The sequence below is a fragment of the Medicago sativa genome, chromosome 1 (assembly GCF_051527215.1).
Source record: "Medicago sativa cultivar Bolivia chromosome 1, Bolivia_mono, whole genome shotgun sequence".
NCBI classification, from domain to species: domain Eukaryota; kingdom Viridiplantae; phylum Streptophyta; class Magnoliopsida; order Fabales; family Fabaceae; genus Medicago; species Medicago sativa.
This window is the reverse complement of record NC_140749.1, coordinates 6,035,226-6,179,404: the sequence shown is the minus strand read 5'-3', so window position 1 is coordinate 6,179,404 and position 144,179 is coordinate 6,035,226. Positions and strand designations below refer to the sequence as shown.

Genomic DNA, 144,179 nt, shown 5'->3' with positions numbered 1-144,179 from the left:
TTGTCCATGTCCTTTGCCAGCAGGAGAGGGGTGCGCTGGTCCCGGATGACGAAGGGTGGAAGCATTCAGATGGGTACATTAAATGGTTCTACCGCGTATCCCATCCTCTTATTGTCGGCCCTGCTCCCGTTCCTGAGTACATAGCTCCTAGACCTGTCTACCAGGAGGTTATTGTTGAGCAGGAGTGGGCCAGACTTCCTCCCGATCCATTGCAGGTCATCAACAAAATGAGAGCCAGAGTGGAGCATGCAATGGAGATTCCAGAGGTGGTTTCAAATCCACTCTTTTTCAGCATTTTGGAGGGCATCCGGTCCGATTATACCGTGTTTGACGAGGTGCCGGTTCCACGAAGGAGGAGTAGGAGTCCGCGGGAGCAGCATCAGTAGATTCTTATTTTATGACTTTATTATATTTGTAGTATTTTGATGACATTTTGTCGGATTTGGATGTAATATATTTACATTTGCGCGTTTGCGCTTATTTATGACATTTTAGTTAATTTTCGTTAATATTGCATATCTAAATTATGAATGAATGAATGCATGATTTAATGAATTGTTGAATGAATGTTCTCTAAATTGTGAGTTTTGGTTGAATGAATTAATGGTTGTACCTATGTATGATTGAAGGAACGAAGGAATTCAGGGAACAAGGCACTAGTGCCTGTTCTGGTACGAGCACAGAAGCTGCGTGAGTTAACTCACGCTGAGATTAACACTAGCGTGACTTAACTCACACAACGTGAGTTGAGTCACGCAGAATTTTGCACTAACTTGAGTTAACTCTCGTAGGGGTAGAATTGTCATTTTAGTTGGGAATGAGTAAAAACTGTTGGGTTAAGAGCAGAATTCTTTGTGGGGTGGCAGTAGTTCTGGAAATGTAGGGCATATTTGGTAATTTTTTTAAATGTAGGGTAGACAATGTTTCAAAATAGGGTAATTTTTTTCTTTCAATATAGGCGATTTTTTTTCTTCATCCTTTTGTGAAACCAAAATTGCATTTCTACCTTATTTTTTTTAGGGTTAAATATGTTTTTGGTCCCTATAAATATATCAACTTTTCGTTTTAATCCCTCTAAAATTTTCCTTCAACTTTTAGTCCCTATAAAATTTTCAATCACTACTTTTGGTCCCTATTTTTAAGTTAATTTTAGTATTTTTTAATGAAATTATGCAGAAATGTGTAGAATATTGTAAAAATATTTTCCAAAAAAAATTAGAATTTTTTAACAAAACATAAATTTAATATGAATTTTTAACCATAAAATATATAAAAACTTATATTAAATTCATGTTTTGTTAAAAAATTCTAAATTTTTTTGGGAGAGATTCTTATAATATTATTATTTTTTTTGCAAAATTTTATTCAAAAATATGAATTCTACATATGAGTTTACTTTAAAAGAGGGACCAAAAGTGAAGATGGAAAATTTTTGGAGGACTAAAAGTTGAAGGAAAATTTTAGAGGGACTAAAATGAAAAGTTGGTATATTTATAGGGACCAAAAACATATTTAACCCTTTTTTTAATAGTGGGTCAAAATCGCAAAATTTTAAAACTTAGTGGTGAAAAATGCACTATAGCCATTTTTTCTACTATGAATTAAAATGAATTTAGAATAAAAAGAAAAGAAATTGTTAATAGTACAAATGAAACATGACATATTATAAAATATGATACAACTATTATCTTTTATGTCTTGTTCCACACCATGACCTAAGTGCATCTCTTTAGGGATTTTGCCGTGGTGGAGGATTTATTTGACACCGAGGTCTTTGTCTATGATTTTGTTGAGCTTTAGTTTCGTCATTGTTATTTGTAGTTGATTGCATTTGATTGCTTGGACCAAGCATCAACAATGTTAAACAAGTGACTTCAAACATACAAGAGGGGGGTGAATTGTGATCTTTAAGTTATTTCAAAAAATTAAGCACCAGAAAATATTTAACCAAAAGATAAAAAGTGCTTATAGAAGTTTTTATACGAAAAATAGAGATGCTAAGGTAAAATAAATAACATCAAAAAATAAAGAGATTTTCACTAGTTCGGCCTAAAACAACAAGACCTAATCTAGTCCCCAAGAAAAAGCCCCTTGAGAACGAGCACTCTTCAAACAAAACAATCATTTTAATTAGGATAAGCTGGTAACCTTTACAAATAAAGAGCACTCTTCAAACAAAACAATCATTTGTTGAAGAGTCATTAAAAGCAAGAGATATCACCTCTCTTGAAACCTTGGGATCACACCCAATACAAATAAGAATTACAACAATAGAATAATACACTAAATGTGTAGATATAACAAATTGAAGCACAAGTACTACAATTCAACTATGTAGTATAAAAATAGCTCTCAAGATAATAAATTAGCAAGTGTAAAAATAATGAGAGTGATGAATAATATTTTTGACAATGTTTGAGTGCAAATGTGAGTTGTTCAACTATCATAAAACACCTATTTATAGGTAAAAATGAGAATGCAATCGTTTTAAAAAAAAATGATAGCCGTTGGATAATTAAGTCAACAAACTAACCGTTTGTGTCCTCGTGAGATTAGGTCAGTTGGTTTGAACAATGTATAAATATAAAATATGCAAGGTCCGGGGTTCAAATTCCGGCCACTACAGAAAAAACCGTTTGTCCCTTAATTACATAAAGTAGCCGTTGCAAAAACCGTTTGTCCCTTAATTACATAAAGTAGCCGTTGCATTCCAAATCATATGCCATTAAATAATTGATTTTTTTTGAGGGATTTTTTTCTTTATATAAACCAACGGTAACAAAAAGATTAATTGCCCACATGTAATTATTATTCCGAGAGATGAAAAACAATTTTGCTCAATTAAACTCGGTCAACTTGTATCATTAAGGGCATAAATAATTGTAGCATGTTCTTTCAAAAATAGAGTCCAAAAGTTATTTTTATGTTAAAAAATAATTATGCAAATTCCAAAATAAATTATGATTTTTCATGCAAAAATACTTTCATGTAAAATCACTTTAGATGAAAATCATTGTGAGTGTGTGATTTTTTTTTCATGATTTTTTTTCATGAGAGCTTTTTAACCACTTACAAAAAGGTTCTAATACAAATAAAAATAAAACTCAAGATTAGAAAGCTTGAATCTTCTTTTCCGCTTTTTGCATCATTGTTCTTCTAGGACTTCTTTTGTCAATCATCAAAACCAAAATATTCTTGCCAAGACATATATTCACAAACAACACATCGTCTTCCTTTGTAGGCCATCCAATATTGAGAATAGATTATCATTACAGTTCAATGACTAACGACTCAATGTTGATTAATCGTATTCCGCGTTAGGTGATTGTAGTGTGGGTTGTTGTAAAGTGGGTTGTTGTAAGTTGTGTTGTTGTAGGTTGGGTAGTTGTATTTAGGGTAATTGGTGTTTGATGTGCCAAGTTGGTTTTGGTTTTTGGTCAATGTAACCATTTGGCATGAAATCGTTAATGTAAGATGACCCATCAAATTTAAGCATCTATGGTGTTATGTTTGGTTATGGTGGGATAATATTGTGCAAAGGGTGAGGAATTCAATGAAGTCAGTAGTTTGTATTTGTTGTCTTGTGTCGGTGATTATTTGGTTGTTCAGTGGTTGGGAATATTGTTGAGGAATTTATGCAAAGAATTCTAGCAAAAAGAAGTCAGTTGGTTCTGGTGTGTTGTTGTTCTCTGGTTTTGGCTCCAGCTCTGATTCTGGCTTCGATTCTGACTCCGACACTTCAAGTGGTACATCATGATAATCAATCCTCAAATTTGGATTGCACATGGATGTAAATCATTCCATATATTTAGGACTTGGGACTAGATTTTTCCTTCGCACATGAGGTAAAGTATATATATATATACACTTAGAGCTGTCAAATGGGCTGGCCCAGCCCGCCTTGGCCCGGTGGGCCATCATATATAAATGGACTGAAGGGGGTCGGCCCACTTTATTCATGGGCTGCCAAAATTGAGCCCAACCCAATTAGCAATGGGATACACAGCCCGATGGACCGGCCCGTTCCTTAATTCAAAATGTATTATTTCATTTTTTTTTACATAAAAAAGTGATATTAAGAACAATAAAGCTACATATCGCATAATTTTTTTTAAAAACATCACAAATTATTATCTGTCAAATAATCACACGTCTTCATAAACTTAGTTAAGTGACATATAAAACATCTATTAAATCAATATCCATAATAGATAAATACCACAAAAACATCCGTGCAAAAATAGAGAGTATAAATACCACAAAAACATCTATTAAATCAATATTCATAAAAGATAAATACCACAAAATACATTCATGCAAAAGAAGATAATATTTATCACAACTCACAAAGTGCAATGTTGGAATTGAAAACAAGTTATGTCTTACATAACAAAATAATCACCAATCCAACAACTCAAAATAGAAGACAAAATAAATTATAAAATTGAAAACTTTTGGAGTTAAGTCTCCTTAACACTTGGTACTGCTGACAATAATATATCTTCTATTTCTGGTATATCTCTTACCAAAGTCAACCAAAATTATTTTATAATTTTTTTTAATATTTTTAATTGGCCAGCCCGCAAGCCCGGCTGGCCGGCCCGACTCAACCCTTGAAAAATATAGGTCCGGTGGGCTGCCCCAAAAAGATAGGGTCGCCTTTTTTTCATGCTTTTTTACGGCCTGACCCGTTCTAGAATAGTGGGTCAAGGGGCCGGCCCAGTGGGCTCGGCCCATTTTGACGGCTCTATATATACTTCAATCTTACCAATGGTTACACTCGTGTGAAAATTGCGATTCATTCCTTGAACCTCCTGTCCAATTTGTGTGGTGTTGTCGTATGCCAACTGGTGGATCAGGTATATCATGCGGTAAACCAAATAGAAGCTTGATCCTATTCGTTAGATGCCATTCAACTTTGTCAAAACATATGAAATAAGTAGTTGCAGTAAAATCCCAAAAGTCATTTGGCCGGTTTTGTTGTAGATTTTGTTTGACCGCCATATAAACTGCCACAAAAGAGAAGATTTAATGTAAAGTAGTTGATTTATTTTTTTAAAAATAAACGAATAAAAGTTAGGATATATTACTTGATTTACTTGTATGCGATCAAATTGAACCTTGTAGCTGATGATATCATGCCTTGGATTCTCATAATAATCTAAAAGAATAGATCAATAATTTTTAATAGTGGATTAATTAAAAAAAACTGTTCATCCCCAACTATATGTTTTTGTTTGCTCAAAATCAGCTAGTAGAGGCAACCAATAGTTGTGTACATAGTAGCCAGTTGAATTTGGAAGCAAAAATCCATCGATGAGCCATAGAATGTATCTCCTCGTACATTGTATTTTATACTCGAAAGGTGAATCCTCTATGAGACCATAATTCATATTTTTAGTTAACCACGTCAACGATATGTTGTAACCACTCCTCTCGTTACTTGGAATTACCATTTCTAACAATTCAAAAAAAAAAAAAAACTGGCCAATCAACACTAAGCACACCTGTAAAGACACTTCCTCCATAAGATAAATGAAATCGTTAATGTAAGATGACCCATCAAATTTAAGCATCTATGGTGTTATGTTTGGTTATGGTGGGAAAATATTGTGCAAAGGGTGAGGAATTCAATGAAGTCAGTAGTTTGTATTTGTTGTCTTGTGTCGGTGATTATTTGGTTGTTCAGTGGTTGGGAATATTGTTGAGGAATTTATGCAAAGAATTCTAGCAAAAAGAAGTCAGTTGGTTCTGGTGTGTTGTTGTTCTCTGGTTTTGGCTCCAGCTCTGATTCTGGCTTCGATTCTGACTCCGACACTTCAAGTGGTACATCATGATAATCAATCCTCAAATTTGGATTACACATGGATGTAAATCATTCCATATATTTAGGACTTGGGACTAGATTTTTCCTTCGCACTTGAGGTAAAGTATATATATATACACTTAGAGCTGTCAAATGGGCTGGCCCATCCCGCCTTGGCCCGGTGGGCCATCATATACAAATGGGCTGAAGGGGGTCGGCCCACTTTATTCATGGGCTGCCAAAATTGAGCCCAACCCAATTAGCAATGGGATACACAGCCCGATGGACCGGCCCGTTCCTTAATTCAAAATGTATTATTTCATTTTTTTTTTATATAAAAAAGTGATATTAAGAACAATAAAGCTACATATCGCATAATTTTTTTTAAAAACATCACAAATTATTATCTATCAAATAATCACACGTCTTCATAAACTTAGTTAAGTGACATATAAAACATCTATTAAATCAATATCCATAATAGATAAATACCACCAAAACATCCGTGCAAAAATAGAGAGTATAAATACCACAAAAACATCTATTAAATCAATATTCATAAAAGATAAATACCACAAAATACATTCATGCAAAAGAAGATAATATTTATCACAACTCACAAAGTGCAATGTTGGAATTGAAAACAAGTTATGTCTTACATAACAAAATAATCACCAATCCAACAACTCAAAATAGAAGACAAAATAAATTATAAAATTGAAAACTTTTGGAGTTAAGTCTCCTTAACACTTGGTACTGCTGACAATAATATATCTTCTATTTCTGGTATATCTCTTACCAAAGTCAACCAAAATTATTTTATAATTTTTTTTAGTATTTTTAATTGGCCAGCCCGCAAGCCCGGCTGGCCGGCCCGACTCAACCCTTGAAAAATATAGGTCCGGTGGGCTGCCCCAAAAAGATAGGGTCGCCTTTTTTTCATGCTTTTTTACGGCCTGACCCGTTCTAGAATAGTGGGTTAAGGGGCCGGCCCAGTGGGCTCGGCCCATTTTGACAGCTCTATATATACTTCAATCTTACCAATGGTTACACTCGTGTGAAAATTGCGATTCATTCCTTGAACCTCCTGTCCAATTTGTGTGGTATTGTCGTATGCCAACTGGTGGATCAGGTATATCATGCGGTAAACCAAATAGAAGCTTGATCCTATTCGTTAGATGCCATTCAACTTTGTCAAAACATATGAAATAAGTAGTTGCAGTAAAATCCCAAAAGTCATTTGGCCGGTTGTGCTGTAGATTTTGTTTGACCGCCATATAAACTGCCACAAAAGAGAAGATTTAATGTAAAGTAGTTGATTTATTTTTTTAAAAATAAACGAATAAAAGTTAGGATATATTACTTGATTTACTTGTATGCGATCAAATTGAACCTTGTAACTGATGATATCATGCCTTGGATTCTCATAATAATCTAAAAGAATAGATCAATAATTTTTAATAGTGGATTAATAAAAAAAAAACTGTTCATCCCCAACTATATGTTTTTGTTTGCTCAAAATCAGCTAGTAGAGGCAACCAATAGTTGTGTACATAGTAGCCAGTTGAATTTGGAAGCAAAAATCCATCGATGAGCCATAGAATGTATCTCCTCGTACATTGTATTTTATACTCGAAAGGTGAATCCTCTATGAGACCATAATTCATATTTTTAGTTAACCACGTCAACGATATGTTGTAACCACTCCTCTCGTTACTTGGAATTACCATTTCTAACAATTCAAAAAAAAAAAAAAAACTGGCCAATCAACACTAAGCGCACCTGTAAAGACACTTCCTCCATAAGATAAATGAAATCGTTAATGTAAGATGACCCATCAAATTTAAGCATCTATGGTGTTATGTTTGGTTATGGTGGGATAATATTGTGCAAAGGGTGAGGAATTCAATGAAGTCAGTAGTTTGTATTTGTTGTCTTGTGTCGGTGATTATTTGGTTGTTCAGTGGTTGGGAATATTGTTGAGGAATTTATGCAAAGAATTCTAGCAAAAAGAAGTCAGTTGGTTCTGGTGTGTTGTTGTTCTCTGGTTTTGGCTCCAGCTCTGATTCTGGCTTCGATTCTGACTCCGACACTTCAAGTGGTACATCATGATAATCAATCCTCAAATTTGGATTACACATGGATGTAAATCATTCCATATATTTAGGACTTGGGACTAGATTTTTCCTTCGCACTTGAGGTAAAGTATATATATATATACACTTAGAGCTGTCAAATGGGCTGGCCCATCCCGCCTTGGCCCGGTGGGCCATCATATACAAATGGGCTGAAGGGGGTCGGCCCACTTTATTCATGGGCTGCCAAAATTGAGCCCAACCCAATTAGCAATGGGATACACAGCCCGATGGACCGGCCCGTTCCTTAATTCAAAATGTATTATTTCATTTTTTTTTTATATAAAAAAGTGATATTAAGAACAATAAAGCTACATGTCGCATAATTTTTTTTAAAAACATCACAAATTATTATCTGTCAAATAATCACACGTCTTCATAAACTTAGTTAAGTGACATATAAAACATCTATTAAATCAATATCCATAATAGATAAATACCACCAAAACATCCGTGCAAAAATAGAGAGTATAAATACCACAAAAACATCTATTAAATCAATATTCATAAAAGATAAATACCACAAAATACATTCATGCAAAAGAAGATAATATTTATCACAACTCACAAAGTGCAATGTTGGAATTGAAAACAAGTTATGTCTTACATAACAAAATAATTACCAATCCAACAACTCAAAATAGAAGACAAAATAAATTATAAAATTGAAAACTTTTGGAGTTAAGTCTCCTTAACACTTGGTACTGCTGACAATAATATATCTTCTATTTCTGGTATATCTCTTACCAAAGTCAACCAAAATTATTTTATAATTTTTTTTAATATTTTTAATTGGCCAGCCCGCAAGCCCGGCTGGCCGGCCCGACTCAACCCTTGAAAAATATAGGTCCGGTGGGCTGCCCCAAAAAGATAGGGTCGCCTTTTTTTCATGCTTTTTTACGGTCTGACCCGTTCTAGAATAGTGGGTCAAGGGGCCGGCCCAGTGGGCTCGGCCCATTTTGACAGCTCTATATATACTTCAATCTTACCAATGGTTACACTCGTGTGAAAATTGCGATTCATTCCTTGAACCTCCAGTCCAATTTGTGTGGTATTGTCGTATGCCAACTGGTGGATCAGGTATATCATGCGGTAAACCAAATAGAAGCTTGATCCTATTCGTTAGATGCCATTCAACTTTGTCAAAACATATGAAATAAGTAGTTGCAGTAAAATCCCAAAAGTCATTTGGCCGGTTGTGCTGTAGATTTTGTTTGACCGCCATATAAACTGCCACAAAAGAGAAGATTTAATGTAAAGTAGTTGATTTATTTTTTTAAAAATAAACGAATAAAAGTTAGGATATATTACTTGATTTACTTGTATGCGATCAAATTGAACCTTGTAACTGATGATATCATGCCTTGGATTCTCATAATAATCTAAAAGAATAGATCAATAATTTTTAATAGTGGATTAATAAAAAAAAAACTGTTCATCCCCAACTATATGTTTTTGTTTGCTCAAAATCAGCTAGTAGAGGCAACCAATAGTTGTGTACATAGTAGCCAGTTGAATTTGGAAGCAAAAATCCATCGATGAGCCATAGAATGTATCTCCTCGTACATTGTATTTTATACTCGAAAGGTGAATCCTCTATGAGACCATAATTCATATTTTTAGTTAACCACGTCAACGATATGTTGTAACCACTCCTCTCGTTACTTGGAATTACCATTTCTAACAATTCAAAAAAAAAAAAAAAACTGGCCAATCAACACTAAGCGCACCTGTAAAGACACGTCCTCCATAAGATAAATCGAGTAATATCTAAGGGAAGTTCTACGGTACACTCACAAAGTGAGGTGTACCGGTACTCTCGCTTCATAATTTTATAAATTAACGATCATTTTTCATGTAAGAAATAACTATTTTTCAATATTTATATTTTATAGAACGATCATTTCGTAAGAAAAAACATCATTTCATTGTTTATAAGAATCATAGTAATTTTTTTACATATTATCGTAAAAAATAATCAATGTTCTCAATCATAAGTGATAAAAATTCAAAAAAAATTAATTTTATTTCGTTGACACTTTTGATGAATAAGATTTAGTTATTATAATTATAAGTGATAAAAAAACAATATTTTTCTTCAAAAAACAACTCATTTAACTATTAATTTAAAGAGTGAATGTACCGGTACACTCAAATATATTGGGTGTACCATAGAATTTGCCAATATCTAAACATCCTCCAACTTGATTGTGCGTTCACCTATCGAAAAATAAAGTGTGTCTTTTAGACCACCACCTCTCAACTAGAGCAGTTAAGATATGTCTATCCATTTTATAATCTTTTATCTGACTAAGTTCCAAAAACTTGTCTTGGTTTAAATACTCAAGTTACATAATATGGATAGACATAGTCAGATACTAGTATAAGGCACACACTTAGTTAAAAAAAAAAACTTAATTTCCTCCGAGTATTATTATCACATAAAAAAATAATTTAAGGCACACACTGTGACACTGGGTGCCTCTTAACCAAATAGGTTATCAACTATGTCTATATGAGCATAGATGATCAAGTGATGAAAAAAGTAAGAGCCCTTTTTTGTATAGTGTAGCAGCTAAGACAAATAGAAAGTAAAAAGTGACTTTGTGCTTATCCTTGCAATAACACAGATTTTAGACCATGTACTTTTGAAAAGCTCATTATTTTGTGAATTTTAGATTCTCCTCATTGAAGGTTGTCCAATGTCCATGCACCTTTTCTTTGTAAACTTGAAGTATATATACATTCATGTTAATTGTTGTATAGTAATAGCAATTTGTTTGTAATATGATAGTTAGCTTTTAATCCAAAGCCCAACTAAGGCAAGTTGAACCTCGTTCCATATTTGCTAACATTCACAACCATGTAGTCATTACATAGAACATTTGGTTAATACATTAGAACAGAGTAAACAGCCATTTTAGTCCTTGAAAGTGACACGCGGTGTCACAATGATTCCCGAATGAATTAATTAAAAACATTTTAAACTCCTCGAGTCTAACTTCCGTTAAACAATTTCATCCCTGCCGTGAAATACGGTTCATTTTTCCGTTTGCTTTTGTTGAGTTGTCATATTTGTTTTGCTTATGTGACAATTCTGCATTCAAATTTCAATTCCATGTTCACAAGGACCAAATTGAAAAGCTAAATAAAACATATTATAAGATGGAAAGTTGATCTTAATAGTTCTATTTAGTCTCTTGTATTTCAGATCATCTACCAGACTACCACCGTTATTACGGCCAAAAGATCGATTTCGATGTGCAATGGAAGCATTGTAATCCATATTTAGAAGGGATTGTCATCAAGTGCTTGGACTCATTGTCTTTGCCGACAGAGGGAAAGGTTCAAAATGAGTTGTAGATTCTTGGAGGGTAGATACTCTTATTGGTGATCCTTTTAGGTTATTGTGTTGAATAAAACAAGAGAGTTTTGGTGCATGAAAAGAACAGAAGAGAGATTTGTTTACGATGATTTATTTTCATTCAAATGAGTTGGAAAGCTCATTGTTTTCTCATTTGTCAAGAGGAATTCTAGGCCATTCTTCATACCAACAAGGACATGTTTTGAGACTCCATTTGGATCGAATGTCTTTGATTACTTTTAATGCAGTGTCAAGTGTTCAGTTATTTGTAATGCCTTTTGTGATGGTATTGAACAAATTCTCCTAAGGCAGAAGTTGTTGGAGATTGTGCTTTATGCATTTGGACTTCAAAGTAACATTGGTGAAGTACATTGAGAGTATGTGCTAATGTTAGTTTGTCACTTAGGTCCTTGATAGCATGGATAAGAATATGGTGAAGAAATTGTGCCACATATGCGGCTGCTGAGTAAAAAATGTGACATATCATCACAACTAACAAACACCAATTAACATTAAGGACTAAACCGATTAATTGAAAAGTGATTCAAGGAGTTTTAAATGTTTTAAATTCATTCGGGGATTATTGCGACAATGCATGTCACTTTTAGGGACGAAAGTGGTTGTTAATTCCTTAAAAATCATCCCATGCCTAATGCAAAATATATACTCATTTCGTTAATTAATAGTAAAAAAATCACACCATGCCTAATGGAAAATACTTGTTTAGCACAAAAATACAATTCAATTTGATGAATTTACTATTATGAAGAAAAATAAACTCTTTGTTCTGATTGAAGGACTATCATTCTTTCATTTTTTTTTTTTGCCAAAATTCTCTCCTCCCGACTCCTCATAAACTCCCAAACATAACCTTGGAGGGAGTTTCTCTCTCATTTAAGTCTCAAATAACTAAGAGTTTTAATCTTTGCCCTTGGCAAGATAGTAAATGGTATATATGAAGAGAAAAAAGGGGGGCCTGAGAAGTCATTCCAAAATGTAATACAGAACGTGACATGCATTCCAAAAACACACTATTGGTAAAATAATTCATGATAGAAATGATAAATGACTTTGAAGTAATTATCATTTGCATACATTGACATGAAGAAATGTAGAACCAAATAGAAAATGTTCAACACAATTATTATACATTACTCATGATCCAAAAAAAAAGATAAAGAATTGCAACACAAAAGTAATGTGAAGGAAAATTTTACATCTAAGGAATAGAAGAAACTGATGATTTTTTAAATGGAAAATTACAAGGATAAAAACCATGAAACCAAGTAAATGGACAAATCTTTGGCTGTGCAAAGAAATCAGCACACTCAATCACTGATCTCTGAAAAGGAAGATCATGAATACAATTTTTCCCAACATCAAGAACACCTCTTTGAATCAACATCCTACAAAAAGGTCCCACATGTGTAAAATAGTTATCTGACAAAGAAAAATTCACCAAATTCTGCAACCCTGCACAAACGAAATCAGGCACCATTCCATAAAACATGTTACCAGCCAAATTAACAACCTCAACTTTCTCAAGACAACTAAGAGACATTGGTAAAGGACCAGTAAGTTGATTATTTCCAACATCAAAAACTATTGCCTCTTGAAAATAACCAATTTCATGAGGTAAACAACCTGTTAACTCATTGTTTAGTAAAACCACCTCGGATAAACTCGACAAAGCTTTTGGAAGATTTCTCGGTATTGAACCGATGAATTTATTGTTAGCCAAAGTGAGTAGAAAAATTGAACTTGATGCTAAATTATCAGGCAAGTTTTGTGTCAAGAGATTGTTATTGATAAAAAGTACTTCAAGGTTTTGTGTGAATATCTGTTGTGGGACCCCACCAGAGAAAGAATTGAACCTTATATCCAAGAATGTTAAAGTGTTCATGCCTAGAACAGCCATAGGAAAAGGACCAGAAAATTTGTTATTACTTAAATCAAGCTCATAAAGATAAGGAAGTTTAGAAATTTGAGAAGTGATTGTGCCAATGAAATTGTTGGAATTTGCATGAAAAAGAGCAATATCAGGAAGTTTATCAATAAAACCATTAAGTGTAGAAGCACTTAGTTGAAAACCATTGAAATCAATTGAAGCTAAAGCAATAGCAGAATTGTTATCTGGTGGATGATCACAGTAGAATCCTTTGTAGTTGCATATATCAGAACCTACCCATGATTTTGTAACACCTAATGGATCTGAAGTAATCAAGGACTTGAATTTTTGTATCACTGGATACACTATAGCAAGTCTTTGGTCTGCAAATACCAAAGATTCTGCTTTGAACACAAAGAGCATGCACAAAGTTGAGAACAATAATTTTGCAAAGATGCTACTCATCATTTTTTTTCTCTTCTTCTTTCTATTGATTCAAAGGTAACACTAATTAACACTAGCACAATTAGTAGGCAGAAAGAAGTGCAGTTTGTTAATTATGCCAACTTTCAAGTTGCTTTTTATTTTTGTATGCATATAAGCAAAATGATTGGTTATTGGGTGGATAGTAGTCCAAAGAAGTGATATACACATAGTTTATGGTTATATATAAAAACTATAGCTATTGCACATTTGCACTACTTTGTGGTTTCGTCACATGCACGTCATATTGGACTGTGGACATGATATTATATAATAGTATTTTTCATGGATGAAATCTTCTGTAAACTGTTAGTTAATATTGACAATCATCATAGAGACAAAGAATATCACTTGGTGGTGTATTTGTACGATCATATATAAACAAATAACCTTAAAACATATAAATGACTTCATTTCAATGTCTTTGTATAGGTGACATATTATATCTTGGTTATATATTGAGTAATTGAGGACAAATGATATATCATAATATTTTTTTTTGAACGTTAAAGACAAATTCATTAACAAAAGTCTGGCAATAAATCAAATGACAAGACTGCAGAAATACAAGGCGGAGTTTCTTCAATCCATATCCAATCTAAATTCTTAAGAGCATATTTTGCTAAATAATGAGCAGATTGATTGGCTTCACGCTTAACATGCGAAAAATTTAAACTACGAAAACTACCCTTAAAATTAATACAATCTCGAATAATTGAGTCAACATAGTTGAGAGATTGTTCGTGAGCATTCAACGCTAAAACCACATTAGAATCATCTGATTATGCTATAAGATTCAAAAAAGACATGTCTTTTGCAAATTCCAAACCCTTCCGCATAGCTAAAGCTTCTGCAACCTCTGAATCTGGTAATGAAAAGACTTGCCATGAACTAGCACCAACGACAACACCTTCATTATCTCTCACCACAACACCAATACCCCACTTATCACCCTCTATCAGACCTGCTGCATCAACATTAAGCTTATAGAAACCATTAAAAGGAGGTGTCCAATGAACATCAGATATTGGCAAAATTGGACCTCCACTTAGTGTCTCCATCAACACCGTACTAGCACTCTTAAAATTCACAATAGATCTTTGTGCCTTTTGAACAGTGGCATCCACATCAACATCAATCCCCTCAAAACAATTCTTATTTCTGGCACACTATATCATAATATCTTGATCAATTATTTATTCATCATGCTCTCGGTGTATAAAAGGATCTTTGATTCATTTTCGCATATTTGTTGTATAAGGTTTATGATTCACAAATATTTCATTATTCAAATGTTCAATTTGTAATCTCAAAGAGATTTTTATATTCTTATATATATTTCATTTCAAACTTTCTTTAAACTATCAGATTTTTTAAGTTCTTCAGGAGTTCGTTCTGATAATATGAATATCTTAAACATAAACAAGTATAACAGATTCATTTTCAAATATTTTCTTAAAAATACATGATAATGATGTAGACAAGTTAGCAGCACGAATCGAGGAAGAAGTGGCGCGCAAGAAAGGTTCAGTCGGAATGGTGCAGATTTTGCATCCGGTGTCCGTTTGACCCTAATTATATCTTTTCGGAAAGCCCCGGACCTCACGAGCAAAACTCATCGCTTTGCCATGATGTAAGGGTTATTTTAGTCATTCGAGGTCATCTGAAGGCCCGAAACCGCCTTTTAATATTTTAGCAATTTCTAAAACTTTCTTTTATTATTTCGTTTCGTTTTATTTCGACCCACGGGGTTGTTATTTCTTTTGCTATTTAAACAGAACATTATGCAGCCTAAAAGGCAATTATTTTCATTCAATAAAATTATTCGAGATTTTCTCTCAATACTGGTGGATTCCGAAAACACTTATTTAATAGGTTTGTCGTTTGCAACCTGTCTGTTTTTCTTTTAGGTTTAGTGCTTGCTAACCTTTGCTTCTGTTCTGCGTCAGATAAAATGATGTCTTTTTGTTTTTACCTCATTTAAAAAATATTCATTTAAGATATTATACAGCACACATCTAAATTGTTTGATTACATGAAGATACTTATTCAATTTGATTAAGTAATATTTTCGAGAGTCCGAATTGTATTTCTCGTAAAAATTGAATCTTTTAGGTTAGTTTCAGACAATTATCACTATCAGGACAGTGAGCTGCACAAAATACATTGTCACATTTCTTTCATATGTAAATTAATGTGTTGCTAACCTAATCACAAATAATAAGCTGAGTTAAACTAAACTTTGCAAGTGTGGTGAAGACAAATTAATGAAATTACAATATTATTCGCGGGTGTCTTCTAAATAAATAAATTTAACATCTATTGATACATAACTACGTATGATTTTTGTATATATCCTTGACAATGACACTGATTGATTAGGCATAAATCAGACAACATTCTGTTCATTTGACAAAACTAAAAAGTAAAAAGAAGAGGGGAACACAAATTGCTCAACTACTCCCATAACGTGGAAGAAATTAGTAATGATAATTGGTTATTCAGTGACTGCACTGCAGCCAGGCATGGCTTTCCAGCTCAAAAAGATATGGCTTAATAGCACTTTTGGCCCCCTATGTTTGCCAAAATTGCGATTAAGGCCCCCTATCTTTGAAAACTACAAAACCGCCCCTTATGTTTCGTTTTCGTTGCAGTTTTGGCCCCCATGGTCATTTTTGACTGGTCCACGCTGACATGGCGCTGACATTACTTATGTGAGGTGCCACGTGGCATTTTTTATTATTATTATTTTTTTTTTTATTCTTTTTCGTTTTTTTTCCATTTTTTTTTTATGAAAAAATAAAAATAAAAAAACAGAAAAGGACAGGGTCACGTGAGGCCTTCTTCAACGGTCATAAACTAGGGTTTTAAAACCCCCAATTTCCCAAATCTGCAAAATCAATTTCCTTGTTGTTCTTCTTCTTCTAAGAATTCGATTTCGTCCTTCTTCTTCTCCGATCGTCCTCCTTGTTTTCTTCTTTATTCTTCTTCTTCCTCATCTGTTTGTTCTTGGTTGTCGCATACCTGCATAAGAAGCTGAGTTTTTGACCGGAAACAAAAAATGGTAGAATATTCATCCTCATCGGTTAGTGGATCAACATTGAAGCACAGAAGTAGGTTGGTTTGTCATTGTGGTGTTGATTCACCATTGGTGACTTCTTGGACTGATGAGAATCCAGGGAGGAGGTTTCATGGCTGTGGGAGGTACTTTGTCAGAAGAAAATGCAATTTTTTTAGGTGGTATGATCCTGAGGTACCTGATAGGCAGAAGAAAATAATTCGAATGCTATTGAGGAAGAATGATGAATTGAAGAAGAAAGAAAAGAGATTTGTAATTGTCATTGCTGTGCTAGGAATTATGTTGTTCATCTTTGTCCTTTTAGCTTTAGGTTTAGCTATGAAACAAGGTTGAATGTTGTTTTGATGTTATGTTTTTAAGTTGTTTAATGTTGTAAGAAGGTGAATTATATTGAATGTTTGTAACCTTTGATCTAGTATGTTTGTAACCTTTGATCTAGTGAATGAAAATGTTTGTAACCAATGATGTTGGCAAATTATTGAAAAATGTTTTTGGTTAAGAACATATACAAGCTAATGAAAGAATGATGAACATCTTGATATGGAGGACAAAATATAACACATAACATACACTAAAAGTAATGTGTTCCAAAGGTTCCAAAATAACATAGCATATCCAAAAGAAGACTTAATTTACAACCAACTTATGTTTGAATGCTAATAGGTTCTGAAATAAGACATAGCTTGAACTAATGTGTTCCAAAGGTTCCAAAATAACACATGACCAAGTTTGAAAACTTAACTATTACAACCCAAAATAAAATGCCAACAAAAGAGTACTTAAATTGCATTACAACCCAAAATATATATAATAAGTCTCCATCAGGCATATCAAATAGGTGGCATTACTTCTTGTTGACTGACTGCTGTGTTCCAAGAGGCTCCATGTCATCAGGTTTTCTCTTCATACCAACTGTCATGCACTTCTTAGGAACCATCACAATGTTTTCTCCCACTATATGTGGCTTCACCATGGGCACAGATTTGCTTAGCATAGAGGTTCTCACAATTTTCTTTCTGGGGACAGAGTTGCTTGCAGCTGGGACAGAGTTGCTTGCAGCTGAGACAGAGTTGCTTGCAGCTGGTGGTCCATTAGTGCTTGCAGCCCCTGCTCCAGTGGTGCTTGCAGCTGGTGGTCCAGTAGTGATTGCAGCCCCTGCTGGTGGTCCAGTAGTGCTTGCAGCCCTTGCTCCAGTGGTGCTTGCAGCCCCTTTCTTCTTGGTTGGCCCTTTCTTCTTGGTTGCAGGTGGAGCATCAGGTTGCTGAACAGTTGTATTGGTCTGACATAGGCAGAAGGCAAGTTAAATTCATATTAACTTATAAACAAAAAAAATATAACACATTACAGTTTGTATTGTACCTGATTCCCCCCTGCTGCAATCATCCTGTCACCAGCTTGTTTGCCATAGCATGTTCTAGCATTATGACCAAGCTGATGACACCTTCCACACTTGATAGTGTTTTGGTTTCTTTTGGGGGCAGAGTTACTACCACTTGCACCAGCTTGAGAGTTTTTGACCTTCTCATCATTACCTTTCTTTCTTAGTTTTTTGGGCCTACCTGGTGCCCTTCTAACATATGGTGGCAAGATAGGTGGAAGGTCAACTTGAGGCCATAATTTTGGTCCATTGGATGGTAGTATGAGGTTGTCATAGGTGTCCAAAAAAGTTGATTTCCTATATATTTTCAACATGAGTTGTAAGATGTTTGTAATGTGTTTTATGAAGTAAACTAAACAAAACATAAATGCTTAGACAGTAAGTTTACTAACCTGTACCAATGAGCCACATAGTCATCTGGATTTTTATGGTTATACCAGATGCAAGCAATTGCATGAGGACATGGTATGCCAGTTAAATCCCATCTCCTGCAAGCACATGAATTTTCTCCAAGATTCACAGCATATGAGTCAGTGCCATTGTAAGCTGTAAATCTAGCATACCCCCTATCTCCACTCCAAGTTGGAGACCAGCCCTCAGCTTCTTTCTTACTCTTATCCAACAGCTTGTTAATCATGGGACAAATTTCACCATTATACCTCAGCATATTATCTCTAAGTCTTACTATCCTATTTGTGATGTAAATTTTTAGCCCATCAACAAGGGATATAACAGCTTGCTCTCTTAAATCAACAATTGCACTATTAAATGCCTCACACATGTTGTTTACTTGTAGATCACAACAAGTGTATGTGCTGAACCCAACCCTTGACCAAGTACCTGGTGCATGCTCACTCATCTCCTTCCAAGCAGCTTCATCCATTTTCTTCAAATCATCCATTGCCTTGTTAAATTCAGGCATTGTAGTACATCTAGCTGCCTTCCACATTGCTTCCTTCAAATGCTCCCCTGCATGTCTCTTCTTAAAGTTCCCATATAGGTGCTTTACACATAATCTGTGCTCATGAGTATCAGGAATTGATGCAATTGTGTTCACCAGTCCCTTCAGAAAATAACACATCATTAAAACATAATTAAACAATAAGACATTTATAAATAACAACTATTATCTAATAACAATTGCATACCTTTTGCTGGTCTGATATGAAAGACCATTTTTTGTTAGCAATCCCATTCAAGTCACCCAATAACAGTTCAAGAAACCAATCCCAAACTTCCTTTGTTTCAGCTTCCACTACTGCAAATGCAATTGGTAACATTTGATTGTTGCCATCTTTCCCAATTGCTGCTAATAAGTGTCCTCCATCTCTTCCTTTCAGAAAACACCCATCCAGACCAATTAATGGTCTACAAGTAGTTGCAAAAGCCCTCTTGCATGCATAGAAACACACATAAATTCTTTTAAAAATTGGACCTGCATCACTATCTGCACACTTAATCAAAACAGTGCTACCAGGATTGCTCCTCATCAACTCCTCAGCATAGTTTCTCAGATGCGCATATTGCTCATTTATGGCACCATGTATAAACTCCAAAGACCTCTTCTTAGCCCTACATAACTGATAGGTACTTAACATCACTCCCCACCTTTCTTTGCAATAATCCCTCAATGCCTTTATCCTCAGATGAGGTGTGTGTTTCAAGAGTGGTACCAACTTCTGAGCCAACAATTTTGTTCTAATCAATCTTCTTCTCCCACTGTAGTGACACTTATGATCAGGGTGGTAAGTAACCAAAACAAAGTATGTTTTCCCTGCAGCTTTGCTAAATCTCATGTAGAATGGACAATTGTCATCACACTTGGCCACAATCCTCTTACTCTCATTTTTCTTAATGTAAACATTTTTTTTCACTTGCAATGCAAACTCTCTCACAGATGTCCTAATTAGTTCAACACTAGAGAATACTTGTCCCTTCACAAAAGTAATTTCATCACCTAATTTGAACCTATGTAATTTTTGCTTACCACGACCAGTATCCTCATCTGAAGAGCATATGCTAGATAAATCATCTGAATCTCCATTTTCATCATTAAAATCTTCAAGCCTTGTTGCAAGAGGATTGTTTGAACTATCAAAAGCCACCAAACTTAGAACATTATTAACCACAGGTTCAGGATTTATCACTTGGTCAGGCAGCACATCTGTCCAGTCAAAGCCCTCCTCATAGTCACTGTCAACCAGAGACACCCCATCATCACTATCTCTTTCAGACTCATCACCCTCAGCCTCAGCAGCTACAAACTCAGGATCTGATTCACTATCAGATTCAAAAGGGGAATATGAATGCTCCTCATCCGCATATCTTGAATCAAGTTCTTCTATATCAAGATGCTCCAAGTAAAAAGTTACACTCTCCTCAGCCTTATAGTCATTTAAAAACCTGTCAACATCCCCACCAGTTTTGATACATCTAAGACCATCTTTCAGTTCTCCTCCAGCCACAGGATACCAGACAGTATAGTCCCCCTTTACACCTATCTCTCTCACCAGCTTGTCTAAATTAATTAGGTTAACTGCAGTTAAGTCCCACGTGCCCCCATAGTCATAAGTATCACCCCTTTTGTATTCAAAGTTAGGATCCCCACTAAAGTAACCATTGTATCTAAACCTTATCTTTAGTGACTGGTTCTCATTAGCCCTACAAGCAATATAATAGTAGCTAAGTTAAAAAAGGTCCTTCAATGACTTTATTATTGTATTCAATACCCTCACCAACCATATGTGTACAAGAGTATTCATACAATGTATATGTACAAAGTATGTTGACAGTATTTGTACAAAGTATGTTGACAGTATTTGTACAAAGTATGTTTACAGTATATGTACAAATCAACCAATGAAGACATGACACAACAAACAAAGCAATCTACTTACACTATTATATGCAACATACAGATCCTATTCAAAGTTAAACTATTTTATACAAATCAAGCCAAAAAAGACATGACACAACAAACAAAGTACCCTACTTGCAGTATTATATGCAACAGAAAACAGACATCACACACCAAACAAAAAAGACACAAAAAGACAACCCTAGATTCAAGCAAAGACAAAAGCCAAGACAAAAACGAATCTTACTTTGAGCCATTCTTGTCAGGAGTCTCCTTATCTTGTCGACGTGCAGAGTTTTCCCCAGTGTTCTTTCCATTCACGCCTTTATCCACCCACTTCATCTTCTCCGAAAACAGTCACACAAACCCTAGATCCCTAGATGCAGAATACTCCTACAATCGAACAATGGAACCAAAAATAGCAGCTCAAACCGTAAAACGAAGTCACAGTCTCTGATTTTTTGCATCAATCGTATTGCTGGGGAGAAGATAGATTGTGGAGAAGATTGGTGAGAAAATGAAAGATAGGGGGCCAAAATTTCCAAGTGCTAACTTTCATCTGAATGCCTCACGTGACCCTGTCCTTTTCTGTTTTTTTATTTTTATTTTTTCATAAAAAAAAATGGAAAAAAAACGAAAAAGAATAAAAAAAAAATAATAATAATAAAAAATGCCACGTGGCACCTCACATAAGTAATGTCAGTGCCATGTCAGCGTGGACCAGTCAAAAATGACCATGGGGGCCAAAACTGCAACGAAAACGAAACATAAGGGGCGGTTTTGTAGTTTTCAAAGATAGGGGGCCTTAATCGCAATTTTGGCAAACATAGGGGGCCAAAAGTGCTATTAAGCCAAAAGATATTATATCTAACAATGCAATGCATACATAATTGATTAATTAAAAACTAACGGCGTAATAATATTCATTTAAGCAGGCATTGTCACTAGGCACTGTTGGTGTTTTTGAACCGGCAAATAGCCTAAGTGGGGAGTACTATATATATTTGATATGATTATATAATTTTTATCTCAAAGCATCAATTATACATTTGATATATCCTAATGTTGAAAGAGTGGATTATGTCGGTCTCTCTTTAGATAATTATTGTAAAAATGAGCTACTATTGGACAATGATACAAAATCAGTGTGATTTTCTTTTATATATGATAATAATGGTGAAGTAATGTTGGCACTACTGTGGATAAAACAAGAATATAAAAGATGTATGATCACATTTTATTAAATTGTTATGTTTTAAATAGTGATATTGTTGTCAACAAAAGTTGACTCTAGTAGGAGATATTAAACTCTCACAATGTGATAAATTCATATTTGAATCTATGATAGAAGATGTATCTATATTTATGTCCAACACGTCTCGAATAGAGGGAACTTATAAGAAGGAAAAAAAAAAAGTAATATTATATGTGTAAAGAAAGTAGTTTTTCATTGCCTAAAAAATAATATTATCACATGAGAAGATAAAATTTAATCGAACATCTTTTTTTTTTTAATAATTAAAAAAAACTTTGAAGGATTCTCTAATCTATAACACGACCAAATGTGGGCATATTGTGGGGGAACACCAGTGATTTTACCATAGCACAGTGATAGTGTTTGGTGAGGAATCAAATTCTTTATAAAATATACGCAACATTATTATTATGTGACTAGATAAAGAACAAAAAGGACAACCAACAACATTTGTGAATATTATCTTTTCCACTTTCTTTTAGGTCCAGGAAAAGTTGAAGCCTTTTCTGCTTTTATTTGATCTTCAACATTCTAGATAGAAGTCTCGTGGAGATAGCATCAATCATCTGAACTTATCATGCGTATTTTGGTTAAACAGATCATGCAAGTCCAGGGGCGGATCTCTTTAGAGACCCCAGGTGCCACTGCACCCCCCAGTTTTTATATAAATTTTATATTATGCATGGTATTTCACTAATTCAATGTCGTTGCAGCGGTTAAGCAGTCCCCCCACTCTGTTAAAGGTCGCGCGTTCGATCCCCGGCACACTGCTTTTTATATTTTTCTGTTCGATCGATCCCTGGCACCAGGGCCGTCCCTGAGAATTCGGAGGCTCGGCTCAGGGAATGAAAAGAGGTCAGTGATAAAATCAAAAGTATTTTTTTTAAAAGAGCAATAGATAATATAAAACGAGTTTAGGCGAATACCTTCAAAAAGAGTCTTCATTCGCACCAAAAAGAGACTTCCTACGTGTATTTACTGAAGCAAATTCATCAATCAACTCTTCGTATTGTATATTTGGTGAGGTTAGACATGTAAGATTATTAAGAGGTCAATTTGGTGATAATTGCCTAGAAGTCTTTTTCCAGCCATCTATGATTGGAATGGAAGTTGCTGGAATGGAGATATTAAGGGGGCCTAAAAAGCAATACTATTTTTTTATTGGAGATACTATTACTACTGGGTATAAAAAAAATTGAGGCCCATCCTTGAGGGAGGCCCAGCTCGTTTGAGCTGTTTGCACCCCCTCAGGGACGCCCCTGCCTGGCACACTGCTTTTTATATTTTTCTAAGCGAATTTTTCTTATTTTATCAAAAAAAACTGTCCTGGTGGGAATCGAACCAACACCCCCTTGCATGAATCATGACAACATTACCACCACACCAGTTTTCAATCATGTAAAATTTTTGAAACTCTTTAATATATATTCTTCAAATATTTGGCACCCCCGGAAAAAAAATTCAAGATCCGCCACTGTGCAAGTCTTCCTAAACTTTGGTTGATCCGGGATGTTGATGTGTTTAAGCTATATATGTTTAAGCTATATATGTTTAAGCTATATATGTTTTTTAAGCTATATATGTTGATGTGTTTAAGCTATATATGTTGAATGTATGAAAGAGGTGAAGGGCCTATATAGAGTTTGAATCAGATGCACAAACATTCTATTGTAGCATGTTGTTATTAAGGCTGTCATAGTAGGTATGGGTGGTGTGTCATCATTATTGTAGATGTATGGTGCGTTTTGATTGTTGAAATCATCGAGGATTAGAGATAGTTTGAGAGGAAAAAAGAAACAACATATTAAAAAAAATGCAATGACTCCAAAGGTGAGTTTGATTCGCAAAACATTATGTAAGACATGACAAAATAAGACGGGAGAGAATAATACAAGACATGATTATATTGGAGAGAAATAAAAAAAAAATGTTATTTTTGTATTTTTATCGTTTATATTTTGAACAAAAAGTTGTCTTATGGTTTAATAAGGGCTCTTGCTATCTATTTTTTCAAATCCCATGATCGGTTTATAAATCAAACAGGTACAAGAGAAGAGAGAATACCTACAAAAAGTAAGAGAATCTAAAAAAAAATATGAAGAAAAAAGTAGCGACAAAATCACACACATGAAGGAATTTTTTTTTGACTTCCTTCAACAAAAACAAAAAAAAGGATTAACAGAGATATATTAGAGCATACACCTCCTGGACATTCTTATTGATGGTTTAAATCGACTCCGTTTAATATTTTATATTACTTAACACTTTATTTAAACAACTTAACTATATTTTTTAAATATTCCTAGCACCTATAAAAAGTCTAAAGTGGATGTCAATAATCTCATAATATATACTTTAAATTTATTTTTTTAATCATTTTAATGCAAAAAGCATTTAAAAAAAAAGGAGGAAAGCACCGTTGCTTGCATTGGACTCGAGGTTGAAAATTATCATCCAAATTCTAAAGTGAATCAAATATTGATGTCTCCTCTAACTATGCTCTTGAAAATGCAAATACAATCATCGAGAACAGTGCTCTTGAATCACAATTTTTATTTGTGTGTGTGAGTTTTCAATGACTATTATCGTTTCATCTACCTATAAAAAAATCATACAACAATACACTCACAAATCCAAATTTATGGATTTGTCATTGTGATTCATAGTCAAACCATTAGATCGTAACAATGGAGACAAGTAACTCACCCTATCAATTTTCACTAAAACAAAATCATAGCAAGTGAAAGTCTCTTTGGTCCTTGTATTTGTCGTCAAAATCCTTAGCTTTATCAAAATTACAAAAATATCCTCAAATATACATTTAGTTTGTTTGATTGATCTTTAAGTTTGTGTTTCATTAATTAGCTTCATATTTAAATGTGTCTTTTGTTAGTTACATTGATCAAAGAAATTACCAACAAAAGATATACTCAAAAATGGTTTTGCATTTTTCATACATTAAAAAAATACAGTGAAAGTACTTTCATGATAGTTTATTCAATTGAAGGTGTTAGCTAAGCTATAGACTAAATACGAAGTGCTTAAAATCAATGTATGTTGAGTCTCGCAACAGATAATAGATTCTCACAATTAGACGAATTAAAGTTCAAATTATAACTAAAAAAAGGTATGCATATCATGCTATTTTTTGACACATTGTATATCTTAAACGGAGAAGTAGCTCTAAGAAGAAGAAAAAAGATTAAAATGTGAATTTGGTTCTCAGTAGTTTAAAAACAAAGATTTGTTTTTGGTTGAATCGGATTTTTTGTAGTTGTAACAGGACCTTATAACAGATCTAGGTCATCCGAACAAGAATTGGCGGTTGAGATTGTTTTAATGTGTAAAACCGAAAATTTAAGATCTAAACTATTTGATTTCAAATCAATGATTGAGATTAGCTATAACTTGCTTTTTCTACGGCAGTGAATCCCGATCCGTCTCTTGTGAAACAACTCAAATTGGGAAATTTTACCCCACACCCCCACATTTATACCTTCACCCCAATATTTGACACGAAATGTCAAATTTACCCTTTGTATAAAAGAAAACTGCAGTCTCTCTTTCCCTTGTTCACCCCCACAGAACCCTTCTTTGCCGGAAAACCTTCTGATTTCATTTTTCTTTCACCTAGATCAACTCCTAAATCTTTATTGTTACCGGAATCATTGTGAATTTCATGTTTCCGGTGATTATATTTGTTCTCTGAATTATTAATTGATGTTTTATGGGTTTGACATGGTTATTTTGTTTCCTGGAAATCGTGTTCCAGTTTTGGATTCATGATTTCATAGAATCATTTGCCACTGTTCTATTGAATCCGAAAAGGCATGAAATTTTTTTTTTAAATATTTATTTGTTTCCAGCATCGTGAATTGCTCTCTCACTCTTTTGTGATGACAATATGGGGATATAATATATAGTGCTGGTGTTGCTTCAAAGCATGCGAATACTTTCATTACACATGGCTGGCTTGATGATTTCTTAACATGAATGTATATATCTTTCCAGTATATTTTCGGAACCTTATTGTATATTTTCGGAAAGGATTTATATAGCTTTCCAGTATTCATTCCGGACACGTAAACATGAATGTTTCGAAAAAATTTGGGAAACGTTTATGGTGAAGGAAAAAATCCGAAATGCACTCCTGCAAAAATATCATGTGAATTAATGCTGAATTGGGAAATATTGAAGGTAAGGGTGAAAAATTAATGTGTAAAAGGTTAAATCGAAAAAGGGTAAAATTAGAATTTTTGAATATTTGTAGGGGTGAAAGTATATGTGTCGGGGTATAGCGTAAAATTTCCCTCAAATTGAAGTGATCGTAAGTGGGCTCACTCTTGGGCCTAAGCCATAAACTAGGCCCATCTCTAACCTAACTGAACTCACATGGATGATGACATCATATTCAAGGTGACGTGTTTCAAAACAGAGAAAGAAAACAAGAGAATGTGCTAGAAAGAACCATATTCATTTTCATGTTCCAACTCTTCACCATTTCTTCCTCTCTATTCTCTCTTTCATATTCCTTCCTTCTTCTAACTTTCTCATTAAACCAAAACCAAACAAAAACTCTCAAATGAACTTTCAAACAAAATCGATTATTTAAAAAGCGATTATCTGAACAAAATGGATGGTGAGATGATGGAAACGGAGGCTTCAAGCTCCGGTCAAAACGACGCCGTTCGTGATTTGCTCACATTGGCTCGCCAATTCATCAATCAAGGAAAACCCTCTCAAGCCCTTCAAGCGGTAATTTTTTTTTTTTTTTTTTTTACTTTCTTTGACATCAAGATTCGAATTATTAACTTGTCAAATTAACTAATTTAAGAAAAATTAGGGATTATTTTGCATGTTGAGTTGGTAATGTATTTTGTGATTCACAATTTGTAATTTGTAGTGTAGTGACATTTTGGTGCAAAATTTTAGACTATGAAGGGAATTTTAGGGGTTTCATATGAATAAAGTTATGATTTTCTTCAAAAAAAAAAAAAAAAAGTTATGATTTTTATTTGTTAGTTTGGTTATTTGTTATGTTAAGCATTCTGGGTATTTGAAATTTGTTACTGGGTTGTCTTGATTTTCTTGTGTGTTAAATTTCTCTGAAAACGTTTTTTTAGGTTGAAATGAAGTAATGAACTGTTGCTGGTAACTTCACTTAACTAATCAGTAGGACATTGAAGTGTGTGATTGGATTATAGCTGCTTTTTTTGTTTACTAAATCACTTTTCTTTGAGATCAAACAAAACCAACCATTCAGGAGTTTTGTTTGGGAAATGACTATAATGAGAGATTATCATGCAACTACTCAAACCTTAGCTTATAGAGTTTTATAGTTCTTAACTTTGATGCTGTTTGAGGATTTCAAACTTCTAAATGTCATGTAACTTTTGAGGATTTCTTCCTCTCGTGAACTCATACCGTTCCCAAACATACTGAAACTATCAAACTAGCATTGCCTTAATGACATTTACATGAGTTTTAGAAGAACACAAAGTTTCTTGCCTCATCAAAATGGTATTTTTATTGCATTTATGGAGTGTTTATTTAGAGAGTGGCTCTTGGTAGGTTTGTGTCACCCTACATTTTACTGAAATGGTATTTGAACATCAATTTGGGACAGCAAAATTCAACAACTTCGTAAATGGTTAACGCAGATCACACACTTAGTTAACATAGTTCAATGAGTGGTTAATTGGTATATCAAGTTTGATAACTCAGTAATCATCAATTGAACTTAACTAACCACAATTTCAAGTGTTTCAACTACATGTAGATTTCAACACTTGAAAATCAAGATTAATCGTGTTTAAATTTGTGGCTAATAAATTTCATTAGGCTGTTTAAGTTGCAACACCTGATATATCTATTAACCAAATCTCACATTTCATTAATCACATGTGTGAACTGTGTTATTAACCATTTAAAAAGTTGTCCAAGTTGTCATCCCAGATTATTGCTCAAATAACATTTATGTGCATTTTGAGAGGTTGTATTATCACTCACGTTATGTCATTATTCCAAAATGCATCAGCTTTGGGACATGTCACAGTTTTATCCCTTTCTTATGTCTCAAGAACCTGCATTGTAAAGGGTGATGCTTGACTCAGCTATTTAAGCAGATGACATTAATATGTTCTGATGTGTGAAACTGATAGGAACTGGTTAAGATTAAGGCTGTAAAGATTGTATTTTATTGAATATATGGAAAGATTTGATTCCATGGACTGCTCTACCTCTCAACCCTGATGTAAGTGTTGACCCTTTTATTAAAAAATTATTAAGTGACACAGGGAAAATGTATAATGAATAAGCTTAATGTGTACTAAAATCCAATGAATCAGAAAGTAGAATATGAAACAAGTTCCATTTGTGGAAAGCAATAAAGGAAAGAAAACCCTGCAGAATCGGTGCAGCAGTGTATCACAGATTGGGGAAGAGATTCAGAGGGAGGTACTATGAGCTCTCAACACTCCACACGTTATCCAATGCCTCGGATTCCCTTGATTCAGAGGGAGTACTATGAGCTCTCAACACTTCACCTGTCCCTTTACAGCCTGTGTTTCGGTTACAGATGGAGCTGAATCACTATGCTCATTCTAATTTCTACTAATACACTCATTAAGAATAAACTCTTCCTTAATAAATCATAACATAACTATGGACTTGAGAAAAGTAAGATGTTGCCAAAACTTCCCTGTAAAAACCTTGTCCCTTTCTGAAACTTTGAACTAACGAAATCCATGTAATTTGACAATAGTGTGAACAAAAGTTTCTGCTACTTTAAATTGGGGAAATCAGCCAAGTTTTCAGCTTCTATTCTATCGAGAAATTTAGCTCAAAAATTTGTGGAGCCACAATTGTTGTTTAGGGTTTTGAGTGGTTTGGTCATTAAGAGATTTCAAACTCTTTTGATCGGTGGGAATGATGAACTTGTGACCAATCAAGTAATGCCTAAACTTGAATAGGGCCTCAGATATTGCATTACATCTCTCTCACATAAGCTGATTGCTTTTGCATTCTAGGACTCAATTTGAGTAATAAAGAACAGGGTGTTTACCTTGACTTAAGACAACACCTTTGCCTCAACCTAAGGCATCAGTTTCTTTAATGAACGGTTGCTGAAACAAGCCTTTATTTTTTCTAACTATCTCAGCCTAAATAATACGTAGCAGACCTATATGAAACATAATGCATGCTTAAACAAAAGTGGAATATAGTATGTACTTGCCCAAGGAGAAAAGCTAGGCAAAAACTTAGACGGTGTTTGGTTTGTTATGTGAATTCATTTGTAGTTGATATGTTACACTAGTAATTACATTTGTTTTTGTTTGAGTTTTTTTATTTATTTTTTGTATTTTAATAAAGAAAATAGTAAAAAAATAGCTAAGTTTTGATTTTACCACTTGCTCATTCAGTTTGGAAAACAAGAAAATAAAAATATAATAGTATTTTCATAATTATCAGTCAACATATATCAACTGAAACTGTGGACAGAAAACTAACCGAACTCTTCTTAAACCTGCAAGTCTTTGTGGTGGCTGATATTTGTTTATAATTGAAACAGGTGGTTGTAGCAGTGAAGAATAAAGGTGGCGATGAAGCTGTTTTTCAGTCCTTGAGTCGTGCTCGTGAGCAGTATAGAAGTAGACTGCAACAGAATGCTGCGGCTGATCAGCTGGCTTCTTTGTTTGCTGAGTGTGCCATTGCTGAAGTTCAGCCTGCAATGGTCGAACCATCTGCAACAAACATTACCAACCAATCAGTAACAGCAGATGCTAATGGGACATCCATACTTGCAGAAAGTGGCAGGACGCAAGTAGTATTAGATGCAGTTTCTGATGGAAGCAGCTTCATTTGTTTGAAGTGTGGAGGCCTTGTCAGCAACACCCGCAGAGACGAGCACTATACATACTGGTGTTGTTAATCTGAATGCTTGGATATAAGGTTGCATTTTTGCTATGGCGATGCTTATGTTTTTCCATGAATCTACGATATGAAGTGATTAATGCCTCTTGTACCTTGGTCCTTGGAAAAGTCATACTGTGGTCATAGTGGAGTTAATTATTAAACTTGGTTGGTCTTTTTTGAAGACTCCAATGCTGTAACCATAGTGATTTAGTTACCAATACAGAGTAGTCCGAGTAAAGGTTGTGTATGATGTACATGTCTCTAATGTTACGATTGGAGCAACTGCACCTTCAATATATTTTTGGTTTCTGAATTTTTGTTTTTAAAAAGTATTTTATTGGATATATATGAGATACTTTATTGGTGGACGTGAATACATATCCAATATGAAGGGTATAAAAAAAAAGGTGAAACAATATTGTGAGACACCGATGGATTGGAGATGTACATAATTCACTTCAAGATGATATTGAACCTCTTAGATTGGCAGAGTTGTCTTTCGATTTACTTTTGAATTGTTGTCTATGTATAAAGACAAGAATACTTGTTTTGATTTTTATTAATGATACTTCTATTGATATCCTATATCCTAATATAGAGGTTTAAATTTATGCAGCATTTTATGCCAGGAAATACATGCAGAAATTCATGGCTTGCTCATTGGGATTAATTTGACAAGGGAATTCAGCTTGAATCAGGTGGTGATATTTGACATTGATTCTGTCACCATAGTCGATATGAATTACAAGGTTGTCAAAATGCAGTTCTTTTAATCAAAGATGTTACTCATCTTCTTCATTTGCCTGGGTTGAAGGTCTCTGAGGCATATTCGTAGAGAAGCAAATAACTATGCCAATGTTTTAGAGGATTATTTCAGTCTTGTTTTGTTTTGTTGTTTGCCACCTGTAATAGGGGTACAGTGCTCCTATATGTGTCGTGTTGTCTTTCTGGTTATCCCGTTTAGTATAAATATAAAAATAAAATACTGTATATAATTTTCTTCTTAAATTTTGTTAACGTATTTAGACTATATCGTATCCTAGATTTCAAAAAAATAAATCTACTTGTATCATTACACCCGTACTACATACCAAACTTCATGGTTTCATACTTGCATGCAAAGCAACATGCAAATCTCCAAGAGGGTCAATAAGAGCTGAAATGCTTGTTTGTTGCCTTGCGCACTGTTGGCAACTGGTAGCATGGGAATTCTTGAGAGTACAATAGTACAGTTTTGGAAGAAAAAAAACTGATTAATACGTGAAAATAGTGTTTATCTTACAAATGATGTAAGAAAAAAAAAATCTTTTACAACAAAATCCGTATGGTAGACTACAAACTTTTGCAAGACACTAACTAATGTTCATTTACACACAAGCACACAGGCTAGGAGAGGGGGAAAAAATAGAGGAATTTCCTTCTGTTACTATGTGACAAAAATACTACAATATTTATTATATCAACAAAAATCAATGATTGAATCAAACACAAAAAAGTCCATAGAAACATAACATTAAGGAACATAGATCCTCGACACATTTTCAAGACTTGACAAAAAATACAGTATTTCCTTTTTCTCCTTCTAGTGTTGGTATGGACAGACAAATTTCCAATATAATTTGTCTGGAAATATGTTTTCCAATGCCTCCAAGCAAGCAACTATCTTCCATGCTCAATTATTTGATAACTGTCAGGGAACATTTCAACACACCTCACAAAATGCTCCGTATGCTGTAACTAACTAACTATGGAATCATTTTCAAGATTGGGGTAGTATTGACCCAGACTGATAGAGGTATATACTGTTAGCAACCATTTACATCACCCTGCAGCCAGAAACAAGTCAGAATGTTAGATCAGTCCATCTATAAAAGAAGCTAAGATTGTGTTTGGATAATTAATTAGCATTGAGTTAGACGACAATTAAATAAATTAACGTGTTGATACATATTTGTGTTAAATGGATTCGGAAGAATATAATTTGAAAGCTTGTATGGCGCAAGGCTTGAAGTTGTTTAAATATAAAAATAAACAAGGGTTATTACCTGTACTTAGTTAAATGTTCTTTCTATGTCTTGTGCCTAGGATCACTGTTGTAAGAAATATAGTGAAATCTAAGCCACGACAAATGGCTGATCACGCTAATTATCAAATTCACTTGATTTGAGGCAAAGTATGTGAACGTGGCCTTGCTCTCATCATCGTCTCATCACTGTGTCGAATCCGTTCAGAAAGTTTCCATGGCTTCTGCCACTTCCATTTGAATTGTATTAGCCACTGATGATGGCTCCTTTTCCACCTCCATAGCTTGCCAGAAGCTTGTCCTGCAACTGCTAGTTTTTTCATTGACAATTGCCCAATGGGTACCATCTGCATCAATAACAAATCTCATGCTTAGACCAATGAAAAGACATGACAATTAAAATACTAGTGGAGAATAAATTACCTTTCTACTTTGATCTATAAATGCTGCTGATTCCCTCACTTGGCCATTAGCAATGCCTGGTGTATATTTGCGCTGTTTCGATGCTGGCACAGGATCCGGAGATAAAGGTTCCTTGATGTCGTCTACAGAGTGTTTCAATGAATTTGGAGAGTTTCCCTGTTGAAGTCAAGGGAAGACTAATTAGCTAATGACAATGGAAGCAATATATTGATGACAATTACAATGACTAACACAAGTATAAGATACATGACAAAAAAAAAATCGCAAGAACAATCACAAAATATCAGCTACAAGGAAAATGATGACAATAATAAATCCGACCGAAGGAGATAGTCACTACGAAGATATATGAAATCCGGTAAATAGGGATGTGTAAAATTTTATTTGGACATCTAAAATCTCAGTGGATTGTAGAAATGTTCAAAAATAGCTTTCACAACATTGCGAGTCACAGAAGAAAAAGAAAAATGTCTTTGAGAGACTAGTTTATAGTTGTCATTTCTATGAGGAGACTTATTCACGTTAAGATAGACTTTAGTGAACCACATTTTCAGATATCAAGACAGGGAAACATAATTTCAGTATCCCTAAGGGAAAAATAGTGGAATTCACCCTAAAATTTATAGATAAAAAGTATTTTTGTTTATTTTGATTATGGGTTGACTCTGCTGGTGCAAGACTGTATGGGGTCCTACTTACCTAAGTTGTTACTTTTGATAGTATTATAGATTTATAGTTTCATTCTAGGGCTATATCTGACCTTTTGGAAGACATCACTGCAACCAATTTATTTTCAAATTCTTAGTTTATTTTCTTTTGAATTTTAAGACAGGATCTTACCGAAACTGGCTTGGCCAATGTGGTTGCATCATCTAGCTCTCTCACTTTTAGTTCCTTCTCAACTTCCTTCCTCTTGATCTCGCTTTGCCGTAGTAGACCTACAAGTTCCCTGATTTGATCTTTCATTTCTCTTATCTCCATATCCTTCTCCCACATTTGACACCTGTAGTTTAACATTTCATACATCAAATTTAACAGTATATAAAATAATTTATACATGTGCATCTTGATGTCCTTTCCCTCTATATCTCTACTTTATTTTATTTACTAGAAAAGTAGACAAAATATCATCAATCACTGTTCTATATTTTTCGTGAATTTCTAAACTTCCTATGAATAAAATAAATGGTTTGTTGAATTGAATCGGATATGCAAATTAAAACATTCAAATTTTTAGCACTTAGACTAATGCACATTTATCGTGTCCAAAGAAAAAGACCAGGAGAAAAAATTTAAATATCTGGTGGCTAAACAAAGCACCTAGTGTCCGCAAGAGAGTTGAACATATATTGAAGCAAAATTTTGGCTTCTCCCATTGAGCGCAACTGGTTCCAGTGTCCACGATTAGTGAAGGCCCGTTCTCGTTCTTCTGCCTCAGATAGTTGAGAAGCCATTGCCACAAGTGAATTAGATGATATGCTCAGCATGTTCTCCAGTGAAGCTATTCTGGCCATTCTTGCATTTAGTGACATGGATAATGCTCTGAGAGAAGTTAAAAGCGAGCAGAAAGCAAGAGAGGTGTTATTATTTTATATTGCACGTGCTAATATTTGAAAGAACCGATATTTTCAAAAGCTGAAGAGGTAGGCATTTGCAAAAAAAATTATGTAATGCAGACCTAGCAAATCCGTTCTTCCCTTTTGGAGGACTAAGACCACTGGCAGCAAATTCATTTACTTGTTTCAGCATGGCTAACTCCTCTCCAAGTGCAGCCCGCCTGAAGATTGTGGCACAGTGTTAAAGATTACGATACACTTAAATCAGTAAGAAACATAGATTAGGAATATGTGCTGCATACACTTGGCTCTGCTTCTCATACTCAAAACGAACTTCATGCTCTTTTACCATGACTTCTAGCTCGTGATCAACCCACCGTTGCAAGGACTTCTCATTGCTCTAAAGAATAAACTCAATAAGTCGCTTACTTAAAAGATATTCTGAAAATCAAGAGTCTTCGAAGAGAAAGAAAAGTTTGTTACCTGTTTAGTTGTTCCACTCCCATTCATTGTAACTACAACATAAAAGACAATTACAATATTAAAATTGGGAGATTAAATGCACTGAAACCCTCATGGTTTATTCACTAAAAGAGGGTTTCCACTTTCCGGTACGCATTTAAAAAAAATAAAAATCATCCTTAGCTTAAAAAACTTGAAAGAATTATTATTTATTAAACAAGTCATACCTGATGCATCTCGGCTAGAAGATTTACGAGCTTCTAACAATTCCTTTAACTTCTTGGTGGCCATTGCAGCTTCCTCAGTTTTTCTCTGAAGAACCTGAATAAATATTCAGTTATTTATAATTATTTACAAGGACAATTATCAGTCCTAACCAAAAAATAATATTGGCGCCAGTTGTTTCTCTAAACCATTCATTCTTTTTCTAAAGAATTATTCATGTTGTGTACAGAAAACAGACGTATTGACAACATGTCATTTTAATTTGGCTTCTCCAAATTACATCATAAAATAATGTTTTATTTAGCTCTAAGAAAAAGATGTATCTGATAATACTCTCAGAGGCACGATTTAGCTTTATGCATGAGTGAATATTATCTCTAAAAGAACATATGAATAACGAATCGAAGGTATAGCATGCATGCATGCATCCTCTCTAAATTAATATTTTGCACATATCTGAAAAATATACTCTTCTGGATTACAAAAGCAACCGTTGCTGAAAATGGAGAACAATTGCATTCCTTACATGAGTACATGTTAAATGGAAGTATAAGAAATAGAACTTATAGTAACTCAAATTTTCCAACGGTATATAGTTCAATCCCCAATGACTTGTACAATATATATTGAGAAGTATGTAAGACAAAAAATATTAAGTAGAATAAGGTTGGCGGTTGCCATCCAACAACTTTAGAATACTCACCATTTTCTGACGCTGATTTAGAGCTTGCAGCTTATGCCTTTCAAATTCGTTTCTTCTTCCTTCTTTCTTTAACTGTTTAGCAAACATATAGTTAATAGAAGGTCAAAGAGCATATATGGCGGGAAGTCAAGTTAATAGTGTGTGGAAGTGTTCAACTAGTCGTGATCAGTTATCACACCGGCCAGCTTCTAATTTTTGCCCAAATTGAGTTGTTTGAAAGCTTTGGAGCACCACATATCATTTAAGTTCAAGCTAAAAGTATTAATTCATGTTTTTTTACATAAATAAATGTTCAACTGATAATGAAGCTCAAGAGCATCATTAACCAATGAAATGAAAAAAATATACAAAAAAGAGGACGCTTAACATACTTGCAGCAGCTCTTTCTCTCTAGAGGCCTTCCACTGCCGAAATTGTTCTGCCTCTTGTTTTATCCTTTGTTGCAATTGTACCTGGCAACAGTATTCAATTTAGAACGTAGAACGAGTATATTGAGAACTCTAGATTTGACAAAGTACAACAATCAACCTTTTGGGCTTTTATAGATTGTATTTCATCTTGAAGGCGCTTTGCTGCTTCATCACTTTTTTGCTTTTGCTTTAGAAGCTGAACCTGGCTATCTTGTTTCTTCTTCATATCCAGAATCTAGCATTCATATATTTTGAAAAGCTTTTAGTAATTAAGAATTGAACTGATGCGAATCAAGTAAACGGAAGAACAAACTGAAATGAAAAACACTATTTCACCTGGGCTTCGAGTGCTTTTAATTTTTGGGCATGGATATCCTCTGATTTGTGTGTTTGCCCGTCAGAACCAGCAGCAAGATTTTCAACTTCAGCCAAAAGACGGTCTCTATCTTGCTGCATCACAAATGAGGTGTATATATGTATATGAATTTTCTGTTCTTAAAAAAAAAATGAATATGAATTTTCTGTAAGAGAAAAATAACTTTGCAGAATTTCTATTGAACCTGGACAGTTCTCTTCTCATCCTCAAGTTCCATGATCTTCCTTCCAAAGTGCTGCTTGAGTGTTTCAGGATCAGATGATCCAAAAAGCTTCATCTCAGACTGTATGGACATCAATCCGAATACGCATGTTAATAAAATGAGGGAAGAAAACCACTTGATGTTTTCATCATTATTTTTTATTTTGGTGTCGTTTTATTGATTATATCCCTTGCGATAAATAATATAATTATTTTCAGATCAGCTTTATAGTCATGTGTTTACTATAAATTAGTCAGACGCATGCAGAATACTGCCATTTTGTAAGCTAAAGCGAAGAATACCACCCATGGTGCGTTGATTTAAAGGGTTATTAGGCATAATATGTCATGAACGTGTTCAATTATTCATATGCATTAAAACAACCTCTTTCTGCTCCAAGCGTTTATTCAATTCATGTAACTCTCTATCCATACTGTTTTGAAGAAGTGTATGCTCCCACTCTTTCGCTACTTCTTCAATTTCCCTTGAATCCCCTGCTAAAATTGGTAATTGTAACCATGAGTCATAGAAGTTTTGAGAATTATACTTGACTAAATTTAAGACATGGCAGATAAAGTAAGGCACACATTTAGAATTAGCATTAATAACAGATTATTAAATCCAGATCAAAAAAGAGTCTTACCCGTTGCTTCACTCATTGGATAATCGGGGGCTGTGAAAGGTAAGCCCCTTTTAAGTCCATCAGTCTTTACATTGTACATGCTACAGTCCTGAAAAAATGAAGGTTTGAAACTTAAATTTACAGCCTTGCAGCATATCCTGAACTCACTTTCACTAATGTTTATGATGATAATAATGGAAATCACTTCATGTAGTGGAGCCCAAATACCAAAATAAAAAGCACATATCTAGGCACTGAAAATTTGAGAAAATATTAATTCATCCAAAGAAGATTATCAGCAGATGAATGAGACGCTTACATAAGCATCCTTTTCACTTTGTACTGCACCAGAGCACCTACTACGATATTCATGAAGTTCGCGGCAAAGATCCTCATTAGCTGCTTCAAGCCAAGAAATTCTTTCCTTGAGGACCTACATAGCCAGTGACAAAACGGTTATATATCGGTTATATATTATCATAAAATTATAACCATATCAATATATGCAATTGATGTGAATCAAATTGTTTTACAAGTTCTGTAAATAGAGGCCCAATTACATTTGAGGTTAGGATGCTATTTCTAAAATCACAAAATACACATTGATTAATTTTCAACTGTGCAACAAAATGATATCGATTCTGTGTGACCACTTACCTATTACAGGAAAATATTAAAAGCAACGAAGACTTCAAAAATAGAAACTAAATACCTGAACTTCATCGGAAGAGCCACCAGAACGAGCACAAAGTTCTGCTTGCAAATTCTCTAGTTGTTGTCGCATTTTAATCATCTCATTGGACATCGGATCTCTATTGACCTGTGGCACAATAAACAAAACATGAGCGTCAATGTCTATAATATTAATACATAGGCAACCAATTATCTCAGTTTTTCCAAATGAATGAAAGGGAACAAAAAACTTATGCAGATACTTACGATAGGCTTATTTCGGATATTGCGTGCACGGTTTGCATACTTCAGAGTGTTAAGGGTTTCCTCGGCATTAATGTCAGCAGGACTTACGCAGGCTGGGATAGAGCAGGAAGATAATAAAATAAAAGCTCCATGAAGATTAGATATGATTTTTGAAGCTAATCATTTGAGGGCCAATAATAGGAGGAAAAATATATAGATTTGGATAGAGGCAAGGAAAACAACCAACCTATCATAACAGTTCTGCTGTTACCACCAAGTGAGTCCTGCAAATCATTTAACTTAACATATAAATTCAAATATCGAAAAAGAAAATAATACTATGTTAAAAAGATCAAAGAAAGAAAAAATGAATAAAAATCCTTCGTACGTTTTTTCCTCTTTTATTTGTTTTATCATCTCAGTACTGATGATTTCTTCTTTCTTATAGAAAAGAGTAGATGTAGTTATCAAGACGAATCATGAATTTTATTGCAGCATGATACAGATGTACATGTGCTTTTTGTGTTGATGAATATTGAGTAATGGGAACTGGTGAGCATGCTAATTTTGCATAATAAGAAGTATTTTTCAACATTGTGATGTGGATGGATATGTGCTGCAAGAAGGATAAACATACATAGAGATCATAAAATCAAACCTGTAAAAGCCTGGTAAGTTTACTATCCCTATAAGGAACATGAACGCCTTCTTTTCTCTTTTTTTCATCTCCGAGTGCACTAATCACGTTGCCAAGTGCTAGTAGGCCTTTGTTAATGTGAACTCCTGTTTGAAAGACGCAATTATTAGGGAATACATCACAATCAAAAGAATGTTTGGAAAGTGAAAGTGAGAAATGTCGTCATCTAACAACCTTCCTTAAAACGTAAACCATCAGAACCCGTTCGTTTAGCTCGTTCTGATCCAGCAAGATCTACCAAGTGCAACTTGGCACAAAGATAGTCTTCATTCATGGTATCATTTAAACTGGTCTCACTAGGATTGTTGAGCTTCCGCATCTGCTCTAATGTGATGGTGAAGATGGCATGGGAACGACTAGTTGGACAAAGGATAGAACAAAAATAAGAGACAGAAAGGAACTCTAGCGAAATAAACAAAACTAGCTAATTAATGAAAGGTTTTAGTTTAATAATATTTTTTAGCATATTTATCCAAAACTAGTTAATCAAACCAAAAATAGGAAGAAAAAGCATATCGTGAATAAAAATGAAATTATGCAGTTGAAAGTAGAAAAGGAAAATAGATAAGCAACCTGGATTGGTTGTTCATATTAGTGCTCCCAGTTGCTCTACTCAATGATCCTTGTTCTAGGCAAGCCGACATTTCTTTTAATGTCGCAACACTGACTTCAGTAGATCCTGCTAGAGTAATGACGCCATTTGAAGCCTCGCGAATTTGTATAGGTGGTTTACCAGGAATAGTCACTTTCCCTGTATGTCCATTTGTAGTATCTGGTTTGCTAATAAAGGACGGGTCCAGCAAATCTCTTACTTCTTCTTTAAGAATCTTTTAGCAAATAAAATTTGTTGTTAGATGCTTAATCGAAACAACTTCACAAATACAGAATTTATTAGTTTTACATATTAAAGCACAATTATATTTTCAAAACAATGGCTGTATGCTGTAACAAAGTTAACAACGGACCTCGATAAAGGACACATGCAGCTGAAATTCAATCTGATTCTTTAAGGTCTCAATTTTACTAAACAAGGAACTCATAACTTGGGGTACTATTCCTGCTTGATAACCATCTTTAGAGCCAGTGCCCATTGTGTATGTTTTCCCAGAACCTGTCTGCAATAGAGTGAAAATGTCATGTACCAAAGATAAATAGCTGCAGTAGCATGTAGAGCTTATGTACTGGTATAAGCACATGTAGACGGTTTGAGAGAGCTTATGAAAACAGCTTATGACACGTGCATAAGCTGTTTTCAATTTATTTCCATAAGTTATCCAAGATAGCTTATGAAAACAACTTATAGTTTACATGAAAACAATTTAGCTTTTATTTTATCTGTTATAAAAGTGGCTTATACATAAGCACTTATTTAAGTTGTTTACTCAAACAGGACCTGCAGTAACTATACCTGACCATATGCGAGAACAGTGGCATTATATCCTTGGAACAAACCACCAACAAGGGAAGAAACACATTCATCAAACATGGCAGATGAGGGTGAGCCAGTGCTCCCATAAACATGATCAAATGTAAAGGAATGAGCACCAATTTGCACCTGTATCATAGTAAACATTAATATATAATTCAACCCAAATTTTTCAGGTACTTAATGATATAATATCATGACAAAGCTATTTCAGAGGGAAGAAAACTTGTTTGGAAGGAATATGAGTTTAAGGATATCATTCATTTACCAATCACTTGGCATGTAAGATTTTGCTAAATTGTAAACATTACCATAAAAATTCACAAATCATTTCAATTCAACTGAAATGAATTTCTTTTCCCAATTTTAAGTTGAAGCATTCCAAACACTTCACTAATATGTGCTCTCAAGCCAACAATTACCCAAACCAACCCAACCAAAAATATAATATAGTCAAGGTCTATTTCAATTGGCTTATTTGAGCTAATCTACTGAAATATAGAGACTGTTTGAGAGAGCTTATGACATGTCCATGACCATAAGTTGTTTTCAGCTTATTTTCATAAGCTCCTAAGAATAGCTTATGAAAACAGCTTATAGCTTATATGAAAACATTTAACATTATTTATTCTTCCTTTTTTTATATAAAAACAGTTTATGCATAAGCTCTTATATGATGAGCAATTATGCTATAAGCGCTTAATTAAGCTGATTTTCCAAACATGACCTCAAAATATCCCAATCAATCTATGACCAAAAAAGTTAACATCCAAATCAAGTAAGCATCATCATCAGATCACAAAAAACAATTCCATATTGAGAACCAATCTTCTTCAATTACACAATCAATCATGGATCCAGATCTCCCTTAGATTCACCAATCAAAATCTATATCAAAAGCATAATCATCATCACATTGTTGATAGAAAATGCACCTGAGGCTTCCCTGAAACAACAGTTACACAATCTTTACAACCTTGAAGCTTCTCATCATTGATTAACGGTCTCACATGAACCGCAACTTTCACACAACAATCTTCACCTGCTTCCATCACGAAGAAGCAAAATCACTTTACACACAGACAATGTGAGTGCGAGGTTCTTGGATCAGATACCGAGTTTTTCAAAACAAAAAAAAAAAAACAATGTGAGTGAGAGAGAGTGTGAATTGTGAAGAGAAGATCAATAAGCATGTAGAATATTGGTTTTTCTTCTCATTGTTGTTGGAATAACTGTGGGAGTAAGAGAGAGAGTAGATATAGTTGAAGGAGGAGAGAGAAAGAGAGAGGGTAATTATGGAAATAAAATGTAAGGAACTAACTGTAAGGACAACAACCACTATTTTATTATTTTTATTTTTTTCTTTTCTTTGGCTTCACTGTAATGTTAATGTACTTTTACAGATGGTTGCGTGCTCTTACTCTTTTACCACTTTCTTTCCTTAATTGCCCCTACCCGTTTTCACAACAGTTAGTTATGTTCTTCTCTGGTAAAGGTCGCTTTCAACAACCGAAACCCGCGGTAATTAATCATTTTAACAAATTATATTACACACATTTTTTCATATTAGATCAAAATTCACATGTAGGTCAATGTTGGTTGAAAATATAAAATCTCATATCAATTAGAATTGTAAATAAAGCGTTACAAGATACACCTAGTAGAAACAATTTTAAATTTATATCACTATTTTTTTCTTTTATGCTCGTGTTAGTGTTTTGTGATGGGTATGTTAGATATTTTCTTTGGAGAGAATGGGAGTATTGGGACAATGAGTTGATTGGTATAGGCTATATGTAATATCAATTTTACTGTGTTATTTTGTGGTTGTCATTAATCAGCGTTCATGATTTTTTATTCACTTTGAAGTTTTTATGTTATACACTCGTGTTCTTTTATTTTTCTATATGTCTCTTTTTTCAGACATACATCTCATCGAATTTGAGTGAAAGAAACTAAAATGATAGATACGAATATGTTAGATGATATGGGTGAAAACGTCTGTCTTTAGCTCTAAAAAAAGTGTTTTAACACTCCTCTTATACAAACAATTTTTATTTAATTTTTTTTTTTACTTTTTAAATCATGTTAATATATACCAAAACTAAAAGTTATGTATTAAAAATTGTGCTAATTTATTTCTTAAAAAGTTGAAACATAATTTTTCTTAATAAAAAAAAATATTTGATTTGATATTTATAAAATTCATAACATGCACTTGTTAGCATAACCCTTGTTAATGTTACTTTTTTTTTTACAAAAATAGTTAATGTACTCTTCAGTCACTATTATAAACAAAAATCTACAATTTAGATTCATTTATTAAATAATGTATGTGTTATAGAATTAACATCAAATACATCACTAATTAAATGAATCTAAAATATAGATTTTTACTTATAGTGACCGGATAGTGAATGGAATAAGGTTTCGAACTATTGACCTCTTTTAACTTTCCACTTCATCAACCTATCTCCTAAGTCTGGATCATTTATAAATTTGGTAATAATAACTCATGCATGCATGTGAATATTTAGAGATGATTCGTAAATGTTCTTGGTACTTTGAATTGAATAGACAATTTATGTGTTTCACATGGATGATATTTAAGAAAGAAAAATTTGTATAATAAGAAACTTCACCTAATTATAAGTATTTTATCAAGCTAAATGGAAAAGGTAAAAGGGGGTGGCAAAGGTGTTGAATTGGAGGTGAAGAATGAGTTGTGAAAATGGAATGTAATCTAGTTGGAATATAGATTAGAGAAAGAAGGTAGCAAAGAAAGAAAAAAAGGAACCAAACCACACAGCGACAGCGCACAAACCACGTGAATAGGAACTGGATTCAGTGTCATTATCACACACGTTCACACTTCACAATATGTCATACCAATGATACCATTTTTGCTTCAACGACACAGCCCTCGGATATGTCTGAGATATTGTAACCCCTATATTTGCCATGCACGCATTTAAGGTTCATAGTATCACTTTGTGCCACCTAAAATCAACTTTAGATTCATTGTTTGTGTTTCATAGTCAGGAAGCTTAATTTAATTTAAAATACGGTGAGTATTGTTAACTTTTTACTAATAACTCTCTAGTTGTATATGTATAATATGTATAAGAACATCTCTACAATGCAACAAAAATCAAGAAATTAGTGTTTACATTTAGTTAGTTTTTTTTCCAAGTAGTTTAGTTGAATAAGTGGATTGTTCAGGGTTCGAATTCTGACTCCTGCATATATTATATAGTGTTACAGAGACAATTTACATTCAATTAGTTAATAATAGATTTTCTTTTTTAAATTATCTTTCAATTATTATAAATAATATATCATCTTTTAATTTTCTTCATTTAGTTAAAAAAAATTGTCAAAAAACAACTAATGTATCTTTCCCTCAAAAAAACTAATGTATCTTATAATTTAGAAAGAGCCCTTTTTTAGGTGAATTTAGAAAGAGCCTTGTTGTAATGGACAAAAAAAATTAGAAAAATTAATATCTTACATATAGAGACGGAAATACTAGTAGATAGGTAAAAAGATACATACGTATAAATTTTAAAATTAGATATAAAAATAAAAACTTGAGGCAACAAATTTTTTGAGTGAGACAAGATATAAACTTATATTTGTTTTTACTCAAAACAAATCAAATTGGTATTTAATTAAGTCAATAAAATATATCTACTTAATATATGTAAGAATTTTCTTTTGAGACGAATGTATAAGAAAATTTATATGTGTAAGAATGGGACCTTTCTCATAAATATTTCATAATGGAATTTAGATAACATTTTATATGTCACATGCAATCTTATTACATATGATGGGACACTTATGACTTTTAAAACCATTTAACAAATTTGTTGTGACCTTCATCTAAGGGTTTAGTAAGTTGTTTATTCCTTAATCAGCACAATATATGTCAATAATTCTAAGCAATGATTTAGACATGCAAAACGAAAGTGTTGTTTTTGTTTGAACTACATATATTAGGAAGCCAATCAAATCAGCTATGTTGAGGCCACTCCTAACTCATCATCATTATTATTTGTTCTTATATAAAATTGTTGGGGAGAGAGAAATAAGAATGTGAGAAGAAAATAAACTACTATCAAAAAATGAAAAGAAAGAGGGTAAGGGTGTGATAACATAGGATCAGTTATTAAATTTAAGGAGGAAAGATCCCATTCATACGGCACATATTTAAAAATGAACAGAATATTAGAAAAGGGAGAAACAATTTGGGTTTGGGTGGTAAGTGGTAACACAAACATAAACACAATAGTCAATCTAGCACCAGAAATAAGCAAATGTTAACTTGTGCCTTTAAGGGTACATGAAACTTATTATAAAAATATACGTATTAAAAGTTGTGTAGTCAACTTCTTAAAAGTTAAAATACTATGTTTTCCAATGCAAAGTTACTCTTTTTGAGTTCTTTAACATGTATCCTTAAGGCACAAGTTAACATGACCCTTACAAATATAATTGGGTGAAAGATAGGAAGGAAGTAAATGGAATAAAAGAAAATAAAGTGGGTAGAGCCCCACCTGGCCTGGCCTCCCACTGGACATATCTAGCTGGTTGGACCTTAACTTCACATGGAATTTAGCTTCTCTAATATGGCGGGGCCTATACCTAGCTAGGTCAAAATTTGGAGGTCCCCTAGTAAAATTTGTAGAGTCTATTTAAGGTTGTTTATCTTCAGAAACTTTTGATTACTCACAAGAATTTTGGACATAATTTGGACACATTCACAAAAATAAGAAAATATAGTAAGAGAATATAGTAAGTACATGTTTGGTTCTACGTTTGAAACCCTCAAACCAGGGGCGTAGCCCTTCATATGGGAGGGGTAGCCTTGGCTACCCCAAAAAAAATATTATTCTTGAATTAGTCGGTGTGTATTTATATCCGGCTACCCTAAATAATAAATATTGAGCTAACCTCAAACAAAATTAGTTGCAAAAGTTAGCATAAATAATAAAGTAAAAAAACTAATACAAAATTGATAGATTTATTTGTATGGTTTGATACTTTCGGTCTCAATAACAACAATAGAGAAACCTTTTTCAACAATAAAAATTATCAAGACAATAGTCATAGACAAATTAAATGGACAATGAGTTTCTTGCAAATAACTTATTTATTTATATTTGAAAAGACATTATTAATCTATTATTAAACAGACAGTTGATGAAATTAGGTTCTTCAAATGCATTTTGCCCAACATTTTAAAATAGCGATTTTTATGTTAAGTTTTTAAGATTTGTTAATTTTAGTCCTTAATTTTTTGTTAGAGATTAAATTCAAGACTAAAAACACTTTTTTTGTAAAATTTTAAAAAACTGAGTAAAAATTGAATAATTTTTTTAAGGACTAAACCTAAAAAATTATAATTTATGGGACTAAAAATATATTTTATCCTTAAATTTAATACGTCTGTTTTCAAAAAAATCCTTCTTTATAGTTGGCCCCTGTATAAATTTTTCGCGAGCTTCGACGCTGCCTCAAACCTGCGTTTACTTTTTAAAACGCGGTTTCACCAAAAAGTTTGGTGTTTGGATACCTGCAAAAGCAATTAAGTCAATCGTGAAAACAGTCCCAAACGCAGGTTTATAAGAAGCCACAAATTGAAGCTTCTGCGGCAACAGAGAATCGATTCCAGGGTTTTAATGTTTGATGACAGATTTAGGCTCCGTTTGTTTAAGCTTTTTTTTCAAAAAAATCTATTTTTTTCCTTAAAAAAATCACTTTTTTCTTTTTTAAGTGTTTGTTTAGGATTTTTAGAAAAATCATTTTATCAAAAAAAATCTATTTTGATCCTAAAATGAAAAGCTATTAAGATTAGCTTTTCTCAAAATCTATTTTTTTCAACAACAAGGAGATAACACATGTACATGTTAAAACTCATTTTTTTTTAAAAAAAAATAGATTTTTATGGGTAGTAGGCAAACGAAAATAGCTTTAAATTTTTTTAAAAATCTCTAAAAAAAAATCTCTAGATTCTTTTAACCCAAAATCTATTTTTTTTTAAAGCTGAAACAAACGCACCCTTACTTACCATATTACCCTTCTCCAATTTCCTACACATATTTTGCTTCAGTACTTACCATTTTTTCTTCGTGAATGTTAAAGATGAACAAAGAGAAGATGGGAAAAAAAACTTATAAAAAAAACAATAATAAACTTTTCCAATGTCTGCCGACTGCCGCTTGCAGTGCCTTGGCCGTAGGTTGAAGACAACAATTGGGTTTTCTATTATTTAACTCTTTGGCGGTGTTATTATGGGCTTTCTATTATTTATGTTTCTTTTGTTAAATTAACTTTCTTCAACAAAAAAAAATTAATGAAAAAGAAATAAAATAATGTGAAAAAAAGGGTTATAATTTATATTGAAGTTGAAATTCATTTATAATTTTAGATAAGTTGAAATATTTACTTTTTGTCAAAAAAAAATAAGTTGAAATATTTATCTAAAAAGAAAACGAAAATTTAGTTAAATACAATTAAAAGGGTAATTTGGTCATTTAATGTTCAAAATCAATTTTGATTCAAACTATCCAAACAACACCAACTCATAAGAATCACTTTTAAATAAGTGCATCCAAACATAATCAATTCACATCCAACTCACTTTTAAGCAAAATCAATTCTCTCAAACTCAATTCTATCAAAATCAATTCTCGTCACCGCTATACCAAACACACACTAAGAGAAAATAATTAATTTTTTTAGGGAAGAAAATAATTAGATTATAAATATTTTTTAAATAATTAAATTATATATATTTTTAACTTGTACCAATTCAAGTTTTTTTCGTTTAACTTTTGTTTGCATTTTATTGTAAAACGTTTTGTATCGTCAACTAATTACGATCATTATCGCTTACATTTATATGTGTAATTTTAGAGGTAGATTAAAGTTAAACATTTTATATGATCGAATGATTATGATGGGTTAACAATGTAATTTTTTTATACCGACAGTATTTATGAATTAAATCTATTATAACATATGTTATTATATCCTCTTCATTTTTCTTGTCTGTAAAATGGAGTGACAAACACCACATAAAATTTACACACAATTGTGATGTCTCGAGTTTGAACTTGAATAAAGGTGTTTAATTTAACAATATCAATGTTATCAACTGAGTTAACTTTATAGACATATGTTCTCCATTTCTAAAATAAATGAAAAGTTTCATTATTAATTTTGAAATGTATAAAGATCAAATTATTTCACCACTTTTAGAAATGTGGATCTCTATGCACATTCATATGCTCAAAATATTATTTATAATTCATTAATTAGAGAAGTGTTCCATTTGTTTGAGTCTTTGAAAAACAAGGAGGATCTCAACATTAATAAATCTTTAACAAGACAAAAATTGGTTTAAAGTCATTTTGAACTAATTCAAAAAGGCTAATGTACTAAAGTATTATATGAGGTTTGCATCCATGTCACAAAATTTTGGAGTGCTTCTCACATTTGTATAATATTATGTGAGAAAAAAATAGAGAGACATTTGCATAATAGGAAAATGATTTGTTAGTAAATAACTATAAACTTGGTTATTGGTTATTTCCTGTGCGCTCTCTCCGATAAGTCGATTTTAGTTTTGTCTATCTGAGTTCTCTCTTTCATTCTCTTTATTGAGAGTTGGTTTTAGGTTAATATTTTTTATTTGAAATCACCCTTCTTCATCTTTTTCTTTTTATTTTAATCTAAATAAATGATTTTTACGTAGATCTAGGCTTTTTTTTCTTTGTGATTTCGTCATGTGAGTGTGTGTTCTGTGTTGTTTGTCGTCTTGTGTGTTGTTTAATTTTTTGTCTAGTTGTAGTGTTCATTTGGTTCCTGTTGAAAGATCGGTTGTTCAATCATGGATTTGGACGTCGACGTTGTAAATCAGGCATGAGTATTTTGATCACTTTATTTGTAGGCATTTTTCCGTTGTATGCTATTGACTTTGATATTGCAAGTTTGTTTGGAGATTCATCATTTATGTTTTTAACAATCTTGAATTATGTACTCTATCAATTTGAATGAATCAATATCGTTTTGTTTTTGTCAACAAAAAATAATAATAAACTTGGTAACTTGAGCTTAAAATTATATCTTATCTGTTAGAATCAGAAATAGTCGTCATGTACGAAAAAACCTAGATGATGAAATGTTGTGTGAGCATTGATGTGTTGGGATGCAATTTCGAACTCGCAACTTCTTCAATCTCAATATTTTATGAGTCTCGTTGGAAAAAAAATTAAGGGAAAAAAAGAACATCACAATTAATCTACTATTTGAATTATCATTAGAAAATTTAGATGATGAAATGTTGTGTGAGTGTTGATATGCAGGATGCAATTTTGAATTCCAACTTCTTTGGTCTTTATACTTAATGTTTGTGAGTCTCGTTGGAGAGGTTTTTTTTTTCTTTTCAATAGTTTAGTGATTAGAAATTCACCTCTTAAAAATGAATAAGTGGGGTATTTAGGGTTCGAACCTCGATCATTGTATATATTATGCAATATCGTCTCTATCAACTGAATTAAGTTCATGGAGACACGTCGAAGAGGTCGTAAAGGGAAAAAACATCGCAATCAATCTACTATTTGAATTATCGTAAATTATTTTTAAAAGAAAAAACAAAAACACATGTCTTTGCACTTCATGATTGCTTGCACATATATACACTTTGCTGAATCCACATTTTTCCACTCTACCTTCTAGATTAAGTCTTTTCATGTGTTCTCCCTAAAACTATACCCTTTGACATCCTAATCTGTCTCCCTAAAAATAATTTCAACATGTCCATATTTGGATGCAAACTAGTTTTTTCATTCAGATTCGATACAAAGCCGGTGGAAATTAAGATCGTTTGAAAAAACTGATCAAAGTAGTTGCAAAGGGGCCACTCATGGGATCACAAGGGGAAGATGGGTGGTGACTTGTGAGTGCAGTTTGATGGAATATATTGAATGTATGTGTACTATGTCCATGTGCCTACAGATTTCTGAAGTTGCACCTATATAGACTTTAGAGTTGGAGCGTGACAAAAAATTGATTAGTAGGCCATAATTGCAATACATTTTCCTCAATATATAACTGTTATGTACTCATTTGTGGATATACATCGTTAAAACTAAAGCATGTGAGGAGAGTTCAACTCAAAATATTAGTATATCACATGAAGGAGTCTTATGGTTTAAATATAGGATATATATGTACATATATACCCAATATGTGAAACCCCTAACCAAGGTTGATCCTAAGATTTTTGGCGTATTTGGCGAAACAATAAAATTGTGCCCTTTTAATTATCTATACTATATATAAAGAAAACTACCCCTTTTAGCACGCTTTTGGGTTTGAATTTTCTTTCCAAAAATACCATTAATTTTAAATACAAATAGTCAATTATAAAATAACACGTGGATTAGTAATTCATGTCACTAATCGTCCCCGTTAACCCTTTTTTACCACCGTTAACCACATAGATCAAACTCACAAAGAGTTTAAAAATTATATTTGCATTCTTTATGTCTCTTCTCATGAATTCAAATCGATCCAGAATTCATCATAGTAATTATGGGTATTCGTTCGCAATCCAAAATTGATCATATTAATATTAATTGTGTGAAATTTATGTTTTTCCTGCTTTATTTGCAAGGTTAGTAGATTACTATTGTTAGAAGAATGAATAAATGGGAATTTGAGATGATCACTTATGCAAAAAAAAAAAATTGAACTTTATGTTTTTTTCCTGCTTTATTTCTCGCGAGTCTATGAGTTTTTTTAATTTTTTTTAAACAAAAATAATGGCCGTAAAAGTTCAAACTAAACAAAATTTGAATCCTCTAAAAAAAGATTAGTAACAAACATGAGCAAAAAATAATGTTAAAGATTGGACTTTAAATCCTATAAAAAAAATTAGTAACAAACGTAAGCAAAAAAAAATGTTAAAGATTGGACTTTAAATCCTCTAAAAAAAGATTAGGACTCAAAATATTTTTGAAAAAGATTTGTTAGCACTATATCTATACTATATATAATACTATATATATAAAAAACTACCCATTTCAGCACTTTTGGGTTGGATTTTTCTTTTCGAAAATACCCTTAATTTTCAATACAAATAACACATGTAACAAATAAATAAGAATAAATTTAAATATTAAAATAAATGTAACAAACGTGAGCAAAAAAAATGTTAAAGATTGGACTTTAAATCCTTGAAAAAAAATATTAGTAACAAACGTGAGCAAAAAATAGTGTTAAAGATGACCTTTAAATCCTCTAAAAAAAAGATTGGTAACAAACGTGAGTAAAAAATAATGTTAAAGATTGGATTTTAAATCCTCTAAAAAAAGATTAGGACTCAAAATATTTTAGGAAAAGATTTGTGTGCTAATACCAAAGTCCTACGTTTGGTACAAAATATGCGATCAATGAATGATCTTGAATTTGCACAATTTCTTATGAGAATTGGTGACAATGTTGAACCTACCAAACCCAATGATATGGTGAGGATACCTCCTCAAATCGCATTACCATGGGAAGGAGAACAGTCAATACAAACTCTTATTGATCATATTTTTCCATAATTAGATTTGCATGGATGGGATTCATCGTATATGGTCGAAAGAGCCATAATTATACCTACAAATGATGATGTTCAGAAATCGAATGACATAATTATCAATCAGTTTCCAGGAGAAGAACATAATTTGTTGTCATTTAACGAAGTTGAAGGGGATACTCATAACTTACATTAGTATGAATTCTTAAACTCAATTGCTCAAGGAAGTATCCCTCCACATATTTTAAAGGTAAAAAAAGGTGCACCTTTGATGTTGTTGAGAAACATAGACCCTAGATATGACCTGTGTAATAAGACACGGTTGTTATGTCATGACTTATTTAAGAATATGTTGGATGTGGAAATCCTAACATGAAGCAATGCTGGAAAAAGAGCATTCTTGCCCAGGATTAAATTAAAAACAAATGCGAGTTCAGGACTTCCCTTTGTGCTATTACCAAGATTAAGTTTTGTTATTACCATAAATAAGTTACAAGGGCAGACCATTCTCAATGTCGGAATCTATCTTCCACAACATGTTTTCAGCCATGGTCAATTATATGTAGCTTTATTAAGAGGAGTTTCTCAAAATTCAACAAAAGTTCTCATTAAAGAAGAGAAAATAGAAGGAGAAGATGGAGACTTACGAAAAATATAGTTTTTAAAGATATTCTTTTATCGCAATCGTAGCAATGTTTCATTTACATAACATGTCATTTATACATTTATGTTATGATGTTACTAATTACTATTAGAATAAACAATAAATGATCATTATTTTATCAGGCAAACTAAAATATGTTGAATTCATAAATAATTTTGTTATATGCCTTAACAATATTTTGTTTACAAATCAATATATCAATAATTTCCATCAATATTTTAAAATATAATAAATCTAATCAAAATTATATAAACAAACATAATAAAATAATCACATGCGTTAGCGCAGTAGAAAGAGCGGACAGACGGGCACGATAGTGCCCGTCTTTCCGCTAGTTGCAATAGTTTTCTTCTTACATTTTTTTTTGCAAAAGATTCATTTATAATCAAAGTTTTTTAAAAATATATTTTCAATATAATTAATCAAACCGAATTAAAAGATATATATATCTATATAGTTCTAACTACTAAGTAAAAATAATAAGTTTGGTGACACTAAAATAACGGTGCCATAGGCTGCCGCCGCTCCCGCCCACCCTCAGGGTCACCTCTTTAAGAGTCGAATGGTAATGGTTTCTTCTTTGTTGGGTTCAGTCGCATACAAGTAATTTGGTAGAGTGCCTTAATTTATCCTAAAGATAACCATTTTTATAATCAAACTCTCAACAAAAGCACCAACGGCTGGAATTTTAGCGCATGAAAGGGATTTAATCTAAATGATAATTCATTAAATGAGATTCTTAACATATACACACATAGGGGAGCTCGGCATTTGCCACCAACAAAAGATGAGTTAGTTAAAACCAATATATGTTTATTTCAATTTAGACACCTATTTAGGTATTTATATGCAACCTATTGCAAGTTTAACTTAAGTGATTAATGAGCTTAATTAAGTTGTTTCTCTAAACATAGTTATACGTATCTATTGCATTGTCAAGCTCAAATCTAAAAATTATCAAGAATAAACTATTTTACTAAACCATGAAATTAACATTTTTATACAAATTTTATTGTTAAACTAAATCCAAAATAGAAAACGGCATGTCTTGTGCTTAGCTTTTTTTTCTTTATTATTGTTAGTTAGTTCCATGGAGCACAAATAAAATAAGTTTTGCATCATACATCGGTTAGCTTTTATCATAGAATCAATAAACTCATTATTAAATCAAATAAGATATGATAAAACTTATTGATTCAGTCGTAAAAAAACACGCTAAACTATTTTACTTGTTCACAAAACCTATTGTTATATATCTAATATTTCTTGGCACCTTTAAGTAGAAGGAAGAGTTAATAACTGTAGAAGGGTGGGGACATAATATCCAAATCTCAAGTTTCTTTTTCAACCTAACTCTTCATTCATTGGATTCCTGTCATCCGAACGTTGCCTCAGATGCAAACGAAGCAACCACAACGTGGCCCTTTTTTCAAACTGCTTATTTCAGCTTAATTCTTGAGACGATATTACATCATTGTTAAGCACTTGAAGTTAAGTTTAAGTGGATATTAACTAGTTACATCAAGAAAGTTCAATACTGTTTATGCTAGGTATGAGATTGAAACTGGCGACACACCCCTCAAGATCTTACCAAACTAGAAAACGAAATAGCACTTTGGCTATGTGTGAAAAGTGGTAGTATTTTAGTTAAACAATTTGTACTTGTATTGCATGCATAAAACTTTGTTTTATGTAAATACTAAGCTTATATTTGGTATCACGATAAATATCGTGGAATCATAATAGTCCACAATAATTTTGGAGAAGCTACGAAGTGTAACTTGTGCAAGAAGTTTCAATACTGTTTATGCTACAAAACTAATAAAGATAGAAATTTGATAGAAAATGAATGATTTACATAATATATATAACAAAAAAAATTAATTTTTTTGATATGAACTTTCTCTCTTTTAGTTTAATATATTAATTTTTAGATTAATCAATTCTTCATTAGTTTTGTTTGGTGTAGTAATTAACTATATCTTGCAATCTAGTACTAGTATAATTTTTTTGCAATGTCCTATAGTTTTCAAAAGATACTTATTCCCATAATCCTATGTTTGGATCATGCATTAATTTCTAGAGTTATTTAAATTTTAGTAGTATTAATTATACACACATACATCACTTAGTTGGCCATGTTATCAGAGCAATAGCACAATCAAACAGTTGGGGAATTAAAATTTAGTAGGATCCATTCTTTCTCAACATGTTTAGCCTTTTCCTTTATGCTTCCAGTGAGACTCTAACAATGCACCAACGTTTTCTTTTATTCTCGACCAACCTATCATCTTACCCAACTTTTTTCTCAAATGCTTTTTTCTACCCATGTGGTCCTTTAAATTATCACATGCTCCCATCCCATCTCCTTTTCCATCACTAATAAACACCATTTCTTAAACATCATTTATAATCCTCCCTTTCCTTTTCTTCATCAATAAACCTCACATCTTTCTACCTCCTTTTATAATTTGGATTTATGTGGAGTCAGAAATCATATATTCACGTATTTGAAATATAGATGGTTGTTCGATTCATATTAGACGTTTTAAAAGATACATATTTTAATTTTATTTTATAATTCAAAATTTCGAGTTTGAATCTCAACTATCCAATTTGGATCGAATAGTTACCAATATTTCAATTACTTGAACGTGGAAAAATCCCATTGCACCCTCCTTTTACTCTATCAATCTCTCCCTCGCAACTCCTCACTTTATTAATCATAATCATTACTGTAATTATTAATAATGGTGTAATTAGAACTACTTGGACTATAACTCAATTCTCCAATAGCGTTGTCTTATTAACTCTCTTTCATTCATTTCAACTACATATATTTTCATAGAAAAGGAATGATTTTGTAGCATAATAATCAAAATGGGTCCAACCCATCACAAATCAATAAAAAGTAATTTAATTATGTGATTTGCCTCGAGATATGGCTCTATGCTATATGTCCATTTTTGGATAAAATTGCAATATACATATACCTACAAACTATGTATCTTCTTCCTCTTGCTTTGGACCCTGTATCTTAAAGCATGGAGTTGAAGACATGACATGTGCAGCAGTGGAGGCTTTTATCATTATTCATTAGCATGTGTCAATGTGCTGTTGAAGGCATTGCTAGCTAGATAAACACATAAAGGTAGGAATAGTAACTTTTAGGACAATAAGTAGTGGCATATGATTAGGCATTGGTGAAAGGCTAAGTCCTTACTAGTTACTATAAAGGCATGTTTCAATTTTGTGTTAAATTCATCACCCACTAGGAAACACAATTAAAACGTTTGTGACTGAAAATGTGAAATAATCATGTTGTAAAACGTATCTAATCACCTAATCATATAAAACAACATGTTTAAAGATAAGATTAATATTTTTGTAGATCATGACTCTAATCCAAATTACTTTACAGGATGGCTCAAGTATGCCATGTCAATTTGGCTTGGCAATAGTAATTAGTAAGTTTGACTGACAATGTGAAGCTTCACTATTAAAAATGAAAGTGTGGAAAAATCAGATATCTTTTTTATAAGTAATTTGTTGTTAATTGTGTTTTTTATCCATAAAGAAATGCTAACATGTGCTTGCAGGACATTATACTAAAGACATAAACTGTTCTCGTGAGCTTAACTCAGTTGATAGGTACAATGCATAATATCAGCGAAATGATGTATTTCGTTTGAATCTTGACATTGCACATCTCCATTATCAATTTCTTGAGGAAAAAATTCATCATTTAAATCCATTTTAAAAAGAGAAGCTACATGATTTGAAGTCATATTGGTATGTGGTTTGTTTAGTTCAATAATCTTAATTTATAGGAAAAAGGGCAGTCAGACACTCTAAAAAATTTGGAGGGAAGCTTGAAATATTTTCATGAACAAATTGGAGGTTTTTTTTTTTAGAAATGAAATGAATTTTTTTCAAGTTTTTATGAGGGAGGGATATAGAAAGAGGTAGTGTTGTGTACTCACCCTTGTTGTTTCATATTCACTATACTGCATTCGATTGTCTTGTTGCCTTGTACTGCACTTAAAATTAAAGAGATAGAAGAGAAGTTGTATTTTGTGATTGAATTTGAAAGGGTGATATTAATGTTTGTTTACAAAGCTTTAATTGTTTGTGAAGGGTAAAAGAGGGGAAACAACCTTAAATTTTAACAAAGTTCACAAAAGTGAGATTTTTTTTTTTTTGTCAGGTAGCCTAGCGGCTAGAGAAATTCACCTTAAAGGTGAATAAGTGGGGTGTCTGAGGTTCGAACCCCGGCCCCTACATATAAATGCATTATCCCTTACCAAGTGAGCTAAGCTCATAGGGACCAAAAGTGAGATTTCTTAATATGCATAAAAGTGTCAAAGCGACTTATAATTTAAGACGGCTGAAGTATCACATTTGCTAATCTTCACAAAAACAACTGCCACCTGCAAATCATTCGATTGGTTTTCTTTTCCTTTTTTTATGATGATTGTATTGTTTCAATTTTTAAGGTAATAAATTTGTGTTGAAACCAACAAAAGAAAGAAAAAAAACTTGATGGTAAATGAACCCAATAACAACCAATTTTATAGGTAAAAGTTTGCTGGGGCAAATTCAATTTGTGTTTGCTTCAAAACTAGCAATTGGAATCTAAGGATTAAAAAATGATGTATCGCAAATGTTTTTGTGGGGGCCTAGGGTAAGGTCAAATGGGTAAAATTGGAATTTGCAGGGTGAAGGCACAAATGTTGGGGTACATGAAAAAAAATTCTAAATTGCGGAAGGATGAAACCCAAAATATCAGGACAAGGGCCTTGAACTTGCCATGATAATATGGAGAATTTACCCTACACCCCAACAATTACGCTTTTATCCCCAACAAATCATAAAAAAATACCAATTTTAATCCTTTCTAAAAGCACATCCATCCACGCATCATGTTTTTGTGAATTAAAAAAAGCAAAGAAAGTTTTTTGAAAATTTGGACGGTCAAAATGAAAGTTTGTTGGAATTTGTTTGAGTTTCTTAATTTATTAGTTTCTCAATTTCTTTTCGACCAACTCAACAACGCAACAAATCATCTAACACCCAAAATTCAATTATATAATAATTCCAACAATTCAAAAATAAAACAAAACAAGTATTGGTTATTTTATAATAATACATTTAATCTTCACACCCCCACAAAATTGAAATAGATTTTTACTTTTTCAATTTAATCTTCACACTCCCACAAGATTGAAACAGATTTTTATTTTTTTCAATTCAATCTTCACATCCCACTAAATCTTTATTTTTTTTATTTTTATAATTTTAACTTTCTTTTTATAAGCAAAATTTATTAATGGGACCATTAGGAATATTATAGGAGATATAATTGATGAAAAAATTACAAACTCTGTAACACAGAGTAAGGGACAGGTTACCAAAGAGAGGTACTTTAAAAACCTATTAAACTTTGGTGAAAGCATGTTTTATTGATCAAATAAAATATAAAACACGATTAATATATTATATTTTAAATTAAAAGAAATCATTTTAAATATTAGATAAATCATAAGCAATTGATTTCTCTCATTATCCTGAATTAAACACGACTCTTACAGTCATGCATTTCAATCACATATAACATCATTAACTACATACATGACCACCAATATAGTTTGCAAAGACTACATATCTTTATCATTCTTCATGTATTAAATATGACTTTTTGAGTCATGAATGTCGTGTGAGAATGGATATTATATATGTTAAAAATACAAAGTGAGTGTAAATATTAATATGTATTATATTACGTGTTATGTATTTTTTTTTACAATTTATATTATGTATATATTATCAATTAAATAATTATATAAATAATCAAATAAAATTTTGTAATGTTGTATTACTTTATGGATAAATTATAAATTCAACAATTTATCACTTTGTGTCGCAGAATCAAAATATTAATTAGAATATTATACCATTTATATTGTTTATTTTTCAGTTATTGTATTATTAGGTAGTCAACTATTGTCATTAACCTGTAATTATGTAGGATCTCTGCAATTAATTAGGATTCTAATTCTTTCTCTATTAAAGAGACAATTCCCCTGTACATTTGAATATATCAAGAAATTATTCTCCTCTCATTCTTTTCTACTTGGCATCAGAGCAATTTCTCTGCAGCCTGCGCCTCTGTACTTCCATGACTGACAGTTCCTCAGTCAACAGTGAAGAAGAGAATAGAACTCCCAAAAACATGCTGCCTAAAAATGAGCAGAAGGTTGCTTATGGCGGTGATTCCCATTCTATCCAAATCACCTCTTTTCGACTCAATGGGTCGAACTATTTTAGGTGGTCTCAATCTGTCCAGATGTATATCCGTGGCAAAGGAAAAATGGGTTATCTTACTGGTGATCGCAAAGAACCAGATGCTAGTGACCCACAACATGATGTGTGGGATGCTGAAAACTCCATGGTAATGACATGGTTGGTAAACTCCATGGAAGAGGAAATCAGCAGCAACTATATGTGTTATTCCACAGCAAAAGAATTGTGGGAAAGTGTGAAAGAAATGTACTCTGATCTGGAAAATAAGTCTCAGATTTATGAACTTACATTGAAGGCTAGAGAAATTCGGAAAGGAAATGAAAATGTCACAAAATACTTTCATTCCTTAAAACGGATTTGGCAAGAACTTGATCTCTTCAACACCTATAAGTGGAATTCAACCGACGATGAGAAACACCATCAACAAACAGTGGAAGAAGGAAGAATTTTCCAGTTTCTTGCCGGTCTCAATGAGGAGTTAGATGAAGTTCGTGGAAGGATCATTGGAAGATCAACCTTACCTTCACTAGGAGAAATGTTTTCTGAAGTTAGAAGGGAGGAAACTCGCAGGAGTGTCATGATGGGAAAGGCAAAATCTGATCCATATCCTCCTGAGACCAATGCCTTGATTGCGGATACTGCTGCCCTTAAAAGTTCTTCAAATCAGAGGAACACATCTAACGTCGTGTGTGACTACTGCAACAGACCACGTCACACCCGAGAGACCTGCTGGAAACTCCATGGGAAACCAGCACATCTGAAAAATGGCAAACCGGGTCCCAGATCTGTTCCTGCAGCACATGCGGCTAAAAAATCCTTGCCGAACCAGGATCAAGTTGAGGAGCTCATAAGGTTGCTAAAATCTAGTTCTTTGTCTGGTATTCCTAATGCTTCTTTGGCACAAACAGGTAATTTTAGTACCCCTACTTCTCTAAGTTGCACCTCAAATATGCATGCACCATGGATCATAGATTCAGGTGCTTCTGACCATATGACCGGCCTTTCTTCTCTATTTCAAACATATTCACCTTGTCCTGGAAATAAAAAAATTAAAATTGCAGATGGAAGTTTTTCACCAATTGCAGGAGAAGGAAAAATTCCTTTAACTACGCACATTGATTTAAAAAATGTGCTACATGTACCAAAACTTTCATATAACCTTCTCTCTGTTAGTAAAATCTGCGAAGACTCAAATTGTTATGTAAAGTTTTTTAACACTCATTGTATTTTTCAGGACCGGAATTCGGGGAAGATGATTGGCAGTGCTAAAATGATGGATGGACTCTATTACTTTGAGGGTGTTTTAGAGAATAAAGTGGCTCATGGCCTTAGTGGTATCAGAGCTGCCTCTGTTAGGGATCTAATAATGCTCTGGCATAATAGACTAGGGCACCCTAATTTTCAATATCTTAGGCATTTGTTTCCAGATTTATTCAAAAATGTTAATTGTTCTTCTTTTGAATGTGAAAGTTGTGTTCTTTCTAAAAGTCATAAAACTCCTTATTCCTCTCGACCTTATCATGCATCCAAACCTTTTTATTTAATCCATAGTGATGTATGGGGTCCATCTAAAATTACAACTCAATTTGGGAAAAGGTGGTTTGTGACCTTTATTGACGATCATACACGGCTATGTTGGGTCTATCTTATGAAGGATAAATCTGAAGTACCAGAGATATTTAAATGTTTTTCAAAAATGATAGAAACTCAATTTGATGCAAAAATCTCCATTTTGAGAAGTGACAATGGTACTGAATATTTTAATAAAAACCTCGGAGAGTTTTTTCAACATAAAGGTATTCATCATCAATCAACATGCCCAAATACGCCTCAACAAAATGGCATAGCTGAAAGAAAGAATAGACATCTTCTTGAGGTAGCTCGTGCCATTATGTTTGAGAGCAATGTTCCTAAATTTTTATGGGGGGATGCGGTTCTAACAGCATCATATCTCATAAATAGGATGCCCACTCGTGTGTTAAGTTATCGCACACCATTGGATGTTTTCAAAACTTTTTTTCCAGCATGTCGATTGCATACCGACTTACCTTTAAAAGTGTTTGGATGTACTGTTTTTATGTATGCCCCTAACTCTCGTTCTAAACTAGATCCAAGAGCTGAAAAATGTATTTTTGTTGGTTATTCTCCCAACCAAAAGGGGTACAAGTGTTACAATCCTAACACAAAGAAGGTTCATGTTAGTATGAATGTCACTTTTTTAGAACTACAATCTTTCTATCACAAAAATTCCCTTCAGGGGGAGAGTGTTAATGAAGACAATTTTTTAAGTGACAACAATTTGAATGAACCTTTACCAAATCCTGTTTTTAACATTGAGGATATAGAATTAATTGATCACACAATTGCACATAAAGAAGTAGAACATGTGGAAACAGATCCTGAAATTGATAAGGGAAACCTTGTCCCAGACTTAGGTGGTGCCCAAATAGGAAAGGAAATACCACAATCAAAACAAGAGCTTCGTGTTTATGCTCGGAAATATCCTCAAAAGGTCAGAAGTCAGTCCATCATTTCAGCATCCAATCAACTAGAAACCCCGGATGATGGTTCAACAAAGATGCCTCAAGAACAAACAGGTAATTCTGAAATTTCCACTTCTAATATTGATCTACCCATAGCCGTTAGGAAAAAAACCAGAACTTGCACCAAGAAATCACTTAAAACCAGTACAAACTATCCCATTTCCAATTATGTCTCCTACCAAAACCTCTCCCAAAACTACCGAGCCTTTACTTCTAAAATCACGAATTTGTTTGTGCCTAGAAACATTGAGGAAGCACTAGATGATCCCAACTGGAAATTAGCAGTCCTAGATGAGCTTAATGCTCTCAAGAAAAATGAAACATGGGAAATTGCGAGCCTACCACATGACAAAAAGAAGGTGGGTTGTAAGTGGGTTTTTACCATCAAGTGCAAAGCAGATGGAAGTGTGGAGAGGTACAAGGCTAGGTTAGTAGCTAAGGGATTTACCCAAACTTATGGTATAGATTATCAAGAGACCTTTGCTCCAGTTGCAAAACTCAACTCTATACGTGTTCTTTTATCCCTTGCTGCCAACTTGAACTGGCCTTTACATCAACTTGATGTAAAGAATGCTTTTCTAAATGGAGAGCTAGAGGAAGAAGTGTTCATGAGTCTTCCCCCTGGATTTGAGGAAAAATTGGGAAGAAATAAAGTTTGTAGATTGAAGAAGTCTTTGTATGGTTTGAAACAATCCCCAAGAGCTTGGTTTGAGAGGTTTGGAACTGTGGTAAAAGGACTTGGTTACATCCAAAGTCAAGCTGATCATACACTGTTTTATAAACATTCAGCCACTAATAAAATTGCTATTTTGATTGTATATGTGGATGACATCATATTAACAGGTGATGATAGCTTGGAGCTTAAAAGCTTAAGGGAGAAACTTGCTAAGGTCTTTGAAATCAAAGAACTTGGTCCTCTAAAATACTTCCTTGGAATTGAGTTTGCAAGATCAAAGGAGGGTATTTTTATGAATCAACGGAAGTATGTTCTGGATCTTTTAAAAGAAACTGGATTACTTGGATGTAAATCTGCTGAGACACCCATGGAATCCAACATAAAATTGCAGCCTGCTGAAGCTGGAAATATGGTAGATAAAGGGAGGTATCAGCGATTGGTAGGAAGACTGATATACTTATCTCATACGCGTCCAGACATAGCTTTTGCTGTAAGTTTGGTGAGTCAGTTCATGCATGCACCAGGACCTGAACATCAAGAAGCTGTTTTCAGGATCTTAAGATACTTGAAGGGATCACCCGGGAAGGGACTTCTTTATAAAAATCACGGACATCTCCAAGTAGAATCCTACACAGATGCAGATTGGGCTGGAAGTATAACTGATCGAAGATCAACATCAGGTTATTGTACTTTTGTAGGGGGAAACTTGGTTAGTTGGAGGAGCAAGAAACAAAGTGTTGTAGCAAGAAGTAGTGCTGAAGCTGAATTTAGAGCAGTGGCTCATGGAATTTGTGAGGGGTTGTGGGTGGAAAAGCTACTGCAAGAATTGAATTTTTATAATTCTCCACCTATAAAATTGTATTGTGACAACAAGTCTGCAATATCTATTGCACACAACCCAGTCCTACATGACAGGACCAAACATGTTGAAGTTGACAAACATTTCATCAAGGAAAAAATAGAAAGGGGACAAATATGTATGACTTATATTCCCACTACAGAACAATTGGCAGATATCTTGACCAAAGGACTACCCAAGAAACCTTTTGACTACATAACTCGCAAGCTGTCCATGGAAGACATTTTCAAGCCAGCTTGAGGGGGAGTGTCGCAGAATCAAAATATTAATTAGAATATTATACCATTTATATTGTTTATTTTTCAGTTATTGTATTATTAGGTAGTCAACTATTGTCATTAACCTGTAATTATGTAGGATCTCTGCAATTAATTAGGATTCTAATTCTTTCTCTATTAAAGAGACAATTCCCCTGTACATTTGAATATATCAAGAAATTATTCTCCTCTCATTCTTTTCTACTCTTTGAAATCATGAAAAAAAATTATAATCACTGTCATACCCCAAATTTTGACCACCTTGCTCTGTTTTTACCCATTTTTGTCTATATTTCAAAACGGATTAATTTCTTTTTTTTATTCGCTTTAACCAGTTAAAATTTCTTCAGTCGTTGTTTAATAATTTAAAGTCTTTTATCTTGCAAGTAAAATTTTGTTCGCGCTTTATCTGGTTGAAATCGCTTTATTTGTTTTTTTAGACATTTTAAATTTTTACGCGTGCTTTTAAAGTCTTTTATTCATTTCTTTGATAAATAGACCTTTTTAGGTAAATTCCTTTTGTCCGTATGATTAAACTGTTTAAAAAGTTTTGTTCGTGTTTTAAAAACACCGCGAGTTTTAGTCGTCTCAGTCGAAGTTTCGACAGCTTTAAATTTTATTACATTTTTTTATCACTTTTATATTATTTTGCAATTTTATTTTATTTTATTTCATTTTAACTATTTATTCTTTTTGCTTTTAATGTCATTTTTATTTTGTTTTATTAATAACTTGTTTTGTCTTAAGTCCATGTGTCCTTTGTTAATTGGTCCAAGAAGCATCTAATTCTTTCCTTTGTCTCCAAGTTTCTTCAAGGGTAACTTGGTCTTTAGTACATTCATCTTTCATAACCTAGTTTTTTACTATAAGTAGTGGTGCCAATCATTGGCAAAAGGGGGGCTGCATAGAATTTCACAATAACACTTTCCAATTATCGGCAGCCACAAGAATGAATCAAACACCCTTTTTTTTAGAATTTTTATATGAACTTCAAGAATATTTGAAGAACACTCTTCATCCTATTTGAACCAAAAATCAACAGACTAACACAACCAATCATAGCAGCCGCAAACACCTTGCCTCTTGCTCTTTCCAATTTTTCCGATCAAACCATCAATAATCAACAACAACTCTTTCGATCTTCTTCAACCCATAACCTAAACACTTCGAAAATCACCATCAAAATTTAACCCATATTACAAATCAAACATTAAACCATAACATCATTTCCAATTCCTATTTCACGTAACAACTCACAGCCTTTTTTCTTTCTTTGGTTAAACCCGAATCCAGCATAACAACACACATAAGCACGCCACTTCCAATTTCAATCAACATCTATATTTTCGAAAATCAACAGGGAAACAAGTACACACGCAAGCCATTTCGAACTGATGGAACGAATCGATCTCAGCAAGGCATAATATCACCTCCTTTTGTTCGATCCAAAGGAGAGGAGCACGGAAACTGGATCGGAAAGAGAGTCAAAAGCAAGAAGCAAAATTGAAGCTCAGCTGTGCGTGAGCAGATCCGAAGCTGAGAAGGAAGAGGTAATCTTCTTCTCCTTTTTTTCCCCATTCATCTTAATGTTTGTGTGGTATTCTTTTTGAAAGTTGGTCAAAAAAAATATAGAGAGAGAGAAGAGAATTGGTGCTGGTTATCTTTGAAGAAAATGAATTTTGTTGGTGGCGTGGGAACAGAGGAATGAAACGGGAATATGCTTTTGTATTTGCTGAACCGGTTCGGTCGAACCGACCCGGTTCCTGAATCGGTTCAGCTTTTCTTTACTCCAAGCCCACAGTTTTACTCCTTGGCCCATTTTGCTTGCTGTCTACTTTCTCTGCTTGCTGTTTACACCCTGTGTTGCTGCTAGGCACCCCCCTGTTCTATGTTTTGCTAGTTTCGTCACTTGCATTTTCACTTCACTTTTTATCTTAGCATATTAATCTTACTCACACATTCATGTGTTTTTTTTGGTTTAAATCGTTTTTCTCCTATCATGCATTTTATCTAATTCATTTAAATAGCTAAATTTTTATCTCATGCATATTATTACCTTTTAGTTCATGTAGGCTTTTGAAAGGATTTATATCCTGCATTTTTGGGTGTGTTCAAATCATTTTATCAACTCATGCATTTTTAAACCTATTTTGCAACTTTGTTCCAAGCTTTTTGAATACTTTAAATCTCCATGACTTTTTTATTTTATTTTATTTTGCTTTAACATTTCAAAAAAACATTACTCCATACATCTTTACTCCATAATATCTTGTGTTGATTTGGCTTTAATATTTCAGTTTCTACTCCATGCATTGCTTTAAAATTTTGGCATCATGCTTTCTATTTGATAATTCATCCTAGTATGTGATTCATTTAAGTCTCTTATTACCTCATTATATTTTGTTTGCTTTAAATTCTAGTATAATCTCATGCATTTTCTTTTCCTCTTGCAATTTATTTAAAGCCCTATGATATTTAGTGTGTATAATTAGGAAAATGATGTAATTTATTTTGGGCTTCTCTTAGTGTGTATCTAGGAAGGGTATGTAATAGCGTAGTAATTGCACACACCGACACAAGCACCGACACTTCACCATTTTATTCATTGCTTTACACTCGCTTTATTTTTCACGTTGTTACGCTCGCTTCCCGTTAGTTTAGAAAAATCTTTTTTGTCTCAAAAATCAAATAAGCAAAAGTCAAATTGTTTTTCTTAATAAACCTTGGATCCAAATCCAAGAGATTTTTCCTTTATTTTCTTAATCAAATTCCTAAATGAACTCTAATTGAACTTAGACCAAATTTCGCAAATAAAATGAAACAAACTCACTCTCATTTCATTCTTCTATACCTTGAGGTCTCGCAATCCTTCTCAAAATCATTTTCAAAAATCAAATTAAAATCAACCTAACCCACAAAAATATTTTTTTTAAGAGAGAACTACGGCGGTTTTGATCCCTTTTAAGGGTACGTAGGCAGAGGCTTTATTCCTTTCAAATCGATCAAATAAAAATAACAAAAAACTCCTACTTCTTCTCCCTCCATTCTTTCACTTCAACTTTTAACAACAAATTTTCAAATAAAAATAAAGTTAGAAAGAGGTTCTCACGGAGTACCGTGAACGACGCGGGTGCCTAACACCTTCCCGAATCGTAACCGACCCCCGGATCCAAAAAGGGTTTTTCAATCTCTTTTTCCCTTCCCAAGAATAAAATCGAGCAAGTCCGGTAGATTGAAGGTTCAAGTCCAATCAATGGCTTGACACCCGAAAATCTTGGTCTACAAAAATGGCGACTTCACTGGGGATCCTACGCGGGTTTAGCCCACCTTTCTTTCTTTATTACTTTTGCTTTATCTTTTGTATATACTTTGTAAATGTTTATACGTGAGGGGTGAGAAAAGAAGTCCTACTCCCGGACTTGAGTGAAACCTAAGATAGGACGGAGTACGGTCATAGTGCCATACCAGGAGTAGTCCTGCCTATGTGTGCATGTGATATAACTCCACTCAACGTGGGTTCAAGAGTATATATACGTCACCATGAGTAGTCGTGATTGGCGTTATTATTTTTGAAATCCATCAAGCGTTGAGAACCTTTAGATCACCCTTAACCCATCTTGGCCATTTATTAGGACGTAGTGCGGAGACTAAACCAGGAGTAGTCCTGACTTTGGTCGTCACGCGATACTACACTCAAACTAGACTTCCTTACGAATTATTGGTCTAGGAGTTAATCCTACGCACCGAGATATTCATAAGGGTAGTTGTAAGTTGGGAACTTGGTAGAACCCTTGTTACAAGTGCAATTTGAAACCATAGTCCTTACCAAATGGCGTTACCTTCAACACCAATATTGTGAATCTAGCCCCTCGTGTATTCTATGTATTCTAGCATAACCATGCATACATGCATTCATCCATAAACCTTTTTTTCCATCCATTAAAAAAAATGTTGAAGGACTTAGCCAAGTTTTTTGTAAACATCAAAGGTATGGACCTTGTAAGAATGAACACCAAGCAATACAATTTCAAAAAATCTTAACTAAGCTTTTGCTTTTGTTAAAGAACTTTGTCCTTGGTTTCGTTCTTACATTTTGAAAAAGGAAACCGATTGTAATATCTTTACAATTTTCAAATGAAACCGTGTTCCTCTACAATGTTTACAAATTAGCTTCGATAAGTCCTTCAAAAAAAAAAATTTGCATAAGCATATCATGCATCATTTTGCATTCATAGTTTCTAGCGTGTGTCTCATACTTTGGTTCTTTCTACAAAAGGTCAATCCATCAGTCTACCCGCATCTACAACACTCGTGCAAATCAGAATGCATCATCTTGAACAAGAGAACCACAAGCTTCGTGAAGAGGTGAGAACCCTCCGGGCCGAAAATGAGATTTTGAGGAACTTAGTATCTTTAATGACGGTTGCACAGAGTCAGCCATTATCCTTTCCTGTTGTCAGCACTCAAGCTCAGACGGTTGCTTCCACAACCCCGATTTCAACAGTGTTTGCTAGTACTCCTCAACATGCAATGCTGGAAGGTTATCTCTGGAGTACACCTTTAAGTTCTGGTGAAGTGTTCCATCCTGGTGTCTCTAAGGTTCAAAATCCTCTTGTGCAACAGACAAAGCCTATCTCTCAATCGGGCCCTTCGTTCCCTCAAGCTACTATGACCTACTCATCACCTTTGGTTCATACTACTCAGCAGGGCCCTGGGCCAACCTATCACTCAGGAAATGTGGTTGAATACGACCGGATAACTGAACTGGAAGAAAAGTTTGACAGAATACAGTTGGAATTGAAAGCTCTTCGTGGGAAAGAACTGTTTGGGAAAAATGCTTATGATCTTTGCTTGGTTCCCAATGTCGTTATACCACCCAAATTCAAAGTCCCTAATTTTGAGAAGTACAAAGGGAACACTTGCCCTGAGCTTCATTTGATAATGTACGTGAGAAAGATGTCTGCTCAAGTAGGCAATGATGAGCTCCTTATCCACTGTTTCCAAGATAGTTTGACTGGTGCTGCACTGATATGGTACATGGGTCTGAGCAAGGATGATATCAAAACTTTCAAGGATTTGTGCGAGGCTTTCGTCCAGCGATATAACTACAACTTGCATTTGACCCCAAACAGAAAGGAACTGCAGGCCATGACTCAGAATGATAATGAATCCTTCAAAGCTTATGCCCAACGTTGGAGAGATTTAGCTGAACAAGTTCGTCCACGTCTAGAAGAGAAAGAGTTGACCGAGATTTTCCTGGAAACTCTGCATCCGTTCTATTTTGAGCATATGTTTGCAAGTGTAACTGGCGATTTCGCGGATATGATGACCGCGGGCATGCGTATCGAAGAATGGGTCCGAAAAGGACGTTTGATCAAAAAAATTGTTCCCACTGATGGTTCAGAGGAGGAATACCAGGATATGAGTATGGAGGAGGGTCAGCCTCAACAACAGTATCTGGCTTATCATCCTGTTGCCGCTGTTATGCCTGTCACAAATGCTCTGCAAAGTTCGGGTTATCAACCCCAGTTTCAGCAATATCAACAACAGCCTCGACAACGGATTTCAAGGAAGCAGATCGATCCCATTCCCATGAAGTATGCAAAGTTGCTTCCAAAGTTGCTTGAAAGGAATTTGGTCTATACCAAGGCACCTCTGCCAATGCCAACAAAATTGTCAGCCCGGAACAGGCCCGACCTCTTTTGTGCTTTCCATCAAGGGGCACCAGGTCATGATATTGAGCACTGTTGTGCATTGCAGAAGATAGTTCAGAAGTTGATCCAGAAAAATCTCATACCTTTTGAAGAGTTTTGAATTTGAAGGTGCAAGCTAATCCGTTATCGGATCTTGACGTCTAATGTTGTTACATGGAATGTTTAGCTGCAACTGGGTCTTCGTTGATGTTTATTTCTACTACTCATCTGTTTAATTAATATGTTTGTTTGTTGCTTTATGTTTTTCAAAAAAAAAAAAAACCTTTCGTCCCCCCCGAGACGGAAGTGAACTTGTTTAGGGCTTTTTGCTTTATGTATTTTCATCATTAATTAAAAGGTCGTCTCGATCTCGACTTTGTTTTATTTTGTGCTTTTTCTGGAAAAATGGTAATACAAAAAACCAAAAAAAATTCTCTTTCTTTAAATCATTTTCACATACCTGCATAATCATAATGTTTATATCAATAATCAAATCATGCATTAATAAACCCGTTGAACACTTTAACCCTATGCTCTCTCTCGACTTTGAGTTCTCTGTGTTCGAAACAGAAGAAAAGGAGGATGAAAGTTTCCTAAATGTGATATATTGCCTACTAGGGCATTTTGGCCGTCGAAGCTGCAAGTATCAAGAAAGATTGTCCAGAAGAGGACTTTCATGTACAAAGACTGGCACGAGATGCTTCCATCTGCCCTGCAGGGATATTGTACTTCAAGTGCACACTTTAACAGGGGCAACCCCCCCACCATCCCTCAATATACAATATAAAGGCAATGCTTCACATGGAGGTCAAATTCCTGTCAACGGAAGTTCCAATGAAAGCCAAGCTTGATTGAATTCAAAAGTGTTACTGCCGTGTGCCATGGACAGTTATATCGAAAGGATAAAGCAAGTATTCCACAAGGAAGGCTCGTCCCCATGAATGTCAAGAAAGTGGCTTTGTGCTCAAAAAAAAATATGTTACCTGATTCCAGGAGCAAATGGATACCAAATTACAAAGAATGGTGACAAACTTGTATGTCCTGTGAATACCGATGCAGTCAAGAAATACTTTGTTAAAATAAAAAGCTCGATAAGTCGCAAACTTGAAAAAGTGGCTTAGGCAAAGAAAAAAAAAAAGCGTCTCGATGGATTGAAAACCCGAAAGGGCGGTCCATGCAAAAGTTAGAGACATAAAAAAAATGAAAATAAAAAAATATGTTTATCCTGATAGGTTGAAACCCGCAAGGGCGACCTATGCAAAAGTTAAGGATTATAACAAAGTAACTGCATCTGGTCGGACATGACTCACTTGGGGCATTCCAGTCGTCAAAAGACTTCCGACTTATGGCAAGGCATCTTCATCAAATCAAGTATGATTCATCTGGGGCATCTTAACTGTCAAAGGACTCCCGATATAAAGCATCTGCAGGTCAAAGACTCGGAACAGTGGAATTCAAAGTTGTTAGGGGGCACAATGGTTATTGTGTTCAACGTACCTTTTCCATATAATTACCATTTTCCAAACTTTTTAAAATATGTGGAACCACGCCTTTAGCAGGTCACCACTCCTTTACATCTAATTTGAGCCTGTGCCCATTTATTTGAAATTCTCATTTATTCTGTTTGCATAATTTTCTTCTATTTTTGATGTGAATACTTAAAGCAAAAAATAAAAAATCTTTTTTAATGTCCTTTGAAAAGCATAAACAACAGGTACATCTTCTTTGAACTTATGAGTAAGAGAAACATACATCAACATTCGTCCCACGGACAGTTAAACTCTGCAAGATAGTTATGAACAAGTGCTGTGCGATGACCTCTGTAAAAAAAAAAAAAAAAAAAAAAAGAGAAAAAAGAATACAAAAAAAAGAAGAGCTCGCTAAGTCGAAAACCCGAAAGGGCGGCTTAAGCCAAAAATGAGCGTCCCGGTGGATTGAAAACCCGAAAGGGCGGTCCAGGCAAAAATTAGGGGCATACAAAAAAAAAGTATATTCCCGGTGGATTGAAAACCCGAAAGGGCGATCCAGGAAAAAGTTAGGGATTCAAAAAATATATACAAAAAAAAATGAAAAAGAAAATAAGGACAGAGGCATCACAGTTCAAGTGGGTCGAATGGAAAGAATGCACTTTGTGCTGGCTTACGAGTGACGACTTTTGGCCAGAATGGTTGATTGTTGGGTTTTATCCCGAGAAATGGCGACTTTTGCCGGTGATTTGATGAATGGCGACTCCTGCCTATGGTTTAATTGACGGTGTCTCCCATCTGTGGCTTGATTGATGTATTTTATCCCTTAGAGATGGCGACTTCTGCCAAATTGTTGATTGATGAGTTGGTCTCCAAGCGGTTTGATTATGGGGCATTCTCCCTTCAGTGGTGTGGTTATGGATTGTTCCCCCACCAGTGGTCTGAGTGTGAGCTTTACCCTGACAGTGTTTAACTCATCTCCAGTAATGTTATCCCCAAAGAAGATTGCCGAGTGCTTGTACTGCAATGTCTGTCCATCTCCCATCTTATCTGTCTTGTTTTGTTTCATTGAGTTCACCTGTCATATACAGTCATACATTCATACATTCATGTACTCATACATTCATTCATACATATATTCATGCATATAAACATTCATGCACATATTGCATGCATACAAAATATCATTGCATTTACCACCTCGTGTCTTATTTCAACTGTATCTCATAAAAGCGTCTACCCCAGTGTGTCTGGTCCAGAGAAGTCATTCACTGTAAGCCCGGTGGATTCCGGCGAACTCTTACCAAGCCGAGTGGATTCTCGCAACCTCTTATCAAAAGCCGAGTGGATTCTGGCAAAACTCTTATGAAGCCCAGTGGATTCTGGCCAACTTTTATCAAAAGCCGAGTGCAATCTCGCAAACCTTTCATCAAAAGCCGAGTGGATTCTCGCAACCTCTTATCAAAAGCCGAGTGGATTCTGGCAAAACTCTTATGAAGCCCAGTGGATTCTGGCCAACTTTTATCAAAAGCCGAGTGCAATCTCGCAAACCTTTCATCAAAAGCCGAGTGTATTCTCGCAAACCTTTCATCAAAAGCCGAGTGTATTCTCGCAAACCTTTCATCAAAATCCGAGTGTATGCTCGCAAACCTTTCATCAAAAGCCGAGTGTATGCTCGCAAACCTTTCATCAAAAGCCGAGTGTAATCTCGCAAACCTTTCATCAAAAGCCGAGTGTATTCTCGCAAACCTTTCATCAAAAGCCGAGTGTATTCTCGCAAACCTTTCATCAAAATCCGAGTGTATGCTCGCAAACCTTTCATCAAAAGCCGAGTGTATTCTCGCAAACCTTTCATCAAAAGCCGAGTGTATTCTCGCAAACCTTTCATCAAAATCCGAGTGTATGCTCGCAAACCTTTCATCAAAAGCCGAGTGTATTCTCGCAAACCTTTCATCAAAAGCCGAGTGTATTCTCGCAAACCTTTCATCAAAATCCGAGTGTATGCTCGCAAACCTTTCATCAAAAGCCGAGTGTATGCTCGCAAACCTTTCATCAAAAGCCGAGTGGATTTCTCTCAAACATTTCGTCAAAAGTCGAGTGGATTCTCGCGAACTTTTATTTTGCTTCAAATAGTCAGTCCCAAACCACAGACAGCTTGTGTTTACCTGTCATTCCCTTAATATGTCGTCCCCAGCTTGTGTTCAAGAGGCGTCACTAATCCAATACATAAAAAGGTCATCCTCAAGGTGTTTAATTCATAAATGTCAACAATCAATTTGTGTTCAAGTGGTAGATCTCATCCAATAATCACTTCATCAATACTAATCAATATAGACAAGCTTTATCTTCTGTACTTTCGTCCTTACCACGGGCTGTCGGTAATGGACAAGCTTTACTTTCCGTCTTAAGCTTTATTTTCCGTCCCAAGCCTTATCTTCCGTCTGAGCTTTACGTTCCGTTCAAGCTTTATCTTCTGTATGTTCGTCTTTACCACAGACAGGTAATAGACAGTCTTTTCTCCCCAGTGACCTATCAGTTTGTTCCCCAGTTAGTTTATTTTTGTCGTCTTTGCATTCATACTTGCATCGTTTGCATTCATATCATTATATTCATAAGCATCGCATTCTTAGCTTTTCAGCTGGTCAAAATTTGGTGTACTTAAGTATTTAAGTCTCTTCGACCCATCGATTTAAAAGTCTTCTTTCAAATCTTCGTGACGAAGAAACTTAAATAGGGGCATCTGTCATACCCCAAATTTTGACCACCTTGCTCTGTTTTTACCCATTTTTGTCTATATTTCAAAACGGATTAATTTCTTTTTTTTATTCGCTTTAACCAGTTAAAATTTCTTCAGTCGTTGTTTAATAATTTAAAGTCTTTTATCTTGCAAGTAAAATTTTGTTCGCGCTTTATCTGGTTGAAATCGCTTTATTTGTTTTTTTAGACATTTTAAATTTTTACGCGTGCTTTTAAAGTCTTTTATTCATTTCTTTGATAAATAGACCTTTTTAGGTAAATTCCTTTTGTCCGTATGATTAAACTGTTTAAAAAGTTTTGTTCGTGTTTTAAAAACACCGCGAGTTTTAGTCGTCTCAGTCGAAGTTTCGACAGCTTTAAATTTTATTACATTTTTTTATCACTTTTATATTATTTTGCAATTTTATTTTATTTTATTTCATTTTAACTATTTATTCTTTTTGCTTTTAATGTCATTTTTATTTTGTTTTATTAATAACTTGTTTTGTCTTAAGTCCATGTGTCCTTTGTTAATTGGTCCAAGAAGCATCTAATTCTTTCCTTTGTCTCCAAGTTTCTTCAAGGGTAACTTGGTCTTTAGTACATTCATCTTTCATAACCTAGTTTTTTACTATAAGTAGTGGTGCCAATCATTGGCAAAAGGGGGGCTGCATAGAATTTCACAATAACACTTTCCAATTATCGGCAGCCACAAGAATGAATCAAACACCCTTTTTTTTAGAATTTTTATATGAACTTCAAGAATATTTGAAGAACACTCTTCATCCTATTTGAACCAAAAATCAACAGACTAACACAACCAATCATAGCAGCCGCAAACACCTTGCCTCTTGCTCTTTCCAATTTTTCCGATCAAACCATCAATAATCAACAACAACTCTTTCGATCTTCTTCAACCCATAACCTAAACACTTCGAAAATCACCATCAAAATTTAACCCATATTACAAATCAAACATTAAACCATAACATCATTTCCAATTCCTATTTCACGTAACAACTCACAGCCTTTTTTCTTTCTTTGGTTAAACCCGAATCCAGCATAACAACACACATAAGCACGCCACTTCCAATTTCAATCAACATCTATATTTTCGAAAATCAACAGGGAAACAAGTACACACGCAAGCCATTTCGAACTGATGGAACGAATCGATCTCAGCAAGGCATAATATCACCTCCTTTTGTTCGATCCAAAGGAGAGGAGCACGGAAACTGGATCGGAAAGAGAGTCAAAAGCAAGAAGCAAAATTGAAGCTCAGCTGTGCGTGAGCAGATCCGAAGCTGAGAAGGAAGAGGTAATCTTCTTCTCCTTTTTTTCCCCATTCATCTTAATGTTTGTGTGGTATTCTTTTTGAAAGTTGGTCAAAAAAAATATAGAGAGAGAGAAGAGAATTGGTGTTGGTTATCTTTGAAGAAAATGAATTTTGTTGGTGGCGTGGGAACAGAGGAATGAAACGGGAATATGCTTTTGTATTTGCTGAACCGGTTCGGTCGAACCGACCCGGTTCCTGAACCGGTTCAGCTTTTCTTTACTCCAAGCCCACAGTTTTACTCCTTGGCCCATTTTGCTTGCTGTCTACTTTCTCTGCTTGCTGTTTACACCCTGTGTTGCTGCTAGGCACCCCCCTGTTCTATGTTTTGCTAGTTTCGTCACTTGCATTTTCACTTCACTTTTTATCTTAGCATATTAATCTTACTCACACATTCATGTGTTTTTTTTGGTTTAAATCGTTTTTCTCCTATCATGCATTTTATCTAATTCATTTAAATAGCTAAATTTTTATCTCATGCATATTATTACCTTTTAGTTCATGTAGGCTTTTGAAAGGATTTATATCCTGCATTTTTGGGTGTGTTCAAATCATTTTATCAACTCATGCATTTTTAAACCTATTTTGCAACTTTGTTCCAAGCTTTTTGAATACTTTAAATCTCCATGACTTTTTTATTTTATTTTATTTTGCTTTAACATTTCAAAAAAACATTACTCCATACATCTTTACTCCATAATATCTTGTGTTGATTTGGCTTTAATATTTCAGTTTCTACTCCATGCATTGCTTTAAAATTTTGGCATCATGCTTTCTATTTGATAATTCATCCTAGTATGTGATTCATTTAAGTCTCTTATTACCTCATTATATTTTGTTTGCTTTAAATTCTAGTATAATCTCATGCATTTTCTTTTCCTCTTGCAATTTATTTAAAGCCCTATGATATTTAGTGTGTATAATTAGGAAAATGATGTAATTTATTTTGGGCTTCTCTTAGTGTGTATCTAGGAAGGGTATGTAATAGCGTAGTAATTGCACACACCGACACAAGCACCGACACTTCACCATTTTATTCATTGCTTTACACTCGCTTTATTTTTCACGTTGTTACGCTCGCTTCCCGTTAGTTTAGAAAAATCTTTTTTGTCTCAAAAATCAAATAAGCAAAAGTCAAATTGTTTTTCTTAATAAACCTTGGATCCAAATCCAAGAGATTTTTCCTTTATTTTCTTAATCAAATTCCTAAATGAACTCTAATTGAACTTAGACCAAATTTCGCAAATAAAATGAAACAAACTCACTCTCATTTCATTCTTCTATACCTTGAGGTCTCGCAATCCTTCTCAAAATCATTTTCAAAAATCAAATTAAAATCAACCTAACCCACAAAAATATTTTTTTTAAGAGAGAACTACGGCGGTTTTGATCCCTTTTAAGGGTACGTAGGCAGAGGCTTTATTCCTTTCAAATCGATCAAATAAAAATAACAAAAAACTCCTACTTCTTCTCCCTCCATTCTTTCACTTCAACTTTTAACAACAAATTTTCAAATAAAAATAAAGTTAGAAAGAGGTTCTCACGGAGTACCGTGAACGACGCGGGTGCCTAACACCTTCCCGAATCGTAACCGACCCCCGGATCCAAAAAGGGTTTTTCAATCTCTTTTTCCCTTCCCAAGAATAAAATCGAGCAAGTCCGGTAGATTGAAGGTTCAAGTCCAATCAATGGCTTGACACCCGAAAATCTTGGTCTACAATCACTTCACTCTAAGAAGCCAGACAGGTCAGTGTATATAATTACAAAATAAAATTGCATTTACCTAACTGGAAGTCGTAGAACATAAGAAATGAGAAAGTGTTATAGTTGTTGGTATTGAGGGAGATAGGTTCGCATAGTTCTTGGTTTCAAAGAGATATTACAATGCTTCCATATATTTACACAAAGAATTATAAATTTACGCTTAATAAATATAATAAGTGCTATATTTTCAAAAAATATATAATAAGTACTATATGTAGTTTCTTTAGACCAAATACCATATGTTGTTAAGAGTATTAAAAATGATACTAATACTTTTTTTAAGAAAAAAAATATTTACTTATTATTACACAACGTGGGTACAAGCTAAAAAGAATGTATCTATGTAATATTTTAGATATTTTGTATTACGAAGATTAATAAGTGGTATTTAATATTATATATATTGGATGTTATGAATAATATAATTGACAATCCCTAAAAGAAATTTTTTTGACAAAGCAACAGTAATAAAAAAAATAGAGACTATTTTTTTGGTTATAACATGCAATAGTTTTTTTCGTTGGTTATAACATGCAGTAGCAATTTTTTCGCATAAAAGATTAAAGTGTATTATAAAATCAAATACTATCGAATGATGTGCGATAAGTATAATTATATTTTTATTTTTAAATTTTATAATTACAAATAAAATGACTTATTTATAATAATATCGTCTTAGTTGATGAAATTATTTTTATCTAAATATTCATAAATTTGTATGCTTTGGTTGATTTTGGTGCTCACATTTTACATTGTTTTCCAAAAAAATAAAAATAAAAATTGAGTTTAATTTATTTATACCAACAATGAATTAGTTCAAGTGGTCATGAATTTGAGCTCCTTAAACATGTGGTTAGAAGTTCGAATCTTGACTCTCTTCATACCAATATTATGGTAACAAAATAAAATGTTTAATTTATCTATAATTTTTTGAACATATTGTGTTTCAATTATCTATACCAATATATAAAGAAAATACACTTTTTTGCGTTGTACTTTTTCTTTTCAATTTTAGCCCATCATTAAAACTATTTTATCATAATTATTTAAATATTCAATTAAAAAATTAGTTAAATTTCATTAAGATAGGAATGATTCACAAACAATTGTAGAATAAACAATCCACAATAATAGGAACAATGCGACCTTGTATAAAAAAATATTGAAGTTTGATGTAACATTATTTCTTCCAATTTTACTCTTGATTAATTATTTTTAAAATTTTATCATATTTTGACGCTAGTAACTATAAACAAACTAAGAAAATTATAACTATAAATTATACAAAATGGTGCTGATAATTTTCAACCCAAATTTTATTTATATGTCCGTGTATGATTGTTCACTTAACTTTTAGGTATCATATTATATACTTCATCAACAAAATATCATATACTTACATGCTTTGTCGGATATTTCATTTTCCTTTGTTTTGTATATACAATGGAATGCATACCAAACCTGCAATTTCAACAAAAATTGGTGACATCTATATTTTCTTTAATTCCTCACATGTTTGGTGAGTGTCAAACAAATTGATGATCTAGATGTTGTAATCCCTTTGGAGTCATAAGACATCATTTGCAACATCATTAGAGGTCTTATACACATTTGAAAACACTGATTGCATCATATCAATATAATTATGTAATTATATTGTATATATCATGTAACCATGATGTGTGGTTGAAATTTGTATTAAACTTGTTAACTATAAAAAAAAAAAAATTATTCTTTCATTGTTGTGCTTTAAATCAAATGTAAAGAATGTGTCTGTCCTGTATCAATTTAGTTAGTTAACTCTCACGTCTTACAAAAGTTTCCATTTGAAAAATCAAGTTGAGTGAGAGATTATTTGCTTTCCTTTCAATTATTAATAATCAGACGGATAAACTAATGAAATGCTCATCTTAACTTCGTGATCCAACTATTTTTTAAAGCGACACTTTAGGGAATGCAGGGCAAACAATTATTCTTGGTAAATATCTTGTTGTGACGTAAATTCAAGATTAAAATCTTTTGTAGATACTAAAAGCTTTAAATTCTATATTCAAACATAATCTTCTAAATGAAAACTCAATTCTACTAGATAACACTAAAACATGTTAAAATTAATTCAACGTCTCTTAACTAAATTCTTACCCTTCAAAAGTGACACAAAATATAGACATAGTTTTGCATCCAACAATATAAGAAAGAAAAAAAAACTAATTATCTTTTTACTAGTAATAATAATCGACTTTGTCTAATGTACACAAATAACTTAAATTTACGCCATATACAAATTTATTTTTCATCATTGCACTCATGGAACAATACTCTTATTAGCGCCATTTTGCCTGCCTCGGAAGTTTCAGCTATTTTGATTACCCCTTCATGTGTGTGGTCTGAATGATACTTAGGTTTGGCGTCGTTGGTGTAAGCCCTAGATGCCAATAGTTTATGCATGACTTTTATTATTAAATAAAATAAGGTATTATTTATTATGCTTGTTCTAAGATTAATAAAGTCCATGGAATATATAGTTCATGTGATAGAACATTAAGTGTGACTTAATCATAAGATTACATTAACATAAAGAACACTATTCTTAAAAGTATCAGCATTCAATCTTTAATATAAATTGGGATAATAATAAAGCGTAGAGACTATTATATATGTAGACGGATGACCACATCTCATGGGTCATTACTATGAGATATTAAGTCTATACATATGTATAAATATTAAGAGTGATATTTATACTGGATTGACCCACTGTGAGAATACTACATAGTATGTAAGGAAAGTGTCATAAGATATTCTCATAAAGATAATGATGTATGTCACTCTTAGACATGAAACTGCTATGATCCCTAGATGTGGACTCAAGTGTTTTATTGTCATTCAAACGTTGTTTGCAACAGGATAACTATAACGTTGGTTAACATGCATTTGACGAATAATGTTGAGGGACATGAGTGTCCTAGATGGGATTTGTCCATCGTTCATAACAGGAGATATATCTTTAGGCCTCTTGATGAAATATGACTGTAAAATTGCATGGCCATGCCAAATGAAGTTAATATGAGATATTGGGCTTATTCGTTATTTAGTATATTTCGGGATCAAAAAATATAAATATTGATCTATACAAGGGTGACAAAATCTATGCCTTGCATTCAATATAAATACGAGGATAAATGAGTAATTGTACGCGTGAACATTATCAAGGAAAATGTTTCGTCAGATCACTTGACGTTCTTGTCACTTGGGTAATAGTGATGTGTTGCTAGATACTGCTCACTGTTTATAATATTAAATATAAGATTTAATATTATTGCCAAAGTTACAAGAACCTATAGGGTCACACACAATAGAACGATCAAAAGGAGAAATATAAGTAAGACTTACAACTTGGGGAGCAATTATCAAATGTCGCTAATTAGTTAGCAAAATGCTAAATGAGTTAATCGGCTTACAGAAGCCCAGTAGTGATTATTGACTTGCAGAGCACACAAGTAGTTCTATAAATAGAACCCTTGTACTAAAGTCAAAGGTTACACGTTTTTGAGAAACCCTAAAACTGCAACTTCTTTTTGAACCTATGATCACTTGGCTAGCATCGGGAACCAAAGGAGATCTGTTTGTGTGGACGAGTAGAGGCACTGCTCCATTGCTTTGTTATGATCGAAACTCTTTTCTGCACTTTGAGAGGCAATATTTTATCACTGATCATGTCAAATTCGTAATGATCCAAGGAAAGGAAATATAAATTTTTTATTCTGTTGCCTTTTGTGATCTCGATTTCCCTTCAGGTGTCACTCTGTATTTATGATAACTATATCGTTAAATCAACTTGCCATTTCTGCAAGTTTTTAGCAGTCGAAATTGTGCCTTCATCTGTTTTTGATGCGCGTAATTGGAATATTACATGGAAACAATAAGTCCCTTAGAGAATACGGTATCTACTTTGGCATCTACCTCAAAGCTGCCTCCCCACATGTACTTGTTTGATTCAAAAGGTTCTCTGTATCGATGATACATGTGTACATTGTGAATTGTTACCCGAATTCCATATTCACTCTTTCTTTGTATACCCAAAAGTTATGAGTTGTTGGGAACTAGTGCAATTGGATAGTATTGTGTGTGAACTATTGTGCACCGCTGACGACTTTACTACTCTTTTATTTGTTTTTTTCGATAAGATTCAAAATCAGTAACAAGTGACGACGTCGATGATCCTTTGGAGCTTATGGAAAAGTCGAAACACTAAGTTGTGGGAAGGTGTCAACATTACCCCCTCTTGCATTGTTCATTGCGCACATAACTCTCCATAAATGATGTTGTACACAAAGAGCAAGTTAACCACATCAGGGTACACATCAAGAAATACCCGTGTGTTAAACCTCATCATTCCAAGGTGAAATGTAATGTAGATTGTGCACTTTTCAATAATAATTTTATTACATATTTTGGCATTTGCTTCAAAGACTGCTCAAGGATAGTGTTGTTGATTGGATTATCAAAGTATTCTCTTCACAACTCTACTCATTCAGAAGTCGGGGCCCTTGTTCTACTTGAGGCTATAATTTTGTTGTTAATCAAGTCATGACAGATGTTTTTTTTTAGTTAGACTGTAAGTTTCTTGTTGAAACTGTTAACTCTGACTCTTCTCCTCAAATTATTCGTAGATATCATATCTAGATTTAAAGATAATTTCTTATCACACCAGTTATATGTTGTGTTATGTCAGGAGATAAAACAAATAACATAGCTCATAACATTGCTAGAACTTCCTTATCTCATGCTAGTCCTTGTATATTCTACGATGTTCTTTTCTATTTGTACTCACTTGTTATTAATGAAATGAATTGGTTTTGTCTTTGCTAAACTTTTTTAAGGAAAATTAGATCGACCTCCCTTAAGGTCTTTTCAAAAGACACAATTTGTTATTGATGAAGATTGAAGATCGAGGAATATTGAAGACTATATCATTCGTTGATGGAATATGGCTTTAGAGTTTCAAGATTAAACTATTGAGCCAATTTGTTTCCCTCTAGTTTTGTGCAATCTCCCACCCCTCTCAATTTAACGCCTCTAAATGTTAACAGTTGCTTCCACCCATAAGGTTCTTCCACTCATTTCATATTTAACCCCCAAAACAGAGCATATAGTTCATAACAAAAAACGAGGAAACAAGTCACTTTTTCTCTTCTTTTTATAAAGGTACAAACAATCTACCATAAATATCATTAACGTTCACTCTTAACAGTGCAATACGGATAATAATTCTAGCACCTCCAACGTTAAGGTAAACCAATTTGTAATTAATTTAGATCCAGGAGTAGGAAGGTTCCTCCAGGATTTCATATTCTCCCAAAACATATCTTCTAAAAGTAAAATCACATAAACAAAACTAGGTTTTTATCCTTGTTAATGCTAACAACCCATCTGCCATAAACATGTGTGAGTGAGTCTACCATAAATGAATTATTACATCTTGAGAGGAACGATGAAAAGTAAACTCTTCGCCTTAAATCTAATTCCACCATGATCCATGAATAATTGGGAGCAACATTTTGTTTCATTGTCGTAGTTTGAGAGAGTTTGTAGTTGTTAGTAGCAGTAGAGTGAACAGTGGCGGATCTTGCCCGAAATATTGGGGGGAGCCGCAAATATTATATCCAAACGAGAGTTACGAATTTTTTTTTAAAAGTAAAGGTATATGATCAGAGACATACAACCATTGATTGCTAACTAAGAATCTGTCCAATCTAGCTTTTATGTGATGAAAATATCCCCAATGTAGCCTAAATCATTAAAGCCACACTGCTGGATAGTGTCTCTGAACTGGTTAGTAATACTACTATCAATAAGATTACCTCCATTTTTTTTTCAGCTTGGCACAAAACCAAATTGAAATCACCAAAAATTAACCACCTATTTCTAGAATTATCGTTGCAACATAATATATCCTTTTTTTTTTGTATTATTTATTTAACAGAATTGGACATCATTAAAAGGAGGGGAAGTAAGTGAGTTTTGAAAACTAAAGGAAGTGTTTGTGTTATTGAAGTAAGAGTTATGTTAACAGGTGATCTAATGACATTTATTAAAAAAAAAATAAACAACTGATAAATTTTTTATGTAAAGAATTGTTTTTTAATGGTTCAATGTGTTGATTACACAGTTAATAAATACTCTTACCTTTAAGGTAGTTGTTAGCATTTTCCTTTAAATAAATCTGGGTAGGTCAATGTAATTTTCCAAATTTTTTTTTTGACAAATTATTTATTTTATTTTGTTGACAGAAACAATTAATGTTTTTTATTGTAACTAAATAAAATGAGAATAATCAAGCATAAAAGACAATTTTTTTTTTGTTTTGTTTTAAAAGTAAGTAAAAAGAAAGTCAATAAGGAAGAAACAAAGAAGAAACGAACGCAGATGAAACACAGACGTGAGATATACAAACTTCTCTTCATTCTCATTTGATTCTGAATCTGTCAATCAATTCGTCCTTTCTACGTGTTATTTTGAATATTTATGTTCAATTTTCATATACCTTGTAGGATTTGCATTCTACACGATTTCGTGAAATTTGATTACCGGGAATGCGCATGCATGAGTGATTTTGAAAGCTTCATTGCTTATTTCATTGATACATTTAGACAACGATGGCTTCATCAGTTATCAATTTCGTGAACACTACTATAGATTTGGTTACATATGCTTTAGATGCTCCTTCTGCACGAGCTGTAGTTTTTGGATTCAATATTGGTGGTAATCTTCTATGTTCTGTAATGTAATTTCTATTCTTTTTTTAAACTTTATAGATGATTATGAATGATATTAATCACTTAATTAATGAGCTTTCTCTGTTTTTACCTTATGTTTTGAAGGACATTTGTTTATAGAAGTTTTACTTTTAGTGGTTATACTTTTCTTGCTTTCTCAGAAAAGTTACAAGCCTCCTAAAAGACCCTTGTCAAACAAGGTTTGTTGCTCTTTCTCTCTGTGTGTATGTATGTATATTATTTGATTTGTTATATCTATTTGATTTTTGAGTTATTTTATGAATGTGTGTTACTTCTGTGGAGTGGAGCGGAGCTGTATAAGGCTTGTTGTGTAAGACATTTATGTGAAAATAATAAAGTTGGCATTTGTTATATTATCAATGGGACTTTAGGTTTCAAGATAAAATGACTCTATTTGCTTATTTAATCAAAATGGTAGCCGGCTTTTCCTCTAGTTTGCATGCGAAGTTAGTATGTTGTGCGGTTGAAAAGTGGTTTTTTCCATTAATGTTAAGATATTACAATTTATGCAAACAATTAAATATAGATTGAGTAATGTACATTTGTCTATTGTGGTTTTTAGTAGTTCTGTGTGTTGGAAATAGGCTTCATTGCGGTCCGCCCCTAGCAGCCTAATTGCGGCATTTGGGTTGCCTTCATTGCCTTGAGATATGCCTTATGTGGTGTATATAAAGCTTGGGCAATCCTCACCTTATAAGCCGGTTTTGTAAGGTTGACTTAGGCCCAATCCAAAATTCCAAATTTAAGACTGGATCTTACATGGGGTGTTTTTTATTATTCTTTACGATGTTTTATAAAGCTCGGACAACCCTTACCTTATAAGCCGGTTTTGTAAGGTTGAATTAGGCTCAATCCAAATTTAAGACTGTGGATCTTACATAGGGTGTTTCTTATTATTCTTTATGATGTTTTAGAGCTTACAAGAACGATTGATCTTTGAATTTTTTATGTTGGATTTTTCATTCTTTCTTTTTAAAAAATTACTGTCTGGACTCTGGAAGCTCTAACCATATCGTTCCATGTTGGTTCTTGTACAATTCAATATGAGAATCATCATGTTGTATTTTGACATTTTTTAAATTTGTGCTTAATGTCCGTAGGAAATTGATGAACTATGTGATGAATGGGTTCCACAACCCCTTATTCCTTCTCTTAATGAAGAGTCACATTATGAACCGCCAGTGCTAGAGAGGTAATTACATTTTCTCTGGAGGCATCATCCTCATATATTTTTCTCATTTTAAATGTTTTTAGCACATTAGAACTTATGTTACTTTGTCAAAAAACAAAAATATGTTACTTGTGCGTTTTGTTGACGAAGTGCCTTCCTTAATATTACCTTATGTGGTTTTGTACTTGTGAACTTTGTTCTTATGGGCTTGTGGTTATATACATTTCCTTGTCTTAAAAAGGGTCAGTTGGCTAATTATGCCACGCTCATCATTTGGTGAGTGCTGATGACTATCAAGGCATATGGCTGACATAATTTTTGTTAATCTATAGGGTTGGCTCGTCAAACCGACCCTTAAAACATGAAAATTTTTAGGGCGAGCCCTGGCATAGTGGCACATTGTAAGTTTTCTACCTCGTGACCTGGTAGTCATGGCCATAACAGGGTTAAGTTGATCAGACTCTACCTGGACCCACTACAATGGGAGTCTTGTTCGCTAGACCACCCTTTAAATTCTTAAATTTTTTGCTTCTTTATTTTGAAAGAAACGAGTATAAATTAAAAGCTCTCATGTGATTTCATAGGTTTTTAGATGCCCCCTTCTTGTTTTCAATGTCACACATTTTCCTAACTGTTATCTTTTATCATATTTTGGGAGCTGTACGTTTTATTCAAGAAGTATTATTTGTTGATGAAGTATATTCTCTCGACAAGTTTCTATAATGAGCTCAATTCATCATGCAAGTGAAACATTAGGATTACAGTCTTGACTTTGGACAGGCTCATAATATATGCAAGCTAAACAGTAGGTTATTCTGAAAAAATAGCTTATTATCTTGTGTTTACTGCTGATAACGAGGTGTTTCTTATGCAGTGCTGTTGGGCCACATACCATAGTTAATGGTAAAGAAGTTGTAAATTTTGCTTCAGCAAACTATCTTGGGCTTATAGGTCATCAAAAGTTACTTGTAAGTTGTAAGGAAATGATCCCATATCATTTTTTTTTTTTTGGGCACTGGGCTGATGGTGGCCGTATTTACTGTCTGTAGGACTCATGTTCGTCTGCTTTAGAGAAATATGGTGTTGGTTCCTGTGGTCCCCGTGGGTTTTATGGAACAATTGGTAAGCCTCGATCTTAAAGTTTGTTCTTGAGGAAATGCCCGTTCCCTTTCCCTCATGTTGCTTTTCCTCTGCCCAGATGTCCATCTTGACTGTGAAGCGAGAATATCAAATTTTTTAGGAACACCTGATTCAATTCTGTACTCTTATGGGCTTTCCACCATGTTCAGTGCTATCCCTGCTTTCTCTAAAAAAGGAGATATAATTGTAGCGTAAGTATGCCTAGCTTGTCTTTATATTTTGACTATGCAATCTTGTTCAATTTTTCCTCGGTTTTTTCTTGTTCAAAAAAAAAATTTCCTCGGTTTTTTGGTCCGATGACATTATACTTGATGATAACCAGATACCACATGTAGAACTATTTTAATGATTTATATCACTGGTTTTACTTCTTATTAAAATGGTGTAAAGAATGATTCAAATTCTTCTCCATCCACTTTATATTTCAAAATATAGCGAACACAAGTCACTTGTACCAGCTGATCAATGGAGGCGTTGTTTATATAAATCTGGTGTTTCAAGCAGGTTCAAGTTTCATACATAAATTTATATCTTTTAACAGGGATGAGGGAGTCCACTGGGGAATACAGAATGGCCTTTATCTTTCTAGAAGCACAGTGGTATATTTCAAGCACAATAACATAGATTCCTTAAGAGAAACTTTAGAGAACATTACTTCCAAATATAAGGGGACCAAAAATTTGAGGCGTTATATTGTCATTGAAGCTCTCTACCAGGTAGATCTTGTCTTTCATGCATGTTGTTTTATTAGCTTTACACATCTATACAGTGTTTCCAATGGAGCGCTCACAACCTTTTAGGTTTAAAAGCAATCAGTTATACTAATTGCCGCTTTTTCTTGCAACTTGCGGTATCAGTAAATTGTGCTATATGACGGTGCCAATTTCTGTGGGCTAGTCCATATAGAGCTTTGCTCTGGCTTTAATTGGGATCCCCCCTAATGGATGGTGGGATTGGTCCCCCGGATTAGTCGGTCCTTGGGCTGGATACTGATTTAAAAAAAAAAATGCTATATGACTACTATCTCTGCTGAGATAGTACAATAATTAACAAATGAAATTTCAATATGTATTTATAAAGGATTGAAATAAACACTTTGAGCCTGTTTGTGTTGCTATTATATTGGTGTCTATTGCAATGTTGTTCCTTAAATGACTTTTGCTACTTGCCCTGGTTTTTTCAACCATTAAGTTGTAATAGTTATTTTTTTCTGTAGTTGTGATACTAACATCTATTATGCTCACAATATGCTTCAACCTGCTGCATGCAAACTAAAATTGCTTGTTCAGTAACTATTGACAAATGTTTCCTTGATTTTTTTTTTTTCTTCAGAATTCTGGCCAAATAGCACCCTTAGATGAGATCATTGAATTGAAGGAAAAATATCGTTTTCGTATTTTACTGGATGAGAGCAACTCATTTGGTGTGCTTGGAAGTTCTGGAAGAGGTGTCACTGAACACTATGGAGTACCAGTATGTACTGAAAACTCTGTTCTAGCGTGGGTATATATATTCAAAATTGTGCTGTTATTTATTATGATTTGTGGTTGTGTTCTGCAGGTTGAGAAGTTAGATCTTATAACTGCTTCTATGGGACATGCATTGGCCACAGAAGGAGGATTCTGCACCGGAAGTGCAAGAGTTGTAGATCACCAAGTATGGTATTGTTATGGGATACTGAATTCTAACCATCTTTGATTTCCATGTATACTGAACATAAAATGAGAGGAAAGATTGTAAATGTGGAAATCAAGAATTTACTTCCTTAGACTCCAACTAAGTAATAAAAATAGGAGCCTTGCTAACTTGTGCCCTAAGGGCACATGTTAAGTAACCCAAAAAGAGTAGCTCTTGCTACCTTGGTTGATGATGACTACTATTTCTCATCCATTTCCCTGCTCTAATATCTCAATGTTTTCAACCTTGCAGCGGTTGAGTAGCTCTGGCTATGTCTTTTCTGCTTCTTTGCCTCCATATCTTGCAAGCGCTGCCATTACAGCTATTGATGTCCTTGATGAAAATCCCAATCTGTTAACAAATTTGAGGAACAACATTGCTGTGTTATGGAAAGGTAGCCTTTGATCTGACAGTTACTTTCGTTGATGGAACTGTATTGCAGTAGTGTCCATGATTTGGCTTGTGCACAAAAGTTAGAATTGCTATTTATGCCTTTGCCTGCAATTAAAACAAGGATTTTATAATTAAAGAACTTTGATTCTTAGATACATTGGCTACTGCAGGGTTGTCGAAAATACCAGGCTTCACAATTGCAAGTCATCCAGAGTCACCAATTATTTATTTGAAATTAAAGAAGTCTACGGGTTCTTTGAAAGATGATCTACATCTGCTTGAAAATATTGCCGAGCGTGTAAGAAATGCAGTCTGAAGATGTTTATTTATTTTTTGGATGAACAATATATATTTCTTATTTCAGTTTTGTTGGTACTTAATGTTCTGTATTCACAGGTTTTGAAAGAAGATTCTGTATTTGTGGCGGCTTCCAGAAGATCAACATTGGACAAGTGTCGATTACCTGTAGGAATTAGATTATTTGTTTCTGCAGGGCATTCAGAGTCTGATCTACACAAGGCGTCTGAGTCATTGCAAAGGGTTGCGGCATTAGTCCTTGATGGTCATAAATGAACCCTGTACACCTCTCTTCTGCTTGTTTTAATGTACCAAAATGTCAGTTCTATTCATTCCACTTTTAGGTGAGGAATTTTGAAATCCAGGCTGATACAGGAAGTCCTGTAGTTGGTAATTTATGTAATATTTTTTGGGCTAGCTCAGGGTAACAGTACATTTTTTTTTTGTATATGATGTTCTTCAATCATTATTCGGCGAAATGCTTATGACTTGCGTTAGCCTTTTTTTTGCCAGTTGACTCTTGAATACCAAATTACCAATATTACACCATTCATTCATTAGTTTATTGTTCAACAAGGTTGCCGAAGGACCCTACCATTGTTCAATACCTAGTCAACGTTGTTTTCCGTTTGAAATGTAAGTTAACTTTCCCTTATTGTTTATTTTCAATTTTTTATATTGTTTATTTCTTTCTTCTTTCTTTTTTCGGGGGCAGGTTTTGACAGGTTGGCCTGTCATTGTTTAGCACAAAATCTTTTATTTATTTTCTATTAGGCCAACCTGCTAGCCCACCCGCCCTTAAATAGGATGGACAATATCATCCCACTATTTTGGGTGTATTAGCAGACTCTGCAATTCATTCATGATACTTCCAGGCCATGTTTTCATTGTGGAATATCATATTCTTCGGAGTATATTCATATTATACTGCGTTGAAGACTATAACGTGTGACTATAGCCTCATTGGTGCATGTGCCTGCATCTCTTTCCTACCGATGCTTAAATCTATCGTTTGGAGGGTCTAGGATCACTGTGTTTCATGTTTGCACAATCTTTATTGATTCGGCTTGAGTTCTCATCATCACTAGATAAATATAGGCATAAAATGTTTACCATTGTCCTTGCAGCTGATTAAAGGAAGAACGTAAAACTTAAACCAAGAACCAAGTTATTGCACATTCTGAATGACAACAAAGATGAAGTCAACACATTATGACCATTGAGAGATTCAAAACAAATATGTAAATGCCACATTACTAGAGTGCATAGAGAGAGTGAGAGCAAAAGTGAAGAAGAGAAAGCAAGAACAAATGAGAGAAAATATGGGGGAATGAGAGGGAAAGACGAACTAAATAAATACATTAAGAAAGTTTGGATACTTAACATGTCTTTTGAAAATGTTAATAACTTCAAACGTCAAAAAGTAGACGATCTAAAAACTCTATGTTGACGGGCGTACATAGGTAGTTACTCTGTTTTTGGCTCTGAATTGGCCTTGGAGAAGGCTCTCAAGAGGACTCAAAGTGTAGTGGATTGTAATGTATTAATGGTCCCGTGCAGGGAGTTTCTGAACTTCGCTCAATAATAACTGAGTGTCAACAAGTTGTCTTCCTTACCAAGTTCCTCTGTGAAATATGTTATGCATCAAGCTAGAGCGGCTATATACTTACCTTGTGTCTAGTTTTTTCAATTATGTTCCCCATTGTATTCTGAACATTATTTCCAATGAAATGTCATGACTAGCAGCCTATTCTTGTAGAAAAATGCAGTTCTTCTGTTTCTTAACTGCTACAATATTATAGAACAAATGTAACAAGTAACCACAACTTTATATTACAGAGGGCATTTAAACAGAGGTTACTCACAGAAGTGCTACCAAAATTTTACAATTTCACAGCAACATGATTGAATTGCAATTTGACTGTCTGTAATGAATTTTTTTTTTTCCTCCTCAATTTTTTTTTTTTTGAAGGATTTTCCTCCTCAACTTGTAATTGGTTTCATGTTATCATTTCAACGTGAGCATTATATTGCAATTTGTTCTTCCAGCTCTAAAAAATTAGATGTGATTAATCTTATAGCGGACCTGAAGAGCTTAAGCCATAAGAATATCTAAAAGGGATACATTTGACATAGTAATGTAGTATCATGCTTTATTTTTGTTTTTATAAATTACTTCCTAGGACACATTTACTTGTTTCGTGCCGTGTTGTGTTTCCTAGAAAGTCATACTTAGTGAAGCTCACGATGATTGTGTAATTTTATTATTTTAAAATAATAAAATTCAACATATAACACCTTTGTCCTTCACAAATGGAGTTTGATGAAAATGTGGTTTTATTTATTTAATTAATTTAATAATAATAAAATGCAACACATAACACCTCTGTCCTTTACAATTGGAGTTTGTTGAAAGGTGCTTTGAAACCAACCAACGTAAGTGTAGAATATTAAAATTATGGTAGTCAGGATTATGAAAGATTATTTAAGTTAGATGCATGAACCCTTCAAACGAGGATAGTTGATTAATATATGTAGGCGCACACACCAAGCCACCGACTGCTTTAGTTTTGGTGAAGTGCGACCATCAAATACATAAGTGGTTTTTTCTAGTGTTTTTTTAATCCCATGATGTCTTGTGATCAAATTCACATACTACTTACTATTCAAGATACTAAGAGTGTCTTTGGATGAGAGAATGTTTTGAGGGAATGTAATGTTACGAGGGAATTCAAATACTTTGAGGTGAATTCCATTGTTTGGATGAAAGAATGTAATATAATGTTAAGGAAATATAATGTTACGAGAGAATTCAAATACTTTGGGGTAAATTGCCTAGAATTTTAAATTCTTTAAAATTTCCAAATTACCTCATCCAAACACACTCTAAGATTCATTTAATGAGTTGATCCATAATTTTTTTGGTTTTATGTCTTATATGAAGTGGAAATCCACTGAAATTAAACTCACACACAATTGTAAGGTCCCAGGTTCGAACCCGGATCACGACGTCTAACCTTACAATTTCAGCATTTGCCAGTTGATCCACAATTATTGATATACAAAGAATTATTTAAGGGGTTAACATTTTAGGTGCATTTTAGTTGAATCTCTGATCATATATCAACTCGGTTACACAATATTGATAAACAGATGACTTTTATTGGTAGAATATGAGTGAATTCTTTAACAGATAGATAAAAACATTTGCACTTAATCAATTAGGATAGTAATTAGTTGGCTTAATTGCACTTTTGGCCCCCTATCTTTCCAAAACTTGCGGTTACAGCCCCCTAACTAATTTAAATACAAAACAGCCCCCTAAGTATTGAATCTTTGGCAGTTTTGGCCCCCCAAGGCCAAAAAAAATTAAAAAAAAATGACACGTGGCACCTCATTTAGGGTGCCACGTCAGCGTTGGGGGCCAAAACTGCCAAAGATTCAATACTTAGGGGGCTGTTTTGTATTTAAATTAGTTAGGGGGCTGTAACCGCAAGTTTTGGAAAGATAGGGGGTCAAAAGTGCAATTAAGCCTAATTAGTTTAAGTTTTTTTTTGTTGGAAATAATTAGTTTAAGTTTTATCTCCCACTAAGGATAAAGTTGGAAAAGTAGACTAATTAAAATATTAAAATTCTAAACATAGACCAAAACATTAGACATACACTAATGCAATTATACACTGTTGCTTAATGATGACAGTAACTAATGCATTAGTCTTGTAGCAATAATGATGTAACTTCCTCTTTCTTTCTTTCATTCTTTATTCCACTTTGCTATGTCATTGTCAATTTATTTTACATGGACCAACAAAGAGAATGTTTACATGAACCACTTTCTGTGTTTTGAATATTCATATATGGGAATGAATGATTCGTTAATATTAGTCAATAATTCCCTTAATTAGACAATTTAATCAATTGGATAAAAATCAGATGACTCAAATTGTGACTCGACTAATCCATAACTTCAAATATTAGCCGTTTCAATCTTTATCTATGGTCGAGATCATTGACTTCAATGATAGTTGACGATTGTGCAGCAAAGCCATGCTCATTTTTTATCAAGCAGCAAAAAATTGAGTGTATACATTTTTGGTGTCTACACATAATTTTAGTGCTTTCAAATGTGAAAGCCGGAACCTATGAAATATTGACACAAACACGAATATTGGATAAGACACTGAAACATACATTTGAAAAATGTGTCAGACACCAAAACAGACACACTTAACTGCTAATGGAAACAACATAACTACATTTGACTATGCAACCTTTTTGCTGTAACCTATGATAAGGACACTGAGTATGGTGATTTTTCTGTACCATCCAACACAATTTCAAATAAGTCAGCTTCAGACTCTTCATCAAAATCAATTGCTAGATTATTATTCCCATTGATGTTATTTCCTTTTGTTGCCGATCGATTCTGCCACGGAGAATCAATCCTTCCCATGGAGAATAGTTCCTTACTGTCATCAAATCCAAGTGCAGCACCAGGGGAATGTACAAGTGGTGCTATGAAGCATGGATTTGGTGTTCTTTGTGCATTTGCAGGAGCATATTTGAATGCAATTTGTCCAAAATTAACCAAAACCATAATGTCTATATTTGCAGCCAAAGTTGGACATAGTGGAGTGCTGAATTCCTCTGATTGGCAGTAGATCACATGCACCAATTCTGAGTTTAATGTGAAGAAAACTTTCTTTTGCCTAGGATCAAATCCACAACCAATTACTGTATCAGTTCCCACCCACTGTGCTTTCTCAGACTCAAATACAAGTTTCATTCCTGTGACCAAATGTTACAATTATATGTCATGAAAAAAGAAACAGAAATTGTAACAAGATTTGTAAAAGTATTAAAACTATATTACTTGTGAATTTGTGCAGCATTTTATTAGTGTTACCTATTGACCAACATATTTTGACCTTTAGAAATGTAATCTATGAAGCACGGACACTGACACACCAACACGGATAATAATTTGAGAAAATGACATAATTCAGTGTAATCATAGATGTCGTGTCGGTATCGGTGTCAAACACCGACGCGTGTCCAACACCGGGACACGCTTAATCCGAGGAGTGTCGGTGCTTCATAGAATGTAATGTTTTCAAATGGTAAATAAAATGTACATGACAAGGGGGTGCAATTTATAATTACCATCAAGAAACACAGAACCATTGGAGTTGAACCCTATGCTTCTAGGGTAAGTTCCTGGAACTCTTAAAGGAACACCTCCTCCACCTGTTAATCCTAATGACAACATCACAGATTCACTTATCCCTTTTCCTTCAACTTTCATTTCTTCAACACTTTTCAAATCACCTTCATCATTTGAAATATCTTCAATAAGTAGTTTTGTCTTCTCCCCTTCTCTTCTTCCTACCAACTCATAATCTCCATTCCAAGAAGAATACAATATAGTGATTTCAAAATAAGCTTCTTGTGGAAATGCATGGTTCCCCAAAAAAGGACCAGGAAGAGGCAGAGAAGTCCTAATAACAGAAGCAACACTTGTAGAACTGTTGTTTGGATGAAAAAAACACTCTTTTAAACCAGGATTGAGTCTTATCTTCTGCATGAATTCATTTGATCCTTGACACACTTCCCAGCTTATTTCAGCCGCATTTTCTCTTCCAAATTCATCACTACCTCCACATGATCCTAAAAAGGTTGATGAAGTTGATTTTTTTGATGAAATGTTACTCATGTAGCTAGTGAAAGCAAATCTTGACCATCCATTTTCTATAGCATCAGAAGCTAGATATGGATGATCATTCCAGCTGAACAAATCTTTTCTTCCTTTGCTCTTTCTTCTTTGATCAAAATGATTGTTTCGTTCTTGGCTTTCTCTTTTGTTCAAACTATTTGATTCAACAAATCTCTTTTGATCTTTTTTGTGATGACAAAACCACCACATGAAAACAAACAAAAGGGTTGAAATACATCCAACTAAGGCTGCTATAATAGCAACATGTACATGTATCCATTGACTCATCAATTCAGATTCTTTCTACTCTTTCTATTTTTGCTTTCAATTTCTTATGCATATAAATGAAGAAAAAGAATGAAGATGGAGAAAATAATAAGGGAGGAAAAGAAATGGAGAATTTGTTTGCGTGGACTAAGATTTGATTAATCAAAGGTGGCAGAATCGAGTTGTTACCAAAACCAAAAGTAACACATGAATTGAAGGTTGAGTTTTTTTTTCTTGGAGTGCATATTCTTTGTCAGTTCCTTTTCATTTAGTTTATGGGAACCCACAAACACTCATTAAAAAACCATAAATTGGTTTGCCGTTACAAGACATCTTTTTGGGCATGTTCATGGTCTTATTTATTTATTTATTTTTATTTTATTTTATTTTCAGGTTATATTTTGATCGTGCAATTAAAAATTTTGCCCGTCCAATCTAAATCAATGACCAAGATCGTTTAAAATTATTTAATTAACGATGTAATTTGAACCGCCGAATCTAAAATTAATGGCCAAAATTTATTACTACTACATGATTACCGGTCTGCCATACCCTGCTACTACATTCTTTTAGTACACTTATTTCTTTTCTATTTCTTTGATTTTCTTTTAAGAGTAGTGCTATTTGCAGCGAACTGCAACATAGCGAATGGATCCCGAATTGTTTTCCATCCTTAGATTTCTTTTGGAGGAAAACATGGGCCCTTGGATGCAAATCAGAAAACCAGTGCAGTCTCAAAGTAATTGCCAACAACACGTTCGGGAATTTTTCGCGTTATATTCTCTCGCAGGATCAAGCAATTTCCTTCTTTTAAAGCATATAAGAAGAGTGAATATATGAGATTATTTCATTAAAGTTTTCTTTTGTCAGTATATTTTTTGCCATAATGTATAACATTGAGGATCTTATCTCTCAAAAATTTTTTTTACTAATGATATGAGAGGAGCTATAAAAGTTTTGATATCCTTTGATTTGGTTCTGATATCCCGAGACGAGCTATAAAAGTTATCTGACTGAAATATTTTTGTCTAAGATTTACCAAAAAAATGTGAGGGCAGAGTTTATGATAAATCATGCATGTAAGGACTAAGGAGCAATATTAGTTGCATTTAAAAAAATAATAATGCAGTACCAGCATTGGGGCTACATTTCAAACCCCACAATTTTTAAATAGAGTATTGCTAGATATTGCGAGAGATAATATAACAAATATTTCACCATGTCTATTTTACACTAAATATATCTTCTAAATCATATCAATACCGACCTTTGTTTTCCGGTTTTAACCAAATTTGTTAGGCTATATGCTTGTTGTGATGCCTTCGGGACAAATTATGTCGCGAGATATAACAATACTCTTTAAAATATCACATATACTTTCATGTGTACTTTAAGACCACATACATTATAAGTATCTAGAACATTCGAAGTTATAGTATAGTGGTGAAGAAAATTTCTCCATTACTATTGACATTGTGTACCCTAAATTTTCCAATGGACTCTCAACATTCCATCATAGATACATATGCAAAGAGTTTTGAGAGTTCCTATAGCACTTAATTAATGCATGCACCAAACATCATAATTCATAACTCAATGTTCCATGTTTTAATCACTAATACTAGTAGTAGTAGGTTGGAGAGAAAAGAAACATTTCCACATGCGTATCTTGTCTTATTCTACGAATCATGGCTGATTACTCTTTCCATATGCCAAACTCATTGTGCATAGAGACACCTAAATATAGCCATTATTATGAGCAAATTGCCTCACATCAGACAAATATAAAATACCTAAAATAAAATGTCAAGAACTTTACAAGTCGGCAAAAATGTGAAGTGTGATTAGTAACTGTGTATTATTAAAGAAAATACACAAAAGGATGGGTTAATGAACTATGAAAACATTTGGAATATATATATTCAAAGGCGTAATTTTGGTTGAAAGGTTCAATATTAAAGCAAGGGAAGCTAAAAAACATAAAGTATAACTTCTTTTTAATGGATAGACGAAATTGTAACGTTATTATAAACTCACACACACATGTGGAGCTGTTGAGGTTCGAATTCTAATCATAACGTTTGATCTAACGATTTCAGCATTTTATCAATTGAGTTAGGACTCCTAAACTATTGTTTTTGATTTGGAGTATAAATCAAGGTTAACAAGTGGAGGAGGTCAAAACCAACATTTGCTAATCTTCATAAGCTTAAACAATCTTTCTTATGCTTAAGCTTCTAATAGAAGAATCTTCATAGTCTAGTTTTTTTGAGAGAATCTTCATAGTCTAGTTCATCTTAGTTTTTTAATTCAAAACGTACATAAGGCATAAAGTCGATCAACCAAATAATTAATTATTGTCAGACCAGTTAATTTGATGATGATACATAATTGAATTGCTTTTTTTCAGATAGATGGAGATAAGGATAAGTGGACTTAATTTGTTATTAATTCATTACATAACCACAGCTTTGTAGTGTTATTATAGTATTTCGTAAGATGGTGATGTTGCTTGATTGCTTGGTCAATAAGAATTTCTTCCTCACTTTTCTTTAATTCAAGGATAAGTTAAAAGATTATACTTTTTCTGCTAAGTGGAACCAATTGTGATGTATGATTGATAGTATAAATTGGAGTATTCATGAGAACTTGAGTAAAAAAAATTAGTAGAGCTTCCATGTTCAATCATTTTTGTTCAATATTTTTGATGTTTTTCTGAAACTGACATATTCCCTCCGGTCTCAAATATAAGAAAAGATTCTTTTCTTAGGTTTATTGAGTAGTTAATGTATCTGGTCTACATTGTAAAATAAATACATTAATTATTTAATGAACCTAAAAAAAAATCTTTTCTTATATTTGAGACCGGAGGGAGTATTTGTTTAAGATGTTTTCTAACAATTTTTTAAAACAAATGGATAGAGCACAAAATGTGCCAAAAATTGAACATAAGTACAAAAAGTCAACATAAGATAAATCTCCCATAAGCATTGAGTTACTCCAAAAGTCAACATAAAATCACCAAAAACATACCCAAACCAAACTATTTATAGGTTAACACTAACAACTATAACTAAAAACTCAAGTAGTTGAACACACCACTGGTGTAAATTGCAGATCCTTTCACATGATATTTGCATTATACTTTTAATTATCTGACTTATACCACCACCTTACTATCGTAAAATTACACCATTCTTTAATTTTTAAGTGGATCAAATACATGTCAACTATTATAGACGTGATCCAACCATAACTAAACAAGCATGTGAAGTAATGAACATGTCCTAAATCATGGTTTATCAAAGCACAACAAACACCCAATCATCTCAAAATACCAAACCGCACCTACCAAAAATACATTAGAGTTCACAACACTTACACACCCTACACATCAATCACTTGTGTATAATCAATCTATTAATAAATATTTAAAAAAAGATACCCATTTTGTTATTCATAGATATCAATTTAAATTTTCTATATACAACCCATCATATATTTTATGTATGAATAACAACAATCAATTTTTACATTATGTAGTGTAAAAAGTAGGTCTACAACTATAAACGGGGGTGCAAATAACTGCTCTCTTGAAAAATTAGGTCCAAAATGATAAATGAAATGACCAAAATACCCCTGCATTTAACACTAGCGTAGGGAAACATGCGTAGGGGTATTTTGATAAGTTCAGTTGGGAATGAGCAAAAACTTTTGGTAAAGAGCAGAATTCTAAGCTCAAAACATCTTCTGTCAGAAAATGCATTCTTTCTGAAGCAATGCTAGAAAGCCAAACATGCATTCTCTGTTTCTCCACAACGCAAACGCAACAACACTAACTTCTTCTCTTCTTTTCCTAAACACTAATAACAACTTCTCCTCAAAAGCTCGTTTCCAATGCTCAATCAAAGCCACAAACCCAAACACCAAACAAGTCACTAACAATAACAAAAAGGTTATAATCCTATGGGACCTCGACAACAAACCACCACATGGACCACCATACAACGCCGCACTCTCTCTCAAAACCTTCGCCGAACGCTTCGGCGACGTCGTTTCAATCTCCGCTTACACAAAGCGACACTCCTTCTTCAACCTCCCTCTATGGAACCCTATCCCTAACCCTAATTCCTTTCTCTGCCGTGTCTGTGGTTACGAATGCAAATCACTTACCGATGTCAACATTCACTTCAAGCGAGTTCATGAGTATCAGAAGCGAAAGACGCTGAATCGATTGAAATCTATTAAATTGAAACGTTCTAAGGTTAATTTCATTCGAAGGAATCATAGGTATAATGAAGCTAAGAGCAATAATGCTCCACTTAAGGTTGGATTTGGAATGGCTTCGGAGTTGCGGCGCGGTGGTGTTTTTGTGAAGGTTGTGACGGTTGGTGGTAAGGTGAAGGCTGCTGATTCGTCGTTGAAGAGGGAGATGATGAATGGTGGGGTTGATTCATTGGTTTTGGTTTCGGATGATTCGGTGTTTTCGAAGATGTTGAGGGAAGTTAGGGAGGTGAAAGTAGAAACTGTTGTTGTTGGGGATTATTGGGGTAGGGATTTGGGGAGGAATGCTGATTTGTGGCTTCCTTGGGTTCTTGTTGAGAATGGAAATGTTGAATATTTGATGGGAAGAACAGTGGAAGAGGATTTGGATGATGAATTGGAAGAAGATGAGAATATAGATGATTATGATGATGATGGGTATATAATAGATGAAGAACAAGATGAAGAGGGGTTTTATGTTTATTGATTTTATTCTATTTTAATTCAGTATTGTCAAATAGCTGCTATAGCATTGCTACAATTATTGGGTAGCTGAATTTGAACAAATCACTGTTGTTATGGGATGCGCTGTATGGTGTAAATTATTGTCAAATAGTGACTCTTGTGGCGCTAGAGCATTGTAGCATAGTAGAATTTGAACAAACTGTTATTTTCCGCGATACACAAATGGAAATAAATACTGTTTTAAATGAAGCTAGACTGAATTGGGGGTGTAAGAATGGATTACCTAAATTGAGGTTTAGTTGAGTTACGTTGAATTGAGGATAGTGTTATACTGTTATTGATTATAATGTTGTGTAGTGGTAACTTCGAGGGTTGCGTTGCGGTGTTTATATAAGGAATAAAGTATTCTAGCTGCAGTTTTTTCTTTACCATTCTGTACTGCTGAAGTTTCAGGCTTATGATGGTATGTTATGCTCTTAACCTTTTCATTTTGTTTTTCTTCTTGTATATGAATATAATATTATATGAATTCGATGGCAGCCATGATTAATTGATAAATAGATTGGAGTTTGAGATGGACATTTGAAGTGTAGTTTTGTTACATGTTTGTTCAATTTGATATATTTTGTTGTTGGCAGCTTGTATCTGCTATCTTAGTAGTTTTTGTGGGGAGCAAATTGATAGTTGATATGGCTCTTTAGTTATGAAGAATCTCAATAGTAATAATATTGTTAGGTTTATAAGCTGATGAAGTTATTTGTCTTGACTTTGGAAGCAAATATGATAAAAGTGAATGTATGAGTGATGTTGTTTTGTTGATATGAGTGGATTGGAGTTTACTTGGAAATTGGTCGTCTTATATTTTAAGCTTAAATGCAATTTTAGTCTCTATTTTTGCCTCATTTACAATTCTGGTTCCTCCATTTTTAAATCCACGAATTTGATCCTGCCAGTTTTGAAAATGTTCAACATTTTTCTATATATGCATTTCGGGTTGATTTTTGATGATTTGTCAAACATTTTCTTAGATATATGCTTTTCGGGTTGATTTTTTATGATTTGGCAAGTGAGATGCTTATGTGTCAATTAAATTGATGACATGAAAACGAGTTATTAAGAGAGGATCCACATAGACAATATTTTACATCAAATTTGACTGTATTTGTGATATAATGTATATATTAATGAAATAAAAATTAGTTATCAAGTAAGAATCCACTTAGATAGTGTCGTGTCATCAACTGAGTGGCCACATAAGCATCTCATTTGTCACATCATCAAAATTCAACCTCAAAATGTATATGGGGGGGAAGTCTGAATCATTTTAAAAATTTGGGGGGGGGGGGGGGGGGGGGGGGGCTAAATTGTAGCTTTAGAAATAGGGGACTAAAATAGTGAATGAGAAAAAATGGAGGGACCAAAATTTTATTTAAGCCTATATTTTTTATCTTTCTTTGAAGTTAAATATTGAACTCAACTATATTAACTCCTGAAAATTACATTTAAGCTTATACTTCTTAAACCCTCAATCCACCACCTAGGGGGTAGAGGATCTGGGTTCAAACCATGGACCAAACTTGTCTTAATATCCTTGTAGACTTGTATTAATATCAATTTAACAACTAATTACCGTTTCAAAAAAAAAAAAAGTTACCCCCTAAAAATAGGAAATCTTTTGACTACAATATAGACCCTTGAAAATATATGATAAGGCATATTTGGTCTTTATTAGTAGTGTGTGATTTTTCAATTAGGATAATAGTAAGTTGCTGAGAGATAACGCCAAAAAAGTAGAAGGGTGTGTGTTTGTGTCAACTTTCATGTTAGGGATGGCAATTGGACCAGGTCCGATGGGCACCCTCAAAAAATACCCACAATGGGTAGGGTGAAACCCCGCTTTTATGGGTATGGGCTTGGGTCCGGGTAATTACCCGCAAATTTAGATGGGTATGGTTGTGGGTAAGGGCACTATACTACCCGGCCCCGCAACCTGCATATACATATTTATATAATATAATAAATATTGTATTTAATTTTGGTGTACAATTATTTAATTCATTTAGCTATTTAAGCATAAAGCTAAATCTAAAAACTAATACGGTAATCGTTTCATCCTTATATTCATAAGCTCACGAGCTACAAATTTATGATTTAAATCAAAATTTGATGTTTATTTTAGCATGTACTTTTTTATATGTATTTTGAATGTTTTTATTTTAATTTTAGAGGAATATTTTGGATTTTTTTTATTTGGATAAATACTACGATTTCTACTATTTTACGAGTTGCTTTAAAAAAAAATTGGATCATTGTTTTATTTCAATTGTAATGGTTTTTTATTGTCTTTTTATAATTAAAGTGCGGGTAATGGGTACGGGTATGGGTACTTAGGTGCCCATAGGGTATGGGGAAGGGCACTAATGTTGTCACCCACGAGGGTACGGCTCGGGTATGGGCATTTTTACAAACACGGGTATGGGAAAGGGTACTATAGTAACCTACCCATTGGGTCCCATTGCGTTCCCTACATGTGAGTGGCATTTAAGATTGATTTATAACTGGTTTTTTTTTTTTTTTTTTTTTTTGCGACAGGAACACAAATTTTGACAAATTGCTTCTAAGGGAAAGGCTGTTGATGTTGTTGGCAGTTCCAACGGCAAGAAGAAAAAGGGTAAACCTAATGAGATGAGAATTATTCTGAACTTCACATCTGAAAAGAAGAGGTACAACAAGCTTTTGAACAGTGGAATTTCACTGTATAGGTATCCCGGTTCACGTGCTTTAGAGGCATTAGGTATAAAAGACAATATTATGACACTACTTGGTAACATAGGCTGGAATGATTTTGTAGGAGAAACACACTACACCTTCGAAACCTTTACACTTGAATTTATGAGTAGCATCTGTTTTGTTCATGATAGAGAAAATGTCACCGACCCGAAACACACCGTTTCATTTAGTTTGGGTAACGTAGAGTATAACATGTTACTTACTGAATTCTGTGACAAAATGGGTTTCGCAAGCGCGGGGCTCATTCATGTCTCTCGTAACCCGTATACTAGGCCTCAAAATTATGATCAACAGGAGTTTTAGTTACAAATAAGTGGGCGGGACCATTATAATTCTAAATCTGCCAAAGCTAGTATGATACATAACCCTGTTTTCCGCTACATACATAGAGCTATGTCCTGCACCATTTTCGGTAGGGCGGAAACGGGAACAGTGAGGAGTGATAAGCTATTCATTTTGTGGGCTATGGTTAACAAATGTGCTGTAAACGCTGGCTACTACCTTTTAAGCCATTTGGCATCTGGGGCGGCTCAACCCAAAGGCAAGATAGTGGTGGGGGGATTGATTAGTTTCATTGCTTGGAAGATGGGAGCGGAAGTTGCAACTGAAGAAAATCACATTGAGAGGAACTATGTCATTGATCTTGATTTTTGTAAACAGATTCATATGGTTAGGGATATAGATGGGAAGAGACCGAATTTTCAATTGTTGATATTCAACGAAGATTCAATTTTGTTGCCAAATCCCTTGGGAACTGACACAACAAAACTAGCAAATTGGCTTTATCTTGATTTAGATCCACATGTACCTCAAGAGCAGCCTATGCAAGATGAAGATATGGGTGATAATCAAGAGGAACAACAACCTATAGGAGGAATGCAAGATGACGATGATTGGCGTGGAACGTTGGAGGCTAAGGTTGACAAGATTAATGAGGAGCTTTTACTCCAAAGACAAATGCTTGTAGCAACGATGTAGCACCTCAACATCGAATATCCTCTACCCGGTCCAGAATAATCATGTTACACCTATTTTACTTTAATGTTTTGTTTTGGTTTCATTTTGAAAATGCTCTTTTAAGAGCATTTGAAACAAGACCTTGTTAGGATATGCTATGAACAATGGATCTAAGTTTAATTATGTTGTAATTTATTTTGCTTTGAACTTGTTTACCTAGAATATGTTATGCACTTTTGTCCATACGATACCTATTAAGTTGAAGAACTTGTATCGCACAACTTAGCAGGTATCGTATGGTGCGAGATTTCAGGAAAAAGTTCATAACAAAAGTGCATAACATATTCTAGGCAAACAAGTTCAGAGCAAAATAAATTACAACATAATTAAACATGGATCGTTCATAACATATCTTAACAAGGTTTCAAATGCTTTTAAAAGAGCATTTTCAAAATGAAACCAAAACAAAGCATTAAAGTAAAATATGTGTAACATGATTATTCTGGACCGAGTAGAGGATACTCGGTGTTGAGGTGCTGCATCGTTGCTACAAGCATTTGACTTTGGAGTAAAATCTCCTCATTCATCTTGTCAACCATAGCCTCCAACCTTCCACGTCAATCATCGTCATCTTGCATTCCTCCTATAGGTTGTTGTTCCTCCTGATTATCACCCATATCTTCATCTTGCGCAGACTGCTCTTGAGATACCTGTGGATCTAAATCAAGATAAAGCCAATTTGCTAGATTTGTTGTGTCAGTTCTCAATGGATTTGGCAACAAAATTAAATCTTCGTTGAATATCAACAATTGAAAATTCGTTCTCTTCCCATCTATATCCCAAACCATATGAATCTGTTTACAAAAATCAAGATCAATGGCATAGTTCCTCTCAATGTGATTTTCTTCGGCTGCAACTTTCGCTCCCATCTTCCAAGCAATGAAACTAATCAATCCCCCACCACTATCTTGCCTTTGGGTTGAGCCGCCACAGATGCCAAATGACTTAAAAGTAAGTAGCCAGCGTTTACAGCACATTTGTTAACCATAGCCCAAAAAATGAATAGCTCATCACTCCTCACCGTTCCCATTTCCGCCCTACCGAAAATGGTGCATGACATAGCTCTATGTATGTAGCGGAAAACAGGGTTATGTATCATACTAGCCTTGACAGATTTAGATTCATAATGGTCCCGCCCACTTATTTGTAACCAAAACTCCTGTTGGTCATAATTTTGAGGCCTAATATCCGGGTTACGAGAGACGAATGAGCCCCGCGCTTGCAAAACCCATTTTGTCACAAAATTCAGTAAGTGATATGTTGTACTCTACGTTACCCAAACTAAATGAAACAATGTGTTTTGGCTACGTGACTTTCTCTCTATCCTGAACAAAACAGATGGTAATCATAAATTCAAGTGTAAAGGTTTCGAAGGTGTAGTGTGTTTCTCCTACATAATCATTCCAGCCTATGTTACCAAGTAGTGCCATAACATTGTCTTTTATACCTAATGCCTCTAAAGCACGTGAATCGGGATACCTATTCAGTGAAATTCCTCTGTTCAAAAGCTTGTTGTTCCTCGTCTTTTCAGATGTGATGTTCAGAATAATTTCCATCTCATTAGGTTTACCCTTTTTCTTGTCGTTGGAACTGCCAACAACATCAACAGCCTTTATGGAACCCTAACCCTAATTCCTTTCTCTGCCGTGTCTGTGGTTACGAATGCAAATCACTTACCGATGTCAACATTCACTTCAAGCGAGTTCATGAGTATCAGACGCTGAATCGATTGAAATCTATTAAATTGAAACGTTCTAAGGTTAATTTCATTCGAAGGAATCATAGGTATAATGAAGCTGCAATAATGCTCCACTTAAGGCTGGATTTGGAATGGCTTCGGGGTTGCGGCGAGGTGGTGTTTTTGTGAAGATTGTGACGGTTCATGGTAAGGTGAAGGCTGCTGATTCGTCGTTGAAGTGGGAGATGAGGAGTGGTGGGGTTGATTCATTGGTTTTGGTTTCGGATGATTCCGTGTTTGAGAAAATGTTGTAGAAAGTTAGGGAGGTGAAAGTAGAAATTGTTGTTGTTGGGGATTATTGGGGTAGGGATTTGGGGAGGAATGCTGATTTGTGGCTTCTTTGGATTCTTGTTGTGAATGGAAATGTTGAATATTTGATGGGAGGAACAGTGGAAGAGGATTTGGATGATGAATTGGAAGAAGAATATGATGATTATGATGATGATGGGTATATAATAGATGGAGAACAAGATGAAGATGGGTTTTATGTTTATTGATTTTACTCTATTTTTCAGTATTGTCAAATAGCGGCTATAGCAGTGCTAAAACTAACGCGTAGCTGAATTCGAAGAAATCACTATTGTTATGGGATGCGCTATATGGTGTAAATTATTGTCAAATAGCGACTTTTGCGGCGCTAGAGTACTGTAGCATAGTAGAATTTGAACAAACTGTTTTTTTCCGCGATACACAATTGGAAATACTGTTTTAAACGAAGCTAGACTGAATTGGGGGGGTGCAAGAATGGATTATCGAAATTGAGGTTTAGTTGAGTTATGTTGAATTGAGGATATTGTTATACTGTTATTGATTATAATGTTGTGTAGCGGTAACTTCAAGGGTTTCATTGTGGTTATCTGAGGAATGAAGTATTCTAGCTGCAGTTTTTTCTTTACCATTCTGTACTGCTGAAGTTTCCGGCTTATGATGGTATGTTTTGCATGGTATGTTTTGCTCTGAACCTTTTCGTTTTGTTTTTCTTCTTGTATATTATGAATATAAAATTATATGAATTAGATTGCAGCCATGATTAATTGATAAATAGATTGTAGTTTGAGATGGACATTTGAAGTGTAGTTTTGTTATATGTCAATTTTGTTGTTGGCAGCTTGAATCTGCTATGTTCGTAGTTTTTGTGGGGAGCAAATTCATAGTTTATGGTTCTATAGTTGATATGATTCTTTAGTTATGAAGGATCTCAATAGTAATAAGTTGATATGATTCTTTAGTTATGAAGGATCTCAATAGTAATAATATTGTTAGGTTTATAAGCTGATGAAGTTATTTGTCTTGACTTTGGAAGCAAATATGATAAAAGTGAATGTATGAATGATGTTGTTTTGTTGATTTGAGTGGATTGGAGTTTACTTGGAAATCGGTCGTCTTATATTTTAAGCTTAAATACAATTTTAATCCCTCTATTTTTGCCTCATTTACAATTTTGGTTCCTCCATTTTTAAATCCACGAATTTGATCCTGCCAGTTTTGAAAATGTTCAACATTTTTCTATATATGCATTTCGGGTTGATTTTTAATGATTTGTCGAACATTTTCTTCATATATGCTTTTCGGGTTGATTTTTTATGATTTGGCTAGTGAGATGCTTATGTGTCAACTAAATTAATGACATGAAAACGAGTTATTAAGAGAGGATCCACATAGACAATATTTTACATCAAATTTGACTGTATTTGTGATATAATGTATATATTAATGAAATAAAAATTAGTTATCAAGTAAGAATCCACTTAGATAGTGTCGTGTCATCAACTGAGTGGCCACATAAGCATCTCATTTGTCACATCATCAAAATTCAACCTCAAAATGTATATGGGGGGGAAGTCTGAATCATTTTAAAAATTGGGGGGGGGCTAAATTGTAGCTTTAGAAATAGGGTACTAAAATAGTGAATGAGACAAAATAAAGGGACCAAAATAACATTTAAGCCTATATTTTTTTTTCTTTATTTGAAGTTAAATATTGAACTCAACTACATTAACTCCTGAAAATTACATTTAAGCCTGTACTTAAACGCTCAATCCAATGTCCTAGTGGATTTTATTAGTTAACCTACCACCTACGGGGTAGAGGATCTGGGTTCAAACCATGGACCAAACTTGTCTTAATATCCTTGTAGACTTGTATTAATATCAATTTAACAACTAATTACCGTTTCAAAAAAAAAAATAGTTACCCCCTGAAGATAGGAAGTCCTCTGACTACAATATAGACCCTTGAAAATATATGATAAGGCATATTTGGTGGTATACTGGAAGGTTGTGGAGAAGAAGAAACTATTCTTATTTATTGCATGTGACCAATCAAACACATGAGCACATTACAACTAGTGTGAAAATTAAAGGTGAACCACATATGATTTATCTACATGATTACATACATGTACATCGAGGCCTTATCTTTTTATCTTGGTATTGGATGTGTTCATTGAGGCATAATCTGTGAAAATGATATAATCGTTGTTGAAAAGTTAAGAGAAGATAAAGTAAGAGCTAATAAGATAAGTTTTAGAAGCCCACAACTTTCATTTACAATTAGAGTATAATATAGTACATGAAATGTAAGTTTTGTAGGAAACACAAAATCAGAAAATATACCAAATCACAACTCTCAAAAGTAACCCATATAAAATGACATTGAGATATGGGGATGTTACGGGGTCATTTAGAACACGGTGTAGTGTAGGAAACACTGATTTTTTGTTATCATGAGTGGGACGTGAATCTCTAGTTCTTGAGAATTTAAAGTTTCTATTGTCAAGTTGGATTAAGTTGAAGATGGAAGGTGTTTTAATTATGAATTTCACCTGTGGTTGCAACCTCGTGTGTGTAGGCGTTGTTGACTTGAGTTTTCCATGGATATGGTGTGGGCAACCGACCGGTTCTTTGAGTTGTATTTTTTTTTTTTGCTTGTTCTTGAACTCTTATTGAGTCAGAGTTTTAAAACTGGACTGGACCGTTTTAAAACTCAGAACTGGGAGGTGACTGGTTATAGTGGACTGGACAGTTTTTCTAAACCGGCCGGGCTTAACTTTTCCTTTATGATTAACTGCTTTATAAATGTTTTGAAAAAAAAAAAATTAGAAGGTTGCTTTGCAAGAATGTAATGTGTGTTGAGAAATTGAAGTCGCATGTCGGCGCGACATTTTACCCCTGCACCACGATATGAATTGTATTGTTATCTCCTTGTCTCTTTGTTTAAAACTCTTGTCTAAGCATAAAATTAATTATCCTATTTTCTGAAATTGGCAGATAGGCGATTAGAGGGCATGTGGTTTTCATCCTAGTCGATGGAAGATTATGCAAGTGCTATTACAGCTGAACGAGGGTAAGCCGATTCTTGCTCGAGTCTACTTAATATAGTATGTAGGTCTTGAAGACATTAGACTGAGTCAAAGCTAAGTAGATCTAGACAATGGAACTCGCGCCCTGTTTATAGCGCCATTGAGCTTGTGAAATCATGTTAGTTTGTTTAATGAATTTTGATTCATTTGGTTCGCTTATGACAGTACATGTGTTTTTTAGCTTATTGAAGATTATTATTTCATAGGTTAAATTTAAAATATATATGTTGCTAGTGCAAAATTATTTTATTCAAGAGTATATATGTACATTGAACTGAACGTCCAATGCGACATGATGTTAACCGGATAATTTGGTAATTTTGAGGTGTAGCAACACCGATGAACATAATGGATTGCCGACTGAAAATGTTCCATGTTAGAAAAGCTCACCGGTAAAGCTCAAAGAGATCACAAGGCCTTTCTAACATCGACATAAAGGATAGGCGAGAACCATTCAATCTTTGCTAGAATGTAGCTTCCTTGATCATTCCTATTGCACACACTCACCCCCAACTTTATTGTGTTGGAATGAAAACGCATCAACTATATTACATTTGAATGATCCATTCAGAGGCTATTTCTAACTTGAAATGGCATTTTCCCTTGCTTGAGATGCATTATTCTCCTTGATCCTAAACATTCAAGTGTATTATGCATATATAATAATTGTAATGATTACAATAATTTGTACCCCCTCGTTTCATCATGGGTGTTATATTTGATTAGCTTTCACAACTTTATCAATTTAACCTTATCCGATGTCTTTACTATTACCATATATGCAAATTAGAAGAAATTGACTTAGAGTAATGCACAATGCTTTTTATAAATTAAAAAAAAATAGGAAAGGAGAAAATTATTATTATTGTTATTATTATTAAAGTAACACTAATGATCGTCTCCAAATGAATTTAAACTTTGTTAATCTTATAACGAACAAACTCTTAATAAGAAGCTAAACACCTTATGATGAAATAAGTAAGATGATGCACATAGTGGTCCCTTCGGTTCAAAATAACTAACCCATTGGAAAAAAGGATTTATCCTAAAAATGACTGATCTGTTTTCTATTTTCAAAACAACATCTAATTTTACCATTTCTTGTTCAAAAAAAACATCTAATTTTACCATTTAATTAATACTATTTACATTACTCCAAATTTAATATATTTTACTTTGTATTTATAAAAAAGATGAGTAAGCAAAGATCAACGAAAAGAATAAAAGTCAATCAGCACCTCCAATCAACAAATAAGAATCGATAAGTCAACACTATAACTCAATGGAAGTAGCTTTGAGTTTAGTGATAGAGTGAAAGTTCAAATCTTTTGATGACAAGAAGACACTCAACTTCTAGTCAAAGGAAGTCAACAACTCAAGCTTCACAAGTCTCTCCAAGTAAGAACAGATTGAATCTCCATTGACTCTTGAGAGTTCATTCTCTAGTAGTTCATCATTGTCTGAACCTCTTGAAGTGCAGCCAACAAGGCACCTTCCTCAAAGACTGACACAAGTTTCTCTTTTGTTTGACACTTATATACAAAAACAGTGATTTCTCTCAATCGTCTATGTTCAAAAACTGCAAGAATAATTCATCAAAGTACATTATTCAAATGGCGGGTTGTGTGTGTGCCAACACTCCCTAATTTACTCCAACAACCACTTCTCAACGAATAAATTCTCAAGTGTTATAAAAGAAATATCATTTGACCGAATGAAGTTGATGATCTTTGATGAATCTTAGGATTCTGAAGAATCTACACTGAGAGGAAAAGATGTAAATGGATGTGTAGCTCAAATCAAGAAAATCAGGAGAGTCTATGAAATATAAAATGGCTTGCTCATAATGTAAGTTAGCAAGCCTTTTGGGCATTTATCTATGTGAGCGAAATTGTAATATTTTCTCTATGAGAGATATTTAGATGATGTTTTTTTTTTGAGGGAATATTTAGATGATGTTGTAATACATGTTTTGTAATTGCATGGGTTGGAAGAATAAATTCGAAGGGTTCTAAAGACAAAGATGAATGACCTTGCGACACAAATTTACAAAGGTGAAAATGGGTAAGAGGTTGATGTGTACCTTACTTTTGAAGATCCCTTTACAACTCATTATCCTGCTAGTTTTTACAAAGTTACTTTTTTGAACTATTTTTATTCATGCTATATATATATATATATATATATATATATATATATATATATATATATATATATATATATATATATATATATATATATATATAATTTCTCATAAAATACTTTGATTATCAATCTACAATCACATATCATGATTTTAGGTGTTAATCAATATTGTGATGAAAGATAAAATTTCGTCAAGTGTTCCGCATGCAAATAGTCATGATTGTGGATTAAACACTAATACTCATTATACAATATATTATGTATCATGTTAATTTCGAAGTGTTCACAGATTAAATTTAATGAGTAAATACTTTTGAATTATTATGAGAAACAGCACAATGAGTATTTGTGTGTAATACACACCCACTATCATTTGCAGCAGGAAATACTTGGAAAATTTCCCTTCCATCACAACATTGATTGACTAAACCTAGAACGGAATTTGCAAATTTCCAATTAGTGTAAACTTATATGAGAAATTATCGATTAAAAAATTGACTGCAAAGTGAGCAAACCTTCGACTTTACATGACTAGAATTAGAAAATAAATCTTTTGTATACATAATGATGGCAATGAAAGGAAATATTAACGACATACAAACTAATTCATCAAACGTCAATGATATATATATTTTTTATTTTGAGAGAGAAACGTCAATGATAACTAAACATATCAAATATTCATACAATTATTTAACACATCATTTTCTTTCTATTTCTCTCTCCGTCTTACGTTATCAACATATCACATCATTTACTTTTATCAACATAACACATCATTTACCTTTGGTGCATCAAACCAACATTTTCCTTCATCAAAATATTCATTCGGCTGCCTAGAAACGCTCATATTTTTCGACCAAAAACAAAAAAGCAACACTCAAATTCCAAAGCTTTTGATTTATTTTTTAATATTATAACTAATTTTTTTTTTAAAAAACACCTAAACTAGAAGTTTCTTAAAACACACACATCACAACAAAGAAAATAAAGTTGTTGTGAATGGTGAATGTGAGTAAGGATGTGGTGGTTAAAAGTTGTGGAATTTGTTTAAGGAAGATAATGGATTTTTATGAGAATCTTGTTTTAACATATGAGAATAGGAGTTCTCCCCTCTGTTTATTTTTTCTACTCTTTCTTGATTTGGCGTTCTTATTTATAGTCAAAACTAGGTTAAGGTTGTAACCAAAAAAAAAAACTAGGTTAAGGTGAAGAGCAACTACTAAATATTCAAAGTTGGTTATTTGCAGACCAAAGTTGTTATTGTGGGGGGAAAGAGACCAAAGTTGGAGTAAAGACAGAGACTATGAAAGCTCAAAATGGAAAAAAGGAAAAAGCAAATGCTAAAGAGGATTTGGCATCACTGTTGGAGATAGTGTCACAGATGCTCCACTCCAACTGCTTGTTGTTCTACCTTCGTATATTTTGTCTTTTGGTGAACATGACTACCATTCCATTTTTTTTTTTTTTATCTTTTTGTTCATTTTTTTTTTAAAATAAAGATTAATAATTAAAATGAAGGATTTTTAGATTTTATGAGAAGCTTAAAAAATGACAGCAAACCTCATAAAATTAACACATATTACATTTATTTTAGAATTTTAAAACTGGTCGGGCAAAATTGGAGTATTATAATTAACTATATCTGTATTTTAGAAAATGGACATCTCAATCTTCAACCACTTGCATTGAATAACATGTAAACCAAAGTGATAATTCGAATACTTTAATTGCATGAATACATTAACTTAAAAAACCTGTAATTTTCATTTTTTTTTCCCTCTTGTATATAAACTATATATTATATGTATTAGATGACAGCCATGATTAATTGAAAGATAGATTTCAGTTTGATATCAACATTTTAAGTGTAGTACTTCTGTTACATTACATGTTTGAGTGATCATATCATGTTGTTTGCAACTTGTATCTGTTATGTTAGTTTGTGTTGGAGCAAATTGACGTAGTTCTTTGGTTATTTAGGATCTCAATAGCAACAATTTTATTATTCATTTAGATGTAACCACATTGTATTGCTACTCTTATTAATATTGAAATGCTAAGCATCTTTTATTCAAAAAATTTTAATTAATTTTATAAGATGACGAAGTTATTTGTGTGGACATTTGAAGCAAATATGATAACGGTGAATCTATTTATCAGGGAGTGGCTTCAGAACTCTTATTAATATAAATATTTTTCTTTTCTAATTTAGAAACCTTTTTTAAACAGGAATTTTTTTTATTTCATTATATCAATGACCAAGCTCAAGTATGAAAGCTCTAGCTAGTTCATCTTACCTTTTTTTTTTTTTTTTGAAAAAGGTAAAATTGACATAATCACTTCACTTATAAAAAAAGCATCCTATAAAATACTGTTTCTAATGCAAACTGCCTAACAAAAGAGTTTAATGCAAACTGCCTAACAAAAAAGAAACCCTCCTATCACAGCATTATCTTCGATGGCCCAAGGGTACCTTCCAATCCAAGAATCTTACAACTCCATAATAATTACCAATGATCGTCAATTTGACGTACTAAAGTAATATATAGTACCACTTTTTATTAATTTAATGTACGGAAGTTGTTAAAAATAATGTGTCTAAATATATTTAGAAGATTTTAGATTTAAAATAAGATATTATTATGATATAATTTATATTATGTTTAGAATATGTAAGAATTTGTTTCTTACTTTAAGGATATCTTAATTAAGATATTCTTTGAAGTTTGAATTACAATTTAGACCTATACGAAGAGCGACAATAAAAGCTTAGAATATGAATTTTCCCTACAAAATATATCTTGTATAATATTGTAAATACAAACAATATTATATCTGTAAAAAAAAAAAAATCATATAGGTTGCTTTTAAATATGAATAAGAATAGTCGGAATCGAGTTAAACTTGAATTGGTAATATTCAAGGCCTAAATGTTGTTTTTTGCATGTTGACCCCTCTAGTTCCTTGAGGAAGGGGACTTAGTATCCGGAGTTTAAATGAGAGATAAATATATTATATTTAAGAATTGTTCCATCCAATACTTGAACTAGGATTCTCTCAAACGATTCGTCATTTGGTAGAATTCATTAACCTCATAAGTTCAATCATTTGTTTGACCTAAATGTAGTTTGTTATTTGTCGTAACGTAACGTAGGTTATTTTGTTGATTTGAGTGGATTTGAGTTTACTTAAAAGTTGATCGTCTTCTATTTTTGATTCAAATGCAGTTTTAATCCTTCAATTTTTGCCTCATTTACAATTTTGATTCCTCTTTTTAAATCTACGACACCCCACCGGCCTCCACCCCACCCTATTATCAAAATGTTTGACATTTTCCCAACATATGCATTTAAGGTTGATTGTTGATGATATGACAAGCATATGTTTTTACTATGAAGTTAAATGTCCCTTAACCATATTAACTCCTGAAAATTTATACTTCTCTAATCAGGGGCGATTGCTTTCATAACAAAGGGTAGCTATTGCTACCCCAAAGGAAAAAAAAAATTGAATGAGTAGGTATATTTATATTAACCTACCCTTAATAATATATATTTAGCTATCTAAGTTTGATTTTAGGTGGAATACAAATATTGTTAGTTTCGCCGGTGTCTTTAACACTAAACTCGATACTTTGTTTTGATATTCTTGTCGACTTTATTAGTTACCTTACCTTGAAAATATAGAAGTTCTTTTGTACAATATAGAACCCCTCAAAATACACAACAAATAAGACATATACGGAGGCATTATAAATGGTTTCTTGAGGAGAAAGGATTGTTATCGCCACATGCAAACCATCATCAAATACATGTGAGATAGGATCACAACCGGTGTGATAACAAAATGTGAAGTAGAGTCTAACTTAGTTGGTAGCTGCAACGACAATATTATATAGGGGTTGGAGTTCGAACTCCGAACTCCCTACTTCTCTACATTTAAAATGTGAGTCTCAACCACTAGACTACTTGACAAAGAAAAATGTGGGACATCCACATAAGAGTTTTATGGAAAACTGCTCGTCTCACATAAAAAATTGCTCACTCACACCCCAAAAGGTGTTTTGGTAGCGAGCAGTGGTTAACTGCCATCGGAGCTATTTTGGTCTTTTTTGTGTGTGTGAGGGAGCAATTTTTTTTATGTGAGAAGAGCAATTTTCAATTTTCTGCTAGACTACATTGAGGCCCTATTTTTCTTTTCTTTTTTTGGACGTGTTTCTTGAACATATTCAAGTGTTGGGTGTGTCAATGCATAATTTTTTAAGAGGATATAATCATTGTTGAAGAGTTGAGATAAGATGATATTAGAGCTATTAAGACAAGTTTTGGATGTTCACAACTATCATTTATAATAGAGTTTAAGAAGTATAAATTTTGAGGCGAAATGCATTTTAAGGTCCTTCAAGTTTAACGTTGTTTCCATCGGATTAGTCATTTTGTTTTATTTTTAGTTTCGTAGCCTTGAAAAAGGATAAAAAGTAGATGGAACTGTTTATTCTTCCACTTTGATAATCTTGATCTAACTGCTTCAATCACATAATGTCATGTATATGTTTTCTTAGGGCTTGCCCCGATTGATAAACCAAGAGTACTTAAATGGTGTGGATCCAATCTTACAATATACTCCCTCCGTCCTAAATTATAAGCAAAAGAAACTCATTTTCTTTGTCCCAAATTATAAGCAAAAAAGACCAACTTTTATCATATTTAATTATATTGTTTCAAACATTTATCTTTTCCAAAGGAAAATTAAATGCAAAGTTCATTCAATTTGCTCTCTCTTTCATCTTTTCAATAACCAATAACCAATATTTCAAGGATAATACAATAAACTATATTGCAAACTACTATGTTTTGGTTTTCTTAATAAGTGTGATTTTTTTTTTTTTTGCTTATAATATGAGACAGAGGGAGTAGGATATTAGCTGCTTCTTTCAACCAATTTTGAGGAATATTAACTCCCTCCAATAAATTTTGTGAAAATTGACTTTTAACAAGAACTGATAGTTTGTACGACCTATGCAATTACTCGTCTCCAGAATTAATTATAAGTTTTTTCTATTCAATTAAACCATTTAAAAGATGATAGATGTGGTAGATTTTTATTGGATGGCCGTGTAAAGTATTTTTACACTGTCAGAGTATTCTAATTAATCTTTTTTTTTTTGGAGAGGAAATAGCTTATAGCTTTTCATTAGAAATTAAAGATCCAATACAAGAAGGTACAACATTAAAAATTTGGGGACTAGCTAGGAGTATGGCCTCTCTTGCAAGAGTATGAGCGACCATATTCGCTTGTCTCCTATTAAACTCAACCTTAGAGTTTTCAAACCAATAACAACATCGACGTCTACAATCATCAATGATTGCGCCAAATTCAGATATATCATTGCTTCCTTTAATGTAATAGTCTACAACCCGTTTGGCATCCATCTCAAAATCGACGTTAGTGAGTTGCAGCTCATGTACCCATTGGATAGCATATGACAGGCCCAAAGCTTCACCTATGCTTGAATCACATATAGGACTAGATCGTAGCGTCTTTGCAACCACAAACTGTCCAGTTTCGTCCTTTATACACATACCAAATCCAATAACATTCAAGGAACTCGAAAATGCAGCGTCGACATTACACTTAAGCCTTCCCCTGCCTGGTTTTTGCCATTTGATGCGCTGTTGCTGTGCTAAAACGCTGCTGCCAACTGATACGGAGCTGACAGCACGCGTAACAGGCTGCTGTTCGCCTTCTCCCATCGCAAAGATGTTGCTGCTAGCTGATACGGTGTGGACAGCACGCATAGCAGGCTTCTGTTCGCACTCTCCCGTCTCTGAACTGCTGCTGCCAGCACACATAACAAGATGTTGTTCGCCCTCCCCCAGCCGAGCCTTGCATAAATTTGCTTCCATCCACCCTTGTAACAACTTACGCGCACGTTCCACAGTAGCTTGACATGTTTCGGACACATTTTGCCAAATTTGCATATTCCGCGTCTTCCAAAGACTCCAAACAATAGTTACAAAATTTTCCAACTTTAGTTGTGGCAGTTTTTGAATCAAATGGAAGACAATTTCTGCTACATTCCTTGCCTTTGGACAGTCGAACAGTACATGTATCGCATCCTCGTAATTGCCTTCACACAACGAGCACATAGAGGTACAGTTAATGCCTCTATCAAGTAACCTGTCACGAGTTGGCAGGCACCCCCTACAAATTCTCCAAATTAAATTCTTCACCTTAGGTGGAGCTTTCAATATCCAAATGTCTGACCAGCAGCCCGGCCTGTGCAAATATGAAATATCCCCTATTTCTTCCATACACAAACGATACACGCTTCTGACAGAATAGTGTCCGTTCCTCTCAGCCTTCCATATTAATTGGTCCTCCTCCACCTGATTAAATAGAGGTGTCCTAAGAATACGATGTGCAGTATTGCGATCAAAATAATAATTAATAGCATTATAATTCCAGCTCCTTGTATATGGATTTATAAGAGAATCAAGTTTGGCTTGCTGAATAACCTCCAAGGTTTGTCCTTCACCTGAGATACAACCTCCATCTGCTAACCACGGGGCATCGAAAATTGGAATGTTGACACCGTTACCGATTTTCCATCTAACACCCGATCTAACAACTCTTCTGGCGCTATAAATACTACGCCACACAAAGCTTGGGTTGTGGCCCAATTTCGCCCCCAAATAGTCGCTTCGGGGAAAAATATCGAGCCTTGAATAATCTCGAAACCAAACATTCACTTTGAAATTGAAACTTCCAACCCTGCTTACCTAACATTGCCAGATTAAATGCCGTCAAATCCTTAAACCCCATACCTCCATGATTTTTATGGACCGTAAGCTTATCCCAAGATAGCCAATGAATTCCCCTTCTGCTACTCCCTCCATTTCCCCACCAAAAGCCATTTATCATTTTTTCTATTTCGTCTACAAGTGTGGTAGGTAGCAGGAACACACTCATAACATATGAAGGGATTGCTTGCAGCACAGATTTTATCATAACCTCTCTCCCAGCTTTCGACAAGCATTTACTACTCCAGGCATTAATCTTTTGCCACACTCTGTCTTTGATAAAATTGAAAGTTGCTTTCTTACTTCTTCCGATCATTGATGGCAAGCCAAGGTATTTACTCGTGCCTAATACTGCATGAACTCCCAAGATTGAAGTAATATTATTTTGTACATCGGCTCCTGTATTTCGGCTGTAGTAAATTTCAGACTTAGGAAGACTTATAGCTTGTCCAGAAGCTGCCTCATAAATGGTCAATATAGACTTCATAGTTTGTGCTTCCGTTTCCGTGGCCCTGAAAAACAGAAAACAATCATCGGCAAACAATAAGTGAGTGATAATCGGTGCATTTCTGCAAACTTTTGCGCCATGCAACTTGCCCCTGGCCTCTGCTTGACGAATGAGAGCTGACAGCCCCTCCGCACATAAAATGAATAAATACGGGGACAAAGGATCCCCTTGCCGGAGTCCTCTCCCTGGAATGATAGGCCCTACCGTCTGTTGATTAACTAACACTGAGTAATCAACCGTTTCTATGCACATCATTATCCAATTCACCCACTGATGACAAAATCCCATCTTGATCATTACCTCCTTAAGATACAACCAATCAATTCTATCATACGCCTTGCTTATGTCTAATTTTAGAGCAACATTACCTTTCTTCCCTTTTATTTTCGACTTCATATAGTGAACCACCTCGATCGCAACCATCGCATTATCTAGAATTGACCGTCCTGGCACAAACGTAGATTGATTATCAGATATACATTTGTGTAAAATTTTCTTCAATCTATTCGCCAACACCTTGGACACCAACTTATAGAGAACATTACAAAGTGCAATTGGCCTCCAATCTTTCATTGTCCGTTGCTCAGAACCTTTAGGGATTAAAGCAATATTAGTTGAATTGAGTGAGGCTGGTAACTGACCACTTTCTAAGCAAGAACAACATTCACGAAAAATATCTGGGCTGACAGTTGCCAAAAATGTTGGTAAAATCCAGGATTAAATCCGTCAGGACCTGGGCATTTTTCGGCTTGCATTGAGAACATTGCCTCCTTAAATTCTTCTATCAAGAAAGGTGCTGTAAGTTTATGATTATCCTCCTCGGAAATGACTTTATTTATAACATTGAGCACCGGATCTCTTGTACTTTGTTTAGCTCGAAACAGTTCATCAAAGTAACATTTAGCCACTGAAGCCATACCATTATCATCTGACACACGGACCCCTGCTTCATCTTCTAGAGAAAGAATTTTATTTACCTTTTTCCTTGCTGTAGCTGAAGCGTGGAAGAATTTGGTGTTAAGATCTCCTTCCTTGTACCAATGACTTTTAGCTCTTTGCCTCCAATAAACATCTTCTTGTACTAGTAACTGAGTCATTTTCCGTTGAAGGCTCTCAAAAAATTCAGCATCAACAGACCCACGGAATCTAGCAAGGTTCCTACTAGGGGTGTGCAAAAAATGTGGTTAACTGAATTGTATCCATAAACTGAATCAAACTGGACAAAAAAAAACTGCACCATTTAAATGGTTTATGAACTGAACCATAAATTCAAAAACAATTCAGTTCAATTTTAAAACCGGTTCGGAACCAGTTTAATATATTTGAACCATATTTTTTTAGTACACTTTCTTTTCTTCAAATTTTTATATTAATTTTTAATTAAATAATTTAATATATAAAAATAATTTAAAATTTTATTAGGACCTTTTTTTCAAAAACTGCTTATTCAAAACAACTTATTTATGCAAAACAGCTTATTAGGATCTCTTTTTATAAAAATCCGCTTATTCGAAACAACTTATTTATGCAAAACGACATATAAGGATCTCTTTTTTCAAAAACTGCTTATTCAAAACAACTTATTTATGCAAAAACAACTTATTACGATCTCTTTTTTCAATATAACTTACTCAAAACAGCATATTTATACAAAACAGCTTATCAAGATCTCGTTTTTCGAAATAACTTATTCAAAACAGCTTATTTACACAAAACAGCTTATTAGGATCACTTTTTTCAAAATAACTTATTCAAAATAGCTTATTTATGCAAAACAACTTATTACGATCTCCTTTTTCAAAATAACTTATTCAAAACAGCTTATTTACACAAAACAGCTTATCAAGATCACTTTTTTCAAAATAACTTATTCAAAACAGCTTATTTATGCAAAACAGCTTATTAGGATCTCCTTTTTCGAAATAACTTATTCAAAACAGCTTATTTATGCAAAACGACTTATTAAGATCTCTTTTTTCAAAACAACTTATTCAAAACAGCTTATTTATGCAAAACAACTTATTTTAATAAGCTGTTTTGCATGAATAAGTTGTTTTGAATATGTTGTTTTGAAAAAAGAGATCTTAATAAGTCGTTTTGCATAAATAAGCTGTTTTGAATAAGTTATTTCGAAAAAGGAGATCCTAATAAGCTGTTTTGAATAAGTTATTTTGAAAAAAGAGATCTTGATAAGCTGTTTTGCATATATAAGCTGTTTTGAATAAGTTATTTTGAAAAAAGAGATCCTTATATGTCGTTTTGCATAAATAAGTTGTTTTGAAAAAAGAGATCCTAATAAGTTGTTTTGCATAAATAAGCTGTTTTGTATAAGTTATTTTGAAAAAAGGGATCCTAATAAGCTGTTTTGCATAAATAAGCTGTTTTGAATAATTTGTTTTGAAAAAAGACATCCCAATAAGCTGTTTTGCATAAATAAGTTGTTTTGAAAAATTTGTTTTGAAAAAGGAGATCCTAATAAGCTGTTTTACGTAAATAAGCCTTTTTGAATAAGTTATTTTGAAAAAAGAGATCTTGATAAGCTGTTTTGCATAAATAAGCCCTTTTGAATAAGTTATTTTGAAAAAAGAGATACTAATAAGTTGTTTTGCATAAATAAGTTGTTTAGAATAAGTTATTTTGAAAAAAGAGATACTAATTAGCTGTTTTGCATAAATAAGCTGTTTTGAATAAGTTGTTTTGAAAAAAGAGATCCTAATAAGTCGTTTTGCATAAATAAGCTGTTTTGAATAAGTTATTTTGAAAAAGGGATCCTAATAAGCTGTTTTGCATAAATAAGCTATTTTGAATAATTTGTTTTGAAAAAAGAGATCCTAATAAGCTGTTTTGCATAAATAAGTTGTTTTGAAAAATTTGTTTTGAAAAAGGAGATCCTAATAAGCTGTTTTACGTAATTAAGCTTTTTTGAATAAGTTATTTCGAAAAAGGAGATCCTAATAAGCTGTTTTACGTAAATAAGTTGTTTTGAAAAAGGATATCCTAATAAACAATGACTAAAATCCGGTTTGAAAACCAGTTCGAGAATAATCTGGTTCAACAACTGGTTTAAAACTGTAAACCGGTTCGAAACTGGTTCGAAATAAATAAACCGGTTCAAAACTGTAAACCGGTTCTGAACCGGTTTTAAACCGAACTGGAACTGGTTTGAAAAATAAACCAGTTTTTTTTAAAGTGGTTTTAAAAACTGAATTGTATCCATTAATGTGGTTCAGTTCAAATGCAGTTTAGAACCATGAACACCCCTAGTTCCTACGACACTCCTCAATGTCACTTCGTAACTGATTGCAATGCGTCTTGCTCCAATGTTTCAACTCCTCTGCGCATCCTCCTAGCCTTGTGACCAAATCAGATTCACTTTGTTGCTGCCAACAGTTTTGCACCACCTCCTTTAGGCTTGGTTCAAGCCGCCAAGCGTTTTCAAGCTTGAAGTTCTTTCTAGCCCTACAAGGACGAATGCTAGGTTCCCTATTCAGCAATATGGGATAATGATCTGATGACGGTGCAACTAAATTATCGAGGTTAGCATTTGGAAAAATTTGGTACCAAGCCTCATTTGCGAGTGCTCTGTCAAGTCTCTCCTCCACCGCTCTATCTGTACCCAAACTTTTGAACCATGTAAATGGATACCCATCAGGGTGAATGTCTATCAAACCTGCTTCATGAATTGCACGGCGAAAACCACTGATGAGCCACGGGTCTTTCAGCTCTACCTTTCTTCTCGTGGGAATAAAGGATATCATTGAAGTCCCCTATTACACACCAAGGCAGTTGAGTATTCCTTGACAGTTGTCGTATAAAATTCCACGAATCTCTTCGTCTTCTCCCTTCAGGAAACCCGTAATAACAGGTTAGTTGCCACTTGCCTCTAGAACTTTCTTCAACCTCAACATTGATGTGGTTTTGAGAATAATTGAGCAGCCTGCAATTAAAAGAATTACGCCAAAAAAGAGCAAGGCCACCACTGCGACCTTGTCTATCAACAACAAAACAGTTATCAAATCCAAGAATGTAACGAAATTCCTCAATTTTATTACTGAAGACTAATGTCTCGCTAAGAAAGAGGGCATCCGGTTTGTAATACCGAACTAGGAATTTTAAGTTTGGAATTGCACTCAGGCTCCCTAAACCTCGGCAATTCCAGGCAATAAGACTCATAATTCCCGGCAGTCCTGGACATCCCCAGGATCTGCCGATTCTTCTTGATTGACATACAAAGGATTATTCCTAGTAATAGACATACTACCCTCTTCAGTACCATTGCTGGACTGTAGCACCCCAAAACACCATTGCCCCTCATTATCATAATAAAAACCATGACTAACATGTAAATCAACTTCTGGAACTTGTGCTTCAGATGCATCTTTGTCCCGCTTGCGTTTCTTCAGTTCTGAACCTGCTTCGGCTTCTTCACCATGTTCCTTATCCAATAACAAAGTAGCAGTGGCTGAAAGAGGTTCACTTACTACATGTCGAGGCAAAGTATTCTAATTAATCTCTTACTTCAAATAATAATTTATTTGCCTTAATGTTATGATATTCGACCGTTTCTTTTCGCCAATAATCAGTGTGTCGGTTGCGTATTGTAAGTGAGTAAACTACTCCATTAAATTTAAATCATGTGAATGAATTGACTAAATCTTTTAAGTCGAAAATAATTGTGATAAAGTTGGCCAAAGATTGCCTTGCACTCTGAATGGTAATGCATATCTCAAAACTCAAAGTACTGCTTAATCACAAGAGACAACTCGTTCGTTCGTGAGCTTTGCTGTGCATGGCATTCTGACTTCTGAGAGAGAAAAATGTTAAACTAAACCAAAAGTCCGTTTGAAAATGTGACAATAGTATAGTACGAATGATAGGTGGGTACTTTATTATTATACAATGAAAAAACTTGGTGCTTGCATTTATTTATTTTTCTTACTTCGCATTTATATACACACCTGATTGGTCTCAAGTATATTTTCTTATAGCTTCCTAAATTTTGTCTTGTTTCGGTTTGGCAACTCTGGTCCATAGTCTTGTCGGTTTTGTCTTGTTTGTTTATTTTGAGGGTTTTGGTATATTTTCTTCCTTTTTTTACTTCTTTTTGTTTTATTAATTTTACATGCGACATAGTGATTTTAAAAGGACTAAGATCTAAACCAAAGTTTTCTTTCATTAATTCCATAAATTAAACTTTATCAAAATTTGTTTTAAATTAAATCTAATGATATAAATTTGATTATGTTTTTTATAAGTTTGTAAAAAAATGAGGGGGAGAGCTGTGAACCATAAACACCAATTTAGAAGAAGCATCTAATTTAGTTAGGAAATCTGCACAACTAATTCATGTTTAGAGGGTGTGAGCAATGAAAGCTAGTTAGTTAAGATTGAAGAGATCCTTATGGAATCTAGGTGTTGACTCCCTCTAGGATGTTGAGTGAATAGCATGAAGCTCAATAGAGAGGGTGTCAGTAGCGACTTCAATGTAACCTGAAAAACTTGAAATTAAGACCCATAAAAATGATGAAGTAACTTTCAAATCTCACTCTAACAGGGAGAATTTAACCTAGCAACTCCAGTATTATTATGGTGTGTTCTTGATCTGTCATGTGAGGATAGACGAAAAGCAACAGTAGCTGAAAATGCTCTGATACAGTGGCGATGAGTCTTCCCGATGGAACGAAATGTGTCTGCAGGCATGTTAGCACTCCGACGCTCAAGTCGGTAATGGAAGTGAGAAAGAGTGTGTAGAAAGTGTTGTGAAAAGTGAATCATACATTGAAGGTGAAGCTAAGTCACCCTTATATAGACGCGCATTGAAAATAACCGCCTCCGGATTTTGCGGCATGTGATTAGGAGCGGTAAGAGGACACGTGTATGGTGATCCTCGCGCAAAGACGAGTGGATGCGGTGTAGTGCACTAAAGTTGGCGTGTTCCTTTAGACACACGACCTTAAAACGGTGCAAGTTTAAACCACGTGACAACGTGGGATTGGTCTTCTTACCGATCCAGAACAGTTCCAATACAATAACGCATTATAATTTCACCTATAGTTTCTTGATCTTTTTTAAGGACCCGCAATGTTCCTATAGTTTATAAATCAAATCATATGAATTGAAATTGAACTCATTAAATAAACAAGTCAACCACTTGTCAAAAAATACTACTTGAACAAGTTAACCTATCTACCAAAATTAAAATAAAATTGGGGTCTTGTTAACCAGTGCCCCTGGGGCACTGGTTAACATTTTCCATAAAATAAACAAGTTAGCCCTTAGATATATGTGTAATTTTGGTTCATTTGGTTCACTCGAAGTGTATGACAGTACAAAGTTCTTTTTTTGTGTACTTTAACTTGATGAAGATTATTATTTTACAAGTTAAAGTCAAAAGATTTAAAATACTACCGTAAACTAATTTTATATTTATACGTTAACTAGATAATTTGGTAATTTTGAAGTGTAACAACACTAGTGGACATAATGGACTGCCGACTTAAAATGTCCCATGTTGGAAACTAAGGTGGAGCCTGCATCAACCATCAACTAATTTGGATCATTCTTCCTTTGTTTTGAGTGGTAAAGTGAATTGGATTCATTTCCATTAAAAAAGAATTGCACTCCTTTAAAAGAATATTCACTAAGTTCATTTAATTGGTTGAAATATATAAACTTTAACCATAAGAATAATTATGTCAAAATATATTTCATACAAATTTTTTTTACATATATGAAAGTGTACACACGTACAGGGTACACCCATCAATTTTTATGAAAGTGTACTTTATCATCATGCACTTTTTCACTTAGGATTAAAAAGTCTAACTTTTCTTTCAAACCACAAACATAAATAAAGGGTAGGTTTAAAACGGTGTTATGTGAGGTACCAAAAAGTATGATAAATACATTCAAACGTAAGTATAAAATCATGTTGATTAAATTATGATAATTAAAAAAGTGGTAGTGGTATTAAATGTGTCGTGGTGATAAAAAAAATAATTCATTTTGAAGATAAAATTAATTAATTTTATCATCTTCGTGTCTGATAATTAATTAAAAAGAAGCAAATGGTGTCCTCACTTTATCGTGACCACCCCTTGATAGATCTTTATCTTGGTGATTGGTGACGATGACCAAACACCAAACATGCCTATTTCTGTTGATTAATTCTCTTTTGTCATTACAAAGGAAAACTATACCTATAATCTATATTGTCGTGTTATTAATTTACAAGCCTTCAATTCTAAATTCAGTAATGCATTAGAGACCCTTTAAAAAAATATGCATTAGAGACATAAATGTTGAACTATAAGAGTGGTAAGAATAAGAGAAAAAGAAAAGGATAAATTACTATTCCCTCTCTTAGTTTAGTGAATTATGACACGAGCCTCTAGAAACTATGGGCCTAAAAAAAATTATAATACCCACCCCCATTAAAAGAATCACAACAATTATTTCTTTTTCGCATAAACCATTCTTTTTCCCCTTTCCTATGACGTAGGAGTGACATTCCAAACGTCACCGTTAGGTAAATTTCACCTCTCTTTCACTTAATTTTATTTTGTTTTGTTTCGTGTTTAAAAGTTCTTCTGATTCTGATTTTTTAAAGAAGCTTAGCTACACAAAAAGAATTGCATTTTGATTTTACTGGGGCCTATTTTAAAAATAGAATCGAGCCTCTTATTTCATAGGAACGGCTCTGTATAATATGTTAAGTGAATCATGTCATTTTTACTCTATCATGTATCAAGTGATGAGCTGAAAATCATCAAGATGGAATAGAAATGTAACTTTCTGATTTACTCGTATTTCTAACTTAGAAAATTGGCAACAAAAAAAATAAAATAAAACACTCTATCTTAATTTTTTTTTTTTTAACATTCATTCTCTTATCAATGTAATTTAGTCTCTTATTTTAAAAATGGGTCTCACACATATAAATTGACGAAACTAAGGTGAATTTTATTTAATATGACACATGCTTTCATTTTCACATAAATAATTAGTTATTGTTAAAATGTGATAATATATATTTATACATGAGTTTTGATCTATTATATGCCAATATGAAAAAATATAAATGAGTGAAGTGTACGTATATAATTTATTTTAAAATATATATTTTTATAAAGAGTAATATTGTTATATGAACATCTAAAAATCAACAACTTTTGGACAACTAGTATAAAAATACATCAATTATAACTATTGATGTGACTATAAAAGAGAGAAACAACTAATTAAAAAATGATATAGTATATATACAATATAGATATACAATGTTGGACAACCTTTTATAAATACTTATCAATTCTTGTTCTTAAAGAGTATCCCAAGACACCAACGAACATTCATCAAACTAATTAAATTCTACAAAACCTACCTTGGACCGAGTTAAGATCTTATTCATTTGTCAAAATAAATGAAGAATACAATTTGGAGAGAGATAGACAAAAAAAGAGATAGTGAATATTTTAATTAAATGAGTTCCACCATCATTAATTACTTTATAATTTTTTCAAGATTTTCTGTGTCTTATCTCTTCAAACGGAAGAAATGGAATTGTAAATGAAAAGGATCTTGATTCCCTTAGACCTGCCTATTCTCACACTAATTGTGGATACACTGTAGTTTATAAGCCATAAGAAAGAGTACAAGAGAGACTCGCATTTGATGTCCAAAAAAAAATGCACTGTATTTTCTACGTAACACGTGGGATGTTGTTGTATTATTTGCGTGGACGTAACGTCACCCTCTATTTTCATCCCATTCAAATCCAACCGTCCATTCACTCACCACCGACATCATTCACCATCCCGATTTCATCCACCTCTTCCCTGTTACACCCACCAACACAACATACATTTCATAATTATCTAAGCAAAAATGATTTGTTGCCTCAAAACCCATATTTGACTAACAATAATTAATTGCTTGTATGAGAAGAAATTAAATCAATCCATTGTTCAGAGGAAAAAAAGAGTGTTTATAGATAGACAGATAGGTCGGCATACACCCCTTAAACCTCCACACATAAATGTAACATGTGGTAATGTGGGTCCAAAATAACTACATATCATTTGTTGCACATTACCAAAATACCCTCCCCCATAGAGTGTGTACAAGAGTGGTATGGAAAAATGGCGTCTATCTATATTTTCCCCAAAAAAACATTATTCACACTTTTCATAACAATCCAATTATTAGAAGAAAAAAGCCCTAATAAGAAAACAAATAAAATCTGATAAAAAGTTATCTTCACTATAAATCAACTTTAATTCTCACAATAATTTATTTTAAAAAGAGCTTATTATCTTAAACTCAATTATTTGATTAGCATTAGCATTTTTTTTTTCCACTTTAAACTATAACAAAAGCAAAATATTTTATTTTTTCCTAGTTTATTTGTGAGTACTGGCACTGTATTTTGTTGGTGCAAACTTGCAATGGCTTTTGTGATTCAAAGACAAGGATGGTTATGAGGGGTTGTGTCGGCCACCTTTTTATTTATTTTATATTCTAATTTTTATCTCTAAAAGGAAGCTCTCTCGTGGCAACTTCATCAAGCAACACATGGAAATTTGATTGCTCTATGATTTTCTATTGACAAAAAGAAAATGACAAATGCTCTTTAATGTTCTCATTCGGTGCACAGCTTCACACAACGATTTTATTGTTATCCTATTATAAAAAAAATACAGAAAATAAATTTAACCAACTCTCTGATTAATTTGCTCAAAAAAAAAAAAACTCTCTGATTAATATTCCATATTTATGATTGAAGTTTAATAAACCTACTGTCTGATTTAATGAGAATTCACTATCCTACGATGTCACTACCTTTAGTACTTCAAAAAATTTCACTACCTTTAGTATATTTTGAAATTATTCTATAAAATAACAAATCTGGTTAACGAGTGTCTTTAAGGTATTTATTAAAGATTTAAAAATGAAAAAATTGGAGAAATTGATAACTTTAATATTAAAAAGGTTGTTTTTCATGTTTTAATGTGTTGAATACACAAATTTTAAGAACAAATTTCTACTTTACATTTCTTATCAATTATTCTAAGGTCAGTGGTTAACATTTATCAAATAACAAAGTATTGAGTTTTATTAGCTCTCAATGTAAAATAAATTTACAATGGTTAATGCATATCCCTTAACTCATAATTTGTAATAATTACCACAATTTTTTAGTAGTAAAAAAATTACCATATTCCATTTTACAACGCCTTGTAGATTTTTTATTTTATTCTATTCATAATGCTATTATATAAATAACAATAAATAAACATAATCAATTATCATATACTTGTTTTTTATCAAGAAAATATATTACCATATAGTCCATCTTGATATGTATATAAATAGAAATTGAAACACAAGCAAACATGATTCTTAGGGGCAGGTGTTTTCCGGGTGTGAAAGGAATCTCTCTTATTGTTCCATCCGGTTGGCAACTGTTCTATAAGTTTTCATTTTCATAATCATATAACCATAACATATATGAGTATACATATCTCTCAAAGATAAGATAGGAACTAGCTATATTATATAGTTTAATTAGTTACTTGATAGGTATTAGGTAGGTAGGGTATGGAAGAAGAAGATAGGGAATATTGTTGTTCGATGAATTCAAGAACCAATATCCCTGTAGATCACAAAAATAACAATAACAATAAGGGGATGAAAAAAGAGAAAAAAGCTATGAAACCATATAGAGGAATAAGGATGAGAAAGTGGGGTAAGTGGGTGGCAGAGATTAGAGAACCAAACAAGAGATCAAGAATTTGGTTAGGTTCTTACATAACACCTATTGCTGCAGCACGTGCTTATGATACTGCTGTGTTTTATCTTAGAGGTCCTTCTGCAAACCTTAATTTTCCAGAACTGTTGTTCAAAGACCAACAAGAAGATGAAGAAAATCTACAACAACGTGGGAATATGTCGGCTGATTCAATAAGGAAAAAAGCTACACAAGTTGGTGCTAGAGTTGATGCTATTGAAACTAATTCTCTAATTAATCATCATCATCATGTTTCTTCCAATAATCATGTTCACTCCAATTCTACTTCTTCTCTCAAACCTGACTTGAATGAGTTTCCAAAACCTGAAGATTGTTGATCATGCAAAAGGTATCATATATATGTTAACAACAATTTGTAACATATCAAGAATATATATGTTAGAGACCCCTCAAAAAAAATATCAAGATGATATTTTCGTCTCTTCTTGCAGCAGCAACAATCATATATATCTCCATGTAATATCAAGAATCGCTATTGTAAGTGTATGATACAATTTTAAGAATATTGATATTAATTTAATATCAATATATCCTTATTTTTATTTATATATATCATGTATATAATAAAGCTTTGTATACATGATACCATGGGAGGTTTGGAAGTTGGAACTAACCCCTTCCCGTTAATTGAACTGTCTTTTTTTTTTTTTTCATGTTGAATATCTTTATTAATAATCATGTTATTCTAGTACTTTTTTCTTCTTCTTAGTTTGAGATAATTCCGGCCAATATTAAAAAAAATATATATGTGCAATTATGTAAAGAATTTAGACATTTGTTGTAGAAGCTAGCTATATAGTTGGTTCCTTTTATTCGATTGACTAAATAGTTTTCATAAGAATCGGTTGGCTTGGCTAGAGAATTAAAGCTAGAGAAAGATAGTAGACATCGAATAATTGTTTTGTTGTTGAAGGAGAATCCTTTTACTTTTCATCCAATAGAGAAATTAAGGAATCTTAGTAAACTTAGCTTAATTTTATTAATATAATGATGACGGATTAGGCTTATGTTAATTATAAATAATCTCTATTATATATGTTGTCATCATCGTTAATATTTGATCGAATTAAATATGTTATGGAAAGAGGCAAAGATATGATAAAGATGTGAACCGCCTCATTAAAAGAAATGAGCAAACATTACTAATGCAGCAATGCTTATGTCAATTTACGGAATAGTGACAAGTGGATAAGCAATAGGGTGAGGAATTAGAGGATCTCATCTAAATCTCAAGAGAGGTTGTGAACTTGTCACCTGTGCTTGTCATCACCTTCAATGAAATACTTGTCAAACTTATACACTAGTATTTTCCTTTTTCTCCATGTCTTGAATATAGTATTTGTAAATCGAAAATTTTGTAGGATACGGGAACACCTCAATGACACTATGAGAGAAAACAAATAGATATAGTTATCTGATGGTTATGATATATATAATATATCGGTGATGTGGTAGAAAGAGGTATAGAAAAAAAAAATAGTCTAAGGAATTTAGAAGTGAGTTTTCATGAGAACAAAATTTAGGTGCATTTTCTTAGTATTTTATATGGTTCTTAACTAAGTTATTCATTTTTTTTTTTTGAGAGATTAACTAAGTTATTCATGATTTTTTCAAATCTATAATTTTTTTTATAACTAAAAACGATGTATTTTTAGTTAAAAATCACACGAAAAAGCATATAACAAAATGCATTTATGTCTTAAATTATTAGTTGTTTTGATCATTTCAAATAAAAATGTTGTTAACTTTATAGGAAAAAGATAAGTTATGAGTTATTTTATAAAATTATCCTTCATTTATGATACATAAAAGATAAATTAAAAAATTCTGTGAATAGAAAGTAATAAATAATTAATACTATAATTGAAAAAGTAATCCTAGCGCTTTATTGGTAATATAAGCGATTTAGAATTAGAGATAATTTTTTTCTCTAATTTAGGACGAAGGAAGTAATATTTACAACACTCTCAAATAATTACATTACATGTTTTTCTTTTAGAGATAATATTTGTGGCAATGTCTTGTTGTTGAAAGTTTATCAAATTTCACAATAAATGTATGTTTAACTAATCGACTCTAAAAGTTCAGAATGAGATACATAAGAACATATTTAATGAGAGATGATGTTTTCCTAATTGCAAATAAAGTTTATTTGCTGGTTGTTAAGAAGAGAAGCTTGCACAAGTATCGTCTTTCTCTTGTATGATTTTGGGTCTCATTGCTTACTTTATAATAGAAAAATGAACAAAGAATATGATTGTCTCTTCATTATAGAAAATGTACCAAAAAAACAAGGAAGTATTACTAATTAGTGGTATAGGATAGGATGATAAGAGATCTACACAAGATAATCTCTTCACTCTTATAGAGATATATATTTTTTAGTAGAAAATAGGAGGTTTGCGACAAAATATGTCTTCATCAAATTAACTCATATGTTATATACAACCGAAACATAGTTGAGGCTACCAAAGAGGATTTATAACTTACAAGACTTCTGAAGGAACTCAGCATTGAGCAAAGTGGACATCACTTGCATTGTGACAACTAAAATGTATTTTATTTGGTAAATTTTAATAAAGAGTATCATGTCAAAACTAAACTATCCATGTAGGGGTTTTAGAAGATCCAAGAGATACTTGTATTTGAATAAACTAGTATTTCTACCCGTGCAACGCACGGGCAAACTGATTTTCTGTGGAGTTAACAACTTATTACTATGAACGTACCGCTAAAATACAAACATATATTTTAGTTATTAGACAAATTGGATTATGTTGTCATCATAAAATTAAAGACGTAATCGTTTGACATATAGTTCAATTTAATTTAAAGTAATTAAATATCACTGACCAATAATAATTAATGACTACTTATGTTATAAAGACACAAAAAAGTAGTCAATACTTTGAAGAACAATTAATCCAAAAAACATAATCCTTATAAATTAAACTCTGAGATATTGCAAGTGGACTTAAATGGGTGTGGTTCCTAATGAATGATAGATGATAACATTGCAAGTGATATTGCACAAATTTTACAACTTATTAAAACGATGGCGAGTTTTATAACACAAAATCCGGCTATTTAGATACCGTGTTGATTTGCATCTTTCACTCATGAAATAGAAAAGAAACCGAGCATTAGGAAAGTTCATATTCAAATAATCATTACAAAGCAGAAATAGAAGAAAAATACAAAAATTACAGAGGAAAGGTAGTTGACATTGCCTCAAAATATAAACCGACAAAGTAAGAAAGGAAATATGAGATGCATTCAAAAATGAGTCCTGCAAAATTCGATTATAATATTGATACTTGCAAGAGATATGAACTATTAATATCCAAGCGTATACATAGGTTCATGAGAAACGAACATTTGGTCTTTATATATAGATGTTGATATGGAAGCTAAAACGATATTCACAGGTTTACTTTCTTTTAAATTACTTATAAGTATTAAATTTGAAAGCTATATCAGTGTACACATTTTATTGGTTTGATTCTTCACAGTTATTCTGCCTCAAAATTTGCAAGTGACATTTGATTTGAGGATAAAGAGGTAGCTTCAGTTGAACCCTTTTCCAGTATAAATCGCGGAGCCTCCACACAAATAACCCCACATGTATGCATCGTATGACTTGAGAAGAAAGGCACGTCTCGAATAAATGTGTATCTAGTAGTTGCAATGGCATGTTTGCAATCCAGAGTCTCCAATCCTAAAGCCGTGACACAATTCAAATAGGTAAAACTATATAACAATTATACTTAAATGTCCAAAAAGGTTGAGAGAGTGTTATGGGTTGTAAAACCCCTTAATATTATTCCCACTAATTATCTCCAATGTTATTATGTCATGGTATTTTTCTCGAGTATAAAACAAAGTTACCTTATGGTTTATATCTTGAATAAAAATATTTATCTCTTCGACAAAGCTTCAACATCTGCAAAAATGTAAAAGAAGAATCAGACAATAAAAGGCAATGTCAATTTCGGCCATAAGGTAACTTGAAGGCAACACTAAAATCCTTCATGGACAATTTATTTAGTGGTATATCTGCTAGTTTCTAATAAAAGAGATACAAAAGATGATCTTCAACAATCAACAATACAAAACGAATGTCCTTCGAAGAATCATATTAAGAGAGAAGAGGACCTCATTTACTGAATTGGATACCATAACTCTAACAAATAGGGACTGACCCCAACAACTTAAACTAAAAACAGCAGATCATGTCAGATTAAGAAAATAAATAGTGACTATCAACAAAGAAAACTACTTTGATATTACACCATACTTCCAGAATATGTAATGAGTGGGTCAAAAAACTAACTAACTATTAATGATAATAAGGGCCGTTCTTAGAAACGTAAAATGTCAATACTTTTTAAACTATCTAATAAATAGTATCGTAATGTGTCAAAAGTAAGAAACAAATTCAGTGATACTTCCAGAATGTCAATACTTTTTAAACTATCTAATAAATAGTATCGTAATGTGTAAAATGTCAATACTTTTTAAACTATCTAATAAATAGTATTGTAATGTGTCAATACTTCCAATCAAAAGTAAAAAAAAACATGTATCTCCATATGTTGACACACTACTGACTAATAGTATGAACACTATTAAGCTGTGATTAGTGTTAGTGCAGATAATCTAATTATTGATAGTTGCAAATGAATATAATCATAGTCCGGCAAAAATTATATCATTTAGCTGACTATACTAAATGAAAATAGATCAGATCCACAAATATGGTTAGAAAATAGGATTATTGTTAAACTGAAAAAGAGGCTTATCAAATGAAGTCCTCTCTTGCAAAAAAGAAAAGCCCAAATGAAAAATAGTAAAGTCTCATTTTATCTTAAGCTTGCCGCACAGTATCATATTAGACCCTATAGTAAAGAGAGACAAATAAAATTATTCAACATGTGGATATACTCAATCACTCATGATTATCAATTGACATGTCTTGTTCATCACTATTAATTAATAACCAAGGGCATCGCAGACATACTCGTTTTAAAGCAGATCAAAGAAAATCCAAAATTAAAATAAGAAAATTACTAAAAAGTTAAAGCCAGTGTGACCATCCAGTAGCTAATTCACATCACCAAACATCAAGCAGTACTTCTATCTAATGTAGATTTTAATTATATTCCTCTCAAGATAAAATTCTTTTCATTTCTAATTTATGGTTAACTGAACATTTCTTATACACTTCATTTAATTAAAGAAACAAAAAGCAGATACAATTATGTCATCGTCATGTTAGCAATCATCAATGATTCAACTTGAAAATTCTGTGTGCCTTAAACAACCTTAAATTTTATTGATAAATTGATGCACTAAATTTCAGCATCAACTACATAAACGATAGTTGCCATTATTAATAGAGATGAAAATAAATTCTTATTTCAACTAAAAAAATAGACAAAACGGTTACCAGTGCGAAGAAAATTTAGAAAATGGCCTTCTACAAAATCTTTGATATAGCATCATGGATTAAGCATAAAACCAGCAAGGCAAATCACAAAAAGCTAATGCCAAAAAAATGCACACCTTTGATCAACTACAATGAAAAAAAATGCAAAGAAATGAACCAAAAGACAAAGGAACCTAACCTGAAATTTGTATATTACTGAACCTCACATGCATAAGCTAGTAGTTTTCTAATAAATTGATCCTGCAACAAAGGCAGCACTTGTTATGAGTGAAAAAACCTCCACATCATAAAACCATTTAATTAAACTTCAAATAAGCTGCATCAAGACTGAAAAGAATACAAAATATATTACCTTTCCATCACAACTGAAAAGAATTGAACCTGTAACAAAAATACATATAAATGAAGTGTTAGTTCATTCATAAGAAAATTAGAATTCCAAATAACTTAAAGCGAAACCTACATTAAACAATTTCAGTGAAAAAAAACTTTTGGATAATTGATACTTCAATTGAAAAATTGATACAAAATATAATGGTAAAACATAAAAATTGAAACAAAATGAATGAAAGGAAAAACTTCATAAAAAATTCTCATAAATAAAAGAAAACAAAATGAAACTAACAACTCACAAATTTTCAAAAAACAAATCATGCAGCAAAAACTCATAGTGCTTATAAGAAGTTGATTATGCTCTTAGCACACTTCACAAAAGAAGCTAATAGGGTGAGAAAACTGATCCTTTACCAAAGAAAGAATTATCTAGTCTCAAATATAATTGACTTCATTGATCAAAAAAGAAATTGACAAATCTAGTCTAATAAATAATTGACCAAAAATTAGCAAATTACTTCTCAAAGTCTTGTATGTATTAAGCATGAAAGCTAATTGACTTAATTGTTGAGTTACTCTTGTGTAGGACAGGATAAGAAAAATCAAAATGCAAATTCAGACACATTCAAAATAAATAAAGACAGAAGTAACCCTCAAAAAGAGACTTAAGTTTTCAAACAGTATTCATATTTAATCCTGATCTTGTGCCTATTTGTTTGTGTTTAGAATTTACCTCTTCAGCACTCATCATCAACATACTTTGAACCATTATCAAACTTCTCTCCAATTTTTTAATTTAACTTTCATTTTCAAATCATCGTTCTTCACCTGCATTTGGTAACAACAAAAGGAATTATAAATGTCCCATTAAAATCAATCAATGTCCCATTAAAATCAATCAATGTTTCCCATTACCTCTTATAGATACCCTGAATTTATGCAAAAAAAGGAAGGGATGTATTTTTCACCTTCATCCCTTTTGAATTTCTGAAAAAGCAATGAAAGGTGCTGCACACAAACCAAGAAATTAAAGGAAGTAGAGTGATAAACATCTCATAATTAAGTGAGAAGGAAATGATTCAAACACATGTGAAAACTTTATAACCAACAAAATTGTAACTTTTAAATAACAAAATCACTATTAGTCTATAAGTTTGAAGACAAAGAGCTCATTAGGATAAATCTGAAATATGTGATTACATCTTCATCCCCAAAATTTGAAGTTTTTTTATTTGAGATATTTCCTCAAACGCTTTGTTGTGAGTGCTCAATTTCACAATGAAAATAAAATAAAATGATATGCAAATTTTTTTGTTAATCTAAACACTAAAATAAGACAGATTCAACACCAATTTAAGACCAAATGACCAAAACAACAAAATTTGTATTTCATTAAAATTTGATAAAATCAACAAAATACTAATTATAACAATTTCATCAATTCACAATTTATAGCCTACAACAAATAAAGTTGCATTTCAAATTTATAATGATTAAGGTTATTCACAAAATTATACAAACAGTTTGTATTCACAAAATTAAAAATGTTAGAACAGAGAGCATTTGTCTGAGAAAAAAAAAATGTACCTCAAACTACTGCAAATGCTGAGAAATTAATGTTATTGCCTTCCTGTAACAAAACGCAAACAATGATATTAAAATTTGGTACGCAAACATTGATATTGAAATTTAAAATCAACTCAAAACTCACTACCAATGATGAAAATTCCAGATCAAAAATAAAAAATTGATATTTTCGAACTGTAACAAAGATAAACCAGAGAGACAGAGTAGTTCTATAATCTTAACATAACATTAGATCAGGAATCAAAAAAACGAAAAAATGGATTTGGAATTCTTACTTTCGCCGCCTGTCATATTACTTAGTCATTCCGGTACGGTGGATTTGTTGCTCTGATCAAGGAAAAAATGAGTGGGTTTTGTAGAGGATGAGGAGAGAAAGATGATGGTGGTTTTATTTTTATGTGATGAGTGTTGTTCCATGCTTGTATATTTTTGGCCGGAGTTGATCGGAAATGAAGAAAGAAGGTAGAGAGAAAAGGGTTTCATGGAGGGAGGGTGAGAGAAACGTGAGTGAGTGTGAGGAAGAAAGAGAAAGTTATGTTGAGTTTGTGTGTTAGATAGAATATGAGGAAAAAAAGGAAAGAAGTTTAGAGTGGATGAGACATAAAGGATATAGAAAGTGATGTTTGTTGGGATAAGAGAAAATGTAGGAGGGAAAAAATAATTTGAAAAATTTTGAAATTTGAATTTTGAATTGAAGAGAGAAAATGTGTGATAATGATATTTTATTGTTTGTAAATGCTTAAAATGGCAAAAGTAAAATTATTTTTTAATGATGATGTGACATGTAGTGGCTTGAGGATGTGACACATTGGATTGTTGCAAATTTTTTTGCTATTTGTTGTTCCATGCTTGTATATTATTAAGATTAAGATTAAGATTAAGATTAAGATTAAGATATCACTTGAAAATATTCACACTTCTTAGCATACAGTTGATATGATGAACAAGCTGGTCACCGATCGACCGTCAAAGATGCAAACATCATACAATTGATCTCCAAAAAGGGTTGATATTTGTCAAGGTGTAGATAGTTGAATATGGTCAATTGTTTAATGTTGTAATATGGAGCGTAGTATCTAAATACAAGTTCTAAATTATAAACCCTATACTTTCGCTAATAATCCAAAAGAATCATAATTGCTTTCTAACCGGAGACGTAATTAATATTGTCAAAACTTCGTTAGCAAACATTACTTGTTCATTTTTTTTTTCTTTATTCTTTTGAATCATTATTTGCTTTGGTATTTTTTGTAAGCATGTGTGGGACTAACTAGTAACTACACAATCCTAATAAACTTTGGATCCAGCAACTTTATGATAAGTACTTTCACCATTATCATATTTTAGAGGTTTGATCTTACGTAAAACTGATTCTTACATCTGGTTATCCAACCTTAAACCCTCGTATAAGACTAGGAAAGGGTGAGGTTTCCTTCTAGTATCATTGATAGCTAAGATTACCTTTTCAATTTACTTCATTTTGTGCAAATTTCAAATACTACCATGCAGGCGAACAATATCTTTAAAGAAGACCATTGAAATCTCCCCCCTTTCTTAAAATCGTTTCTGAGAACATATGTGTATATGGCTATGAGAACCACCTAGTTGAATACGGCTCATTGCAGCTGATCGAACCCATAAAAGTATATCAACTTCACCATTTGAACAACCTCCATCTCTATGAATACTAGCACTCCTCCAAGATCTGGCTGGTCAGACCAATTGTTAAAAACTCAAGAATACAGTAAAAAAGAATGGACCATTTCATTAAAATATTGAGAAAAATGATGATACCCCCCTCTGTCCTTGTATTCCCCTGTTTCTACAAACACTTGTCTAACTAAACAAACAACTTCCTCATTAATTCTCTTTGTCCAGTATATGCTAATAACAACATTGCAACTATTTTTCGATAATTAGGACCATAACGGTTAATGAGCTTTCTAAACAAGTAGTGTGTGTGTGTGTGCGCGCGCGCGCAAGTGGTGTGTGTGCGAACGAGAGAATAAAACCAAAAAATTGAAGAACACATACATTGTTTTCATGAATTTTATTACTCTTTGAAACTTTTTGTCTCAAAATGAAAATTTCATATCAAGGATTCAATCCAACTAATTCATCACCCACAAAGAGCAACTTTATTGTTTACTTTCCATTTATGCCAATTTTAACATGAAAGTAAATTAAAATGGACGGAAATGCAAATCAATTTATACCGTCAGAATGTAAAAAAAGAGAAGAAAAAAATGTATAAATACATCATCCAGCTGGTGGTATCTCCAATCTGTTACAACATCAAAACCTCATCCTTAGTTACAATCATAAAGAATCACCAAGAAAGAGAGGCAGCTGCAGATTTTCGGTCATGAGGAGACACATATTCAAAAATGATAAATGTATGATCAGAAACTGGCGGCAAATTAGGGTCAAAACCAACTATCATATAAAACGCTAACTTGACCATATCAAATGTGTAATAGACCTTGCATGCATCCAGGCCTCCCCATCAAAATAAATGGCAACCAACATCACCAGCCATGTAAGACTTCAGTTAACTGCTGATCTCATTATCCATTTTCATTCTCTTTGAACTATGCATCCCTGACGAGGGATTACCTTGTTGGGGCTGAAATGATGCATCATGCTGAAAGGTACAGTTAGCTCCATTCCGACATCCTCTGGAACTATTAAAAAAGATACAAGGCTTCGTTGTTTTTGGTTTTGATCCTTTTGCTCTAAAATTGTGTACTGTATCATAGTTTGATAATGGTTGCTGGTTCTGGCGATTACTGGAGGAGTATGGAAGTGCTTCTTGTTTATCTCCTCCATGTTGCTGAATCAAGCTCTTATAGTAGTTTACATCTTTTGTTGAAGGGACCTCAACAGGAGTAGCAGCAATAGCTGGACTGATTTCAGGCCTACGATGCCATTGAGTAGACATAGTTGACGCCATCTGACCTCCGGCTGTGTGAGTATAGGAAGAAGTGGATGAAAAAGTATTTGATGAGGATGTAGTGGTCTCAACTTGATTAAAGGGATTAGGAGGATGTGAAAAAACATTTGATGATGATCCGGTGTTTTGTGCATACTGTGCATTTTGAACATTATAATTTCTAACCAACTTCTCAATCACTTCCGGATTGTTGAGAATATTATTGAGTAATTCAGGATCAATCAAATTACCATGTTCACTGCTCTTCACTAAGCTAGTTAAAGCAACAGATGCAGCAGCTACATCAGACACCATCGACATAGTCGTAACAGTGTTTGAACCATCCAATATACCAGGAGATAATGTATCCGCTCCCACATCCCCATCTTCAACAGGCGTAATTGGGATCACGACAACATGACCATCAATGTAATGGGAATCGTCAACATCCACTGAAATAGGACTGCATCGAAGGAAGGAAAAAAATTCTTTTATTAAAAAAATCGTGCAAAAACTAAAAAAAGAAATATCAAACAAGGCAAGAGAAGACTCGTACTTTGGAGGAATGGAAGATATTCGTGGATAAATAGCTTCAAGGACTCTCATCTCCCTCTGATGTTGATCAAATATCTCTTTGCTTTCTTCTCCAGCCACCACTTGCCATGTGAGATCTAGCACGATCTGACAGAATCGCACAATTACAAATAATGAAGAATTAAAATAAAATAGTACAAGCAAACTCACATTTCACCTTTTTTTTTTTCGAGTTATGATATATTGACATCACTTTTTTGACAACTTTCCCAACAACCTAGAAATACATACCCTGATGATATATTGGCATACTGTTTTGAAGCTTTTTTTCTTTTGCTTTTACGAAAAAACCGCTATATACATAGGTTTGACAAAATAGTTGATGCAAATTAGATGTTCAAATATCATTTCTTTTTTTCCTTTACTTTCTTGCACCAACGTTGAAATATAAATATTACTGAAGATTACTATGGATATTGTTTAAAATATAACTACAAAAATACCTTAGGTGGTTTAATCCAGCTAATAACTGGTATTTCGGACGGCTTAATGTCAAACTGACTTGAAGCATGAGTTCCCTCAAATCCAGGAGGTAAAATATCATCAGAACCAGCTTCTCCTTGAGGCAACAAGGATGATATCTTTGCTTGGAGGTGATCTTGAGAATTCAACCCAACTTGTGAAGGAGATTCCTCAGATAAGAATAATCTAACCTATTCAACAAAAAGGAAACAGTCCTTTTCCTCTTAGCACTCTTATAATATGTACTTTATAATGAACATCTGGGCAACATCATCTTAAATTATTGATTCTGTTCACTCAATAGACTCTCAAGTGCATGCATGGTGGTTACTTTTTTTTTAATAAGCCAAGATAATATATATAAATAAACGCCTAACCAAGCACAAAGAGTGCAAGGAAAGGACACTAAAATAATGTGTAGTACAAAACCACAAAAACTCACAGCACAAAGAAATAAACAGGTTTTGGATGAAAGTGGCGATTACTAATTTGCAAACACTTGAAACAGAGAAACACAAGCTTATTGATAACAAATCATAAGTAATAGAGAAAAATCAAATACCACTAAAATATGACAGTAAAAGATGGCACACAAAATAAACTTGCATCAAACTGCTATCATGATCACTTAAACTTTTGATAATATTAATAATATATGTGGAATAGATTAAGCGATTTGTGATAGATTTCATACAAGCACAATATTTGATGATTGAATGTAAATTGTTATCTCTAGAAAACAACACAACGAGACATAGCCAGAATATTTATAGCCATTTTGAACGCACAATAAATACTTCAGAGATATTTCATATCATATAACAAACTCTTTCTTATTCAAATTATTATGGGTAATCATAATAAAGGACTTGATGATACTCAATTTTCCATCCATAAGATTCATACTAGAGATACTTAGAAGGCCAGGAATCAATATCTTCTACTACTCATATTTTTATGATTATTGTAGACTAGGGGAGACACTGATATCTCGTTAATTTGCCCAACAAGAGGATCGGCCCTTCTCTCTATAACTCTGCATTGAGACTGAGGCACCAAGTTAAGATCCTGATTAAAAGTGAAAACAGATTCTTAAATCCAAATTGCAAGCTTTTTCAAAATGCCCTAATCAGATCCCGAGACCTTCACCTCTCCATCCCAGTGTTAGAGAATAAAGACCAATTGCAACTTATATAGCCTCACTATGACAGGTGTTGTCTGAAGTGAATTAATTGGCTGACCAACCAAGAATTTCTGTCAACTTTACCTCCGATACTTCTGCAAGCACCAGCGGTACATCTCCAGAAAATATCACACTGATTTGGCCCTCCCATGTTGGAAGTGGCTGAGATCTTGCACTCAGTCTCCTTTTGAAACAGAAAAAGAACAGAATTTTAGAGAGAGACAACATATCTAAGCTGCAAAACTCTACCAAGCCTGTTTGAACACCAAAATATCCTTACTAACAGTAATATCAGCGAAAACAAAAGGACACAAGATTTCTTTAATTAAACTCACGGACAACTTGAAACCACACTAACACCGGTCTAACACATGAGCAACAGAATTCGTATGAACAAAACAAGGAAGCGAAAAGATCAGATATTCGGGTTATACAACAACCAACAACCAAGCCTTATCCCACTATGTGGGGTTGGCTTTTTCTAAAATAGAAAAAACCAACAGCATAAAAATTCTCAAAGATCGAAAAATGCAACTAAATTGGACAGGGAACCACATGTCGTTGGAACCTGAAACTAATGTTATTTTTTTGGATTTTTGGAGATAATACAAAGCATAAGCAATTACTTTACTAGAACAGGTAAGAGAAATCAATTAATCCACGTACAAAGAGATAATACAAAGCATAAGCAGCCTGGTTAACAACCACAAGAACACACTAAGAAGAAATGGAAAACTAGTATTATCAATGGTGGATGGTGGTCCATTGTGGAAAGTTAAAAATCTGCAGTATAACACCACAGCAGCTCTATCTTTTAAAACTTGGCTATGATGTTGTCAAAAAACGTGCACGGAAATCCTCCATGGCGCCGTCATAGCCAATATTTGACAACACTGACTAACACTACGGCAAACTTTTAACTAATGTCCAATCATAAAAAGGCTAACAGAATGACTGTAAAAAGTTTCAAAGTAACTTCATTGAATGGAAACTTGAGTGTTCAGATAAGATTAAGAGCATTATAAACTAATTCTAATATGGTGCCTACATTTTTGCATATATGCTGAAGATATTTATCAAAGGCAAAACTACTTCAATAATTTACAAAAATATAGCGCGTGTTTGGCCCTGCATTGGCATTGGTGTGCGTAGTGTAACACGTGCAAACAATAAACCAAATACACTAATAACCCACAAGAGCAGTTGCTCATACAATCAGAACATATGATCGAACCATTCACCATCTAATCTAATCCAATTAACACCACCCCAAGACAAAGAAAACTGAAAGCATGCTTATAATCCGCAAAATAATTGCAATTTCTTGAAAGACTAGGATTATCAACACCCGTCAGAAGTCTCAATTCAAAAACATTATTTCTATACGCGAAAATACATGGCAGTACAACAAATACAATAACAAAAACCACCAAAACTTATCCCACTAAGTAGGGTTGGCTACATATATCAAATGACATCGTAATGTACTAAAAAAGTATACGGTAATACATGACAAAAATAATAGTACAATACAACTCACATAATCTACCAAAGATTACACAGCACAAGACTATACAAAAGAAACAGCAACCAACCCAGATAAATACTCATTAGGGAGATTCAAATTCCACAAGTAATTCATCATTAAATCACTATAACCAATCCCAAATACATCTTAACTTCCTTATCAGTGTAGTCTACTTTTTTTCTCCAGTTTTTTTTTTTTTTTTTGCTTCTTCTTATTCATCATTCAAAATTATCACTTTGCTATTTAAAACTTCAATTCAAATTTTTTTTAATTGAATATGTATTCAATTTTGTTTTAATTGAATTAAATCCTGAATTTACATGCAAAGCTAAAAGGTCCGATCGGATTAATCAGGAAATTTTCCTCTGGAGATTAGATGATTGATGAAGTTGGTCAAAATTGAAGAAATATATGAAAAAATTAGGGTTTAAAAATGAATCGATTATTGGAAGTGATTATTGGATGTAATCGATTGTAATTTATATATAATACTACCTGACAAAGATCTAACTCGGAAGGCCATGAAACTCTCTTCGATTTTCGCAATCCACGCATATTTTCACACACCGCCACAAAACAATAGAATATACAGAGTAGCCGAAAACGTATTTGATATATCTTATGCAAGAGAGGAAGAGAGGGACCGGACCAGACCAGAGCAGTAAACTCTAGTCTAGTGTTCTAAATACTGAACCGGATGGTTAGACCGGTTTGCTCTGGTTGGGTATCAGACCGGATATAACCGGAATTTAGGGCTTTCTATGGGCTTTGGGCTTAAATCTCACTTGTGTTATACTAATTTTTTTGACATTTTATTGTTGCACCCTCCATCCCTCTCACTCGCACCCTCCAACAAATGGAGTTTGCATGTAAAGAGCAAAATCAATTGTACACGACTCAAATCATCTTCATACTTGGATCAAACCACTAGTAGGCATGATTAAATGTAATGTGCAAGCAGTTTTCAACAATAATTCTATCTTGGGGCGTGGAATGTGTTTTAGAGATTCTCAGGGCTACTATTACTTGACAAATCATATTATTTTCACTCCTTTGTCATTGTTCTAGAAGCTGAAACCATTTGGTTTGATATAAGTTATCAAAGTGGTCATAACAAACGGAATGTATGTTTTTTTGTTTGAAACTAATTACAAATATGTATATGAGGTGGCATTTAAGATGGGAAAGTCTAAAACTTTCCCACCATGGGTCGGTTGATTTTTACCATTAGATTAAATAGGAGTATTAGTTTTATCATAGTCTGCCTGCACTATATTTTTTTCTTCTTTCACTTTCATTGTCTTTAACCTCTACCTATGGAATTTTACACTCACTTTCAATTAAAAAGAACAACAACATGAAACACAACAAGAACCACACGAGTCCTATAATCATCATCAACAACATCTCAAAAGGCATAACAACCAATAAATCATGAAAATAACAAATTAACAGTGCCCTTATTCTTACTTGCTCAACATCCTAGCAACAAGTTTATTGCAATCAAAATTGGTTTTTGCAACATGCTCTAAAAATAAGAAAATAACACAGACTGGCCAAACCCATATCAGAAAAAAGACAAGATTTTTAATATGAAAATAAAGGAAAATGAAAGAAAAGGAATACGAAATACAGTTTTTTTTTTTTAAGAAGAAGAAGAATAAGAAAAACAGTTGCAACAAGGATCTTCTCCGGTAATGCTTGCATCCATCAACTAAAAATCAAGTACCCACAAAATTAAAATCTTTAAAAACAATGAAATCTTCCAAATGAAGAAATTAACTTCTTCACCAACGATGGCTGACCCAACAACTTTCATGGGAACATGGTTCACACCTTCTTCTATTTTCATCGTTGCAAACCTTGTCATAGGTATCATAGCTTTAGCTTCTCGCTTCAATGGTCCACCCAAAAACGACCAAACCCAACAACTTTAACTCAATCGTTCACCTTCACTTCTCAATCGTATCAGATCCTTTAACCTCCGTCATTACAACAACCACAACGACCAAGAATGTTTGAAGGGGAGTTGGTGTTGGGTGAGAGAGACATGGATGGAGGAGAGAGAATGGTTGGGAAAGATAGTGTAAAAAAATCTAGTAATGAGAGAGCATGATAATACTGTGGTTTTCTTTTGATCAAATGACTAAAACCAAACTGACCTATGGTGGAAAAGTTTTAGACTTTCCCATGTTAAATGCCACCTGTATATGATGCTCTTGTCACTTCCAATGCTCCTTTTTAAAGAGTTAGGTGATCTTGTATTTTAATGTGAAAGTCTCTTACTTAGTAGACCCAACTTTATTGTGTCATATTCGAAGATAAGTAGTGGAGTTGCTCATAGTATTACTATAGCATATTTATCTCATTCTAGCTAGGGATGTTAATTGGTAACTATGGATACATATAGTTTGATACTCGTTCCCGCCCCGTTGGATAAATATGATACTCGTGTCCGCGTCGTTCTCGTGTGGGTATCCACTATACGGTTAACCCGTTGGTATTGAGGTGTCCATGGATACCCATGAATTTTTGAATTTTTTTTGTACAAAGAAGAACTCTTTTAATTACCAAAAAGCATCAACTTTTAAATATCCATACATAATCCATTTCAATTTCATAAATTATACCTAATTCATACAAAATTCATGATTATTGTATAATCCATACAAATTTTTGAAGTAAAATAAAAACATAAAAAAATCCAAATAAACATCCAAATATCATATGCATTCCTCAAACTCTTATGTGTGTGTGTTTACACACACACACACGAATATTTTAGTAGTTTACTGAATTTATTGTCGGATATGGGTACCCGCAGACATATGCATCATCAAATTTGTGTTTGTATCCATAAACTAACGGATAGTCAAATATCCGTTTATTATACACATAAATACCTGTTTAGCTACTCGCCCAGTGTCCGTGACGGATTTTATCCACAAATACCTGCGGGCATTATGTTTTTTGTCATCCTTAATTTTAGCCCTCATATTTTTCATGATGTATCGATTATTTGTATTCATTAACTCTTATATGTCACTTTAAACAATCACTTTTGGTCTTAATATAATGGAAGACATATGTTAACTGTTTATATGTCAAATTGAAGATCACATTCCAAACAGAAATATCCAAGGTCACACAAAAAATGCATGAAGTGTCAAGAGTACGTGAGGGTTGCACTTAAGTGATTTTGTGTTTGTTGACTTTGGTGCCTTTGTCTATATCTCTCTTCAAATCAATAATTCTCTTTCATCAAAATAATTTATTTTAATCATTCATCTATCATTCTTTTTCATATAAAATACACCAAAATCACCAAAACTTAAAGTCACCTGAGTATTTTCCGGTACGTGACGGTTAGAAAAAAAATCCTATTTTAAAATTATTTATGCTTCTCTACCCTTAAATACATGTTTGGGACCAAAAATTCATTTTACATTTTGGGTCTCGTTAACGAGTGCCTCAAGGGGCACTTTTTCCAATTAAGGACACTAGTTAACGAGTGCCTCAAGGGGCACTTTGAAAAAGTTTAACACTTCAATTTCTGATGCATTAAATGCACAATTTCCCATAAAAATTTACTATTTAAAGTCCTTAAAAAATGTCCTAAGGACACTAGTTAACATTTCCCTTACATTTTAAGAGGTGAAA

The 144,179-nt window shown here is 33.4% G+C and overlaps 11 protein-coding genes, 1 long non-coding RNA gene, 1 other non-coding gene and 2 pseudogenes across 28 annotated transcripts; 8 read left to right on the top strand and 7 right to left on the bottom strand.

Annotated features, from left to right (window-relative positions):
* Window positions 1-12,302: 12,302 nt before the first annotated feature.
* On the bottom strand, window positions 12,303-13,911 carry LOC146952077 (Leucine-rich repeat (LRR) family protein). Its single transcript, XM_085757967.1, has one exon. The coding sequence runs from the start codon at window positions 13,659-13,661 to the stop codon at window positions 12,525-12,527; it is 1,137 nt and encodes a 378-aa protein (XP_085614093.1). The 5' UTR covers window positions 13,662-13,911; the 3' UTR covers window positions 12,303-12,524.
* A 2,826-nt stretch (window positions 13,912-16,737) lies between these two features.
* LOC146952076 (uncharacterized) lies at window positions 16,738-17,088 on the top strand. The gene has a single exon (XM_085752176.1). The coding sequence runs from the start codon at window positions 16,738-16,740 to the stop codon at window positions 17,086-17,088; it is 351 nt and encodes a 116-aa protein (XP_085608302.1).
* A 511-nt stretch (window positions 17,089-17,599) lies between these two features.
* On the bottom strand, window positions 17,600-21,332 carry LOC146952075 (uncharacterized). Its single transcript, XM_085751692.1, has 5 exons — window positions 21,238-21,332; window positions 19,282-20,794; window positions 18,526-19,196; window positions 18,115-18,430; window positions 17,600-18,034 (listed from the first exon to the last, which is right to left on the bottom strand). The coding sequence occupies exons 1-5, from the start codon at window positions 21,330-21,332 to the stop codon at window positions 17,600-17,602; spliced, it is 3,030 nt and encodes a 1,009-aa protein (XP_085607818.1).
* A 5,372-nt stretch (window positions 21,333-26,704) lies between these two features.
* On the top strand, window positions 26,705-31,231 carry LOC146952074 (uncharacterized). 2 transcript variants are annotated; one of them, XM_085757960.1, is made up of 3 exons: window positions 26,705-27,000; window positions 29,816-30,195; window positions 30,776-31,231. In XM_085757960.1, the coding sequence occupies exons 1-2, from the start codon at window positions 26,878-26,880 to the stop codon at window positions 30,173-30,175; spliced, it is 483 nt and encodes a 160-aa protein (XP_085614086.1). In that variant the 5' UTR covers window positions 26,705-26,877; the 3' UTR covers window positions 30,176-30,195; window positions 30,776-31,231. The 2 variants fall into 2 exon arrangements, with proteins under 2 accessions (XP_085614086.1, XP_085614079.1); XM_085757953.1 differs by lacking the exon at window positions 30,776-31,231 and having other exon boundaries at window positions 26,743-27,000; window positions 29,816-30,472.
* A 160-nt stretch (window positions 31,232-31,391) lies between these two features.
* Window positions 31,392-41,432, bottom strand: LOC146952073 (kinesin-like protein KIN-4A). Of its 2 annotated transcripts, none has more exons than XM_085757946.1 (26): window positions 41,138-41,432; window positions 40,185-40,331; window positions 39,742-39,891; window positions 39,350-39,603; window positions 38,951-39,132; window positions 38,738-38,862; window positions 38,327-38,363; window positions 38,101-38,192; window positions 37,874-37,981; window positions 37,481-37,594; window positions 37,183-37,270; window positions 36,924-37,036; window positions 36,522-36,620; window positions 36,298-36,411; window positions 36,080-36,196; window positions 35,923-36,003; window positions 35,552-35,623; window positions 34,851-34,944; window positions 34,645-34,676; window positions 34,464-34,561; window positions 34,284-34,382; window positions 33,926-34,147; window positions 33,446-33,608; window positions 32,606-32,761; window positions 32,205-32,529; window positions 31,392-31,985 (listed from the first exon to the last, which is right to left on the bottom strand). In XM_085757946.1, exons 1-25 carry the CDS (start codon window positions 41,252-41,254, stop codon window positions 32,314-32,316), a joined length of 3,090 nt encoding a protein of 1,029 aa, XP_085614072.1. In that variant the 5' UTR covers window positions 41,255-41,432; the 3' UTR covers window positions 31,392-31,985; window positions 32,205-32,313. The 2 variants fall into 2 exon arrangements, with proteins under 2 accessions (XP_085614072.1, XP_085614077.1); XM_085757951.1 differs by having other exon boundaries at window positions 36,924-37,033.
* Window positions 41,433-62,681: 21,249 nt separating this feature from the next.
* LOC146952072 (uncharacterized) lies at window positions 62,682-74,392 on the top strand. Its single transcript, XM_085757940.1, has 2 exons — window positions 62,682-63,648; window positions 66,375-74,392. Exon 2 carries the CDS (start codon window positions 66,422-66,424, stop codon window positions 67,910-67,912), a length of 1,491 nt encoding a protein of 496 aa, XP_085614066.1. The 5' UTR covers window positions 62,682-63,648; window positions 66,375-66,421; the 3' UTR covers window positions 67,913-74,392.
* Window positions 74,393-81,493: 7,101 nt separating this feature from the next.
* LOC146952070 (long chain base biosynthesis protein 1-like) lies at window positions 81,494-88,496 on the top strand. Of its 5 annotated transcripts, none has more exons than XR_015033454.1 (15): window positions 81,494-81,532; window positions 81,645-81,855; window positions 81,975-82,069; window positions 82,991-83,082; window positions 83,936-84,029; window positions 84,111-84,183; window positions 84,260-84,392; window positions 84,743-84,917; window positions 85,534-85,674; window positions 85,762-85,857; window positions 86,131-86,272; window positions 86,442-86,569; window positions 86,668-86,912; window positions 87,146-87,204; window positions 87,696-88,496. XR_015033454.1 is itself a non-coding variant. In XM_085757928.1 (13 exons), the coding sequence occupies exons 2-13, from the start codon at window positions 81,750-81,752 to the stop codon at window positions 86,842-86,844; spliced, it is 1,452 nt and encodes a 483-aa protein (XP_085614054.1). In that variant the 5' UTR covers window positions 81,494-81,532; window positions 81,645-81,749; the 3' UTR covers window positions 86,845-87,065. The 5 variants fall into 5 exon arrangements, 1 of the variants encoding a protein (XP_085614054.1); XR_015033456.1 differs by having other exon boundaries at window positions 87,082-87,204; window positions 88,129-88,496; XR_015033449.1 differs by having other exon boundaries at window positions 87,082-87,204.
* Window positions 83,297-83,419, top strand: LOC146952071 (U11 spliceosomal RNA). The gene has a single exon (XR_015025306.1). It is a non-coding gene; the product is annotated as a U11 spliceosomal RNA (small nuclear RNA).
* Window positions 88,497-90,600: 2,104 nt separating the features above from the next.
* LOC146952069 (uncharacterized) lies at window positions 90,601-95,321 on the bottom strand. The gene is made up of 2 exons (XM_085757924.1): window positions 91,732-95,321; window positions 90,601-91,356 (listed from the first exon to the last, which is right to left on the bottom strand). Exons 1-2 carry the CDS (start codon window positions 92,567-92,569, stop codon window positions 90,854-90,856), a joined length of 1,341 nt encoding a protein of 446 aa, XP_085614050.1. The 5' UTR covers window positions 92,570-95,321; the 3' UTR covers window positions 90,601-90,853.
* An 827-nt stretch (window positions 95,322-96,148) lies between these two features.
* LOC146952067 (uncharacterized) lies at window positions 96,149-107,299 on the top strand. 7 transcript variants are annotated; one of them, XM_085757909.1, is made up of 4 exons: window positions 96,149-97,739; window positions 99,869-103,751; window positions 106,095-106,166; window positions 106,514-107,299. In XM_085757909.1, exon 1 carries the CDS (start codon window positions 96,345-96,347, stop codon window positions 97,296-97,298), a length of 954 nt encoding a protein of 317 aa, XP_085614035.1. In that variant the 5' UTR covers window positions 96,149-96,344; the 3' UTR covers window positions 97,299-97,739; window positions 99,869-103,751; window positions 106,095-106,166; window positions 106,514-107,299. The 7 variants fall into 7 exon arrangements, with proteins under 7 accessions (XP_085614035.1, XP_085614029.1, XP_085614018.1 ...); XM_085757903.1 differs by having other exon boundaries at window positions 106,091-106,166; XM_085757892.1 differs by having other exon boundaries at window positions 99,869-103,765; window positions 106,091-106,166.
* Window positions 101,963-106,344, top strand: LOC146952068 (uncharacterized; annotated as a pseudogene). Its single transcript, XR_015030015.1, has 3 exons — window positions 101,963-102,034; window positions 102,648-103,765; window positions 106,091-106,344. The product of XR_015030015.1 is annotated as an uncharacterized LOC146952068 (transcript).
* Window positions 107,300-118,901: 11,602 nt separating the features above from the next.
* Window positions 118,902-119,399, bottom strand: LOC146952066 (uncharacterized). The gene has a single exon (XM_085749227.1). It carries the CDS (start codon window positions 119,397-119,399, stop codon window positions 118,902-118,904), a length of 498 nt encoding a protein of 165 aa, XP_085605353.1.
* Window positions 119,400-126,032: 6,633 nt separating this feature from the next.
* Window positions 126,033-127,083, top strand: LOC146952065 (ethylene-responsive transcription factor RAP2-1 pseudogene; annotated as a pseudogene). Its single transcript, XR_015033410.1, has one exon. The product of XR_015033410.1 is annotated as an ethylene-responsive transcription factor RAP2-1 pseudogene (transcript).
* A 2,639-nt stretch (window positions 127,084-129,722) lies between these two features.
* Window positions 129,723-134,543, bottom strand: LOC146952064 (uncharacterized). The gene is made up of 8 exons (XR_015033406.1): window positions 134,096-134,543; window positions 133,821-133,863; window positions 133,149-133,241; window positions 132,967-133,061; window positions 132,253-132,281; window positions 132,079-132,140; window positions 130,340-130,394; window positions 129,723-130,169 (listed from the first exon to the last, which is right to left on the bottom strand). It is a non-coding gene; the product is annotated as an uncharacterized LOC146952064 (long non-coding RNA).
* A 1,466-nt stretch (window positions 134,544-136,009) lies between these two features.
* Window positions 136,010-141,144, bottom strand: LOC146952063 (Zinc finger C-x8-C-x5-C-x3-H type family protein). 2 transcript variants are annotated; one of them, XM_085757873.1, is made up of 5 exons: window positions 141,015-141,144; window positions 137,790-137,999; window positions 137,309-137,433; window positions 137,004-137,215; window positions 136,010-136,784 (listed from the first exon to the last, which is right to left on the bottom strand). In XM_085757873.1, the coding sequence occupies exons 1-5, from the start codon at window positions 141,072-141,074 to the stop codon at window positions 136,372-136,374; spliced, it is 1,020 nt and encodes a 339-aa protein (XP_085613999.1). In that variant the 5' UTR covers window positions 141,075-141,144; the 3' UTR covers window positions 136,010-136,371. The 2 variants fall into 2 exon arrangements, with proteins under 2 accessions (XP_085613999.1, XP_085613994.1); XM_085757868.1 differs by having other exon boundaries at window positions 136,010-137,215.
* Window positions 141,145-144,179: the final 3,035 nt, after the last annotated feature.

Excerpts from the sequence above, each read along its gene's own strand:
- LOC146952074 (XM_085757960.1), top strand. The coding sequence starts at position 26,878 with ATGGATGGTGAGATGATGGAAACGGAGGCTTCAAGCTCCGGTCAAAAC. Across the intron at positions 27,001-29,815 it reads CCTCTCAAGCCCTTCAAGCG|GTGGTTGTAGCAGTGAAGAA; the intron begins GTAATTTTTTTT and ends TAATTGAAACAG.
- LOC146952067 (XM_085757909.1), top strand. The coding sequence starts at position 96,345 with ATGCATTCTCTGTTTCTCCACAACGCAAACGCAACAACACTAACTTCT.
- LOC146952076 (XM_085752176.1), top strand. The coding sequence starts at position 16,738 with ATGGTAGAATATTCATCCTCATCGGTTAGTGGATCAACATTGAAGCAC.
- LOC146952075 (XM_085751692.1), bottom strand. The coding sequence starts at position 21,332 with ATGAAGTGGGTGGATAAAGGCGTGAATGGAAAGAACACTGGGGAAAAC. Across the intron at positions 20,795-21,237 it reads CCTGACAAGAATGGCTCAAA|GGCTAATGAGAACCAGTCAC; the intron begins GTAAGATTCGTT and ends TATTGCTTGTAG. Across the intron at positions 18,035-18,114 it reads TTGCAGCAGGGGGGAATCAG|ACCAATACAACTGTTCAGCA; the intron begins GTACAATACAAA and ends TGCCTATGTCAG.
- LOC146952063 (XM_085757868.1), bottom strand. The coding sequence starts at position 141,074 with ATGCGTGGATTGCGAAAATCGAAGAGAGTTTCATGGCCTTCCGAGTTA. Across the intron at positions 138,000-141,014 it reads CCGAGTTAGATCTTTGTCAG|GTTAGATTATTCTTATCTGA; the intron begins GTAGTATTATAT and ends TTTGTTGAATAG. Across the intron at positions 137,434-137,789 it reads GCTGGATTAAACCACCTAAG|ATCGTGCTAGATCTCACATG; the intron begins GTATTTTTGTAG and ends CGATTCTGTCAG.
- LOC146952073 (XM_085757946.1), bottom strand. The coding sequence starts at position 41,254 with ATGGAAGCAGGTGAAGATTGTTGTGTGAAAGTTGCGGTTCATGTGAGA. Across the intron at positions 38,193-38,326 it reads CAGCAGAACTGTTATGATAG|CCTGCGTAAGTCCTGCTGAC; the intron begins GTTGGTTGTTTT and ends GCTCTATCCCAG. Across the intron at positions 36,004-36,079 it reads AATCTATAAAAGCCCAAAAG|GTACAATTGCAACAAAGGAT; the intron begins GTTGATTGTTGT and ends TACTGTTGCCAG.
- LOC146952072 (XM_085757940.1), top strand. The coding sequence starts at position 66,422 with ATGCATCATCTTGAACAAGAGAACCACAAGCTTCGTGAAGAGGTGAGA.
- LOC146952066 (XM_085749227.1), bottom strand. The coding sequence starts at position 119,399 with ATGATATCCTTTATTCCCACGAGAAGAAAGGTAGAGCTGAAAGACCCG.
- LOC146952077 (XM_085757967.1), bottom strand. The coding sequence starts at position 13,661 with ATGATGAGTAGCATCTTTGCAAAATTATTGTTCTCAACTTTGTGCATG.
- LOC146952069 (XM_085757924.1), bottom strand. The coding sequence starts at position 92,569 with ATGAGTCAATGGATACATGTACATGTTGCTATTATAGCAGCCTTAGTT. Across the intron at positions 91,357-91,731 it reads TGGTTCTGTGTTTCTTGATG|GAATGAAACTTGTATTTGAG; the intron begins GTAATTATAAAT and ends ATTTGGTCACAG.
- LOC146952070 (XM_085757928.1), top strand. The coding sequence starts at position 81,750 with ATGGCTTCATCAGTTATCAATTTCGTGAACACTACTATAGATTTGGTT. Across the intron at positions 83,083-83,935 it reads GAACCGCCAGTGCTAGAGAG|TGCTGTTGGGCCACATACCA; the intron begins GTAATTACATTT and ends TTTCTTATGCAG. Across the intron at positions 85,675-85,761 it reads CTGAACACTATGGAGTACCA|GTTGAGAAGTTAGATCTTAT; the intron begins GTATGTACTGAA and ends TGTGTTCTGCAG.